At 39.7% G+C, this 144,179-nt stretch overlaps 1 protein-coding gene and 1 long non-coding RNA gene across 13 annotated transcripts; one reads left to right on the top strand and one right to left on the bottom strand.

The window, feature by feature from the left end:
* Window positions 1–73,107: 73,107 nt before the first annotated feature.
* LOC112649994 (zinc finger protein 474-like) lies at window positions 73,108–126,313 on the bottom strand. 11 transcript variants are annotated; one of them, XM_025432606.3, is made up of 5 exons: window positions 126,120–126,311; window positions 119,416–119,523; window positions 99,108–100,354; window positions 75,730–75,910; window positions 73,108–73,280 (listed from the first exon to the last, which is right to left on the bottom strand). In XM_025432606.3, exons 3-5 carry the CDS (start codon window positions 100,140–100,142, stop codon window positions 73,129–73,131), a joined length of 1,368 nt encoding a protein of 455 aa, XP_025288391.1. In that variant the 5' UTR covers window positions 100,143–100,354; window positions 119,416–119,523; window positions 126,120–126,311; the 3' UTR covers window positions 73,108–73,128. The 11 variants fall into 11 exon arrangements, 10 of the variants coding, with proteins under 10 accessions (XP_025288391.1, XP_025288390.1, XP_048971954.1 ...); XM_025432605.3 differs by lacking the exon at window positions 119,416–119,523 and adding an exon at window positions 105,492–105,603; XM_049115997.1 differs by lacking the exon at window positions 119,416–119,523.
* LOC112649996 (uncharacterized) lies at window positions 126,295–138,217 on the top strand. Of its 2 annotated transcripts, XR_003129859.2 has the most exons (5): window positions 126,295–126,417; window positions 133,472–133,685; window positions 134,458–134,591; window positions 137,354–137,585; window positions 137,772–138,217. It is a non-coding gene; the product is annotated as an uncharacterized LOC112649996 (long non-coding RNA). The 2 variants fall into 2 exon arrangements; XR_003129860.3 differs by lacking the exon at window positions 133,472–133,685 and having other exon boundaries at window positions 126,308–126,417; window positions 137,772–138,214.
* The last annotated feature ends 5,962 nt before the right edge of the window (window positions 138,218–144,179 follow it).

Raw genomic sequence — 144,179 nt, 5'->3', positions numbered from 1 at the left:
GAAATTTGGAGCATGTTTCCTCAGTTCTAACATTCCACATTTTCTAACATCTGTCATGACCTTGGCAATGGCTTTACTAAGCTAGACTGATGAGGGGAAAAGAACTTGGAATCTTGGTACAGATTTGAGGAAATGAGCATTTTTGAAAAAAACCCAATCTATTGTTCACAGCATCCTGAACTACCCAGAACTATGTAGTATTATATAAAAAGCATAACAAGCCCACAGCAAATACTTTAAGTATAGGCCACAGGGTCCCTGTAGGGCTGCGTGTTTCAGTACGGCAGCCACTAGCCAGAGGTAGTTATTGAGCACTTGAACTGTGGCTAGTCCAAATTGAGACATGCTGTAAGTGTGATATGTATGTCAGATCTCACAGTCTCAGTACAGAAGAGAGTGTAAAACATCCCACTAATCATCGTGTAATGTTTGGATATATTGGATTAAAATAAAATACTGAAAATTAATTTCACTATAAACTTTTTAAATCCCAATACTTCAACCCTTAACTTCGCACATTCCACTCACATTCTATTGCTATTGGACAGCTTTGTTCTAGGAACAGACCTCACCATGCCTGCTCTCTAAACATCCATCGTAAACCATTTTATCAAAATGAATGGCATTTATCATAAATGAGTGGCAGTATTGTCAGAGGAAAAAAACAGGTGGCTAACCAGGTTTAGGTTTAGGTGGAAGGTAATAGAAGGATGTGACAGTTATACAGTATCGGAAAAATTGATGCTTGGTAGAAAACTCATCAATAAGGGTTGGAAGGAAATTACTGAGGTGCTCTAAAGATGCTTCCAAAGAAGGAAACCAGGAACAGAAAAAAAAAAGCAAAATAAAGCAAGAGAGTACTTTATCCTTGTGCCCAGTGACTGAGGGTCCTTCAGACTGCTTGCACCTTTTTTTTTTTTTTTTTTTTAAGATTTAACTCACCTATTCATGAGAAACACACATAGGCAGAAACATAGGCAGAGGGAGAAGCAGATTCCCTGCGGGGAGCCTGATGTGGGACTAGACCCCAGGACCCTGGGATCATGACCTGAGCCAAAGGCAGATGCTCAACCACTGAGCCACCCAGGCATCTCTGCTTGAGTATTTTTAAACAAAAGAGCATGCATAATTCTCCAAACCTACACCCCACCTCCCCATCCCTCCCTCCAAAACAACAACTGAACAAGCACAAAATAAGCCTTTGCAATCAGTGAGCTATAGACACCCCATATATACCCTGAAAATTTCATGGCAACAGCTCTACTCCATGTGGACTATGCAACAGATGTTGATGATGCTTAGCATGAGCTGAGGACAGAGGGAAAAACTTTCCTACCTTCATATTTGGCTGAAGGAAAAGTCTTTTCCCTTGAAAAGATCTGTGTAAATGTACGCCATTAGCAAACTAGCTAATACGTCAGACTTCAAAGTGACCAGACTGTACATTCACTGTTTTACTAATCCTCTGGCTTCCCCTGTTTTGAAATAGTTCTAGAAAAATCCATTTTGGAATATTTTGCCCTTGGCTCTAACACTTGGCAGAGGAGTTCACTGTCCTCTGCTCTTCCTTGTGTTAGTTATAAAGCCGTTTGTCATCTCTAGTATCCGGAACACCTGCTTTTTTTTAAAGGACTGCTGGCACAGGGAAAAGAACATAAGTTATTTTTATGCAAAACTCACCAGCTCAAGACTTTTAAAACGCCTATCTGAAAGACTGTATTTTCTTCCCCTGTAATCAAATAGGAAATCTTAAATATCTGAATTTTTCATTTTACCAGAGTTTCCTTTTGAGATAAATCACTGGAAGGCAAGTGACAGGATAGTTGGGCAAGACAGAGAAAGAGACTTTTGCTCAAAATAAGATACACAAGGGAAGAAAATCACTGGCAATCATGTCTTCTCATCCAGTGAGAGAGTTTTAAAGAACTTTTGGAAGCCTAGGGAGGGAAGAGATCCAAGAATTTATGAAGACCAAGAAGATGAGAGAGGCTCTATTACTTCTTCTTCTGGAATGTGACACATTTTAAAACCCCATGTTTAGTGTGTATCTGTAGTTTTTGCCTACTTAGCAGAATTTCTCCCTTCTAGTAAGAGCTATTTTTCTTCTGGGGAAGAAAAGGGAGAACTCATCCTTCCTCAATGGACAGATCTGTTTATCACTTGACCCACCTCCCTCACTGATGGGCACATGGCCAAGACTAGCCAATCAGAGTCTCTCACTCTCTAGTGGCCCTAGAGCTTGCAGAGGGATGGGAGATGTGTTGAGCGACTGAGCGAGAGGCATTCTCTCTTGTTCTATAGGGTTATTAGCTGTCAGAGTGACATGAATCTAGGGCAGCCAAATTGGCCATCTCTGCTCCCCCAAGAGCCTAATGGAGAATGGAGCCAACAAAGAGAAAGGTACTAAGAGAAAGGGAGGGGTAAAAAAGAAAGAAAAAAATTTTTTTAAGATTTTATTTATTCATGAGAGAGAGAGAGACATAGGCAGAGGGAGAAGCAGGCTCCCTGTGGGGAGCCCAATGTGGGACTTGATCCTGTAACCCCGGGATCATTCCCTGAGCCGAAGGCAGACCCTCAACCACTGAGTCACCCAGGCATCCCAAGAAAGAAAACATTGATGAAAAAATGTAAGCCCCTGGATTTCTTACTCACGTGATCCCTAAATTCCCACTCTGCTTTCCTTTTCAGCGTAAGTTAATTTAGCTGGACTTCTGTCACGAGTAATCAAAAGGCAAAAGACTCACAACTAGTACCCTAAGTTCAAGAACAAATAAAAACTGTAAAAAAAAAAAAAAAGAGAGAGAGAGAGAGAAAGAAAAAGAAAAAAAAAGAGGGAAAGAAAACAAAAAAGGAAAACACGGGCCTCCCAAAGTAGAGAAAAGAAAGAGGAAAAGTGGAAATGGTGACATAATTTCTCCTTCCTTCTCTCAATGTGTTAGCATAAATTACACACGCGCAGTCAGAAATTCTAAAGAGACTATCAATCTTATCGTACCCACTGGAATTGAGCACTGACTAAATCATCACAATGAAATGGACAATTTTTGGCATACAAGGTGCTCTGCAGGCAAAAGTGCACGTTTTTGAACCATCTCTCTCAGTTCTTTCCATATTGCTTTTCTATTTTGCCACTTCCCTCTTTTTTAAATAAAAAATGACTATTAAGGAATCAATCAACTGATATGTGCTCATTTTTAAAGAAATATTAGTAAAGAAGTCAATTCATTAGAAAAGAAAAATCCAAACCTTACTTTTCAAACCTCTTCTTCAAGTGTGTGTTTGAATGTACCCTTTCAATCCTTCTCCTTGCACGTATCAAAAAATATCTCTTTTCCTTTTAACACAAAATTGAATCAGAGTTGGCATCTTGTTCCCCACTTAACTTTTTTTTTAATTGAAAACATCTTACAGACATCTTTTCATGTAAAATATATAGGTCTACCTCGTTTTATATTTAGTGGCTCACAAATATTTCAATGTATTGATGGACATTTAGTCTGTCTCTAGTTTTTTTGCTTGCTTTTGCTATTAGAACTAGAGATAAAACAACCTTCAATCTTTTATACTGTTCCCTCTTTTAAATTATGATTACCTTTATTATTGTTACAGTAGTTTCCTACTCACGAACTATGAACTAGTGATCAGGAAAAAAATCTTCATCTTGCATACATGCTTGTGTGCACACGCACTGGGTCTCATGAAATACACAGCAGTGAGGCATGATTTGAAGTGTGACATGAAGAGAGACATGGATATAAATTATCTGGCCCAGGATGGATGAGGTCTACACTCACAACCACACGTGTGCAGCTGCCTTCCCTAGGGTTACAGATGTTGGCAGATGACTGACCTCCTAACCTACATCTCTGCCATTTTTTGTTGTCAGCTTCCATCAATGACCGCATAAGACAGTTAGGAAAACAGCTCTTCACCTTTGGGCAGATGCCTGTTATCCATTTGTCTAGATCAAGAAGCTTATAAGTACTTCCAATTCGGAATTCTGTAGGGCCATTTGCCAGGGCAGGATTGACAATTCAGTTGATATTGTTCAATCAGCCAGGGGACAGGATTCATTTATTTTATCTTCTGCTTTGGATTCTTCTCCAAGGAAACTTCTAGAGGTTTAAAAATAGTTCAGACCTTTTTTGCTTTTGTATCATTATTAAAATTTTATTTTTTTAAAAGATTTTATTTATTTATTCATGAGAGACAGACAGAGAGAGAGAGAGAGAGAGAGAGAGAGGCAGAGAGAAAAGCAGGCTCCATGTAGGGAGCCTGACGTGGGACTCGATCCCGAAACTCCAAGGACCACACCCTGGGCTGAAGGCAGGCACTAAACCCCTGAGCCATCCAGGGATCCCCACTTTTGTATCGTTATTAAACCTGCAGACAGCATCAGCCCTTCTTTTGAGGGGGGCGGGGGGGGTGGTTTATGAGGCTTCACACGATTGAAGCCTGAGTCAATTACCTGTAATATTTTCCTCTACCTTCTCCAGGTAGGGGAAGTTGAAAAAGCGATCCCTTCTTGGGGTGGGTTATCATCTGGCTTAATTTTCTTTATGCTGGCATTTTCGTGTCTGAAGCTGGGAGGTAAAATGCACTGACTGATGTGTACCTCTTGTTCTCATATAACGTGAGTTGCTCAGGATGTACTGGTACCTCCCCTGAGGCCCCAGAGAGGCAGCAGGGCCCACTTACACTTCTATTCCATTTTCTTCAATTCTTACCCAAAGTAAGAAAATAACGTGAGACGATTTTCTACTGAAATCTCCAATATTAGCAGATGATTTGGCCAATGAACGCTAGCCAGTAAAAACAGGAAGGCCTGCCTCTTTGCTGATGAGGAAGACAACTCCTGATGGCAGATTCCTGTCCCCCACTAAACTGTAGAATGGCACTTGAAGCACAGGTCAACCAGACTTCTGGGTTATTCTTTTGTTTTTCATTGGCAATCATCAATGAGTCGTAAATGGCTGCTATCAAAGCAGGGTCCCTTCCTTACTCAAGGCCAGTGCTTGGCTGCAAAACTGTGGGGTAGGCAAAGCTTATGTCAAGTAAATGGACCACCTCACTTCACTTTTCAACTACCTTCTGTCTGTCAAAATAGGTCCTGACTTTCTTACCTCTAGAAATCCTGGGCTGGTCTGTCTGGGACCACACTTTATTCTTAGATCGGGACTGTATACTACCTTCCAGACTTTTCTGTCTCCAACCAACACATGCCACCAAAACATACTTGTCTTGTATCCCATTCCATCTGGATCCTAATGGAATCTGGAGTAAAGCTGATAAACTCACATCAGTGCAGGATGCTGTGGGTACATTTCTTGGATCATGTGTGCAGTTAACAGGCTCCTCATAAATCTGGTTAGAATCTCCTTTGTGTAAAAGAAATGAACATTGTGGTGAGGCTCTCAGGCACTTTCTTGTGAGAGGTAGTCGGGGACAGAGTTGCTTTCAGAAATTCCTTAAAGTACATTAAGAGTCAGCTCCCTACCACACCAGCCTAGGCTGGCCTTTTGCCTTTGCCGTTTTGACAGGAAACTTCATGGAATATCCTAACAGAGCTGCAACTATAACTTAGCAGTCATTACACTCGTCCCCACGGCAGGCGAAGAGACCTCTGCCAGGGAACATTCTCCCACGTAGGTCAGCCTCTTGACGGTCCACGAGAGGGGTAGTGAAAGATCTTGGTGTTTGCAATGCGTGGATTCTACTGATGACTTTCCTCACACTTACCTCTCACTCTGTCAGGGCTAAACTGCCCCTGTTTTTTCGAAGGCACATGAGTTTCTAGGTGTGCTGACTGCTTCTATAGAACCTCATTTAGATGCCTACAGTGTTATGTTCAGCAAGGGAGCTAAAAACAAAAAACAAACCAAAAAACCTCACAACATGAGTCAAATTGGGATGAAGAAGACAGCATTGTTCCAACTGAATAAAACATCCAGCCATGGCTTTTTTTTTTTTTTTTTGTCTTCTCAATTCAGTCCCATATTTTCTGATACCTTCATATTCCCTGTTTCATATTATGATTGTTTTTTTCTTTAAACAGTATACAGATGGCCCTGGACATACCATGGTTTGACTTCACAACTTTTCTACCTTATCATGGTGCAAATGCAATATGCATTCAGTAGAAGTGGTACTTTGAATTTTGATCTTTGCCCGGGCAGCGAGGTGCAGTGTGATACCCTGTCATCCAGTGATACCCTGGAGCCACCACTTCCAGTCAGCCATGCGGTCACAAAGGTAAACAGCCAAGACACTGACAACCATTCCATCAGCATACAACCACTCTGTTTTTCACTTTCAGCACGGTATTCAATCAATCTCATGAAATATTCAGCGCTTGGTGATAAAAATAGGCTTTGTGTGAGATGATTTTATCTAACTATAGGCTACTGTAAAGGCTCTGGGCACATTTATGGTAGGCTACACTAAGCCACAACCTAGGTATTAAATGCATTCCTGGCTTCCGGTATTTTCAATTTATGATGGGTGTATTGGGATGTGACCCCATCAGAAGCTGAGGAAGCTCTCTAGACTCTGTAGGATTTCAATCTTATTTCCCACGCAGCAACTAAAAATGCAGTATGTCATAAGTGATTTTTGTTTAGGATCCTAGGGAAGAGAATTTAATCCAAGATTGTTAGGAAAAAGGTGATCTATTTGTTTTTCTTAAATATCAGTAGAAATTCACTTCACAGACTGCTATGTTTCCTCTAAATATGTACTTAAAATTCAATTGATTAATCTCTGGTCAATCCTTCTAGTTCCATTAAGTCCTTTTATAAGGTAGTTTGAAATAGCTGACTGATATTCTTATTACCAGGGGAGATTTTCCTGGCTACTTAACTATTTCGGACATGGTTATATCTAAACACAGAACTTTCTCATTTTTCCATAGGCGAAGGCCTTTGTTCAATTTGTATAGCTTCAGCACAACATAAAGGAAATTTATAGGTCCAACATCAATTTTATATTCAACAAAGTAGCTATTTGAAGGATAAAGAATAATTGAAGACTTTGATTTAGCTTGCATTAAGCTCTCATATATCAGTTATAAAATAAAAATTTATTTGCCTTTCCCTCAATTAAATATGTTCATGTTCAAGACAAGAATGACACAGTAGGGGAAAACCTCTCATCTCAAGAAATTTAACCAAAATAATATTGCAGTTATAAATCCCTAATCGGAGGATCTTAATGTTGGTGACAGGACATTAGGAACAAGCTAATTGGCAATGTAAGAAAGACCTAGGGCAGGAGGGAGATTTTTAAATCAATAGAGTAAACAACTGGCTGACATTGGATAGATAAGAGAGACTTGTTTCTGAAAGCTGCATTTCCCCATTGCTCTCAGCCTGAGAAAGGTTGAATTTATAATGTGAAGTGGCAAGCAGGAGATGAATCCAGGGATTTCAGTCTGGGGCTTTGCCATAGTCCTAAATCATCCCAATGGTCTCAGCTCATGCTTCCCTCCTTTCTCTTCAAACCATCTGGCAAGGCAATAAAAATACTTGTCATTTTAGCGTTTTGAAGCAAAGGCTTAGGAGGGAGGCAGAATTTTATCAAGATTTTTTTTTTTTAATAAAACACGCTAATGGCCTGAATCTATTTGGCTATGAGAGTGGAGCCCTTCCTCTTCCGCCCACTAGCCTCAAAGGGTCTTCCACTCTGTGACATAATTACTACTAGCCAGAACATTTTCCGTAGACTTCTATCTTGCATTAATAGTACTTCTGAAAGTTAAAAAATTATTATTGTTATTATTATTATTTGCAGCTTTGCAGCTGCTATGTTGCCCAGTGTCAGGAATACCATTTACTCCTAGATGTGCTCCAGAGGATGTTATTACCATAGACTACAAAGTGAGCAGTGACCCCAGGCTCTGTACAAGAAGGCAGCCCTCGCTAGGGCTGTCTAGAATGGCTTGAGGAAATATAAAAGGGGGTAGGCTGCCACAGAGGCACAAGAATTCAGAGAAAGAGATACTCTGGAAAACAAATCCTTTTGTGAAATCTGTGAAAATAATGGGGAATGTTGACCCAAGTTATTTGGGTATGAAAGAGAAGGGTGGCTCCTGAAGGCTTGAGGACAACCCGAAGGCAGGCATTTTGAATTTGTCTCCACAAGTACACACCTCCCTGCATCTGCTGTCAAAATGGATCACAGATCTGGGATCCTCAAGGAGCTTATTCCTAGAAGAGCTGATGCAGAATAAAGAGACTCGGCTTATGTGTATAGAGGAAGGAAAACCCAGAGGTGGTGCGAGAGGAGTTGCTAAGGAATTTGTTTTCCTCAAATTCTTCCTTTTCATTAATCTTAGCATATTTCAAAGTCTAGAGTGTTGGTTCTCCCACTCAAAATACCCAAGTATGAGCCCTGGACTCTATGTAACAGGGGTGCCTGGCTCATCTGCCTTTGGTTCAGGTCATGATCTCAGGCTTCCAGGATCGAGTCCTTCTTTTTTTTTCTTTCTTTTTTTTTAATTGGAGTTCAATTTGCCAAAATATAGCATAACACTCAGTGCTCATCCCATTAAGTGCCCCCCTCAGTGCCCGTCACCCAGTCACCCCAACCCCCCGCCCTCCTCCCCTTCCACTACCCCTTGTTCGTTTCCCAGAGTTAGGAGTCTCTCATGTTCTGTCTCCCTCACTAATATTTCCCACTCATTTTCTCTCCTCAGGCTCCCTGCTCAGCAGGGAGTCTGCTTCTCCCTCTCCTCCCTGTTTGTGCTCTCTCTCACAATCTCTGTCACTGTCTCGGTCTCTCTTGCAAATAAATAAATATTTTTATTTTTATTTTCAAAGATTTTATTTATTTTTTCATGAGAGACACACAGAGAGAGGCAGAGACACAGGCAGAGGGAAAAGCAGGCTCCATGCAGGGAGCCCGATGTGGGACTAGATCCCAGGACTCCAGGATCATGCCCTGGGCCGAAGGCAGACACTCAACCGCTGAGCCACCCAGGTGTCCCAAGATATTTTTTAAAATATGTATGTAATGAACTTTAATTAAATACTCTCATTCTTAATAAAAGACTGAGAAATTAGGAGGAAAAATCAGTCTAGGATCATTGCATTTGGGTTTTACAAAGGCACATGCCTTTTCCTTTCTTTCTTAGCATAATGTTTCAACAACAGTTTAGGTTCTTGATTCCTACACATAAAACTGCCTAGACCTTGAAAACAACATTATCAGAAAAACTGTGGAACCATCACAGTGATGATCTCGATATGAAGCCGCCATGAAACATTTGACCCCCTTTGCCCTACAGGCAGCCTCTCCTTATTTATTTTTTTAAGTTCTTTTTGAAAATATTATCTTAGAAAATTGAAATTAAGGTACTCTGAGCTCATGTGTATCTGACTCAAAATATTTTGCATGTGAAACAGCCAAGTTAGAGAAAAAGTGGTTCAGCTGCAGGAACCATGTGACACCTATAAAGAAGGCATTCCAAGGGGGGGCGTTTTTTCATGGTGAGCCAAATAAGAAGCAGCTGGGGCTGCAGCATTCCTCCTCATCCCAGACAGTCCAAAACTGGGAACTGAAGTGCCAGCTTTATGTGTACACTGCAAGAGCTTATCTTTAAATAGTCTTGCCGTCAAATTCATCTTTCATCTATTAATAGGAATGGCCCCTCCAGCTCACACCAAAGGGGCCTAAGTCTCCAAGGAAAAGTGTAGAATCCTTATTCTCTTGTGCTTTGATGACTAGGTGCCTGGATGTGTACAGGTCATCATGAAGAGGCATAAATCCACGAACTGTGAAAATACAAATCTGCCCTAATGGGTCAGCAGTGAGGCAGTTCCAAAACAAATATCCTTGGAACAGGCAAAGCACCTGGTGAAAGGATTTTAACATGAGCCAAAATAGCTGGGAAATTCTATCAGGAGTTGGTCCCTAATAGTACCGGGATGTACGTGAAAGGCAAAGAGGGTTTTAAGCATAACGAACGCCTTCAGGGCCAAGAAAATGGGAAGATATTTTAGCTATGGTCACGTTTGATCTAACCACAAAAGGCTGTTACCACAGAGATGTACCAGCTGGTTGCTCACCTTCCGGGCTGTGTAGTTTGTATAGTTTGAATGGAAGTCAGGGTGGGGACAGATGATCCCGGGACAGGTGTCCAAGAGGTAGTTCAAACAAGCAGTTACGTTGTACCCCTGTTTGCTGTCATAGCATCATTGCAGCCTCACATCCAGCCAACTCCTCAGGCTTCCTGCATCTCCCCTGTCTCCCCCTCTGAGGGAGGATTTTTGCACATGTAGGTAGACAAGAGTCTTAGGGTGAGTTGTGGTAGGCAGAGAACAACTTGGAAAATTTGTCATTTACATTGAGTGCAACCCACAGAGGAAAATTTGTGTTCATCCACGTCAGGAGTAGCAATGTTATCCTCTACCCCCATCCCCATCACAACCACTGCATGGCCAGATCTACTGCGCTGGGCTGTCCTAGATTCAGGAAGAGGTGGGCCACCCAGAGACCATGCCTGTCAGGGGAGTGAGGATGGTGTGGCCTGACCACTGGGGGAGATACTTACTCTAGGTCCAGGGCATGCCCTTGAGTCCGCTGAGACCTCCGACTGCCCAGCATGGCACAAGTTAGAATGGCCCACCCTCTCAGGGTGTCCCTAAGTGCTCAAGAACCCCTCAGACCTGCAGCGGGCCTCTTCTCACTTTTCATCTTTTTAAAAGATTTTATTTATTTATTCATAAGAGGCACACACACACAGAGGGAGAGAGAGAGGGAGAGAGAGAGAGAGAGAGAGACAGAGACACAGGCAGAAGGAGAGGTAGGTTCCATGCAGGGAGCCCGATGTGGGACTCGATCCGGGACCCAGGATCACACCCTGAGGTGAAGGCAGATGCTCAACCACTGACCCACCCAGGCGTCCCTCTTCCCACTTTTCAAAGTAGAGGTGGTCCTGCGCACAGTGGGGAAGGTCTGAGGCACTCTGTGATGTGCAGATATACACCTTCGGATAGGGAAGTAGGAACTAGCCCACAGCTGCTGTCAGCACCTGGGCCACATTGTACCACCCCAGATACCTGCTCATTCAGGGGGTGCTCTTTGCTCCAAATCCTGGGGAATTCATGTTCTCCTCCACCTGCCAAACAATCCTAGTCCTGATGGTACCCCAGTGACGATGGCCTGGGTTATGAGTCTACCTGACCAAAACACGTTTTGCAGAGCCAAATATTTCCATCAGTACAAAATAAACATGTTTGCCAAGAACTACAAACCCACAATTCCAATCTGTTAACACTTGTGAAAGATAAAGATACCAAACAATCAGTTTCCTTGGATTTTTTAGTCTCCTGTGTGAACTCTATTGTTCTTAAATACCTTTCAGTTCCTACTTGGACACCAGGGTAATTACAGATTTTAAGAGGAACCTACGTATCGGGATAAGAGTCACCAATATAGTCCCTAAAAAATAATTGTCATACATCATCATATGGAGGGATTTGTCCTATGTGGAACACTTCATAATTTGGAACCAATGCTTTAAAACTTTGTACTCAAATAGTTATGCACCCTTTAAAATAATTGTAACTCCAGCTATTCAGAGAACCACAGTCTTCATATGTTTCTGCATAAAGTATTATCTACGGAAGAAAACTCTGATCTCATACTCATGATGTAATGTATATCAGAGGCCAGTTGGTTCAGGTGAGTGAACCAGACCTTCACATAAGGAAAAAAACTCATATTGGATCTCTTTGCATGGGATGTGGTATTTGACATTACCACATCAGCGCATAAGCAATTGTTTTCTTTGGAGGTTCTTCATGTTGGGATTGATTGCTAGAGAAAATGTACAGCCATGTTTTATTCTGAGCAGTAAGAGTTTAGACATTTTGTTTATAAGGTTAACATGAAATCCACTCATCAGAGTTGAGGGTAAGCTCCATGGGGCAATGTAGTAATTAAACTTCTCTGTGAAGTTGTGGGTTCTTAGATGGCATGTCTCCCAAGAAGTTCAGTCCTGCAATCCTGTGATTACAAGAGTTTGCTTCAGACGGGGAGGTTTGTGTGCGTGCCTGTGTGTGTGTGTCTGTGTGTGTGTAAGCAAATGCCTCTTAAGCCTCCTATCTACATGGCTGTTTGAAATACAGCTCATCAGGCTAAATTAAAAACACTCTTTGTTGATCTGAATATTTTCCTTTTTTTTTTTTGAAGTGTGCTGATTGAAACAGGTCTGCTATATGAATTCACAATATCTCTATGGAATTAGAAAGTGGGAGGAGCAGGAAGGGGTGTGCAGGGCTTTTGTGTTTACATTTCAAGACCTTCCTTATAGGTTGTTCTTATTATGTCTCCCATTAGTCAAATCGAGGTGGAGCAGAAGAAAAGCCAACTATTTTAACATTTAAAAATTTTTCGAGATCAGAACCTGAGGTTTTTAAAAGTATCTGAAGAAAGGAATCACTCAGTTTTGTCTGGGACTTGATCAACACACTCAAACCGCACATAACTTCACCATTGTAAGGCTCATTACATTGTATTTTGCTATTTTTTTACTAAGATAGGAATCACTTTCTAGTTATTGGAAGTGGTTCTTTAGAGTTTCCATGAAATTTAAGATCAATTTTCCAATAGTTCACATGTGGTACGATCACCTTCCTTCCTTTATGTCTTTTTCCTTCTGTACTCCAACACACACACACACACACACACACACATACACAAATGCACAAATACACACACACACACATTTGGGGGATGTCCAGGTTCTGGGGAGGCAGGGAAAGAGAAAGTTTAAATTTGTGAGCAGATACTTTGTTAAGACTTTGAGACACTGATGTTAAGACTTTACTAAGCATCTAATATGAAAGTGTACAGATGAGCATCAGAAAAGACAGCCCCAGGGACACCTGGGTGGCTCAGTGGTTGAGCGTCTGCCTTCGGTTCAGGTTGTGATCCTAGGCTCCTGGATTGAGTCCCACAGGGCTCCCTACCAGGAGCCTGCTTCTCCCTCTGCCTACGTCTCAACCTCTCTCTCTGTGTGTCTCTCATGAATAAATAAATACAATCTTAAAAAAAAGAAGAAAAGAAGTCCTCAATGAACTAATAAAATATACAAATGAAAAAAAATCCCAGCCCCCGCCCCTTAAACTCTTTAGAGGATTAATAGTAAATGACATATGTGCTTAAATTATTTACTACCTGAACTTCGCTGGGTCCAAACAGCCACAAACATGGAAGAAATTTACAACCGATGTATTCTCACACTGACTTTGGCAAAGATCTACTCCTTGTAATGCCCTATGTTGAGGAGTATCCAGTTCTCTTGTTCTGTGGACATCAGCACAACCTCCCTTGGTACTTTAGTACCTTCCTAAACCCTAGCCACACCCATCCCCACCATCACACACAGAATCATGCCTGTCATTGATTTCCTGACTGCTACACTTTGCACCCACTTTCTCTTTTTCTATCTTCTTGCCAGGGAAAATGCTAAGATGATGTATTTATTTAGGTACTCGAGTTTTGTCATTCTTTAATTTCTGTAAAGTTTATCTTATGAATAAGGAACTAGGTACCTGGATGGCTAAAGAAGCATCACTGTGCGGTAGTCACAGACGTGTCCCTGCAAATCCAAGCAAACTTGAGCAACCAGTGTCAGAGATGGAATCAAGTCCATCCCTTTCCAGCACAGGTGGCTTCACCTTCCTCTTGGCAATTCCAGACGGCCTTGACTCCTGCTCTGTTCTAAACCTTCACTCTCGGTCTGTTTAACCTAGCCTCCTTAAAAATTCCACCCGACATCATTCTTTCTGTAAAGCTAGTTTCCATGAGTTGGAAAGACTCATTTCCTCGGAACGCCGACTGCTCTTTGCTTATATAGCCTGTATCTTAGGGCATTTAAGACTTTCTATTTTGCACTGTTGATATTTCTGGATGTGTGTTCCTTTGAAGTCTGCTTGAGGGCACAGCATTATTTACCTTTCTGCTCTACTTCAGTGTCCAGCATGATTTTCTGCATATGCTCTGTTCTTGAGAAATGTTAGTTGAATATGTGAATATAAATTGAATAAATTAAGGGATAACAGAATAAACAAATGGCATGTTATCTATGATGTCAAGGTCCATATGTGATGGTGTGAAGAATAAATAAGATCTTGTGGTGGCAGCACCCAATCCTAGACCTCAGTTCCTAGACTGGATACTCCGAGTATGATTTTCCTTGTGTGGAAATGATGAGATTTTCATTTTGCATTATAGAATCACTCCAATTAACAAACAATCCCACATTAACTATCTTACTGTTGGTAAATGTGCCATCATCAAAGAAAAAAATCCTCATGAATAAGCCTGAGTAGTAATGACAGAAGAAACATCATGTAAAGCCATAGTTTGGAGGAGATTAATATAGAAATGCCACTTTGTTAATATTTCACACGGAGAATCTGAGATTGTATTCACTCCCAATATACTTTTGGTTTCTCTCACACCACGTTGTTCCATATGGGATCTGGGGGAGCAATGCCATATTCTGTTTGTCTTGCAAGACCCCATAGGGAGAGCTTCATGTTTACAGTGTATGTCATTAGTATCATAAGCATTAGTCAATATTCCATAAAACAGATTAATAAGTCCCGTTTGCCTCCCCATAGAATTATAATTTGATTCCTAGGTCTTTTCTGCATTGCTGAAAAATTCATTAAATGATTAGAAAATAGGAAAAGATTAGAACTGATTTTTTTTTTAATTTTTAATTTGGAATAACTGGAGGTCCATATGAAGTTGTAAGAAATAATTCTGGGAGGTCCCATGTACTCTACCTGGTTTCCCTCAGTGGTAACGTCTTCTAAAACTATAATACAAAATCACAACCAGGATACCGATGTTAATACAGGCAAACAGCCTGTTGGTTGCTCTTTTGTAGCCATATCCACTTACCCCACTGCTTCACACTGGCATCCACTTATTCCTTTCCATTTCTATAATTCCATCATATTAAGAATGTTGTATAAATGGAATCATATAGCATGTAATCTTTTGGGATTGGCTTATTTCACTCAGCGTAACTCCCCAGAGATTCATCCGTGTTCTCAGAGGGTATGCCTTTTATTGTTGAGTAGTATTCTATGATATGGACATACCATAGTTTGTCTAACCATTCACCGGTGGAAGGGCATGTGTGTTATTTCCAGTTCTTGGCCATTATTAAAACACCCATTAATGTGTCTCTGTGAGTATAAGTTTTCAAGTCTTTGGGATTGCCCAAGGGCAATTGCTGGGTCATATGTTAGTTGCATATTTAGATGTGTAAGAAGCTGCCGAACTATTTTCCAGGGTAATAATAGCATTTTCCATTCTCATCAGTGACATATGGGTGAATTCAGAGTCTCTGTAATCTTGCCAGCATTTGGTGTCGTTGCTCTTTATTTTTGTTATTCTAATGGGTAGGTAGCGATCTTAGTGTGCCTATAATTTGCATTTCCCTAATGGCCGATATATTTTCACATGTTTATTTGTCATCTCTATATCCTTTTGGTGAAATACTTCTCCATGTCTTTTGATCCTTTTTTAAAAAAAGATTTTATTAATTCATCGGACATAGAGAGAGAGAGCACAAGCAGGGGAAGCAGCAGGCAGAGGGAGAGGGAGAAGCAAGCTCCCTACTGAGCACAGAGCCTGATGTGGGACTCGATCCCAGGACCCTGGGATCACGACCTGAGCCGAAGGCAGACACCTAACCGACTGAGCCACCCGGGTGCCCCATCTATTTTTTATTGGATTATTTAACATTGAGTTTTGAGTGCTGCAACATATCCTAGATACTAGTCATTTTTCAGATAGATGCTCTGAAAATATTTCCCCTGGTCTATAGCTTGTTTTTCATCCCTTTAACAGTCTTTTATAGAGCAAAATTTAAAAATTTTGATGAGGTCCAATTTATTAATTTTCCATTTTTGGATCGTGACGTTGGTATCAAGTCTCAGAACTCTTGCCTGGTAACACCTGTTATCAGATTTTCTGTTATTAATCTATTACCAAAGATTTTCTCTTATTTTTTTTCCTTCCTTCTTCCCTTCATTTCTCTCCCGGCTGGAATTTCCAGTCCTACATCAAATAGGAAGAGTGAGAATGGATATCTTTGCCTTGAGTAACGATATTAGCTCTAGGTGTTTTGAAAATGCATTTTATCAAGCTGAAGATGTTTTCCTTCTATGCCTAGTTTGCCCAGGCTTTTTGTCACAGTCAGGTATTGGATTTTGTCGAGTACGTCTTCTGCATCAATTGATATAATCATATGATCTTTCCTCTTTAGCCTGTTGATATGGTGAATTATATTAATTTTCAAATGTTGAACCAGCCTTGCATACCTGGAATAAATCCCACTTGGTCACCATACATAATTAATTTTATACATTGCAGAATTTGATTTGCTAATGCTTTGTTGAAGATTTTGCACTGAAGCTCATGAATGATATTGGCCTATAGTTTTCTTTTTCTGTATTGTCTTTGTCGGATCTTAATATGAGGGTAGTATTAGTCCCACAAAATGATCAGGGAAATATTTCCTCTTCTTCTATTTCCTGGAAGGGATTGTGTAATATTGGTGTTAATTACTTAAGTGTTTGATAGGATTCTCCAGTGAAAACATCTGTGCTTAGAACTTTCTTTTTCAAGAGCTTTTAAATTATCAGCTCAATTTAATGTTTGTAGGACTATTCGGGTTGCCTATTTCATCTTGGCTGAGTTTTGTACCTTGTGATTTTCAGGTCCATTGCTTCTAAGTTGTCAAATTTATGAGCATAAACTGGGTTGTAGTATTCCTTTATCATGATGTTTGCAGGATCTTATCAATAGTCCCCATTTTGTTCCTAATATTGGTGATTTGTGTCTTTTCTCTCCTTTTATATTTGTCAGTCTTGCTAGAGATTTATCAGTTTTATTGATTTTTTTTTCAAAGAACTAGCTTTTTTTTCCATTGATTTTTCTCTACTGTTTCCCTGTTTTCAATTGCTCTGATTAATGCTCTAATCTTCATTATTTCTTTCCTCTGCTGGATGGCTGCAACAGTATATTTTTCTATATTTATATTTTACATATTAAAAGCTAACAGTTTCTGAATTGACACGATAGGCAGTCTGCAAATATCATTTTAAATGTGTTAAATAGGGAATATTCTTTAAATTGGTAACAATGTTTAGCATTTAAGTGTTTCTTGTCACACAAAGTTTAGACAGAAAACAGGAAAATCATTTCACTGGCATGGAGTAAGTTCACACCTAACTTCAGTTTCCATCTGACGGGTATTTACAAGTATTCTATCCCCAACTAAAAAGTTATATTTGAGGACAATTTGCAACATAACTCTAAATCACTGTGCATAGATATGTTGAAAACTAGAAAAGTTCTATAAAAGGTCTTTCTTCCAGGGAAGGGTAGGGAAACTGCAGAGCAGAAAATAAACTGGAGAAAAATGAATAACCCACACAGGAAAGAAGGGATATTTTAGCTGAAATATAGCTGGAAAATTTAGGTAGAGGTCTTACAGGAGAGAGGGGGAAAGGCAGAAATGTCTGAGTCAGAGAAAGATCGCTCCCTAAAGAGAAGAGAGCTGCCAAAAAGAGCAGAGGTTTGCAACTGAGCTAAGTGGAGAATAAATGCAGAAAGAAAACAAGACCTTTCTTAAAAAATATGTATGTATATTTTATATACATACAAAATTGGATAAATATAAATATAGGTAATAAATACATATATACACATATGAATATGCACACACACACACACATATATAACATTTTAAAAGAAGTAAATAAAGGGCAAGAGTAGAAGTAAAAATCCCAGTTAATTAATCTTCAGGAGCTTATGAATTTAAGTCACAGTTCCTGCCCTCCTAAAGCTTGCAATCTGACCAATTGAGTCTGTTCCATTGGATTGCTTTCAAGTATATTTCACTTAAAATGGTTGTCCATGTGTTAAAGTTTTAATTGCTTAAAAGAAAAGTGTTTTTAAAACTGCAACTTTTAAATTTATATGAGTCCCTGAGGTCTATAGCCAGCATGTCTGCCTTAACAATCAGTCCACTAAGCTATAGTGTATTGAGTTTTCTATAGACTACAAATCTGATAAGAAGCTAGATGCTTGTTGTTTAAGCCTACTGTAGTCCAAGAACAATCAATAGGTAACCCTATGTTATTTTTATTTTTATATTTATTAAATATTCTATTTATTTATTCATGAGAGACACAGAGAGAGACAGAGACACAGGCAGAGGGAGAAGCAGGCTCCCTGTGGGGACCCTGATATGGGACTCAATCCCAGGACCCCAGGAGCATGCCCTGAGCCACAGGCAGATGCTCAACCACTGAGCCACCCAGGTGCCCCAACTCTATGTTATTTTTAAATTTAGCTCTGGCCCTTAGCTTCTCCCAAGTCTCTGAAGATGCCCTAACTCAGTGTTGTTGTATCTTTCTCCCTGGTCTCCCTAGATGTAAATAAACCTTCGTCAGTGTTTCGTCTTCAGACCTTTCCTCTTCTGCTCTTAAGTTCTGTGACGTGTCGGTCTGGAATGTCTGTCTCTCTTCCATACCCCTCTCAATATCTGTTCAACTCCCATGTGGACCTTTAAATTCAGTTCAGAAGTCACCTCCTCTCGAAAATTGTTTCTAAATACTCTTTCCCTCCAGTACTCATTCCATTCCTATATACATGACTTGTGGTCACACCTACAACAGTGCACACTCTGTTTCTCATCTTATACTTGTCTTCCTAACTAGACTTGACGCCTGATACTATGCCTTAAGACTCTGGTGTTCCAAATTCCTAGCACAGAGAGAGCACTTGATAATAGAGGCTCTTTAGTGAATGGATACATATACAAGCTAGTGACCAATGGCTATTTAATAAAACGCATCCATAAAAAATACTCAACATTTTCAGAGTATTCTTCCTTTTTCTGATGTAATAAAAAAGTAGTTTAAAAGATACTTTTAACAATTCAAGAAGACAAGTCATAACCTGGGAGAAAACATTTGCAAAAGACATACCTTATAAAAGACTTATCCAAAATATAGAAAGAACTCTTAAAACTCGAGAATTAAAAAAGCATCACCAATTTTAAAAAGAGCCAAAGTACTTAACAGATAACTCACCACAGAAAATATACGGATAGCAGATAAGCATAGGAAAAGATGTCCAACATCATATATCATTAGGGAATTGCAAATTAAAATAATAAAGGGATACCACTAGATACATATTAGAATGATCAAAATCTGGAGCAGTGACAACATGAAATACTAGTGAGGACGTGAAGCAATGGGAACTCTCATACATTGCTATGGAAATGCATAATGCTACAGCCACTCTGGAAGAGAATTTGGCAGTTTCTTATAAAACTAAACATATTCCTACTATATGATCCAGCAATTGCACTTCATGGTATTTTCCCAAAGGAGTTGAAACGTGTGCACAGAAACCCACACATGATGTTTATAGCAGCTTTATTCATAATTGCCAAAATGGAAGCAACCAAGATGTCCTTCAGTACTTAAATGCATAAACTGTGGTATATCCAGATAATGGAATATTATTCAGCCTATAAAGAATTGAGCTATCAAGCCATAAAAAAAATGAAGGAACCAAAAAGTGAAAAAAGTCAATATTGAAAAGTCTACATACTGTCTAATTCCAAGTATATGGCATTCTGGAAAAGGCAAATACAATAGAGACAGTAAAAAAGATGAGGTAGTTGCCAGGGGTTAAGGGAGGATGGATGAGCAGAGCACAGGGGATTTTGAAGGCATCAAAAGTGTTATGTGTAATACAATGACAGCAGATACACACCATCACACATTTGTCAAAACCCATAGAACTTAGAACAACAACTATGTACCCTAATATAAATGATGGACTTTGGGTGATAATGATGGGTCAGTGTAGGTTCATCAACAATAATAAGTGTACCACTCCAGCTGGGGATGTTAATAGTGGGCAAGGTTGTGTGTAGTGGTGGGGAGTATGTGGGAAATCTCTGAACTTCCTGTTCAATTTTGCTCTGAACTTAAAACTTCTCTAAAATATATTATATTAGAAAAAAATGTATCCTACCTTTTTTGGAGGGTAAGTGATTCACATAAAAAAGCTAACACTATTGCAAAACACAGCGTAAGACTTTGCTACTCAAAGTCAATCTGTGGCCCAGCAGGATGGGCACCTTGGGGCTTGTTAGAAACACAGAAGCCTAGAGCTCACCCCAGACCTACTGAATCACAGTCTGTGATTTAACCAGTTCCCAGGTCATGGTGGATGCACAGGAGAATTTAGAAACTCCCTGGTGGAGAAGACCAAGGATAGAACTAGCAGCAAGAAGAGCCAGGTTCCTTCCTTACCTCATCCACTTGCAAGCTGTGTAGCCTTGGGCACCATCTTCAAATGGCAGGTTCCTAGTCCATAGATCAAGAGAGTTGGCCTAGCTTAGAGGTTCTCATGGTGTGGTTGCTGGACCAACACTATCAGCATTACCTGTGCTTGCAACAAATGCAAGCTGCTGAATTGGAAACTCTGGGCGTGAGCCCACCATTTGTGTTTTAATAAGCCCCCTGGGTATTGTGGAGCTAAATTTGAGAACAACCCTTCACTGTGAACATTCTACACTGATTTGGAAATATTTAAATGTCGTGAGATTTTGTATCTATCTCCCTGTATCTATAGCATTCGTTTAATTTCAGACAGTGCCCTTGACCATTTAAAAATATTTATTTTTAAAAAAGATTTTATTTATTTGACAGAGAGAATGCACACAAGCAGAGGGAGCAGTAGAGGGAGAGGGAGAAGCAGACTCCTCCACTGAGCAAGGAGCCCAATGTGGCACTCGTTCCCAGGACCCTGAGATCATGACCTGAGCCTAAGGCAGATGCTTAACTGTCTGAGTCACACAGGTGCCCCTAAAATATTTCTTATATTGCTAGAAATTTCTATTGAATTTTTCAAGTAGCAAAAGCAGTTTCTCTGGACTCTGATATAAAGGAAACAATTGATTTGAAGATATACTTCAGACAAAGAAACTCTGAGCTTGCTGCTCATTAAGAAATGAGGCTTTTAATCTGACAGGATAGGTTTTTTTTCCTCTTGTAATTAGCAAACCACATATTTTTAGTGCCATCATGGCTGGCTGGGGTCATTTTCATTATCATAATTCCCACTGAATGCTAAATATGTTCTTTTTATCTAATTACAAAATCTGAAGAAAAATAAAAGCAGGCAATGTAAATTTTAATTTGGTTTAATCACAGAAAAGAATGCCATGATCACATCCTTAGCTGTGAATCGCAGAACAGCTAATAGAACTCAAGAAAAAAACACAAAGGCATTAACTTCTTGTCTGGTTCAAGCAAAGTGAGAGCATTTGGCTTCATTTGAAATTTGGTCAAGACTAACACAGCCAAGCACTGTTTTTAATTCCTTGTTTTATCACGAGAGAATTCACAAAGTAAAAATCAAAGAGTTTGCATTTTGAAAGGGAAAATGATGGGTACTTAATCTATGGGTTCTATTCAATAATAATTTGTTCTATCCTAACAGAACTAATTCTAACTTACTAGTTCTATCAGATAATAAATATTAGTATTTATCTAATTATCTAATAGAATGAACCGATTAGTTCTATTAGATAATAAATACTAGTATTTATTATCAGACAGTTGTTAATATTACTGAGGGGCAGGGATGGGCATCATATATTTGTGGATGTAGGGGCCATGTTTGCATTTGCTCACCTACTACAGAGAGCTCCAAGGTAGTCTTTCCTCTAGTCTGACTGTATAACAATGTAACAGCAGTGGGCAGATGATGCCTTCACACAATTTAGATTTAATTTACTTTAACCATTTCCTTCCTGATATGCAAGCCCTGGTAACCCATTGCAGTGATATCAGTTGCTGGCTCTCACGTCTTGTATCCAAACCATTAGGTTGCAATAGGCACAGTACTGTCATGTTTAATCTCCTAGCAATGTCCCATCTCCTGGTCTTTTGAACCTTGACAATGAAGCAATCGCACCAACATTTCTGGCCATATTTTCAAAGGAACAGTCTCCATTCTAATGAGATAAAATTGGCTTGCTGCTTCTTATTTTGCAGAAAACAATTTACTGCACATCACATGGCTTTAAACATAAATCAAACAGAAGCCTTAAGTATAGGAGACTCTGAAAAGGGAGGGCCCTTGAAAATCTGGCCTAGGGGTGCCTGGGTGGCTCAATGGGTTAAGTATCCAACTCTTGATTTTAGTTCAGGTCAGGATCTCAGGGTCCTGGGATCAAGTTCCATGTGGGGCTCTGCACTCAGTGGGGAGTCAGCTTGAGACTCTCTCCCTGTCTCTCTGGGTCTCCCCTTGCTCTCTCTCAAATAACTACATCTTTAAAAAAAAAAAAAAAAAAAAAACTGGCCTAAATGTGTTGCTGATGGCAATACATCAGTAGGATTTTTATTTCCCAAGGGTATTTACTGCTCTAAACACTCTACCTTCCCAAAGGGAATGACTGCATTTGGGTTACAAAGAGTCAGTGTAGGCCAAGGGTGAGGTATGTAGTGGGACAAAGGATGGGACACTGGGGTCAGCTGTGAAAACGTACTGCAGAGAATTTGCTCAGAGAGGCGTCCATCCCCAAAGAATCACCTAGGTAGATGAGAGAGAGAGACAAGGGAGCTAGATAGAAGGGAAGGGAAGATTAACAACAACAACAACAACAAAAACGCAAAGAGGAAATGAGAACATGGAGAAGGAAATAGAGGAGAAGAGGAAGAAAACAAGGTGGGCAGGAGAACGCAAGATGCGGAATATAAAAGGCAGACAGAGTGAGAGGTTGGAAATGGGGGTCTGAGGCAGAGCCCCAGATGGAGAGGAGGCCAGTCCGGGAAGTGGTCAAAGGGGGGGGGGGTGTTTATCTTGGGAGGGTCTTCGTGGGTGTGGACCTGGCGATTTTGTCTAATGAGGTCATGATAATTGCATGGTAGACAGCCCGTAGAAGCTTCCCGCCGGCACATGTCTGGCAAATGCATCCCTGGCATGACTGCAGTGAGCTGAGAGCCAGCTCTCCTGAGATCCGTTGTTTCCCCGGAGGAAGCAAAGCCACAGGGTGCAACCGGTGTGCGGCAGGCGCAGGCGTTGGAAACTAGCTCGCACAGTCAGGAGGAGGGTTCTGCAGTGGTATGTCACATCCCAATTAGTCTAGAAAAATGCCTCTGCCGTGTATGACTGCTTTGTCCACGGTTCTTCTGGAGGTTCAGGGGCTGCGGGACATGCCAATGCACACTGAGGGCTTTCTCCTGCTTTGGATTGACACCAGTCTCCTTTTGTGACTCAAAGGTGTCTGTCACAGTCCTGCTCGCAGCTTTATATTCTCTGTATGATAGACGTATACCATATTTTCCAATATTTATTTTTATGACATAGGCCTAGTGGGAAAGTTCAGGAGGAAGGACCAGATATTTTCTCGGTTTTACTTACAGTGCAATTAAATTAAATTTATTTCTATTCAACCTGACCCGAATATGTATACTACATATCTATACATCTCTTCGTTACGTTCGGGCTTTGTATACTTTTACTGAAGATACTGGGGTTTGTCATTTGCATATATTACCATATCAGATTTCTTTTGCCAACTATTTCACATCTGTTTGTCCCAAGATGAAGTCTTTATAATGAGCTATTATCACATATAATAAGGATTCTATACATCAAAAGGTATCTCAAGACTTGTGCTTCTTTCTTCCTGCTTTACTAACTCTAAGTTAACATCACTGAGTACTTTTCAATAGTTGTAATATTACACTATATTTTGAATTTGTTGTCAGATTTTTCTCCTAAAATGCTAGAAAATAAGTGACACCCAATAAGACACCAGTTAAATAAATCTTCAAAAGCCCCTGTTTGGTTTTCGTTAGAAGTAACTCCTATCTAAGCAATTTGGAATGTGTTCAGCACAAGTGTGAATCATCGATATGTGATCCTTAAGAGTATGTTGAAAGGCAGGTCTTTGCAGAAGAGAAAGTACCTTAAAATAATCTTAAAGCATCTGGTTCACACCTGGAAAAGTAAATGTTATAGTTTCGCACTATGAGAGTTTCAGATCTCTGATGTGAATCGTGTTTGGATTTTATATTTCCTTATTTCAGCTATTTCTACTACCAAAACTTCATTTGACTGTGTTGAGTCTTTGTGTGGACAGCAAACCCCTGAAGTCAAAGTTGCAGAGGGAAGGAGACAAATGGCACTGTGGCATTCTCGCAAATGCTTCACCGGAGTTGGCTGTGTGTGAATGTGGGAGTCTTTGTGTTGTTGTCAGGCTCAGAAGCTTGGAATGTTCAGTCTTCACCAAATTTTTAGCCTAAGAGCACGAACAAACCTACCTTCAAGATTTGTATCTAAAACCTATTTATGCAGAGGAGTAACATATCTGGGGCTTTTGAAATAATGCAAAAATGTCACTGAATGTGGGCATTGTCCAATTTCTGAATACGATTCTAGTTCATGCCTTCAGATTATCAATGACAAGTATACAGAAAGGCGTTCAACAGGCTTTTTGGTTTTTTCTTTGCATCCCCCCTTTTGGCCCATCAGTTCTTAAGTTCTATGCATGTAATAATTTTGTTATAAGGTGAGAAGTGTCAATAAAATGGTTCTTTTTTTCCCAGATGATGTCAAACAAAAGTATCTACTTTTCACATTATCTTTATTCATGGAGCACTTCATCTTTGTCTCTCCTCACTAAACCCCCTACTGATGTATGTCCAATTCCCTCATGTTGGTTTGCTCGTGTGAATTCATGAATAGTTCTACACATGTGTGTTGTCCACCCACATATAACTCAATATTTTGAGACTAACTTTAGATGCTTTCTTCTTACCTGGTCATTTTTTTCTTGATATTTTAGGCTCTAATTCTACCCCTTGGTGTCTGAGATAAGGACAGGCGAAGTTGTGAAGAAGGTCAAGATTGGGTTCAACATTCTCCTTTTTGTTGTTGGCATCTCTGCCACTTTTCCCTCCTTTCACTTAGTGGCCTCATGCTGTGCTCCAAGTCTCTTTCTGCTCAGCGATGTCCTCCCTGCCCACATATACCCTCCTAGGCAGCTTCTCCTATTTCTCAATCTTTCCCAGTCCTGAAGTCCATCAAAAATGCATTTATTTTGTGGTACAGGGACTTGCTCTGTGATGGATGACAGGAGCAGTAATGAATTAAGCAGTCAACTACCCTCTGTCCTGTGTAAGTGAGGTAAGGCATTCAGCTCTGCAGAGGGCATTTGGTTTTCCCAGCTGTGAGCCTCTTTCTTATCCTCCAGGACTCCCTCCTGTGTTACCGCCTCATAACCCTTTCCCTGACTCCCTCCCTATTGCCTATTCCATTAATATTTATTCCTTCACAGCACTTAAACACTTGGATTTCAAATATTTAGCGTTTACCAAAAAGTATATAAATTGTAACTCTCCATTTGGATAGACTTCTATACAATGATCTCCTTTGGTCCAGAAGTGGAACATTGCCAGCATCCCTGGGGCCCACTTCATGGCCCCTTTTGGTCATTTATCTTCTTTCACCCGAAAGGAAGTCACAACCCTAGTGAAGTTACATTAGTTTGTGTGTGTTTTTAAATTTATGAAGTAGATGGGGCACCTGGGTGGCTCAGTCAGTTAAGCGTCTGACTCTTGATTTCAGCTCAGGTCATGATCTCAGGGTCCTGAGATGGAGCCTTGCCTCTGGCTCTGCATTCATTAGGGAGTCTGCTTGGGATTCTTTCTCTCCCTCTTCCTCTGCCCCTCCTCTGCGTCACATGCATGCTCTCTGTGTCAAAAAAATAAAATAATAAGTTTATGAAGTAGAATGTGCTTTTTGTTTGCCTTCTTTTGTGCAATATAATGCTCATTAGATTCACCCTTGTCATTGCATATAGTTGTGGTTCATTCATTTTCATGGCTGCACATGATTTCATTGTATAACTATACCACCACATATTTATCCATATTATTACTACTAATGGACAATTTGAGACTATTACAAATAATGGTACTATGAACACTTTGGTTCATTGTTTTGATGTACAAGTTTATGCATTACTCCTGGATATATGCAGAAATTCAATTACTAGGTCTTTGAATAAGAACATGTCCAGTTTCATATAGACTGTAAATAAGTATTCTAAAGTGGTTGTACCAATGTACATTCAAACCACTAAAATACAAGAGGTCCCCATCCATACCAACACTTGGTATTAATCACCATATAAACAATTTTAGTTCCTTTGGCAAATGTGTTATTATATTTCATTGGGTTTTTGACTTGCATTTCCTTAATGACTAATAAGGTTTTGCATACATTCTTGTTTGTTGGTTATGTGGATATTATCTTTTTTTAAAAAAGACTTTATTTATTTGAGAGAGAGAGAGAGAGAACACAAGCAGGAGGGAGGGAGAGATGGAGAGGGAGAAGCAGAATCCCTGCTGAACAGGAACCCTGACATGGGGCTCAATCCCAGGACCCTGGGATCAAGACCTGAGCTGAAGGCAGTTGCTTACCTGTCTGAGCCACCAAGGTGCCCTGAATATTGTCTTTTATGAAGTCCCTCCACCTATTTCTTGCCCATTTTGTTACAGTGTAATTGTAGGAGTTCTTTATACATACTGACTATGAATCCTTGAAAGATATACATATTGAAAATGTCTTCTACACATTCTGGCTTGACTTTTCACTCTGTTAATACTGTTTTTTGCTAAAAGAGCATTTTAAATTTGATGTTGTCTTATCCAATTTGTATTTCTTTTTCTTTATGGTTAGTGCCTTTATGCTCTGTTTTATGAATATCTTTTTATCCCTCAAGGTCAGAAAAATAGGTACCATGCTATCTTCTAAAAGCACTGAGGCTTTACCTTTCACTTTTAGAACTACAGTCTACCTGGAGCTGATGTTTGGGTACAACATGAGCCAAGGATGAAATTTCATTTATTTTCATATATAGATATCCAATTGGCTTATCATTATTTATTGAAAAGACTGTCCTTTTCCCACTCTGAGCAAGACAATTTTTGTCATAAATCAAATGTCCTTTTGAGTGTAGGCCTATTTCTGAATTCTCTACAATTTTTCCTTGATTTGTTTTCCCTTTTCTAAATGTTTTGGTAATTATAGATTTATGATATGTCTTAATGTCCACTACTATAATCTTCCAACTTTGATCCATAAAATTATCATGGCTATTTTTGGTCTTTGACATTCCCAGATACATTTTCATTTAGCTATTTTTATTTATATATACATACATACTTACATACATACATATATACACACATAAGTGAATTTTTAAAATTGAGAATGCAAAACCAGCCAAGAACATAATGGTAAAAAAAATGCCTTTTATGAATGTGTATTAAACAATCTAAAATAAAATTTAGCACAACATTATATCCAGCAAACTTCTACAGAAAAATATAGCCTCTGACTGATACTCACATACTTGGGTAAGTCACCTAGTGCTTCTGCACCTGTATTCTGTATTTTTCAATATTCATTTACTGTTTTGTGAGGCGTATATGAAATAATATATATATAGCACTAGTGAGAGTGGCACCCAGGGAGCCAGTAATAGTTGATATTACTGCTATTCCTCTATGACAGCATTCCTTCATTTGGTCTCTGAATAAAATGCATGACGTGTGTGTCTATTTCTCTTGCTAAATTATAGGCTTTGTGGTGGATCATCCTTGTCTTGGGCAAGAGCCCACATCTCTTTACTGAGCCCCATATATCATAAACACCAAAATGCTAAATTGGCTTTAGAAACCTGTGGGTGCTTAGTCATTTGAGCTTTAACCCTGAAGACTGGCATAATGTAGCCTGTCACCCTAATCACCAGCTCTTATAGTAAAACTGTTCAGGCCCAGGGAACCTGGACTTGTCCATCTTGTCCATGTTTCTTGGCTCATGTCCTGAAAACAAAGGTGACTGATCTTGAATGCTGGGAAAGGCTGTTGCCTGTGCCCCTGCCCATGTCAGAATCAAATGTTTCTCTGAAGTAAGGGGAAGATTTGCTTAGGAAAGAGAAAGGACAAAGTTATCAACTGTCTGTCAAATTCTCTCTTGTACACAAGATGAATGCAGTAGGTTTTTGTATTATGGTCATTTCTTTTTGGTGCCAAGAGTCTCTCTTCTTGCTTCTCTTTGTGTTCTGGTATATGTCTCTGGAGGTGCGATATTCACAAGAGTTGCCCATGGTGGATGAAATATTAAGCAATTCACATATACAGGTCTAGACATAACAACCATGCAACATGTTACTAAGTCTTTACAATGAGAATGAAAGAGATACTCAGTGATAAAAATGCAAATACCTTTATTTTTATTAAACTATTTCACGACACTTCACTGTTTTCGAAATTTAAACATTTTCAGCTTTAATTTTGATATTTAAAGTAATTTTGATTTTATAAATTAATTTATATGAATCCTTCAATTCTTCCAAAAAATGGAAAAAGAGGGAATACTCATTTTATGGTTGCTAATTACCCTGACACCAAAGACAGACAGGACACCTCAAGAAAACTGTAAACCAGAATCCCTAATGAACATAGATGCAAAAATCATCAATAAAATGGTAGCAAGTTGAATTCAATAGCACATTAAAAGGATCCTACACCATGACCAAGTGGGATCTATCTTTGCGATGCAAGGATGGTTCAAAATACACAAACCAATAAATATGATATGCTCCATTAACAAAATAAAAGATAAAAACCACATGATTAGTTAATAGGTACAGTAAAAATATTTGAGAAAAATTCAATATCCATTCATGATACAAACTCTATAAAACTGGAAGAGAAGGACATTACCTCATCACAATAAAAGCCATATATGAAAAGCCCACAACACCATGAACAATAGGGGAAAATGGAAAGCTCTCCCTCTAAGATGTGGTTCAAGGGAAGAATACCCACTTCCATTCAAGATAGTACTGCAAGTCCTAGTTAGAGCAATTAGACGAGAAATATAATGAAACCAAATTGGAAAGGAAGAAGTAAAATAATGTTTGTAGATGACATGATTGTATATGTAGAAAACCCCAAAGATTCAACAAAGACAGAACTAATAAACAAATGCAGTATAGTTGCAGGATACAAATCCAACATAAAAAAGTTGGTGGCATTTCTATATGCTAACAATGAGCTACACAAAAAGGAAATTAAGAATTTTATTCAGCTTTAAAAAAAAAAAAAACCAACACCTGCATGGCATTATGCTAAATGAAATAAAGCAGACACTGAATGACAAATACTACTTATCTCACTTCCATGTGGAATCCAAAGTAGTCAAACTCATTGAACTAGAGAGTCAGTAGTATGGTGATTGTCAGGGGCTAAGAGAACAGTTTCAGTTTTGCAAGATGAATGGGTTCTGGATATAATGTACATCGTGGTGATGATAACAATTAACAATACCTGTTCATACTCTATACCTGAAATTTGCTAAAAGACTAGATCTTAATTTAAATCTTCTCTCTCACACACACACACACACACACACACACACAAACCCAATTTTAACGTTTTATGTAAGATGTAACGTTAATGTAACAATGGGGGCAGCTTGACTATGGTGATCTTTCCACAATGTATACTTATATCAAAACATTAAGTTACAGAACACCTGGGTGGCTCAGCGGTTTAGGGCCTGCCTTTGGCCTGGGGTGTGATCCTGGAGTCCTGGGATCGAGTCCCATGTCAGGCTCCCTGCATGGAGCCTGCTTCTCTCCCTCTGCCTGTGTCTCTGCCTCTCTCTCTCTCTCTCTCTCATGGATAAATAAATAAAATCTTTAAAAAAAAAACCCAAAACACCATTAAGTTGTATGTCTTAAGTACACACAATTTTCTTGTTGAAGATATCTCAATAAAGTTGTTTAAATTTTTAATTTATGGCTTTAAAATATTTACACATACGGTATGTGGGCTTCCATTTGCATTCTTGATATGGTCTGGAAAACGTGAGGTGGGTCTCTTCTTGAAATCAAAGACTTATTTTACACCTACTCTAACCATAATGAATATAAAACACAAAACTCTGCATATAATAGGTCCCCTCTCTCCCTTCCCCAAAATGTTTAGTTAACAAATGTATTTTATGGACTAAACTTATGGTAGGACTTTCAGGTATTTTAGAGCTGGTAAGCCTTTTGACAACTCCAAATTACATTCTTAAAGATAGTGATATGGAGGCATTATCTATTTCAGCCCTGAATAAAGTCCCTGCATTTTCAGACACTCTGCCAAGAAATGTCCTCCTTCCTTCTTAACCACTTCCTTCCCCAATAGCTCAGGCCCTCCTTCAGAACCCATCTCTTGGGGCTATCAGATTAAACTGAGCAGGAAAACTGGTAGAAAGGTTAATACGATTGGATCCAAAACTTGGCATGGTTTAAATTCAAGGGCTTAGTTGCTAATTTTAGTCGCAGGGTAGAACATTCAAAAAGTTGACTGTGCCTCTGTTTAAATAATCTTCCTTAATGATGATGTAAAGTAAAATAAATTCATTTTAAAACATCCTGGAGACAGACACAATTTTTTGAAAACTTTTGGCTTTGTGTGGATGCCCATTCAGACTGAGTAGAGATGAACATAGCCACATAAAGTTGCCAGTTTAGAAAAAAAGAAGACCAATACAATTTGGGGTTTATTACAAAATGTAAAAAATATGATACAGACCTCCCACAAAGTTGCTCTGAATTACGTTAACCAGTTTTTGCTGAACTGTTGTAGCATTTATCTTTCTTTTCTAATTCTTCCCTCCCTCTTCCTCCCACTCCTCACCATCCCACACCCGCCAAAACACTTTTAAAATAATATCGGAAAAATAATACATTTGGTATTAAATATTTTAATTTGCTGTAAGGCTTCAGCCATAAATCTTTATTTAGATTCACCATGTTATTGCCAGTCCGGCACAGGGCACAGCATTCATTTTGGAATCATAATCCTCATTTAGTGAATCTCTGTCACGCACAGAGCTCTCTACGTACGTTATTTTCTTTCCTGAAGTCATCAAAAATACTCTGTGGGCCTTCAACTCTCAGAATCCCTACTTTGGGGTTTTAATGGCCTTTCTGCTTCCCTGCCCAGCACCTTCTATTAAGCAAGATGTGCTGCAGAAGCCAACACATAAGAACAATAATTGCCTCCTTGTTTATCAACTCAGACTCGTTCAATTGTGTTTTTGTCATGCATTTTGCCACGAAAGGCAAAGTCAAGGACTTGTAGTTTGTTTCTATTTATCTCTTGCTTGCCAAATGATCCTCTGCTCTAAAGCTTCCCAGCAGCACCCACCCACCCAAACCAGGACAAGAAAAGGAGTTTACGTTATTCTCATTTGATGCCTTTATTTGGTCCTTTCATATTTCTGAGGCTTACTTCTCATCCATAAAATTAAAAATAGAAGTGAAAGTCATCTTTGTTTTCATAATTAAACCCTCATTTCATTAAATTGGGTTTCACTGGCAAGACTTAAAGGCACAACCTTCCGCTTATTATCACCGTCCTTTACAATTCCTGCACTCATTACTTCTGTGGCAGACGACTGTGGTTTGCGCTTTGCTGTTGTTGCTTTTTAAATATATGTCCCTTATTGTTCTTTGGAAAGTGGCCATTGTTAACATGGAGGCTCCTCCATACTTCCAAGTTTATGTTTGCCAGATGCTCTAGAATAAATGATTATTCGAAACATACTTGAATCTTTGTTTTCTCCCAAGCCTTAATACTTTTGTGCCTGAAGATCGATGAACTTGAAACATAATTTTCTTCTTATACACTTGAAACCCAGTCATATCCCTATGCAAGATCTTTTTTTTCCTTCTATGTACAACGCGGGAGGCATTAACTCTACAACTGCAGTTGTAGAGGTCCCCACGCTGCCTGAGGCAGGGTGAAGGAAGTGAGAGGGGCATTTGCAAGCTGCAGGAAAGCACCCTGGGTGTCTCTGTTCCTACCATCATGATGGCAAGGCTAATGGCTAAATAAACCTGCATGTTAGGATTTTGGCTGTCTGCACCAATGGCCAACTCAACATACCTTATCAAACAAGTGTCATGATTTTCTAGTAAAAAAAAAGTTGTTTACTGTGTAGAAGCCTTGAAAAAGGAAATGTTTTGGGTTACCAAAAGCTCTGTGTCTCTGGCAAATATAAATATATGTGGTGGTGATGTTTTTCTTCATCAACAAGATTTTGTTGTTACAAATTCTGTTATTGCATCCTTCTATCTTATTAGCAAGTGCCAGTAACTGTCACAGAGGCACAGCTAAAGAAGTAAGGATGTGAAAATTATGCAGCCAGTGGCCTTAGAGGGGCCAGAGTAGGACATAGGTGGTTGTAGGTGCTGAGTACAGATTGGGAGTCCAGTTAAGCTTCCAAAATCGAAGTTACCTGGCTATGCAGTCTGTATAGCCCCAAGGTCCCAAGGGAGGTCCCTCCCAGCAGGAAAGCCATATTCAAAAACAGACACAGGAACTCAAGGGCAAATGAGAGGCTTAAACCTAGGTTAAAACTGTAACACAGCTACCATTTTGGAATTGCTTACTGGAGTTTCCCAAAGCAAATTTGGTTCCTGGGGCAAGCTGAAACAAAGGCACACGAAGGAATGGAGGCATAGGAGAGTGGTGTTTCTGTTTTACACACACACACACACACACACACACACACACACACACACATTCCTTTTGAACAAAGCGGACTCCTGCCCTTTGATCTGGATTCCCAGATTCCATCAATCTCAGCAGAGCCAAGAGGGACTGGCAAAAGGCCTGGAGTTGGAGAGGGTATGTGAAGTTTAAAAACATAAACATCATTAAAAATCATTAAAAATGTTTGTAACCCAAAGTGAATTCACATGCAGCCACAGAAATTTGCCTCTGACAGGTTAAATGGCTCGGGCCTCCAGTCCTTATTGGTGTTGAAAACCAGGTCCAGGCTGTGTCTGCTGCCCAAGGTCACATGGATTCAGAGTGAGGAGGAGGGGGGTCACAATTTTGCACAAGTGGGAATCTACATCTTAAAATACTCTTTTCTCCAAGGGATGTTCTTTGCACCTTGCTCCTTCTGCCTTACAAGTCATGCTGGTTGGCAGCAATAAACTAAGCTCTTCACTTTGCCCTTGACTGAGCACATTGTTGAAATCTCCAGCAAGAAAGGATTTTCCATAACCCCAGAGTAATTCAAAGTTGAAGTGAGTAATCTTTGGTTCCAGAACAAGAAAAATAGCATTTAAGATGGCAAGAAAGCATTTTTTCCCCTTATGGAATTAATGTAAAAACAGATTTGGGATTTTGCATTAGAGACTGGGGGAGTACATCGAAGTATTTACCTTGCTTTAAAATGAGGTAACGTAGAATTGGATTTTGTTGATTTTTAAAACAATTTAACCCTACACAGAAAAATACTAGCATAGACAAGTAAACCTGGAATAGTATATTCTAATATATTTCTCATTTTAATAAAAAAAAAAAAAAACATGCAGAGGGGGCCTGGGTGGCTCAGTCAGGTAAGTGTCTGACTCTTGACCTCAGCTCAGGTCCTGATTTCAGGGTCTTGAGTCCAGGCCCCATGTTGGGCTCCATCCTGGGGGAGGAGCCTGCTTAAAAAACAACAACAATGAAACAAAAGCAAAAATAAAAAAACATGCAGACTATGGCTGGCTTGAGTTTTTACTTCACAGATAGGAAAATGTCATCCAAACTTTCCTTTTCAAAGTCCAGCACATAGGTTTATAGCATTGACATCTCCTGGGAATTTGTCCACAATCTTGCACCCCAGCCCAGACAAACTGGATCAGAATCTGCATTTGAGCAGGCTTCCAGGTGACTCAGGTGCACACAAAGTATTTGAGGCATTGACGCAAATGAACCATTCACAGAAGTCGGTATGCAGTAGGCTTTGGAAGGCTACCCTTCCCTCCTGCAGCCAAATATGCATCCATTTGCAAGCAAAGTAGAAAATAACCTTTGCTATGGGTATAGAAACTCAAAATGAGTCCACTCATACTCCCTTTAAACATTCTGGAGCCTCCACCTATTTCTCTACTTCTCCAATCTTTCTCTGGAATACTTCCTAGAGTAAATACCTTTACTTTCTGTGAAGATTTTTTTTTTTTTTTTTTTTTTTGCATGTGCCTTGGAAGCTTGAGTAATGGCAATGGAAAGGTAACAGAATATCAAGTGGTTCATAGGAAGAGAGTAAATAAGTGAAAGACAAGGCAGATATATAAAAGAGCAAAGATAGCATGTATCAGAGAAATATCTGCATATTTTATTTCTATAAAGATAGACTTACTGTTTATTTAAATATAAAAACAATACATAATAATAGTTTTCATTGTTGTGCTAATCAAAAAAATGGTAAATTTTCAAATGATACACCAAAGTAGGAAGAAAAAAAATATGTCCAGAAACATCATCATAAGGAGGTAAACTTCTTTTGTTCTTTTAGTAACTCAGCACCTACTTACCCTTCTTCAGGTAATCATACCATCAATATTTTTTAGAGTCTCTCCTTCTCCCCCACCCCCATCCCATCCAACTCTCAAGCTGCACGCTGTAGGTATTATGACATATGAATATATGGCTATATGGATATACATGTGGATACGTGGTGGAGTATGTGACACAAAGTTGATTGGTGTGGGCGCATATCCCAACTTAGTGGAGCAGGCCCAATGCACTTAGAGTTGTCAACTGAGTAATCAGAAAAAGGCATCTCTCTTTCATGCTAGTGATAAATTGAGAGTACTGGAAAAACCTGTGGCAGCCCTTTTGTCACCATGAAGGGCTCTGAAAACAGAGCCATCAGAGAAGAAGCTTGGCAGAAACTTGGAAACAGAGAAAAACTGTCTCTTCCTGATAACCCTGAAACCAAACCAAAACTCTGCTCTTTTCAGCTGAGCCCAAAAGTTCCCCTTCTGCTTAAGTCACTTTGCACTGAGTTTCTGTCACTTGTATTTAAGGGAAATATAACCGATACATGATTGTAAATGTTTGTATATTTCTATGTGTACATCTACATAGATTGATTTTATTATATATAATTTCATACTTCTTTTTTTTAAAGATTTTATTTATTCATGAGAGACACAGAGAGAGGCAGAGACACATGCAGAGGGAGAAGCAGGCTTCCTGTGGGGAGCCTGATGCAGACCGGATCCCGGAACTGCGGGATCACACCCTGACCCGAAGGCAGACACTCAATCGCTGAGCCACCAGGTGTCCCCTCACTTGATTCTTTTTTTTTTTTTTTTAATTTTTATTTATTTATGATAGTCACACACAGAGAGAGAGAGAGGCAGAGACACAGGCAGAGAGAGAAGCAGGCTCCATGCACCGGGAGCCCAACGTGGGATTCGATCCCGGGTCTCCAGGGTCGCGCCCTGGGCCAAAGGCAGGCGCCAAACCGCTGCGCCACCCAGGGATCCTGATTCTTTACCTTGTATTTTTAACCTGATTTTTTCAACCAAAAAATATATCATGAGCCTCTTTTGGGATAATTATATTCAGATATACATTGTATATACATGTGTATACAACAATACATTGTTATTTTATTGGATATATAATGTTCTATACTTTGTATATGTGTTGAACCAATTTCCTGAGGAACAGTTATAGATTTGTTTAAACACATCAAAGAAAATCCTCACATAAATATATTAATTTAACCTAAACAATGGTCTCCTTGAGAAAAATTTTTAGAAGTAGAGTTTTTAGGCCAAAGGTATCTAACTAATTTAGGATATTATACAACTGCTCTGCCTCCCAGAGATCTATAGAATTACATTCCCACCAATCAGACTGGGACATTTCAGTGTTCCCTACAGTCACATAAACATCTGCTAATTTCATGAGTAAAAAAATAATATGTATAATTTCTTTTCCATTTCTCTATTAGTGAGAGTAACTATTTTCCATGTTTATCAGTTCTTATATTTCTCCTTTTGTGAAAGAGCTGGTTTTTTTAACCCATATTTCTGTTGGAAGGGTTGTTTCATTGATATGCTAGAGCTCTTTACATACCAAGTATATTCATTCTTTCTCATCAATTTCTCAGTTTCTATTTTGTTTTTGGATTCACTTTGAAAGCTTACTTCATGATACAGAAACTTTACATTATTATGTAATCAAACTTATCAAAATATCTTAAATTACTTATTTTGCTTAGATTTTCCTGTTCTAATAGTATAAAATTATCCATCATGCCATATTTTCTTCTGGTATTTCATGCTTTTTCCCTTTCTTCCCTTTATCTTTTAAAATTTTATGTATACATTTAAACTTCTGATTTATCTTGAACTTATTTTCCCATAAGGGATTCAATAACTGCCCCCAAATCCCCACTCAATTGCCTAGCCAGTAATCCTGCTGTTACTTGTTGGAAATTCTATTCATCTTCTCACCAATTTGGAGTGCCATCCTTATTATATATTTGACTACCAAATATCTTTGGGTTTATTTCTGGCTACTTTATTATGTTTCATCTCAGACTGCTTCTGTGTCTCTTGTAACAGTGCTGCTTTAGATAACATAATTTATAAATATTAATATCTTAGTAGGACAAACATTCTCATAGTTATTTTTTGATCCTTCCAAATTTTCTTAGCTTTATCTATTTTTAAGATTAATTTTAAAAATTGACAAGTTTCTAAACAAACATTGCTTCAATACTGAACAGAAATACAAGGGTATTATGGAATATTCATTCTAAAGAAAGTGAGTCAATGAATAGCCTTAAAATTCTTTTTCTAAACAGAAACATGGCACGTATTTTTACTTATGAAATTGTGTTTAATGTCCCTTTATAGAATTTTTCAGTTTTCTTTTACATTCCTCCAGAACATTGGTTAATCATTTTATTTTCTTGTGTATTTTACTTTCATGTAGTGTTTTTATTACTATTTTGAATACAACCTTTCTTATATTATCTTTCTTGCCAAATTTAGATTACTGTAATAAGGCGATCTTCTTATTTACAATTTTTGGGAGATGAAAAACATTTTCATTAAGTCTGGGTCTTAATCAAATACCCTTTTGCATCTACTGTGATTTGTCTTAATTGAAAAAAAATCAATGTATTTCCTAATATTGAATTGGATACCTTCTTGGAATTAAGCCCACTTGGTTCTGTTGTATTACTCTTCTAATGTACTGCTAAATTCTCTCTGCTAATATATGATTTAAGAATCATATGAGGAAGAAAGAGAAGGGAAGGGGGAGGGGGAGAGAATCTGTTCGATGTTACTATCACACACATATGCTGGTGTCATAAAAGAATTTGAGGAGAATTCCTTATTTTGTGTTGCTCTGGAACAAATTTAAATCATATTGGAGCAATCTATTTCTTGGAAGAATGAAAAAAATTACCAAAGACTCCTTCTGTGTCAGAAGCTTTTTGGGAAATTTTGACAACATTCACAATTTCTCCCACAGTTTGCGGTCTATTTATTTCTTCTTGAAAAAAAGATCCAGAGTTTAAAGTTATTAGTATAAAGTTGTGTGAAGTATTTTTTTGTAAGATTTATATATTTGAGAGACAGGGAGAAAGAGAGAGAGGGAGCTTGATTCAGGGGAAGGGCAGAGGGAGAGGAAGAGAATCCCAGGCAGACTCCCCACTGAACTAGGAGCCGGATAAGGGGCTTGATCCTATGACCCTAAGATCATGACCTGAGCTGAAACCAAGAGTCAGCCACTCAACCAAGTGAGCCACCCAGGCGCCACTAAAGTATTTTCATATGATGATTTTCCCATCATCTGTAGTCATTTTCTCTTTTCATTCCTTATTTCATGAATTTGTGTTTCCCTCTCCCTTTTGTTCTCACTCATATTTAGTACTGGTAAAAATTTATTTAATTGTATTTGATTTTTTTCTCTCCCAAGAACCAAATCTTAAATTCATTTATAATTTCTATCACTTTCCTCTTCATGGAGCTTTACTTATTTTTAAAAATTCCTTCCTTCTGTTTTCCTAGAGTTTATTTTGGTTTTCATTTTTCTCACTTAACAAATGGCATCTTATTTATGTATTTCCATTTTTTCCTCAGTAATATAAATGTATACAGTTCAAAATGTTTTTCTCTCACTAGCATTTTCCTGACATTCTGTAATTGTGATTTTATTAAAAATTTTTAAAGATTTTATTTATTCATTCAAGACAGAGATACAGAGAGCATGAGCAGGGGGAGAAGCAGAGGCAGAGGGAGACAGGCTCCCTGCTGAACCAGGAGCCCGACATGACCTGAGCTGAAAGCAGATGCTCAGCCATCTGAGCTACCCAGGCACCTCTGATTCTCTAATCTGAGAATAATTTTAATAGGTAAGTTTTTGTTTTATTTCTAATTTTCTTAATTGGTTCTAGCATTGAATGCATTTTGATCAGAGAATGTTGCCTACAGTATTTCTACTTTTGGGAACTGTTTCAAAAATATGATAAATATCTATGAATATCTATTAGTCCTTGAAAAAAAGATGCATTTTATTGTTTCTAGGATTGCACATTTGACAAATGCATGTTTGTAATTCCTGCTATACACATTACTATTTAAATCTTCTGCATTTAAGTTTTGTCTTTTTTATCATAAAGAATTGAGAGAGGTGTTACTTTCCATTATCATTATGTTTCTGTAGGTATATCCTTTATCTTCTGTAATTGTGTATTTTATTCATATTTTTACTCATAAGAAACACAGAATTATAACTGCTCTGTAGATTTTAACCTGCATCATTAAGTGATAAAATGTTTTTTTCAGCTTGAACTGCCTTCTGCTTGGTATTAGTATGAAGTTTCCAGCTGCCATTTTATTTAGTAGATTATACTGTTTACTTTATTGGCAAGCCAAAGAGTAGACTTCTTGCTATATGAATGTTCTTTTCTGCTTTTTACACCTTGTGTCTCCTTTCTTTGCTATCTTCTCCTTTAACGTTTAAAAAAAAAATACTATTTTAGGTTCAAATAGCAACTGTAGTTATAGAGTTAAATAATATGTTTAAGCCTATGGCTGTCAAAGTACCAATTTTCATTAAAGCATAGCTATTTCTCCTGAGTTTGAGAAATTAGGAAAAGAATGCTCATTTGGGCAATCACAACTTTAGTTTCTAAGTGCTCATTGTCTTTCCTGTTCCAAACCTGAAAGGGCTGGTACACAAATTGTTTTATTATTAATTTATGCCACACTTATGCCTCTAAGTTGGTGGCCCAGAGTACTATCTGCTGCATTGCTAAAAATGGAACCACGGGATTAGCAACTGCAACAATAATTATTTGAGGACAAATTTTAAAACTTAAATTTCTGATAGACCACTTTATCTCATTACCTTCAATGAGAACAAAGAGACTGTTCTAAAACTGAAAACGGTTAGCAGAAATGATCATTCTTGCTTTGTTTGACCTCACACCCTTTAGTGACTGCATGGCTATTATAGTTTAGATTTCACTCCCGCTAGCTTATCATCAAAATGCAACAGAGGGAAATGTAGTCAGTCTTCCTCTAGTACAAATAACAGGAAAACAAATCCACTAGAAGATAATGCTCTACTCCATTTTGACAGTGGAAATCTATTCTCTATTGATTAAGCAATTATGTAGCTTGATTACTTTCTTATTTTTTGAATTATAATCTTCCTTGTGGCATTATATTCAAAATTAACCCATGGCAGGGGAATAAGGGAGGAGAACAGGAATGAAGTTTATTTTCCCACCCACCCAAATTGTGGCCAACTGGCAGAAAATACCAAACATGTCAGCAGATCACCCTGCTCTGGCTCAGAAGGAAAGTAATAGCCTCCATTCCCATCTAGTCCCCAAGCTCCAGACTGAATTCTAAGAATCATAACATTTCCTCTGCTGGTTTGCCTTTCTAGCGCTGTGTGTGTGTGTGCATGTGTGTATATGTGTGGATCTTCAAGTGCCACATATATGCCTGCTAAAAATGTATTATTTCAATCCCCTTGTTCACATATAATCAACATTCCCATTCCCTTCTTATACTGATTTTGCAAAGTGAGTCATTGAAGTGCCCCGTACCTACTTTACCTCCCCAAAGAATCAGGATCAGGAGGACCTAAATCTTCCAAGGGATTTCTTTTTTTTTCTTTTTTTTTTTTTTAAGATTTTATTCATTTATTCATGAGAGACACAGAGAGAGAGGCAGAGATACAGGCAGAGGGAGAAGCGGGCTCCCTGCAGGGAGCCCCATGTGGGACTTGATCCCGGGTCTCCAGGATCATGTCTTGCACTGAAGGCAGACACTCAACTGCTGAGCCACCCAGGTGTCCCTTCCAAGGGATTTCTTAGGGTGATATGGCAAAAAAGTTTGCAGGGCAACAGAATGAGTAATAATGTACTATTTTTTCACTTTGCTTTGGAAACTGAAAGGTTGTCTCCGTTTCTATTTTTTCCCCTGTTATTGTTAGGTTTTATTAACAATATACAAAGTAATAGAAATCTTTTGGATTTGATTATGATTCTGGTCCAGAAAAATGTGTAATCCCCAAAGAAGAATATATATTAAAAGAGCCAACTCCTTTCCCAAACTGTAGTAATCAGATGTTAGTATATGAATAGCTTTTGGCTTGGGCAGGAAACTTGTTCCTTTACCCCATCTTTTTTAAACTTAAGCTATAAACTGTAATAGTAATTTGTTTTCTTTATCAGTTGGTCCTTGCAAAAAGAAAAAAACAAAAACAAAAACAAAACAAAAAACAAAAAACTAAGCCAAACCCCCAAAACAGCTGGCACATTCAAATTAGATGATTGGAGGATTGTTTAAAAAGAGACCTCTGCAAAGATTTGAAGAGTGAAGTGTGAAGATGGTGCAGTACTTGGGGGTAAGTAATGCTGCTTTAAAAAAAAAAAAAAAAAAAAAAAAAAAAGACACTTTACTCTAGGCCTGAGAAGTCAAAGGGAGGAAATTGCTACCTGAAGAGGGAAAAAAAAATTAGGTGAAGAAGGCTGGAATCTTCAGTTCCCTTGCCAGCTTAAATCAAACTGCAAGGAGGAAATGGATATGAAAGCTTGAACCTCACTATCTTCTTCCCTTGGGTATCCTGCTGGTGCTCCACTGGGCAATCCTACTAAATCTCCAAGAGCAAGGGAGATCATAACTTTGAGTGTTAGTTGGCCTCCTGGTGTGCAGAGCATGGCAGAAAGCGTGAAGGGGCAGCTGGAAGAGATCTAGCACCTTTCTATTAAAACCAATCAGTATCTAGTCAATGGTATTGAAATAGTGTTGTATGGCGACAGATGGTTGCCACACTTGTGAGCAAAGCATAACACACAGAGTTCACGAATCTCTGTGTTATACACCTGAAAGTAATGTAACATGTGTGTCAACTGTACTCAATTAAAAAATTGATTAGTAAATTTAAAAAAAATCAACTGATATCTATTCAACAACTACACTTGAGTAATTCATTTCCAAAATTCTGTCATCTGCACAGATTGGAATCCAAGGAGAACTTTCCCATGCAAATTGAACCTCTAGGTTTTAGGACACTGCTAAGGTAAAATGAAAGTAACTTGACCTTTGCTGGCATAAGATGGGCACTCCAATACTGACTTAGTCTTGGGCTAGATGTGTAACTTTGAACGAGTCCCTGCTGGTCCCTAGTACTCAATGGTATTCATCAGAATGGGATGATAATTGTGCCTTTCTTACTTTTGTTGCAGGATGGTTGCTAGTACAAAATTATCCAGTGCATATGAAAATAATCCATAAACTACAATAAACTCGAATTTTAATTTACTTTGGAACAACTTTTCTGAAGCCGTGACATTTTTAACCTTTTTTATAAGTCAAACTGTCTTCCTTTGAAGAGGTGGTCCTATTGTCAAAGTTATTTGGTATTTAGCAGTTTAGACATTTGTATCTTATAGAAGTGAGGAAGTGCTCAGAGTGGATACAAAGACCTTCCCCAGGGAATTTCCCATTTCCTTCATCTCATCAAGGAAATCTTATAAATAATGTTCTATATGGAGAGGCTGCTTTGCTCATTAATTACATACAGTTACCTCCAGAGAGAAGGTCTGGTTGCCAGGAGTACTGCTGATCTGGCTCTAGCCAGGGAGATAAAGACATGATGGAAGAGGCATTGCATTAAGGACCTGTGGGTATTGTCTTTTCAGCTCTCTCCCCCTGGAACTCTGAGCTAGTTCCAGAGGTTATGGAAAGCCATAAAAAAATGCAATCTATAGGTAACTTGGGATGTATGCTCTGGGCCTAGTCCAGCAAAAAAAAAAAAAAAAAAAAGAGTATTCTGATTTGGAAGACTAACAAACCTTTCTAAGAAATACAAGTAGACAAAAAATATATATATGAAGTAGACAAAAATGCAATAAAACAAAACAAAACAAACAAAACCCTTAAAGGATAGGAAAAAAAGAAAGAAACCTAGACAGGAACATCTATTCACTTTGAAATTTAAAAGCACAAAAAATGATAGTCATAACCAAAAATAGTATTTAAAATATTTAATAAAAAAGTAAATATAAATGAATCAAATACTTAACATAAGCTAGAAAAAGAATAAGAAAATATCCCAAGAAATCCCAAGAAACTAAAGAGGATTTAAAAGATAGAAATAGAACTTAATTCACTAGAAAAGAACAGCACAACAGAATATATATAAATTCAATATACAGGTAAACTCAAATGTTGCCTCTTTGAAAATTTTAATAAAATAAATATAACTTTGGTAACCTCACCAAGAATAAAAAACAATGGGATGATAAAGAGATTAAAACTTTTAGGGGCACCTGGGTGGCTCAGTGGTTGAGCATCTGTCTTTGGCTCAGGTTGTGATCCTGGGGTCCTGGGATCGAGTACAATGTCTCTGTTTCTCTCTCTATGTCTCTTATGAATAAATAAATAAATATTTAAAAAAAAGAGATCAAAACTTCTAAAAATAAGAGAACATTCTTATCCGAAGCAATTTTTGAAATCGAAATGATTGACTTTCCTAGAAAAATATAAATTAATAAGATTACATCAAGAAGTTAAAAAAAGAATAGACCAGGAACGCAGACAAAATGGAAAATACAATAAAAAACCAGGACCACAACATTTTATGGGTAGATTTTGCAAAGTCAGAGTAGAAGATTAAAAGAGGAGGACACAACAGACCCGTTCTTGTAAAGCTAGATGCAAAAACCCTAAATAAAATACTAGCACTTTTTCTTACCGAGGTTAAATGACATAACATTGCATTAGTTTCAGTTATACAAAATAATGATTTGATATTTGCATATATCATGAAATGATTACCAGAATAAGGCTCATTAACATTTGTTGCCATAGCTACAGAAAATACTAGAACTTCATTAAAAGAATAATATATATCATAATCAAAGTGTTTAATATAGTTACTAAATGTTGGAAAAGTAATAGACAAAAAGGTCAGTAGAACGGTATAAGAATCCAGAATCCAGAAATGCATTTGTGTGTGTGTGTGTGTGTGTGTGTGTGTGTGTGTGTGTGTGTATGTTTGAGGGACTATACAAAAAGTGGTGTTGGAACAATTGACTCTCTTTTGAAAAAAAAGATTAGATTCCTACTTCATTCAACTTTTGAAAATTAGAATACCTGGTAAGTATAAAGCAATAATAATAAACATTATGACCAAAAAGGGATTAAAATAATAATGCTAGACATTGGGAAATTAATAATCAAATTGATAAAGAGAACACAGACAATCCAGAAACTAGTAATCAAATTGATCAAGAGAACAAGACAATCTAGAAACAAATTCACATGAGAAAATGATACACTAATAATAAATAGTATTTGAACAACTATCCATTTAAAGTGAAAAAAAAATTAAAGGTAGATCTCCACTTCAGCCCATGCCAAAAATTCACAAAATGAATTTTAGCTGGATTAGGCAGTATGCTCAAAAAACAAACAAAAGAACTTTGAAGGTGCTAAGAGAAACAATATAGAATATATACATTTTTATATATTTGGGGGAAAAGGAAGATATTATAGGGAAAAAAGCCACAAAATTCAGAGTCCCTGGTGAAAAAGACAACTTTTTCTACATAAACCATCTACAGCTTTTTGGGGATTTCAATATTGACATGGTACAAAATCTCCATCCACACATGCCCCATTTCTCTCACAGATTATAACTAAAAACTACAAAATCCAAACAATAACAAAAACAAAAACAAAACAAAACCAACAAAACACTACTTGAGGACACCTGAAGAGGAAATTAAAAAAAAAAAAAAAAAAAAAAGCAGGCAGCTGGGAGAAGTGACTATATAGAGATGAATCTTTCCTTTTTCCTCTTTTCTCTTGTTTTGCCCCAATGGCAGCTGGTTCTGGAGCACGGCAGCAGTGATAACTATGAGTGGCTAAAATGCCAAGAAATATGGGGAAAACAAGTCTCTTGGGCCTGGAGAGTGACAAGCACCCCAGGGAGACAGCTGGAGAGGAGCAGGCCCCAATTATTAGTATGAACCCATGCACATCTCAAGTGCAGCTGTGAGCTATGGGGGATTTTTATACCCATCTTGCAGCAACTAATAAAGCAGTGAGACAAAAAACCTGTAGAGATAAGGAAGACCTGAACACCACTATCAACCATCTTGATTTAATTTAAGGAAAACTACATTCAAAAACTAAAGGATATACTTTTTCCCCCATGTGCTCACAGAACACTGACAAAGATAGATCATACATAGGGCCACAGAGCATGGTTTTATAGAAGTAAAAGGATCAAAACTATATAAAGTGAGTTCTTTGACCATAAAGAATTAAATGAGAGGTCAATAAAAATAACACATCTTAGGAAAATCCTACATATCTGGAAATTAAATAACAGTCATAGGTTAAAAATGAACTCATGAGGATAATTAATTATTTTTGATTTGTTTTGATTGATTTGAAAGATAGGAGAGGGAAAAGCAGACTCCGCACTGAGTAGGGAGCCCAATATACGGTTGGAGTCCAGGAGCCTGGGATTATGATCTGAGTCAAAAACAGATGCTTAACTGACCGAGCCACCCAGGCACCCAAAAATATTTTTGATTTGAATGACAATGAAAATATAACATTTCAAAATCTGTAGGATGCTGCTTACACAAGGGTTAGAGGAAAATGCCGCTTTAAATGATTATATTAGAAAGAAGAAAGGTCTAAAGGCACTGACTTGAGTTTCACTTGAAGAAATTAGAAAAAGAGCAAAGTAATAATAAAGGTAAGAACACAAATCAATGAAATAGAAAATGGTCAATAAACAAAGCAAAACCAAAAATTGGCTATTTGACATGATCAACAAAATTGACAAAATTCTAGCAAGATTAATCAAGAAAAAAAATACAAATCACCAACATTAGTAATCAAAGAGGTTACCAATATTACAGATATTATAGAAAAATTAGACAATTGTATAAATAACTTTATGCTAAAAAATTGGAATATGGAGATGAATGAATATATTTCCAAAGTAATACAACATACCAAGATTAACATAAGAAAAACACAAATGAGTAACTCTACACCTATTAAAATAATTTAATTTGTTACCAAACTCCTCCCAGGAAGAAAAAGTCCACGCCTGGATGATTTCACTGGTGGATTCTATCAAGCAGTAGAGGAAGAAATAACACCAATCTTACTTCAAATATATTTTTTAAAAAGAGGAAGAAGGATCACTGCCCAACTGTTTAGTAAAGCCAGTATGTATATATGGTCAATTGAGTCTTGGCAAAGTTGTCAATGCAATTCAATACAAAAATGATTTTAACAAATATTGTTGGATCAAATAGATATCCATGGGGAAAATATAAGCATCAATCCTCACATCACATGATACCCACTATTTAATTCAAAAAAGATACTAGACACAAATAGAATACACCAAATGCAGAAAATGTCTAGAAGAAAGCATAAGAGAAAATCTTTGCAACCTTGGGGTAGATAGATTCTATCCTAGACAGAATATCGAAAGTATGAAGCATAAAAGAAAAATTAGTAAGTTGGAGCTCCTCAAAACTGCTAACATTTTCTTACTGGAAGACATCACTAAGAAAACAAAAGAAAGGCAAGCCATGGATGATGGGTGACTACTGGCAAATCAGGTATCAGACACAGGACTTGTATCTAGAATACATAAAGCACTCCTGTACCTCAATTATAAAGACAAAAAAAAAAAAACCTAATAAGGAAGTGGAAAATTTAAATAGATAGTTTACGAAAGAAGCTATACAAGTGGCTAATAGGCCCATGAAATGATGATCAGTATCATTAGTCATCAGGGAAATGCAAATTAAAACCACAATAAGATACAACTCCAGGGGCACCCAGGTGGCTCTGTCATTTTAGGGTATGCCTTTGGCTCAGGTCATGATCCTGGGGTCCTGAGATAGAGCCCCACATTGGGCTCCCTACTCAGCAGGGAGCCTGCTACTCCCTCTCCCTCTGCTGCTCCCCTTGCTTCTGCTCTCTCACCCTCTCACTCTGTCAAGTAAATAAATAAAATCTTTAAAGACAACAACAACTCTATACTCATCAGAATGGCTAAAATTAAAAACTGCCCATGCCAAGTGTTGATAAATATGTGGAAAAAGTGGAACTCTCAAAATACTGTTAAAAATGTAAAATGATACAATTACAATAGAAAAGAATAAGCAGCGGGCCTTAGCTACATGTTCCCATTTATAATGAAATCTTTTATTAATTAATTTATTTATTTTCTTTTTAAAATATTTTATTTATTTATGTGACAGAGAGAGAGAGCACATGCACAAGCAGGGGGAGCAACAGAGGGAGAGGGACAAGCAGGCTCTCCGCTGAGCAGGGAGTCCCATATGGGGCTCTATTTCAGGACACTGGGATCATGACTTGAGCCAAAGGCACACACTTTACTGATTGAGCCACCCAGGAGCCCCTATAATGAAATCTTTTAAGAGAGTTTGTATTTGCTCTCCAAATTATCAGGTTCCATTATCACTCAAGTCAAGCTTTTTAATCCTTACCACTTCACTTAAGCCTCTCTTGCCAAAATAACCAATGTACTTCCTCTCTACTGAATGTTTGTGTCCCTCCAGAATTTATAGGTTGAAATTCTGGCCCCCAAGAGGATGGTCTTGGGAGATGGGGCCTGTAGGAGGTGATCAGGTCATTCTTGGGATTAGTGCCCTTATAAATCAGAGCTCAGAGAGTTCCCTCACCCCTTGTACCATCTGAGGACACAGCAAGATGACAGTAGTCCAGGAGCCACCAGGAACTGGGTCCTCACCAGACAGAGCATCTGCTGATGGCTTGATCTTGGACTGCCCAGCCTCCAGAATCGTGAGAAATAAATTTCTTAATTGTGTCACTAATAGCTTGAATGAACTAAGACAAGTATTGGTACTGAGAGTAAAATACTACTTTAGCAAACGCCAAAGCAGCTCCAGAGCTGGACATTGGACAGCGGCTGGAGGAGTTTTGAGGTACATCTAGAAAAAAAACCCTATATTTCTCTGAACAGACCACTGAGGATGACTCTGGTATGAACTGAGGAGAGAAGGAGAGATACAGGGAAATCTTTAACCTTCTTAGATAATTCCTAAGTGATCCTGAACAGAATATGGATAGAAATATGGACTATGATAGCCATTCTGATGAGGTCTCAATAGGAAATGTTTATGAAAACCCGAGAAAAAGCAATCCACATTATGAAGTGTCAAAGAATTTAACTCAATGGTGTTTCTGTTCTGGTGTTTTGTGGAAGGTAGAACTTGTGAGCAATGACATAGCCTATTTAGCTGAAGCAATTTCCAAGCCAGATGGCGAAGGTATGGCTTGTCTCCTGACTGCTTACAGTAATGTGGGACAACTAGAGTGACATAAAGACAGAATTGTTAGGCAGGAAGAAAGAACTGTAAGATCTGAGAAATGCTCAGCCTATCCAAGTTGCAAAATATGAGAACAGCAAGGGTGTGGCCCATCTCTTTGGTAAAAAAGATTAGATTATCTGGACACCAAGGATTTAATCAGCTGCCTCAACAAGACAACTGGTATTTGAACAGAAAGGGAAGGAAATTGGAAGATTCAAAGGATGAGGGCTTCAGGGATTTATGAGACCAAACCCAAGAGCCATTTAATAGTGACAGGGCACTACTCTTCAAGACAAAGGAAGAATAACCTTGAAAGTGATTCAGAGATGATTGCCACCATCTCCTTGTGTACAAAAGGGGAGGCCATCAGCCCAAAATGTGGGGTGGGACTTCTCAGAGCCTTGGGAGGTGTCCCACTCCAATCTGGCAAAGCATCAGTGGCAAGATTGCCCCCCTAGTTGGTCCACAAGTGGGGTTTCAGCCCTAGTGTGCCTGGAAGGTGGGGCCTCTGCCCCATCTGGACCTGGAGGGTAGACATCAAGCCACCAAAGATGATACTTGAGCATTAAGAACTCATGGACTTTGTTGAAGGTTGAACTTATTTGGGAACTGTTACCCCTTTCTTCCTTTCCTCTTTCTCATTTTTGGACTGGAAGGATCTACCCACTCTGGATTTTCTGGGCTTTCTCTTGGTTCACACATGTTCCTGCCTCCAGACTTTGCAATTGCTGCTGTCTCAAAGTCTCCTGCTCCAGGTTCTGGAATGGATTTCATTCTCTTCTTCAAATTCTACACTCAAGTATCTCAGAAGACTCTTCCCTGATGACTTGAAATACAACTCCCTATAAAACTCTTACCGCTCTTACTCCTTTCTTTTACTTCAAAGAACAATACTTAATTTTACTTCCTCTCAACGCCTTCAGTGAAAATCCCAAGAGTTCGAGGATTTTGTATTTTCCATTTACTATTGCACTCCCGGTGTCTGGAACATGGTAGGTACTCAATAAATACTGGCTTTTAGTTTAAGACCAGCACTACTTATTTTCTAGAAAGAATTATGTGGTGCACTCTCAAATATTTGCTGTCTCTTCCTGTTGGGGGATTACATGCCCTTCCCCAAGGAATGCAGCCATGGCTGTGTGACCCTCCCAGGGCAGAAGCCCTAATAGCCTGCATGTGACTCACCATGTCCTCTTTGCCACTCTGCCATAATAACCAGCAATGTTCTAGACAGAGGCTGCTCTGTCAGTCTGAACCCCAGAAAAATGCTGTGGAGCATAGCCCCAGTCGATCATATGGATCTGTGGCATGCACAGTAAATAAACTTTGCTGTATTAAGCCACTGAGATTTGGGGGCTGTTTGTTTCCACAGTATAACCTAATTCATCCTGACTGGTAGAGACACCTAGGCAACCACGGGCAAAGAGAGGGCCCAAGAGGACCTAAAACATATTTGACAAATTACCTAAATTTGCCTAAGCTGCCTCTTCCTACCTAGTGCTTTGCCACCGCAACATTTTCTTTGAAAAAATACAGACCAATCAAACAAAAGAGCAATGGTACATTTATTGTGGCATGGTTAAAAGTTCTTTTATTTCTTCATGTTTTCATGAAAAAGCATTCTAAGAAAAAGTAACTGAAGTATCTTAGGGATTTAAACACTGTTTCCCAAATGTGGCATATCTTGAAATGGAATAAGAGATACAAATAGTGCTGATTCCAAAGCTGTGCCTCATAGTAAGAATCCCTGGAAATGGTGTCTTCCAATCTGTAGTATTTCTTAAAATCCCCCACTGATTCTGATATAGCTGGTCCAAAAACCCATCCTTGAGGGACATGTCTCTATATTTATAAGCCTAGGAGACACAGGGAATACAGCAAGAGCCCACCAAGAGCCTGTACTCTACCTCTCTTAAAAATGCATCCAAAGGCGTACCGTCTATAAGGCCTCACCGATTCGCAACACATAAATTGTCAACGGAAATTTTTGTAGGTTAGCTTTCTAAAGAAGAAAACATTTGCTTTAATTTTAATCGTCATTAAATGGGGATGGTTTACTCTATACAAAATTCTCAAGGTAGTGTCTCTTTGATTCACTCTTGTAGGGATAGATTGTACTAAGAATGCCATTATAAACCCAGTACAATTGGGGCACCTGGATGGCTCAGTTGGTTAAGCATCTGCCTTTGTCTCAGGTCATGATCTCAGGGTGCCAGGATTGAGCCCTGTGTCGGGCTCCCTGCTCAGTGGGGAGTCTGCTTCCCCCTCTCCTTCTGTTCCTGCCCCTGCTTGTGCTCTCTCACTCTCTCTTGCTTGCTCTCGCTCAAATAAATAAATCTTTTTATAAAATACACACACACACACACACACACACACACACACACACCCAGGACAATTGTTTTCTGTTCAGGCGCTGTGAGACTGACTTGGATCCAGCAGGAGGATTTTCTGTATTAAATCACAACAGGGATTGGTTGTTTATATCATTTTATAAGTTATAATTCAGACAAAGTCATTTTATAAGTTATAATTCAGACAAAGTAATAACAGCTACCAGGAGTCCTATAGGAAACAGCAGAATTTTATAGTTAGGTGCCAACATTGGATGTGAAGAGAGAAAGTGAACACCGTATGGATATTTGCACAGGCAGTTTAATGAAGTCTTAGAGCCTCTTGCACAAGAAAGACTTTTACCCCCCATTAATACTTCCCCTCAGGATTCCCTCACTCAGAGTGATGAAGAAATGAAACAAAGGGTTGCAGCCTTTTGAACTTTTCTCTGACTTTGATGGAGGGGATGAAAGTCTCACAAAATTGAAATGCTGGAGGAGAGAGCGTTTGTGCTACTAATTGTTAGAGAAAACATACTTATCTAACAATGCTCTGGCATCAAACCAGAAATCTCACACCAGTTTGTGAGATGCTTATTTTTAGGAGCAAGCAACACTCTATATTGAATGATCCCTGTCCAAAATGAGTTGCATAGTACAGTGAGGGTAACCAGACGCAAAGCCGGGAGTGAGGGTATAGATGGGGGTATAATGAGGGTCAGTCTGTATGCTTTGGCATTTAGTCTTCAGACTCATCTGGACATATATGTGGCATTCAAGGAAAAACAGATAAACATCTACCAGTGCTCACAGATGAAGACAACTGGTCTACCACAGCTTGGCTTCTTTGCCTTCATTTTTAGTAACGCAAACACAAATAAGATTTTTTTCTTTTCCATGAAGTAACTAATTACTGGTTAAGTTATTTCAAGTCCTAGCATTACTACAAAGAAAAATAAATTCCTTTCTGGCACCACCTTAAAAGAATAATTTCAAGTGGATTAGGTTCCTTTAATCTAGATGAACATAATAATACCTTTTTTTTTTTAACTATCCCTCAATCAAATCCCTCCCTACCCCATGCTTTCTTCATTCCCACTTAAAAATAGCTTTTATTTCTTGGATTTTATGATTCAACTTTACCAACACTAGGCAAAAGAACGGATTTTTAGCAAATTATCTGCATAATTTGGAATAATTCTCCAATGAAAACACAAATGTTTGAATTATTCAGGAAACTGAGGAGATAAATATACTTCACATACATGCAGAGAAAGAGAAAGAGACAAGGACAGAAAGAGACAAATAGGATACATAGACTATTCCCTATGGCTCTAGAATACCAGTTCATTTAGCTCTTTTGCCATTTTTCTGTTCAAATTGAACTGTGAATCTAATGAAGCCAAGAGGTGACTAGAAAATTTCACAAGTTTCTCCTTTTCTGGAATTTTAATTTATAATGTTTGTAACTAGCTATTGTTTTATATGCATTCCCCTTCTCCTAAGTATTTCAATTAACTTAATTAACAGATCAGGTGCTTATCACAGGCTGTAGTCACCTAAATATAGTTATAAAACATTGTTGAGAAAGATGAGAATATTCTTTCAGGTCTTAAATCTACCCTACTGTTCTGAGAAGTGAAATGTGCTTCTTCCTTTCCCACACTCACTGCAGCTTCTAATCCCTACACAACTGCCCAACAAACTTTAGCTTCTCCTCAAAGGTGATTGATGAAGCCATGTCTTTTTTCTCTAAAGAGATTTTCATGAAATCTTAGAAAAATTCACTTTACCTAGTGGAAATGTTACTTTATTTAGGTAAAATTATGAAGAATATAGATATTTTAGTTCTTATTTCTTGTTTGTAAGATCCAAGGCAAAAAAAAAAAAAAAAAAAAAGGGAAGGAAGGAAGGAAGGAAGGAAGGAAGGAAGGAAGGAAGGAAGGAAGGAAGGAAGGAAGGAAGGAAGATTTCAACTGTTTAAAGTTTTGTAGTTTCACAGTGTAGTTCTTTGCTAACTGATGCTTCTTTTGAAATCTGAGATAATGAAGAAAAAATCACCCACTGTACCCTCTATCATGTTTCAGAGTACTTCCTAGTCTTCATTTCATTTGCACTATTTTTAACTTATTTAAAAAATTTTATGTAACTATTTTTAATATCATATTTCCCATTAACCTACCTACAAGTTCCACGAAGGCAGGAGTGTGCCTGTCTTACTTCCATGAAATATATTTTTAAGTAAATGCATACATTGATTTGAATAGGTGAGTGACTCAGAATAACTGGACCAGAATAACTGGGAACAGAGACACAATTTGTATTCTTAATGAACACAAAGTGTTCTGGCCATTTATAGGACTTCATCCTCAGTGCATGGATCAAAGATGTGATACCATTTATAGAGTGGTTTAAAAGTTGAATGCTGTTTTTACTAATTTGAGGAAGTTTCCAGAAATAATGATCCAAGGAGAACAGTGAATGAATGTATCTCCTGTTACGCACACACACAAGGTAAGTTCCTGAGAATCTGAGAAAACACCGGGACATCCTGAGCAGCCTGAGACAGCATCTACACATTAAGAATCCTTGTCAGGGGTTTTGTATGTTAGTAAATCTCCTTGTATCATTTTACTTTTATTCTTAAAAAAGATTTCATATATTTATTCATGAGAGACTCACAGAGAGAGGCAGAGACACAGGCAGAGGGAGAAGCAGGTTCCCTGCGGGGAGCCCGATGTGGGACTCGATCCTAGGACCCTGAGATCACGACCTGAGCGGAAGGCAGATGCTCAACCACTGAACCACCCAAGCGTCCCTCCTTGTATCATTTTAAACTTGGAACTATGGATCAAGAACTGGGAAGAGCCTGATGGTGTACCTTACAAACAAGTTAGCCTGCCACAGTTTCATGGACGTTGGCAGAAGACACAAGACTCCTGGATCAGAGACAATAAACAGCGTATTAAACACAGAAATCCCAGGATCTTTCCTGTGCTTGTAACCCCAGGTCCCCCAGGGCACTGTGACAAAACCCATAACACACCTGGACACGCACTGGGTTATGCCACAGTGGTTGTACCTGAGCTCAGGTAACCTGGATCTTTGATAATGGGCAGCGAGCCTGTCCGCCCTTTGCTTTAGAGGCAGATACCATATTGTCCAAGGCTGTTCAGTCTACAAACATCCTTAGAGATGCAGCCCAGAAGATAGGACAGTTAGTAGTTTTTGCAAGATGGGCAGAAACTTAAGAGATTCGTGGAGAATGGTCTCCCAATGTCTTATCTCTGGAAGGCTTTTTTCCCCAGGGCCTTTATTAATGTAAATGACACATAAAAACACGCACAAAGAAATACACAAAGATATCTCCAAGTATTGTCCATAACCCGCACACGCACTAATGTCAGGAGGCTGGAAGAAGAGGAGTGAAGAGTTGGAGGGCCAAGTGCCCCGCTCAGAAGGGAACGCAGGAGGCCAACACCCCTACCCTCCCTGGGCTTTAGTGTCTCAGGAACGATGCCAAAAACGATGATGAGAAAAGCCCCAGATATGCTGTTCTTCTCCCCCGTCAGAATATACTGTCATTTGGGGCAAGTTAAATCACTTCTTTTTATACTTATTTGGAACGTATGAAAGCCAAAATAACCCTTTCAAAGGCTACTTTACCTCTGCTTAACATGCAGCTGCTTTGTCACCCTCAAAGGCCAGAGAAGACGCAAGAGCAAGAGTTCAGACATGTCAGAGGTTGCAAGGGTGAAAGAAAGAAAGAAAAGCCATTTGTCACCTGTCAAGCACAGACCCAGCAGTGCTGACAGGGAAATCCTGAGTATCTGGCTCACTCCTGCTCCTGCTAATGCGTTTATGCTCCAAGTGGACAGGACTGGGGAGATTTGAGTCAGAGGGAGCCTCAGGCCCCCAGGAGAATTAAACCTGGTCTTTTTTGTTTGTTTTTATTTTTATTTTATTTTTTCAAAAAACAAGGCGTTGCCTTTGTTCTTTAAGGGGTGAGGCCTTCCCATACAATAGGCTCTCAGGGCACACAGATAGTGAAAAGGATTTTTCAAGCAGAATAAAAAGCTCTTGAGGATTTAGAAAGTGTTTTATCTGTCAGAAAGTATTTATGCAGACTCGGCACTTAGGCTGAATTATTCTCATTAAGCAAAAATTGAGAAAATTGCTTCAGTCTCTCCAGAAGGTACCTGCAGTCTATCAGAAGCTAAGACGTCCTATAAGCTATAAACTTATAGGAAGAGAAATTACACGTCTGCGTGGGCGACTGTGGGGAGACGGAAGAGTCCAAAGAGAATGTATCCCAGCTTTGCTCCTTATGCTGCTGGGCTGGGTGACCTCTCTGTTCTCATCCCCTGGGGACCTTAGGGAGGACTTCTGGAAGGACTGCATCTCAAGGACAGGTAGCCTTTCATTTCCCCCAGGGTCCTCTCTCCCCATACACTATGCGCGCTGTCATGGCACAGGTGGGCCTTTACTCTAGGACTTTGTGGGAATGCAAGGCAGGGTGCAGAACCCTCTACATGACTCATTTGTTAAATTCTAGTAACAATCCCAGCAGGTGCTGCTATTGACCCCTTCATACAGATGCAGACCTGAGGGATGGAGGATGGAGGAACCCAGCCAAGTCCTAGGGCTGTGGTGGCCCATCTGTGATGTAAACTCTGGCAGCCTTCTTCCAGGGTAGACTCCTAACCAATCCATGAGGACATATAGGCCTCTGTTCTGGAAGTCACAGGATTGCTAATGCAGCTGCAGACACCTGGGACATACAAGGGAATCAAACTTGGGCAACCTCTCCTCCCCGGGGGGCCACTCCATCCACTTTCTGCTTTCTTCATTTGTCAAATACTAGTTTTTGTCCTCTCCCCAAACCCTTCATCTCTTTTGCCTTTTCTCTCGTCTTTCTGAATTCCAAAAGCCTTATCAGTTTTAATTCTTTCTAAATTTGCCCAATACCCTCCCATGCAGTGCTTGGCACAAGATGGAGGCTCCAGAAGCATTTGCTGAATGAGTTTAGAAGGCAGATAATTCCCACCCTCCTGGGCTCATTAGCGTCAAAACCATTCATGGCACACATTCTGTCTTAAGGATGTCCACCTTTATTCTTTCCTTTGAATACATAAATTCCCTCATTTACACCTTATAACATCTGCTCCATCAGTCTGGGATCACCAGTACACCATGCCAAACACACTTGAGCTAATGGCCCCGTTATAAAAACATTTTAGAAGGCAAAGCTTTTTCCCAAAGTTCTTATTTAAATATTCAATCAACACTTCTAGAAACGACTCCAGTCAAAATAGTCATTTTCCAAAACCCCATTGATAACATTTATTAGATTTGCGTGTGGCTTCTGTCAAATGAATGTCATTCTCATAATGATCAGATTTAAGACACCATGTTTCGGTATGGCCAGCGTCTCACAGCCATCTTTAACCAAGAGATAAGAGTTAAGAAGAAAACTGAGAAAAAAGGTCTTGGGTAGAGACAATTTCCTAAATGTTATATAAGTGTGTCTGAAAATGCTACCACAATCGATCTACAATATTAATTGATAAATGTTTTTCATAGCTTAAGTCTACCTAGCTACTCTTGGCTATCTGCCCTGTTTTCTGTCTGTGTGTGTGTCTCCTGACAGACTAGTGCTATCAGCTGGTTTTTTATTCTATGGCCAATGCCACCACCGAACCCTAAGATCAGACCAGGATGAATGAGACAGCTCTGGCCAGCTCTCCATATAAGGATGTCATCTTGCTTATAGTTGTTCCTTCTCAGAATCCTAATTCTACAGTGTGAAAGGTCACAAAATGGTGAGATTTTTCTTCAAGAAACCAAGACTTTCTATTTAACTCTGGCTATTCCTCAAACTCATCTTCAGTCAAATGATCCTATTGGAAATGGAGCCAAGGAAGGAATTTCATTTCTTTATTAGACTTGCAGCTCAGATTCCTAAGTGGACTTCAAAATACTAGACACATTCCAACAAGTATTCTGGGATCTAGATAGTGGAAGTGCACTCAAGGGCTCCGTGGATAACTCAGCAGAATTCTTCAAAGTGGTTTTTGCCTTTCCAAATAGAAGATCTTCACTTCCAGCCATCCTCCATTAACAGGCCAAATTCTTCCCAGGCTTTCCTCCTCCTCCTCAGAGTTCCCCAGGGACTCTCTTTTCCTACTGCAACAAGTCTAAGCTCCTCCATACCTTTGTGTCACCCACACCATCTGTTGCACAGCAAAATTTGAGGTGGAGATTTGCATCCAGGAAGTACTGAGCCTACTCTGGGAATTCCTATCTTGGGAGAAGTGAGGGAAGCTGGACAGGACGCAGGAAGCAGTGAGAGACATCAAGCCATGATACGATCACAGCAGAGGCCTCTTGCTCTCCCATGGGATGTGTGGAGCTGGGATGGCCCCCACAAAACTGCCTCTTCATGGAGGCAAGAGGCCCAGCCCTTGTATCTTAAATTCAGTCAGTCATTGGAGAAATGACTTGGCCCAGAGGGCTGTCTTCAGCTGAAGGCAATTTCTGGAAGGATCTCAGCTGAGAGATTCAGCAGGTAACAGTCCAAATGACTGGGGAACAATTACATTAGTCTTAGAGTAGGGATCTGGGTGGTCTACCGTGGCATCCAGCATCCATTTTCCTTCTTGCCCCTCTCCAACACTTGTTATTCTTCAAATCTGGTCCTCCCTCATTAGCAGGTGTAGCCTCCCATTCAGAATCCTACATCTTGCCTCCAACTATTTCGCTAACCTGTTTTTCTAATCCAGGTGCCTTTCTCTAATCTCTTGAGGTATTATCTCTTTTTGCTGCCCTGGCTGAGCACTGTTATCTGCATGTCTTCGAGTCTGTGGCATTGTTCTGCCCAAGATTGCGAATCCGAGAAACCACCAAGGAGCCGACACCGATGCAAGTACACGAGGGTTTATATACAAGCTCCAGCTTGGGTTCAAGTATATTCCACACAGCAGAGCAGGGGCTTGAACACTGAAGTGGGTTACAGCTGGGTTTTTTATGGGCTGGTCTAGGGGATTTTCAGAAGGGGTGGAGGAATTTTTTTTTCCCCATTCCAATATGGGGGGAAAGGGTGGGGGGGGTTTCTTAAGATCTGATATGGGATTCTCTGAGCTCTGTTGTCTTTCTGATATGGGATTTCCTGCCGAGGGCATTCTAAGCTTTGTTCTCTTTCTAATATGGGGCTTAACTGAAGTAAGGTAAAGTTCAGCTCTTATTCACAGGGGCCTAAGATGGCTGTACTTGTGCTAATGCTAAACTTGAGGTGGAATGGCCTTAATTTTCTCGGCCTCCACAGTATATGTTAGCATTTAAATATGGTGTCTCAATTGAAGCAGCAATGTCACTGGTTTGTGTACCTCGGGGGTGGGAACAGGAAGGGAAGATATATTTGTCTCCCCATTTGGATTATATATTCTTTGAGGATGAAGACCGGTTTTATTGTTTATTTAGATTCTATTATTTATTCATGAGAGACACAGAGAGGCAGAGACACAGGCAGAGGGAGAAGCAGGCTCCATGCAGGGAGCCTGACGTGGGACTCGATCCCGGGTCTCCAGGGTCACACCCTGGGCCGAAGGTGGCGCTAAACCGCTGAGCCACCCAAGACCTGGTTTTAATTTCTTGTGTACTACACAACATATTAAGAGTGCGGTGTACTTGGAAAATGCAGTGTCTTCACATACACACACACACACACACACACACACACACACACACTTTGTATTTAGCACATATTTGGCCAAGCACTATTCCAGGTACTGGGGTTTCAATGGTAATTATGAAAAAGGCCTGACTCTCCAGAAGATTACATTCAGCTTATTAAGAAACGAAAGTCAGTCTGCTACTTCTTCTACCTTAACATTTTATTAGTCATCACCTAGAATTAACACTAATAATTATAAAGAACTCTAATAGTCGGATCTTAGGTCTTCCTTACGTTGTGGCAATAAGTTAACCTTGAAATCTCAGGGAGATTACCTTGATGGGGTTGGGCAGCTGTCCTCCGTCTTGGAGCTCTACCATCTGTAGCCTCCTAGTGTTCCTCCTCAGGAAAGCACCCTTAACAGTTTATTGGCTCTTAAGTACTTCAGTCCTGCTGCTCCAGTTCATGGGCTGCATTAAGCACATGGCCTTTAAAATAAATGCAGAGGAGACCGGGAAATGTAGTGGAACAAAATAAATAGGTATCGAGCAATGATTGTCTCTGCCACAAGAGTCAATGTCTGTTAAGTACTTCCACACAGTTCTAAGTGCTTACATGGTCTACATCCAATTCCCCAAGGGCAGGGGATTGAGGTGGGGCTGGGAGGTCGTTTCAACACCGCCACCAATTATTAGGCACCAGCTGGGTGTTTTGCAATTCAAGTCAATTCTGACACTATCTACCTGGAGACAGTGTCAGATCCCACAGGTAAGAGGCCCCATCCTAGAAGACTGCCCCCTCCCCACTCAAATGCCAGTTGCAAGTCCAGTTCGCCTGTGCCTCTGAGTGATTGGCTGTAAGCTAGAAGTTCCAAAGACCTCTCCTTGAGTCAGATACATTTGCTAGAGAAGCTCACTGAACTCAGAGAAATATTTCACCTACCAGATTACTGGATTATTATAAAAGGATAGAACTCAGGAACAGCCAGATGGAAGAAACGCGTTGGAGAAGGTATGGGAAGGGGCTCAGAGCTTGCATGCCCCGGGCAGCTGTGCCATTCTACCCAACTTGCCCTGTGTTCACCAACCAGGAAGCTCTCAGAACCAGTTCCTTGGGCTTTTCATGGAAACTTCGTTACATAAACAGGCTTGATTAAATCACTGGCTATTGGCAACCAAATAAAGGTCCAGCTTCTCTCCCTCTCAGAAGGTGGAAGCGGTGGGACCAATAATTCCAATCCTCTAATCACCTGGTTGGCTCTCCTGGCAACGGCCTTCATCCTTAAGGGCCACCCAGTCACCTTGTTAACATAATAAGAGACACCTTTGTGGCCTCACCCCTTGGGAAATTCCAAAGGTTTTATGACCACTGTGCCAAAAACAAAGGACAAGTATATATTTCTTATTATAAATCACAATCTCGCAGTGCTTCACATTGATGACTCACAACCCTAAGGCAAATACTAATATTAATTTTCTTTTACAGGTTAAAAAACCCTGAGTCACAAAAAGGAGTAGTAATTTACTCAAAATCCCATAGGTAATAATAATAGGTAATAATTGGTGCAGGTGAGCTTTGTGTTCACTCCCGTAAATTCCAAAGTCAATGTTGTTTCCACCAACTATACTTTAAAAATACGGGGCACCTGGGTGGCTCAGTGGTTGAGCGTCTGCCTTCAGCTCAGGGCATGATCCTAGGGTCTTGAGATCGAGTCCTACATCAGGCTCCTAACCCTCGGCCTATCTCTCTGCCTCTCAGGAATAAATAAAATATTTTTAAAAATTAAACACACACACACACAATAAAGACTGTAAAAGAAAGTCCTTTTCTCTTTTCAGGGCAGATCTTTGAGAAATAACTTATAGGATAATTTCTTCTTTTACTTTGGTGTGACTTGGAAATATGAATCCAACCCACTCCAGAAGTTTCCCTCTTCTTCTTGTAACATCACAGTGAGGGGCTCTGCGTGAGAACACTTGGGATTTTTTAATTCTTGCTTTTTCGAACCATCATTAGTAGTTCAAGCATTTCAAAGAGCTCCCTTTGAACTAATAAAGCCATACTCGTCTGCCAAGAGCCTTGCTATTAAACTGAAAACTATTGCTGATTAAAGTTTTATTGTCCCTTCCCAGCTGAAAAAAAAAGAAAGTAAAGTCCTCACAATAACATGTCCGGAGGCTATTGAAACATCCATGTTCTTTATGAATAGGAGTCTCCAGTGATTTGGAAAAGCAAAGTCCTTCTCAAGGGCTCAGATTTTCTGTACCAACTTCGATTACTCCCCTTCTACGTCATCTCTGCCCACCTTCGTTTCCAGAACAACGAGGAGACCAGGGATGATTGAAATTAGGTTTGTCTTAAGGATGGCTGGGAAGCTGGCCCACTGGGGGAGAGAGAGAGAGAGAAGAGGCTCTATTGCCCCCTGCTGGGCTCCACGTCTCCATTCGTCTATGCGGTCTTCCAGCTCTGACTCCGAATCTCTGGCTTCTGGCTGCTTTCGCAGGCTAGATGCCCTGTGACATTTGTCAGTCTTTCTGTTTAGGTTTCAATGGAACATTGTTATGAAAAGGAGAGAAAAACTTTAGCCTTCGACGTCATGCTAATTCATAAACAAGGATAATCACTAACCACTTCTCCACGGCGCTCAATTGCTTCCAAGTGTTTTTCATTAAGCCTAAGTGAAAACACTTCCCACGATGCAATTTTAAGGGAATATTATTAATCACATGCCTTGATTAGCTTTGGTCAGTGGAATAAGCAAGCGACTGGCGGAATAAAAATGACTTGCTTCTTTCCAGATATCCTCACTTTACAAGAAGAGTATTGGGGGAAGTTTTGGTTTTCTGAACAATACGGTGCACTACGTATAGTGAGTGCTTTTCCAAATATATATTGAATTGCAATGTTTGGCATTTAATTTCATCTGGCTTTATATTTTAACTATCTGATTATAGAGGGAATGTTGATAAGGACGTCCTTGGGCTCTAAGGCAAAACGTTCCAAATCTTTTCCATAGCGCTTAAGAGAATACACAATTTAACAACACAGATCTATGAAATGAACAAGGTCTCGTAGTAGTTAGAAAATTTCTAAGTATGAAGTTTTCATGGGCTTCAAACTCTTAATTTGTTTTGTATTCTCTGCCCCTCAGTTATGTGAAAACACATGGCTGTGAAAAAAGATGTCAGGGTTCTGCAGAAAGTAGAAAACATGCAAAAAGATTTTTATTGGCAATATAAACAAATTAGCATGGGGGGTGAATGGAGTTCGGAGTTGAAGATTTGTGATTTTAAACATAAATTGCATACTGTGTTTCTGGGAAAGAGTCCGTATTGTAAAAATGGGGATTCTTCCTGAAAGAATGTTCATTTCGATTCGATACAAATTAATATCGTAGCAAAATTACTTATGCGATTTGACACACTTGATTCTAGAATTCATGTAGAAAAAGAAAGCAGAAGACCTGGAAAAATTGTGGAAAAGAAAGTCTTTGCCAGACATCAGAATATACTGGAAATGCATAGTTTTTCAACAGCGTGATAATGTTGCAGAGATAGCAAAGTAGATCAGTGCAGCAGAATGGCACATCAAAAATGGACACATTTATAGATGAGATAAAATAATAAATGATACTGGAACACTTCATTGAAGAAAAAGTTAGATCCTTACTATATACCATATAATCATGAAATCACAGGTGATTTGAGGGCCAAATAGAAAAGCTAAACGTTTTTAGAAGAAATTGAAGAGTCAGGGCACCTGGCTGGCTCAGTCACACTCTAGAGCATGTGATTCTGGATCTCAGAGAAGCTCAAGCCCCACGATGGGCATGGAGCCTATTAAAAAAAAAAAAAAAAGAAGAAGAAGAAGAAGAAGAAGAAAAAGAAATTTAAGATTCAGTGTAATCTTGGGGCAGGGGGAGTGGAGAGGGCTTTTAAGCTTGACATCATATTCAGAAAGCATAAAGGAAAAGTCTAGCATACTTTACCACATTCAGATGTTTAACTGCTTTCTGATAAGATGTCTTTCTTCCAGATACAGCACTGCCTACTGCCGGATTTAGAGGAGGCCCACAGAGCTCTCTTTAACCTCCCTCAACACTTGACACTATGGTGCAGAAAGGAAAGGACTGAGCACCACGTGCCCCTAAACCTAAGTGAGGAAGTCCCCACACGCTCTAGGGCAGACCCACAAAACGATAAGTGGTCCTGGAATACTGCCTCCCCTCACACGAATCCTTCTTTAGTTGGAAATGGGAACAGCCATTCTCTAAAAGACCATCAGTACTAATCTGCTTAGGAATGATATCCATTTATTGATACATTTTATCCAGAAACCCAAGCTTTCCCAGGCATCATGGAAACTCTTATCCACAGACAGATCCGGATATTCCTTAGTCGCACTTTAACAAACCTCCACGTATCCATGATCTCCCACTACCTAATTTGCAGAATCCAGTGCAAAACGAAAACGTGGGGCTCCTTGTCCAAAAAATGAGTAAGGACTTTATGTTAACAGTGAACGTTAAGGCAAGCGTGGGTCCCTTCTTTGTGTAGATTATATACTCATGAGACTGTTCTCTGTCCCCAAACCCTTTCTTTATTACTTCATAGTCTGTTATCAGCAAAAAGTAACCTCGATTTCTTCTCTAAATGTTGAAAAGAATTCTTCATTCTCCAACTCATTCTTAGCTGTCTCCTCAGGACACTGCCAGATTCCCAGAGCCTACCTACTGTGGTGCCTGGCTCTTTATTCCCCCCTGCTCTCGCTTTTGAGAACTTTCTCTTCCTTTAACAAAACTCTGGTGTCTGGGGTGCCTGGGTGGCTCAGCGGTTGAGGTCTCCCTTTGGCTCAGGTCCTGATCCCAGGGGTCCTGGGATCAAGTTCCTCATCAGGCTCCCCCCCTCACCCCCCCCCCCCCAGGGAGTCTGCTTCTCCCTCTGCCTATGTCTCTGCCTCTCTCTGTGTGTCTCTCATGAATAAATGAATAAAAACCTTTGGGAAAAAAAAAAACCCACGACACTCTGGTTTCTTTCAAACCTGTGCCATCCATCCACATCACCTGCTGCCTCTCCTTGTTGAGCTCATCTGCATACTCCCCTCTTTGTCCAGCCAGCACAGGACGCCAAATAGATGCCCCCCAAAGTCGATCAACTTCGTGTGCATTTTGGAAACAAAACGAAACCCTTGGGTAGAACACAAATTCGACTTGCCAACTGCACAATAAGAGCAGGCACAGTTTAAGCCAAGCGGCCGTCCCTCCCGCATCACTCGCAAGACCTGGATGTTTGCGTTCTATGCTCTGTGTAGGTTTTGTCAGAGAACCGGCCAAAACGTGGCCTTGCTACGAAGCCAAGTTGGTATTTATACCCTAAATATTTACGATTCCTTTTAAAAGTTGGCAAGGGGAGGAGATGACGGAGCCCCTCGACAGGACTTCAGCAGAAAATGCATGCCCCTTTTACATTTGCCGCTGCAGGAGGCAGAACCCGGGGCGCCCGGCCTGCGCGCAGGGCTTCCAAATACTGCCCTCTGCTGGCCAGAGCGCGCACTGACGGCGCGGGGCCGAGGCTGCTTAGGGACGCGGGGGCGCCCCGCAGGCCCCGGGCTGCAGCCGCCGCTGCACGGACAAGCGCGGGAGCCCAACGCGAGGAGGGCGTCCACGGCTCCCTAACCTTGACGTCGCCCACCCCGCGTGCCGCCTCCGTCTTGTCCAGAGCCCACCCGAAGAAAGACAGGCAAGCCGGACAACTCGCCGACCTGCTTTCGCACCCTCCGCCGGCCCAGGGCTTGGGAGAGCGAAGCCGCCGAGCCGCCGAGTCACCGTCGCCCCGGCCCCTCCCCTCCTCGCGCAGGATTCCCGCCCGCGCCCTTCATGCTGCTTCCCCCGTTGCTCTGACCGCGGTGCCGGCTGCTGTCCCCGGAACCTCCACACGCAGCAGAGGGGCTCTTGAACCCCGGGAGCCTTCCCTGATGGCACCAGGGCTCTGCCGTCTGTCCTTCATTGCGAAAAGGTAGGTGGAAGGGACACCTGGGTGGCTCGGCGGTTTGACGCCTGCCTATGGCCCGGGGCGTGATCCTGGGGTCCGGGGATCGAGTCCCGCGTCGGGCTCCTGCGTGGAGCCTGCTTCTTTCTCCCTCTGCCTGTGTCTCTGCCTCTCTCCCTGTGTGTCTCTCATGAATAAATAAAGAAGATCTTAAAAATAAAAATAAAATGAAACGTAGGTGGAATTGCTTTGCCATCTGCTGAATCAGGGGTCCTCTCTCTAGAAAAGCCCACGTTGGTCATAGGAGTTGGGAAGGACGCATGTTTAAAAAAAGAAGAGAAGAGCCACTTTACTCAGAGCAAGTAACTAAAATGTGAACTTTGATAACTTCTTTTGTAGTTGATGCCACCGTCTAACGGGCCTGCAGTTGCCTTTATCACGGTCAATGTCACTTACCAACATACAGGCTGAGAGCTCCCCAGTGCCCTCGGCGGGCGGCACATCTAGGGGATGCCAACACGGGCTGTGTACACTAGCCTTAACCACCGGGGCTGCTTACGGCCAGAGGTGACCACCACCAGGCCCACAGCCTGCAGCGGCACAGGGAGAAACGTGTTAGTTGGCACGCCAATCGCGGGCACACTGATTAGATAGCTGTGGTCTAGAAAATGCACCACATTTAGGCAAAGTTGCAAGCCTTATCACATTATCAGGAAATCCTGGGGACAAACTCCAGGGAGTAACAAGGAAAAACAAGCCAACTGTGAATGCAAACAAAACATACCGAGTTCTACAATTGGAGCGGGCCACGCTTCCTGTGGGTTTCTTTCCTGGGGTGTCCTTCGGGGCCCTCACTGCCTCCACCTGCTCATTCTCTCAGGGCCAGCTCCAGAGTCCGCCGGCTTTGAGGTCTTCCTAACCATGCCAGCTCCCTGGTCTGATTCGGCTGCAGGAGTCAGAGCCTGAACACCACTGTTTGCATGAGGACACGCAGGCTTGGGATGTTCAGGTCCATTTCCTTGGAGCATGTTTAATCCTCTACCCATGATCTCCTGCCTTTCAGGGTTGCATGCTCCCTTGCTGGCCAGAATAACCAAGATCTAAGCCCTCATTAGGTGATGTCAGAAATCCTCGACCTCCTCACAGCTGACCCAGAGCATTAGTGGAGAGACTCACCTGCCTCGGCTGCTGCTCCTAACCGCAGCTGGGCACGCTCTGTGCAGGCCCCAGGGTTTCCTTGCTCTGTTTGCATGGACATCAGCTCCTCTCTTATTTTACAGCTCCACCCCACCCCCCATCAGAGCCAACAACAAGGCAGCAGGAAGGCTTGAAGATACACAATAGGAATGAAAACGCGTGCAAGAAGTCTCTAGAACTTAGGAACAGTGACCACTGCTTCCACACCCCGCAGCCATCTCCCAATGCACAGAGTTCCCTACCAGTTGTTTCTCACCTCTGTCTGCCTTGTGGACACGATGCTGTGAATTCAGTCCCTCCTCACACAAGTGGGAGGCCCCCCGGACCCAGTTCTGAGTCCAGAACTTCAATTTCATTTCTGTCCAGCTCTAGCTCCAGAGGATGAAACATAATAAAAATTCCCCAAAGTCGGAGCTCTGTCCTCTATGAAGGCAGCCATTCCCATTTCTTTACAAAACTGTGTCTCTCTTCTTCGTGGCAACCACCGTCGTGAGACTAAAGCCAGGCTAAGCTTTGTATATTAAAAGTGCCCCTTAAGGAGTTTCCTCAGACAATAAACAAACAAGAAAAAATCTTTCCTTCCAGTATTAAATGATGCTGCTGGCATTCCTGATATGTGAATATGGCTGAAATTTTTTATTTCATTTATTTTTGTAAATATTTTGTTTAAGGGGAGCCTGGATGGCTCAGTCATTTCCAAGCGTCTGCCTTTGGCTCAGATGGTTATCTCAGGGTCATGGGATCCAGCCCCAGGTAGGCCTACCTGCTCAGCAGGGTACCTGCTTCTCCATCTCCCAACCTCACCCCCAGTTCATGCTCTGCCTTGCTTTCTTGCTCTCTCTCAAATAAAATCTTTAAAAATTTTTTAAAAAAAATACAAATATTTTATTCATTCATTTGAGAAAGGGGGCATGCATATATAAGCAGGGGGAGGGGCAGAGGGAGAGGGAGAATCAGGCTCCCTCTGAGCAGGGAGGCAATGCAGAACTCCATCCCAGGACCTGGAATCATGACCTCAGTTGAAGGCAATTAACCAACCGAGCCCCCCAGGTGCCCCTTTGCTTATTTTTTAAGTTAAGTGGATTCCCATGCCGCACGTGGGGCTTGAACTCACAACACTGAGGAGAGCCACATGCTTGACCAACGGAGCCAGCCAAGCACTCCTGACTGAAATTTTTAAAACTTTGGCCTTTCAGAAAAGGCCTGAATTTGCCAAACTTATCAGCCTTGATGGTAAGAACAATGCCTGGTTTTCCTGGGTTTGTACCCAAATATTGTCAATTTTTCCCAACGGGAAAGTGGTCTCTAACAAGAAGCCAGAAATAGATTTATGTTAGAGCAGCACGGCAGACACTTGTTCCTCTAAATCTCTGTTTACCTCTTCCTCCTGCTGTCACGGTGAGAACAATGCCCAGGCTCCCTTGCACTTAGGCACAGCCATGTAGGTGCGATGTGGCCCCTGGATGTGAGCAGAATGACGTGCATTTCTTCCAGGTCTGATCCTGCAAAACTGGCAAATAGCTGACTCTGCGCTATTTTCTCCTTGCGGCTGGGCTGAAAGGAGTGGCTGTCCCAGGGCAACTTTTGAGGGGTACATGTTGAAAATGGCAGAAACTTCATAGCCTGGGGCCCTGAGTTGTTTCATGAAGAAGGGAGATTGTCCCTTGGCCAATGCTCCTTCTAAAGCAAGAAATAAACCTTGGCATTAGATTTTTTCAGCCATCATATTTTGGGTCTAGCACACCAGTTAGCTTACTCTAAACACGAGCTATAAATGGATACGTCAGAGATGCTCCTGCTGAGATGTGCTGTTAGCAGAGGTCTGTGTGGTATGATGAGGGGGCCTTATCAAGGAAAGGCCTGCCCCCACGCCTTCTTGACTTCCATCCTGACATTCTTTTTTTTTTTTTAAGTTTATTTATTTATTCATGAGAGACACAGGGAGAGAGGCAGAGACATAGGCAGAGGAAGAAGCAGGCTCCCTGTGGGGAGCCCGATGTGGGACTCGATCCCAGGTCCCTGGGATCATGACCTGAGCCGAAGGCAGATGCTTAACTACTGAGCCACCCAGGTACCCCCTATCTTGACCTTCTGTCTGAAATCCTGCCACATAGATTTCATTAATTTGGATAAAGACAATATTTTTCAGAAGCTTCTCTTAAAAAAATTATATCACCTAATGTTAACTACACTAGAAAAAAAAAAAAACTACATCACCTGAAAGAGCACATAAAACTATAACCTTTCATGAGCTCCTTTGCAGAAATGACTTTCTCAAATTTGTTTTTACTGAAACGTCTAGTGAAAAGTTGTGAAAGGGGCACAGGCTGTGAAATGTGGGGGTGCAGAATAATGAAGGAGTGGTAGAGGGCTATCTGCACCATGGAGCACTTGAGGTTTTGCATCAATGGACACGGAAGCCTGGACAGCAGTGGGTGTGATGTGCCACCATAAAATTCTGGAGAAACTTTGAGAGAGAACCAGAAGATTCAAAGGGAGAGGAAAGCATTGAAGGCAAATCTCTTGCTCGAACATTTGGCTGAATACTGGTCCTCAGATCAGTTTTTTCCACCCTTTCCCTACATTTTAAGCAAGTTACTATGATGGCCCAACCCACTTTTTAGAGTGCCCATGGCCCCTCAGGAGAGCCCTTTGGAAAGTCCAAAGTGAGCTTCGGGATTAGTTCAAACCATACCTGCACTTTCAGAATTTGAATCTTTTGACTATTTTTTCACTCAGTACTTTCCTTAGAGATTCCTACAACAATGACTACTATTTCAGATAATGAAGTTCTTTTTCTCTCTGTGACTCATGGAAAGAATTGACAGGTGGGCAGGGCAAGGCCATTAGGGCTTATTGGCACCAAAAGTCAACGACCAAATAATTCGGGGGCACCTGTCCATTTATTATTTTTTTTATTTTTAAAACTTAATGATTTTATTCATGAGAGACACAAAAAAAGAGGCAGAGACACAGGCAGAGGGAGAAGCCGGCTCCCTGCAAGGAGCCTGGTGCGGGACTCAATTCTGAGCCAAGAGCACTCAACCACTGAGCCACCCACGTGCCCCTATTATTATTATTAAAACAAGTATGTGCATATGACAATTGATTTTGTGGTTAAACATATTAACATCACATTAAAATTAACAGTGATTAAGCAGAGCATTAAAAATTTGCATCTAGAATGTGACATGTTTCTAAACAGCTGGCATTCAGGGGTTGCAGATCTTGGAGCCAGTTTCCTTGGGTGATCTGCCCCGACCAAATGTCGGTTGTGTCATCCTGTCATGAGGCAAGCCATGGAGGTGGCCAGCATCCCTTGCTGATCAATAGTTTCATTGGTCCTACCCTATGCCACATAGATGCTTCTATTCCTTGCCTGTAGCTGCCAAAACGAATCACTGCGAACTCACTGGCTTGAGCAATGTACTTCCTTACAGCTCTCCAGCTCAGGGGTTGAACCCAAGATTCACCAGATAAAAACACATGGTTGGCAGGGTGGCATTTCTTCCTGGAGAATTCAGGAGAAAATCTGTTTCCCTGCTCATTGAGGTTGTTGACAAAATCCAGGAACAGGTGATTATAGGACTGAGGTTCCAGTTTGCTTACTGGCTGTCAGCTGGGAACATGCTTGGCCCACGCAGGCTGCACTCTGGTCCCAACACAGAGTTACCCACATCTCCGCCAGCAGCGGGGTGATGAGTCCTTACACTGCCGCCTCGCGGGCTCAGCTCTTTCCCTTCTTATTTTTTTTTTTTTTTTTTTTTTTTTTTCAGATCTTTCCCTTCTTATTCTGCTTTTAAGGACTCATGCAGTTTAGATTGGACCCACTCAGATGATGTGAGATCATCTCCTGCTCTACAATCCTGGTCTACAATCTTAATCATATCTACGAAGTCTCTTGTACCATGTAAGGTGACATATTCAGGAGGTTTGGGGGACTGGGCATCTGTAATGTTGGGAGCTGTTATTTTGCCTAACAAGCTCGCAACTAGGAATCATCTGAAAACCATCAGCTGTAGGTGATCAATGTGCATCAGTGATAGTACCTGGCCCCCTAATGCCTAGATCAGGTTTTACTTTTTTTTTTTTTTTTTTTTAATCACGCTTGAAGTTTGTATCCATTGCTGGCTTGATCTCATGTTTCCGTAAGTAGAACTGAAAGGCGTTATCAGATGTACTCTGGATTCTTACGCTCTCAGCAGCACTCTCTACCACTCCAACTTCCTCTTTTGCCCCAAAAATTAGTAGGTTAAATTTAAACCATTCAAGCGCAACCCCAGTAGGATGTCAGGAATAGATTTTACCTGGGTGTAGAGAAAATGAGACTTCATTATACTTTCTTTTTTTAAGATTTTATTTATTTACTCATGAGACACACACACAGAGAGAGAGAGAGGCAGAGACACAGGCAGAGGGAGAAGCAGGCTCCATGCAGGGAGCCCGATGCGGGACTCGATCCCGGGACTCCAGGATCACACCCTGGGCCAAAGGCAGGTGCTAAACCGCTGAGCCACCCAGGGATCCCCCTATTATACTTTTTCTATGTGTTGTGTTTACCTAAGTGTTTTTATAACAAAATGTAAGCAGGACTAAGCATAAAGGTGTACCATCTTAGGATAAGTGTTTTTCCTGGTATATATTCTCTCTATACCTCCTAGTTTAGCCCCCACTGGAAACCTGCTTTTCCAAGGAGTTTGTTTCCTCCAAGTGCAGGAAAACCTCATTTCTCATCTCTGACTGCAGTGCTCACAGAGACTGGGTAGCACCAGGGGGACAAGTGCACCATGTCATACGGGTCAGCTGGAGGGTCACTAGGAAAGTAATAAATGATAAAGGAAGGTGGACCATCGCCACAGGAGAGAAAGGATCCTTCAGGACTGGAGAAGGCATGGGGCTGAACTTCCAATCCTGACCTGATACAGGATTAGAGCCACACAGGCTGGTTCAGGGAGGGCTGTAAAGATAAAATGCAACTCATGTCACAAATGAACAAGGGACAGAAAGACCAAGGGCTGTTTGCAGCAGGTAGAAGATATTGGATATCTGCTCTACTCTCTCTTCCTTGCTTCATAAATGAGTCTGCTTGTTAATAGCATCTTCTTTCTTTCATGAAGAGACTCGGGTCAGTATTCCCCAGGCCGAGGCGGTGTCACCTGGTAGCCATGCCCGAGACCGCAGTTGGAAATACTTGTCTGTCAGCAGATATTCTGATGAGGCCGCCTGAAGAGTCCCTATCGTGGAGCACTTAGCACATTTCCATGCTTATTCACCGTAGGAGATTCTTTCTCTCCACACCCCTACTAGGACACGCTGGTTTGGTCCCCAGTGTTCCCTGCTGATAGGACACATACCCTGCAACTCTGATGTGAATTGAATGTGCAGATGAGCATCAAGAAATCCTGAAACTCTCCCCGTAGCCTTGAGAGGGGAATTTTTTTTTTGCAATTCCTAAAGTTTTATTTATTATGTATTTGTTTATTTAAATGCAATGAATGAACATATAGCCTATTGTTAGTTTCAGAGGTAGAATTTAGTGATTCATCAGTTGCACATAACACCTAGTGCTCATCACATCACGTGACCTCCTAATGCCCATCACCTGGTTACCCAAACCCCCGCCACTTCCCCTCCTAGAGGAGAATCTAATGAAAAGTTTGTGGCACCAGTTAACAGAGCATTGGGGGGAGTGCATTGTTATGCCTATAATAATGCACCCCGGACCAACAACTGCCTGGGTGGGCAGATAAGAGTAAGCATAAGAGTTCCAAGTGACTTCATCGAGTATCTGCTAGTCATCACCTAGGAGAGTGTCTGTGGGGACCACAGCTCACGGAGGTGTCAGATACCGTTAAAAAAATTATTTTGACAGTACAAATATCTGCACTGAAGTGAATTAATTGGGAGGAGGGCAGTTGGCAGAGAACAGGTGAGCTCCTTCCTGTCAATGGGGAGATTTTGACCACTTGCCTTCTAATAGACGGAAACTCTTGGACTGATGCTGTGACTATGAGCTTGTTCTGGATTTAACTCCACAGAAAACTTGCAGATCCGCTGAGGTCAGCTGGGGGTGGAGTCTCCACCATCAGCACCATGATGGACGTCCAGGTGACATAAGGTTCCCTGTAGAAGTGACCATTCCTACAAGAGCTGGTTGTTTCCCACTTCCAGAACTCACACCCCTGATAATTCCTACAGATGGAGGAGTTTGTTTGGGTTTTTTGGTTATGCTTTGAAAGGAACAGGTATAAGAGTGTCTTTTTATAACTCCAACCAGCAACTCATTTCAAAGTCAGGGGCAACATTTTTGCTTTATATCCCCTGCTGGCCTGCTGAACATTGGCGGGATGCAGCATGGCTGTTGAAAGACAGGGCAGTTCACATTTGGCAGATCGTTCGTTCATGTAGTTCACTGGGGTAATGATGAGCTGTAGCACACAAATAGCATTGAAGAGAGGGAGTTTGGGATCTCGACAGTCGCAAGTTTGCCTCCCTATCTCATCCCTCGATTCGAGCTCAGCATGACCACAAGTTAGCTTTTTACATACTTAAATATCAATTTCCTCAGATGTAAAATAAAGATAACATTTCCTTGTCTGTTGATGTGAGATTTATATACACAGCAGTATAGGAAGCTCTAAGCACAGTGTCTGACACACAGTACACTAACTCTGTTATTCGATGCTGTCATCTTTGCTAGCAAAATGAAAAGGACTGAATCATCAATGGGTTATTAGATGCTATGTCTTTCTCAAGATGATAACCTTTTTCGAGGGTATCTGAAGACCATTTTAAAAGTTAATCTCTTCTCCCTTTGGAAAGGGCATAAAAAAAAAAAAAACTACCGGAATGATTAGTGCAATTAACTTAACCTTTTATAATACAGAGATGTGTGACTGAAATATTAGGTCCAATAAATTTGCTTGTATAATTTGGAGCTGACTGTGCTGTTAGGTCATGGATTCAAGGTTTGCAGAAACCCAGTGGATCCAGGATGGCTCTGAACTTCAGCCATAAAATGAACAAAGATCTCAAGCAAAGCTGCCGGCAAAGCAGCACTGCCCAGGGGAGCAGAATTTCCTGGGCAGAGCACCTCCCTGACCCTGGCATCCTCCCAGGAGAGCCTCGCCTCTATGAATGCACACTCAAGGTTTAAAATACAGGGCAGTTTCACAACCCATGGCCTGGGCAATGGGTGGGGAGGCAAAGAACTTCCTGGCAGGCTTTTAGATTGCAACAATAAAACATCTATAAGCCTCTATGAGGACATAGAGAAGTCTCTGGACTTCTCCTATAGAAGGAAAGAGCTACCCTCCACCCATTTGATGAATCGCACTGTAACAATCTTCTGACATATGAGGCTGGCACCAGTTCTGAAATTTCTCTGTAGCATTTCCTGCTCTTGGTAAGGGAGTATGAGTTAGACATGGTCCTAGTACTTTAACTCCTTAGCTTTTTTTTTTTTTTTTAATGTCTTGCTGGGTGGTGATTTTATAGAAACAAGAAGATTCCCGATCAACAGCTCAATTAAAAACGTCTCCCTGGGTCAGAGGAAGCAGGGAGTGGGACATTATTTCAGAAAGCACAGGGATGGGAAGGAATCCAGTTTTTCTTGAGACTAAGGAGTTGCCTGAAATTGCCACCTGAAACCTCTTGTTCCCCAAATAATAATGGTGCTAATTGTGAAATTCAAAATCTTGCTCAGGAAAAGAGAATGGAACAAAAACAGCAACAGTTGGCTCTGATATTTCCTGGAGACAACAATGCCAGCCCAGATGAGGTGCAGCCCACTTGTAATTCTGTCTGATGGGGTGTGACACGGCCCCCAGTGTGTCTGTGCTCCTGCACACAGCTACTCGTTAAAAGCAGAGCGTTGGCCCACCGCATCATGGTCACGGTCACACTCGTGCCACCAGAGCCCTGAGCTGGCTTCCCACACTAGACCGCCTTGAGTGGGTTCCAGTGTTTCTTGTTTCCTCTCCTTCCCTCCTTTTCCCCCTTCCCTCCATACCCCAATCTCTCTCAAATGATCTAATTCCTGTAACACTTTTTGCTGGGAGAGAGGGCTTTACTTGGCGACTTTGGGTTTACAGGATCGTTGGTGAACAATCAGCCTGTCTGGCAGGAAGGTACGCCCACAAATATTACAGGGAACCAACTGGCTCAGGGCACTGGTCCAAGCAGCTTCATTTAAGGCATCGAGATCATAGAAACCTTTGGCTGGAAAGTTAAAGAAAAAAAGGAACAAAAAGGAAAGAAAAGAAAAATGGTAAAATGGATCAGTTTTTGTTCTGGAGAACCATACTCTACTTTTTATGGAAAATATTTTCAGGAAATACCTGTTGACTGAGGCTTTTAAACAAATCAGACGATTTTTGCCAAAAAAAAAAAAAGAGTACCGCTCCCTCTTTCAAGGGTTGAGTAAAAAGTTAGCTATGAACCGGAGACTTTTCACTCCTTGGATTTTTAAAAAAGGGGAAAATATTGTTTTATGTGTTATGATATGCATTCTTTACTAATTATTAACATCTTTGCTTACACATTATTATCTTGCAAATACAACTTTTGGCCTTCTTTCAATTGACTCTAAATATAAACTGACAAAGGGAAAAGAACATGCATCTGTGTTTTTCCTCTTCTGTAATCCTTCAGTGGAATGTTCTTAATAGGCCAAAACTGACAGTTTAGGGTGAATTTAGGATGAATGATATCCTAAAAATTTATCATCTCTTCATGGCCATAGACTTGAAGATTCTTTAAATAATTTAAGTGAAGAATGCAAACAGAATAGTTAATCAGATGAAGAGAAGTGTCCTTAAGAAAACAAGGAAGACATCGAAATATGTATAATCTTCACTGGCAGAGAGTACGAGAAAAGGCATATGGCTTTATTTTAGAAAAACAGTGTGGGATTTAGCTTTAATAAACCTTATTTAAATAGAATGGCTTTAGTACATTAAATTGACTGTGTCTTCGTATCGCCCCAAATAGGCCCCCCCTAAGTGTAGCCAGGCACTCAAACATAAATTGCATACTTTTCTTTTTGTCATTTTCACAGCAAATATTTCTTCATTAAAGCCCAGGCATTCTCCTATGACTTCATCCTAATGGTTCACACAAGCATAGCAAACTTTAGATTCCCATCCTGCTACTCCTCAGGTTCTTTATTTCGCTCCACGGGAAATGAACCCCAGTACAACCTCGGACAAACTCAGTATCACTTTCCATTGCAGGATACGATATGTATTTTGAGAGCTTTGAAAATTATCGAAAAAAGAACAGCACGGACTTTCTCCTTACTCATACATGGTAATATGGATTCAAACATTCCACTTTATTGAGTCTCATTGGGGATGATTTTGTAACATGGTTACAAATGTTGGAGTAGGGCTTTGCCTTTGGATCCGGAGGAAGGGTTGTTTGGACTCCATGACCACAGTAAGTCATGGAGTGGAAAATGGGATGGGAATTCTCTCTGCTTCCAGATGAAGGATGCCTTTAGAAACAAAAACAGCACGGGGCCCAGAGCAAAACTGCGGGGAAGTGAGGTTATAAGGCCTCCCATTTCCACTTGTGGGCAATAACAGACTAATGAACCCCCCTTCAAACCAGTTGTTTCTCTCTCCTTTTCTAGACTCATGATCATTATACTCAGGCAGAGAAGCTGATATAGTCAGAAGTGCAGAAAACAGATTTTTGATCCCACAGAGAATTTCTAGGAAGAGAGCTTCAGCAAAGTAAACTTCTTTGTGGGCAAATGCTCTAATTTCTATGGATGGATGTGTTCATCTTGGGCATTTTTTAAGATTTTATTTACATATTCATTAGAGACAGAGAGAAGCAGAGGGAGATGCAGGTTCCCTGTGGGGAGCGTGATGTGGAACTCCATCCTAGGACTCCAGGCTCATGACCTGAGCCAAAGGCAAACACTCAACCACTGAGCCACCCAGGGGCCCCTCATCTTGGGCTCTTTTCCCATCTGAATGATGAGTCCTCCTACTTTTGGCAAGGATTATGAATAGTCAGATTCTAGCAGCCTTTAGAACTTTATCATGACAATCTAGATTCCACTCTAGGTTGTTAGAGAACTCTCTTGGGTCACATCTCTAACAAGGTACTTAGGACTCATTTATACTAAAAGACTTGGAGTACCCTCCAGTTATACAAATCTAGTTACATAAGGAGGATTAATAAATTAGATAATACTTTTCTTAAGACCAAGAATGATTTTCCTTTGAGGGGATCCACTGAGAAAGTGACAATGGTAGAAATAAGATGAGCAAGCCCTAGTTTGCCTGGCAAACATTCTCTGAACTACTTTGTTCTCACCCTAAATGAGCAAGCAAAGGCTCTGTTAGGAGGCCACACTCACAGCAGCTTATGGAGTTTTATTTGCCTTGTGCGGTGCTTTACAAAATATTAGTTGCAAAATTTCAATGATCTGGGCATTGCCTATCGATTTCTGGATTTCTTGTTTCTTTTGTGTTATTGAAAAATATGCCCACATTGGGCTAAATTTCTTAATGGTAACAATGGGAAATAGGTTGCTGATTTCAGTTATTTGAATAACTAAGAAAGGAATATCTGTCCTCTTATAAGTTTAGCGAGAAAAGTCTCCCCTTATACAGTCAAGTTTTTTGTTTTTGTTTTTGTTTTTTCAAAAACTTACCAGTAATGGTCCTGACTTCTGGTTTTTTAGGTTCTGATCTCCTTAACTCTTTAGGTAACAAGTTGTTTTCATTATGCCACTTTTTCAGACATTGTGGTTCATGGATGGCAATAGATTTTGTTCCATATTCACGACCACAAATGTAGCAAACAACTGTTGGTGGACGCCTTATCATTGTTGGCTACAAGTAATATAAAATATCTGTTAGATAAAGTTCAAGTGCAGAAATTATACTTTAAAATTATAATACATTCAAATTAACTAGACAATCACATTAAAAAAATTCCAACCACCAGATAAATTGAACTTTTTTGGCAATTAAGATAATAAACCGTGTCATCTGAGTGATTGGGGTGGGAGTAAGGATGGCTTGGGAGGATAATAGGAAATAAAGAGATCACCAGAATTCTACAAATTGGTACTTTATAAATGTGTTTTAAATGTGTTTTCTCATTTAATAATTATTGATCACTTATTTTCTGGCTATTCTCAACACTGGCAGAGACTACGGAAATAAATCAGGTATCCTTTCAATAAAGTCAGGGTCTAGTATGCCAATATTCCTGAAAAGTAGAGTCCCAAGTGTCATTGGAGAGTTTAGAACTAACACTGTATACCACCTGAACAACTTCCTGTGATTCTAGGCCTTTTTTGATATGGACCAGGCTCCACCCCCAGGCAGGATGGTTAATCAATCGCATCTGGGAGTTGGTTGATAGTAGCCACTTCTCCACCAAGCCATGCTCCAAGAGCCCCCCACCTCCACCCGTCCATCCACAGGAGATGGAAAACAGTGTGAGTGAAGCCTCAGGGATGAAAACCTGAAGGTGAATACAGAGAAAAGCAACTAACATAAAATATTTTTATTAATAATAACAAATAGTTGCCTGGCGATCAGTGTAGCCTTGAGAACTAGAAACAGATGATTCAGCTGCAGCCATGCTATGAACAACCGTGAATGCCATGTTAAGATCTGGGGCAGCCCTGGTGGCCCAGTGGTTTAGTGCCACCATCAGCCAGGGTGTGATCCTGGAGACCAGGGATCAAGTCCCATGTCAGACTCCTGCATAGAGCCTGCTTCTCCCTCTGCCTGTGTCTCTGCCTCTCTCTCTCTCTCTGTCTGTCATGAATAAATAAATAAAATATATTTTTTTAGATCTGGATTTTGTCTTGTAAATGATATGAAACTGTTACATAGGGGACTAACTTATAAATGTACTTCAAAAAATTAGTCTGCTGATAATGTATATCAAGGGCTGTCTTGGCACCATGTCTTGGCACCATATCTATGAGAGCTTGAGCGTCCATGTGGCTCTGGGGTAAGGAAACAGAAAGGCAAGTTGGGGAAGGAGAAAAAATGGATTCTGTTCTGGACCTGTTGCATTTGATAACCTAGTAGAATTCAAACATAGTCCAGCTGAAATAGCAAATAGAGGCCTGCCATTCAGAATTCATGGATTTCAGAGCTATGCACATAAAGAAGATGTTTAAAACCATGAAAATTCCAGAAAAGGAGTATATAGAGAATGTATGAAGGTAAAGTCCTGAAAGCATGTCTACAGTAAAGAGACTGGTCAAGGGAAATCACAGCCTAAAAAGATAAAGGTTCAAGTTCACAATTAAAGAAAAAGGGCATGAAGACAAAAGACTCCACTCAGAATTCTGGACACACTTCTGGTTTCCAGAAATGTGGTGTCAATAGTTCTGTCCAATGGCACACTAAGTAATGGGGAGGTTGAGGAAAGTCACTAGATTTGGTTGCCGACAGATTATATACCAGTAACTTTTGAGAGTTTAGCTCCAATGGCAGATAAGGATAACAACTAAACTGCTAGAAGTTAAGGATTAGGTCAAGGAGAACAGAAATCCACTTTCAAAAAGTTTGCAGAAAGGAAATTTGAGAGGTAGAGTTGAAGAAAGATCCATTTTTGAGGTGCCTCGCTGGTTGACTTGATTAAGCCTCTGACTCTTGGTTTCCACTCAGGCCCTGATCTCAGGGACATGAGATCAAGCCCTGCATCGGGTTCTACACTCACCGGAGATTCTCTCATTCCCCGGTTCCTCTCCCCTGCTCGAGCTCTCTCTCTCTCTCTCTCTCAAATAAATAAATCTTTAAAAAAAGGTCTGTTTTGTTGCTGTTTTAGGGGTAGAAGTGTCTGAGGTAGAGACAGCCTGTTAGGACTCAGAGAAGAGGGATAATAAGTAAGAGAACGAGGTCTCAGAGGAGGTATGAGGAGATGGGATCCCGGGATGTAACTGGAGATGTTAGCCTCCAAGGACATAGAGAAAAAGTGAAAGAGAGATGGATGATCAAGAAGGGAGGCATAAGTGGAGCTCCTACAGGATGAATTTAATCTTCTAAGTATGAGGCAAACCATCTTCAGACAATGAAAAGATTTGGATTCTGGGAATTAGAATAGCAAAAATTACTGAGATTTTTGGAAAAAAAAAATCTGGGATTCTCTTAGCACTGCAGAGAACATGATAGTAACTCAATTAAGGAAAAATACTCACCGAATAATGGGAAGACCCAGTTAAGCTGAGCTGCACAAAACTTCAGTGGAATGAAATGACCTTTTCCAATAAGTGTGTAAGTAGCACTGGGTGGCATGAAAACAGAAACAAATTAAGTTGGTGGTGTGGTTTCCTTTGGGTATATATAAAAAGGGTAAAATGTGTGCATGTTGGAGAGTCAGCCAGCTTTTCACTAAGGCTAATGGGGGTTATACCTGCAGTGGAAAGAGCAAAATCAAAATAAGAAGGAAACACGTTTCTGGTTTCTGCATACCCAAGCATATATGACAAGATTCTAGGTGAGTAAAGCCACTGACACACACTAAGCAAAAATGGAAAGTGGAGTTACTCCTGAGATGATCCAGTTGAAAAAAAAAACGACACATTATTTATTAGAGGGGAAGTGGATGCAGGATGGGTAAAATAAGGTAAAGGGGATTAAGAGGTACTAACTTCCAGTTTTAAAATAAGTCACTGAAATGAGACAGATAGGGAATATGGTCAGTAATATTGTAATAACATTGTGGCAGATGGTAACTATACTTAGTGGGATGAGCATTGGGAATAAACAGAATTGTCAGATCACTGTTTTATACCTGAAACTAATTTAACATATATCAACTCTACTTCAATAATTAAAAAATAATTTTTAAAATATTTTATTTATATATTTACCTAGAGCATGTGAGAGGGGAGAGGGGCAGAGGAAGAGAGAGAGAGAGACTCCAAGCTGAGTGCAGAGCCCAGTTTGGGGCTTGATTTCACAACCCTGACATCATGACCTGAGCTAAAATCAAGAGTCTGATACTTAACTGACTGAGCCTCCCAGGTGCCCTAAAAGAATAATTTTTTCAAAAGCACATTATTTGAAGCAGAATGTTTTTCTTCTCTTATTCTATGCTGAATTATGCCAATAAACCACATTCATCAAAAAATGACTGAATAGGTTTTAGCCTTCTTTTTTATTAGCCATGTAACAGGATCTAATAATGCCTGAAAAGTGACTTTAAAAATATTTGGGGAATTCAAGACCTAAGAGAAAGGCTAAAGCAGAAGCAATAATTTTCAAAACATCCAACAATTTCTTACTGTTTTTTACATGTTCATTTACTCGAAGATTAATTAAATACAGGTTTTTTTTAGTTTAACATGAGAAGCTTGTCTTTCTACTTTGAGAATAATGAATATTAATATTCCATATGAAAAGTATGAGCCAAATCCAGTATTTAACCAAGCATATAAGCAAAATAAATGGCACGGGTCATTAATGAAGACATTCATGTCACAATGTCAGAAGGTTTCTTTTGGAAGGAAAAATTAGAAGAAAGCAGACAGACGCAGAGGCCAGAAGACATGCACAAAATAACTTAAAGGGATGTGGGAGAAAATTAATACCATAAAAAGGCTAAGATGTTCTATATTATATTTTCCAAAGCCTGCTCCATGCTCTATTTGTGGTTGAACTGCAGTTGAACCTGCAACACACTCCATATTCTTAGGTTTTAAAATTTTACTCCTAAGCCTGCTCTAGGGAAGTGCAAGCGAGCAACCCAGACACCAGGAAAGAGAAAAATGCATCCCTGCTGGTCTGAAAGGAGATAAGAGAACCTCTTTATTTTTCATTAGTTTCAGGATTGTCAATCTGAAACTTGCAGAGAGCTGAACGATCTCCATCTCGTGGTTCCTTGCCACGGGTTTGCTCTTCAGCCTCTTTCTCTAGTGTTTTGAGATGGATGTGGGTGTGGGGAAGTTGGAGGGGAAGTAAAAGAGGAGGTGGGTGCCCCAGCGAAAAAGGTAAAAGACCCTTTCTTGGCTAAGGCACTACCGTGACTCGGCACAGCCCCAGCCCAGCAAGGCAGTGCCAGTGAAGCTTTGCCCTGCAGCATGGGGCTGACTACCTGGGGCCTTGCCAGGGCCATGGATTCCAGGAAACTGTAATCAAAAGGAAGGCAAAGAGGAAGCTGATAAGTCTAAAGTTCCTGCAGAGCAAATGGTTAGATCAACAGTTCTCCTGTCAATGTTTCAGATATTCTGGGGTGAGGCATTACTTTTTTTTTAACATCAAAGTATAACATTCTTTAAGAACTTAATCCCCCAATCTACAGAAGGGCTCTTTCAGGTGTGAACTGTTTTATGGGGTGGGGCAGTTAAATGCCCCCTAATAAACTTTTGTTAGGGCTCATCACAAATTTGCTTTTGCTTCCTGATTTCCTGGGAAAGTCTACTGGGGCTGGATCTGGACAGAGGAGGTTGAGCACTTCAGGGAAAGCTTTCAGATGTGTGTATTTCTTTTAACTTGAATCCACTAACTTTCATATGTTTCCAATCATTTTGCTGGCCACTATTGGCATTATCATTTTATTTTCCACGCAGCAGTTTTTTCCTCCTTTTTACTAATGTCTTTTCTCCTTCAGGAACACTTCATGTTTAATCTTCTGGGCCAGGACTGTGCATGGCAAAGGAAAGAGGACATTTAACAACTTTTCTCCTAGTCAGTGCCATGACCAGTCATCCACCTACTCACTTTTACAACTGAAAATAAGTAACTGTCGCAACAAGTATTGGAGAGGATGCGGAGAAGGGGGAACCCTCGTACACTGTTGGTGGGAATGCAAACTGGTGTAGCCACTCTGCAAAAGAGTATGGAGGTTCCTCAAAAAAGTTAAAAACAGAACTATTCTATGATCCATGAATCACACTACTGGGTGTTTTACCCAAAGAACACAAAAACACTAATTCAAAGGGATACATGCACCCCATGTTTATAGCATCATTTTCTACAATAGCCAAACTATGGAAGCAGCCCAGGGGCCCACTGATAAATAAATGGATAAAGATGTGGCACATGTATACAGTGGAATATTATTCAGCCATAAAAAGAATGAAATCTTGCCACCTGCAAGTGTGTGGATGGAGCTAGAGAGTATAATAGTGAAGTAAGGCAGTCAGAGAAAGGCAAATACCATATGATTTCACTCATAAGTGAAATTTAAGAAAAACAAAAGAACATGAGAAAAAAGAGAGAGAGAGAAACCAAGAAATAGACTCTTAAGCCTAAAGAACACAATGATGGTGGCCAGAGGGGAAATGGTTAGTGGGGTGGGTGAAAGAGGTGTTGGGGATTAAGGAGGGCACTTGCTGTGATGAGCACCAGGTGACTTACGGGAGTGCTGAATCACTATAATGTGCACTTGAAACTAATGTAACACCATATGTTAGCTATACTGGAATTAAAATAAAATAAAATAAAAAAATAAAAAAATAAAAATAGCTGTGTAATATCACCATCTAAGCAATGGCAGCAGAATAAGGACCAAAAAAGAGAATGTTTCAGTATTAACCAAGGAATTGATAGAAGAATGGAAATGGTTCCAGTAATCCTAGAGTAGGATATCTATTTTAATAGCCTCAGTGACCTTCCTGACAGCTCAGGCTAAAAGGTAACCCCAGTGAACTGTACAACTCGGTTGCCATAGAGCTTATAGAAGGAAGTGTAACAGCTGGTTGAAGGGGAAAAATATTCCTAACATTCAGTGTTATTGTACAAACCTTCATGAAAGAGACACTGAAAAGTGAAATCCAAGTCATTACTAGCAATTTTACAAAAGGTCAAAAACTCTACATTAGATCATTTCTTCTATTAATCCTACAACAAAAACTAAGTAACAATAATGTGAAATTATATTTGTATGATATTATTCTTAGGAGGTTAGGGGAGCATAATCCAGCAATGTAACTTTTCTGATTTACATTTACTCCATGTAAATATGGAGTTTACATACTAGTTTATACACGGAAACTCTGCCCCACAGCCATAAAAATTTATATTTAACAGTGCAACATATAATTTAATCATTTGATTTGACAGGGTGTTTTGTTTTGTTTTCTTCTAAACACAAATAACTACCTGGTTTTCATATACATATATAATATATATTTTTATGTATATAGATATTCAACAATCTGTACAGGTTCTAAACATAAAGGGTCAATAGACCCTTTGAAGATCTAAATGAGTTATATGAACATCTTTCCAGAAAAATGCACATGTATATGGATATGATTTTGACTGATTGGTGGACTCCCTAGAGCCCACTCATTAACCCCTGGAAGTGAGCTGTTGGACCTTTACTTAGATCAAACTTTTTCCCCCAAATAGGTGCTTCTTTGTGTAAGGAACTCTTTGGCACCATTTAAATGCCTCAAAAAAGTGCTGAGTTGGAGCAAGAACATATGAAACACCACTTTTGGCTTTAGGGTGATCTTAAGTCCTACTTTGCCTAAACTAGTCCCCATGATACCTGTTGTCTTGACAAGTATTAATAGCTCCTTCTTGCATTTTTTAAGGTGTCTCCCTTTGATGAACAAATTCTGTGATCACTCTATTTCTGATCCCCTTTGGATACATTATTTAAAAAATAGAAGCAATGCAGAGATGAAACAATCAGACAAGCTCAGAAATCCTGAAGCTTTGACTCTAAGACTAGCAATAGATCGAGTTAAGCTTAGAACTAAAGCAAAATGACCCTAGAAATTGGGAGTTTGAGAAAAGAATTTTTAAAAAAAAAGGACATCTAAAAATTGACATCTTGACATCTAAAAATACTCTATCAAAATTTGGCAAAGGAAGGTGAGGGACAAAGATGTTAATGTTACTAAATTCTTTAGTGTCATGATAAACTGTCACTTAGAACTGTGTAAAATTAAAATCTGGAGCTACATTTTTTTCCCCCAAATCTGGTAACTTATCTTTGTTTCTTAACTGTAGTGGGCCCTCTAAAAACAAATATTCTGTAGTGAAGAAATAATTTTCTTTTTTTTAATTTTTTTTTTTATGATAGTCATACAGAGAGAGAGAGAGAGAGAGAGAGGCAGAGACATAGGCAGAGGGAGAAGCAGGCTCCATGCACCGGGAGCCCGACGTGGGATTCGATCCCGGGTCTCCAGGATCACGCCCTGGGCCAAAGGCAGGCGCCAAACTGCTGCGCCACCCAGGGATCCCCAAGAAATAATTTTCTAAAGTTCAGGAATACTATCACCTTGTCTTTCGTTTCTTTTTGTCAAATTAAAGTAAAATTAAATATCTCTGTTTTTGCCTCTATGATATCTGTATTAATAATTTGGATATGACAAACTTGCTCCTATGAAAACATCTGCATGCCTATTTATTTATATATGTTCATGCACAGGGAGAGAGATGTTTGGAGTGATAGCCACTTAAGTCAAATTGAAAGGATCTTGGAGTAATTTTTATGCTGATCATTGTACTTTCCTAACGGCTTGAATTTTTATAATAAAAATTCAATTGTGTCATTTTTATAAGAATAAAGAAAATATAAACTCCAGGGTTAAAAGTTAGGTTGGGATTAGGTAATCAGAACAGATCAGTCCTAAAAGGAAAAATCGTGGAGCCCAAATTACTTTCTGAACATTCCTTAAATAACTGATAAAAGATGATAATCATGTCTGTGTATATAATCCAATCTAGAATTGTTATCAATTAGTAATTGGAACTAGAATTAATGTTTCAATGAATAGTTTTGCACAGCATAAAATAAAACTATAATGTAAAATGAAAATATTTACAGTATCTTAAATTACATTGTTCCACGAGTACCATTTTATTTTGTCAACTGTTTATACTTGAATATACATCATCCACATGCTTACATAGTGAAACTTAATTGAGGCCCTACAATTCCACCCTGTTACTTTAAAAAGTGATAAAAAAAAGACCTGGAAAAAAAAAATCCCTGAAGACAGAATTTAGCATGAATTTGTTTCCACCTAAGATAATCAAAACACAACTCTTTCAGGTATTTTAATTTTGTTCAGCTCATTTGTCTGGCTTGGCTGCATTAGCCAAAATATGATTTCAGAAGTAACTAAATGAAGCCATATCATATTAGCCACCTTATGCTGAGAAGTGGCAGCCAAAGGGATAATCTGGGGGGATGGATGGATTGAATCATCCCCTGGTACTGTGTTGCCCATTTGTGGCTAGACTGACAAATCAACATATAATTTTCAGCCTCCCAGCTGCCCCCTTCTTTTCTCTACACTTGACTATGTTTGGTGCAGACTTAGCTTGTCTGATGTGGTACCCGGAATTTCTGTGGTTCTCTGTAGCTACAGAACAAAGGCCAAACGCTTCATGCTGACTTCATTCACGCCAACCTTAGCCCCACGAAGCAGGTCTATTAGCCACACCAAATTCGGCCCCAGACTCCAAGCTAGAGCCCACAGTCCTCAAGTTTTATTGCCCTCGTGACTTTATTCTTCTGCTCTTTCCAGCATAACTGTTTAAATTGAGGACAGCATCTTCCCCATATTGGAGGTCATGCGGAATGCCAAGCTTAGCTTTCCTTGGTAAGGGAGACTAGTGTATCAACTACTCATTCATTTAGAAGGCAAAATGTGTAAGTGCTGTGATAAACGGAGCCTACAGTGGGAAGGAAGGAAGGGTTTTAACCAGAAGCCAGTATAATGGACTGCTGCACAGGTGGAAATGCACTTGACCTGTTCAACAATTACTGTAGTAAGTTAACATGAAAATGTTAAAGGAGGTCGTGAAGGCGTGAGAGAAAGCATGTGAGAGCAAGGAAGTAGTGTGTTCAAAATAAGTGGTCAGTCCTTGAGAACACACTCAAAGGTAGGCGCCTCTTCCAGGTGTCCTGCCACCTTCCTGCCTTGGTCCTGACCCCAGACTCCACTTTCTTGCCATTAGAAGCTAGCCAGACATGAGGCACTAGGGAGCGGTTTGACTTAACATTCTGGCAGCCAGTATTTTCTCTGCGGACAGAACTGCATCAGCCACAGCTCCACAGCTAAGGTGCTGTGTTGTTGGCCGAGGGGTGGGGTGGGGGGCAGACAGAGAGAGGGCAATGAAAAAAGTAATGAAAAGTGTCATGATTGTACTGAGATCTGAGCATAAGGATGAGGACCTCATACCTTTGAGATAGAATCAGATGAAGGAATGAATGGGTCACATGGGACACTTCATAATTCTCGTATATTAAAACCTCTGGATTTCTTTCTTGTTGAAGAAATGCAGACTGGTTCTGCCTGCCCTGAAGTAGACAGCACTCTTAAGTGATAAGAAAAACAGTGACACAAGTGGGAAGATCCGTGGATAGACAAAGTATAACCCTACCATTCCACGGGCGATCACTCAGCAATAAGAAAAGTGCTATTGCCACTTGCACCAACATGGATAACACTCAGAGCCTAGTTATGCTGAAAGAAGTCAAATGCAAAATAATACACTACCACCTGATTCCAGGGATAGAAAATCCACACTAAGCTCTAGTGCTTAAAAATCAAATCAGGGGTTGCCTGGACGTGGAAGCAGAATAAAGGTCATAAGGACTCTTCAGGGTGATGAAAACATTCCATATCTTGATTATGGTGGTGCTGTAGCAGGTACATAAAACTGTCAAGACTCACTGAATTGCACATGTTTAATGAGTGCAGTTTATTGTTTGTGTATCATTTCCCAATAAAGCTGGTTAAAAAGCATTCATTCAGACCTAGTTTAGGGGAGTATTTTGCATTGCTGTGCTCATGGACTGCGGTCAGTTCCAAGTCAGAAGCACACACTGTCAGAGGAAATTGCAGAACCAAATGATGTATCTTAGAGTGACTTTTGCCGGGCACTAGAGACTATTGTTAAGTCAATGTAGATTTGAAACCCTTTAACTTGTCTCCCAAGAAATTCTTGAAAACAGAAAAAAAAAAAATGAAAAAAGAACTAGAGAGAATAGAAAATGTTTTATTGAGATTTTTTTCCCCAGGACATCAAAATTTCTGCCCGAGACAATGCACCAGGAGCAACCTCACTCACATACAATTTCATTCAGAAAAGCCCAATTCTAGATTGTCAAGCCCAGCCCTGGGGCAGAGATGAATAATTTGAAAGTAGGGCTATCCCTCCATGCCCATGTGCATGGCATCTGGTCTGTTTGTAACATCGCTTGCACCAGTTTCTCATCTTCCAGTAAAGGGAACTTCAAAGTCTTTTAATATATATGTATGTGTGTGTGTGTGTGTGTGAGTGTGTGCACAAAAGACAGAGGTCAGGTCAGTCACTTTACTCAGGTGATGTCAGGGATATCCAAAGTCTTCCTTTGCTTCATACTATCCATTCCTCTACATTTTCGCTGGCCTTGTCCTTGACTTCCTCCAGCCTATGGTTATCATCTCTTGGCTCAGTTCCCTCAGGAGGAGAGAGAGAGAGTTCTGAGAGCTTTGGTTCTGGAAAGCCACAAGTACAATTAGCTATGTGTTACCAGAGAGCAGAGGAAGCCTCCCAGGTTTGCGCACTGGGAGGCAGTAGTTTGCTGGGTTTCTTTGCTGTCATGGAAACAGTTGGCCTGTTCCTTTTGAGGAGGTCATTTCAATGGTGTTGTGTCAAAGCAACCACATCAAAACATAAGGGATGTCATTTTATTACCAAATATGTATGTAAATTAAATGCCTGCCTGTTTCTTCCAAAGAACATGCTTTGCATATAACTTGGAAATGAAACCAAAAATACAGTTTAATTTTTCCTTTTTTTTTTTAAAGTTGTACCATAATATCCTTGCATTAAAACAACCATATGTCCTGTGTTCATTTGGGGACATTCATTAATCTAAGAGTCAAAGAGGACTCAAGGAACCCAGAGCTAAGAACATCCTGAAAAAGAAACCGTCTCCTTTGGTGTAAACCATGACCTTGATGAGTACATAAGAGAAAGGTGCCCCGCCTTAAGACAGTTTTCAAACCAGCTGGTTGCAATCATTAGTCTGTAATGACACAAGTCACAAGATACAAAATTAAAAGGCGATGGTGATGGGAGGGATACACATGACAATCCTTTCCGTCTCAGGACTCAGCCTCCTAATATTCTTATGTATGTTGACATGTACTTTGTTTCTGGGAGTGTGACTGGTAATGACCACAGTATGGTCAGTCTGTAAATATCTGGGTTAAATGAGATTTTTTTCAACTTCACAAAAGCCAGTAAAGCAATGAGGTTCTAAATATTGATACTGAAGTTGCACACTGAGCAGAAAGAACCCAGAGACACCTCCTAAAAGCATAGCTCAGGATTTTGGAAGGTTGAGACCTACACTAAGTGGAAATGCATCTGGAGGAATGGGTTGTCTATCAGGAGGTGACTCAGTGTAGTCCAGATAGGAAGAATCTTCTGGTTACAGGCACCCTGCTAGGTACAGAACCAGCAGCTTGTCCTAACAGTTGGGATAACCGTACTTACTTCCCCACCTTTATTTAGAAAATGGTTTTTCCCAAGCTCTTTTTCTGTGACAGTAGGTCAGGTGGACAGATCCCTATGTGGCATGCACAGAGCCCACTGCATGTGAAGTTAGTCAAGAAGCAGGGACAGGGTGACAAAGGGGCCCGCTGAGTGGAGGAAGCATTTCTTAACCTCTCCACCCACTAACATGTTGGAACTCAGAGTATAAGTTCTGAAAACCACTTTCCAGATTGTGGGATCTTTCTAGGATCCTGCACTTTTTGTGGCCCTGTAAAATTCTTAGAAGGTTAGACGCCTGAATGTTTGACCCACAAGAATAGCCTCATTGTCCCCAGGACTCCCACGGAGTCCAAATGGCAGTTGGCAGCTGGGGTGAGTTACTCTGTGCTCAGGCATGAAGTGTGCATGCCAGAGGTCCCTGCACACAGCTGTCACACGACTATGTGCATCCCTTCACAGGTCCCTTACAACTCAGGCTGTCCCCTTCACAGCTTCTCACCCAGGATTCCCCCCATAACTACCTCCCCTCTGCTTCATACTCTGGATCTCAGATTGTAACCTGATGGACCAATGACAATTTCAGCCAATGGGCAGGCATGTTTTATTTGATGGGCACACAGTGTTCTTAAAAGCTTTAAATGTGCTATCTTTAGGTAGGACTTCTTTTCCAGAATACCATAGGCTCTACTACACTCTATTGCCCTACATGCAGCCTACCCAAACCCGGAAAGCACTTGCGCCTGTGGTCCTGAGTAGCTATTGCTCCAATACAAGGCATTTGCCTTATATCTCATTTCTAAGAAAGGAGCTGAACTTATGGTTAATTGGCATGAATGTGCCAATGGCCGAGGGGGGTTTGTTTTCAATCTAGGAAATCTTTACATTGTTGCTGGGATGTCCTACAGAGTCAGTGCATTGAGTCAAAGGACTGAATCTCAGGCTGTGGAATTCAAAATTCACCAGGTAGCAGGGGAGATGTTTAGAGAAGAGGGCATACAATGAAAATTAACAGATTGTCCCAGTGAGAATCCCCTGCTTTCTTTGAATTTAGCACTGAGGCAGTTCTGATGGAACTCAACAGGAGTCTTGAAGCCCATCCATAGGTCTAGAGAAGTTTCTACTTTAGTGGCTGAAAATGGTTTCCAAGACCGCCTAGCAATCGTGTGCACAGTAATGGTGCAAACCCATAAGATGCCTGCTTGCTGGAGGATGTTTTGCTTCCCCCACTCCTGATCGCTGGCTGTCAAAAACAGGGCCTGTCCTGCCAGAGGCTGAGGGACTGTGCAGCTCTTTGGATGGGTGTCATACCATTGACAGCGTTCCTCTTTCTGCATGACAAAATTAAACAGAAAGAAGTTGGGCCCTCACTGCTGTTTTAGATTTTCCACACTCCTGATTCCTTCCATTAGGGCCAAATAATTGAAATGTCTGTGGTAAGTGCACAAGGCATATCAGAGAAGGCAGAAAGTTTGGATGGAGAAATAAAAGGAAAAGTTTTTCTCCTCCATACTTGTGGGAAAAAGAATAAAATCTCTTTTAGAAATTCTTGTGAACATTCCAATATTGAGAATATCTGACCAAGTAGCAGTTAATAATTACCCAGCACTTTCTAAGTGCCAGGCCTTGTACTAAGCACTTAACAGGCTTTAATGCCAATAATTCACTTTATAATCCTCCGGGGGGGACTCAGTGCCCCATTTTACAAATCAGAACATAAGGCACAGAGTAGTGAGTCATTAGTAAAACTTGTTTTCACTCAGACTGTAGCTCTTCCTCCCCTGCCCCTGCGAAGGAGCTGACGAGGGATGATTTGTCAGATACCATCCCGGGTACTATATGGGAGATCTTTCGTTCAGCCTTTCACAGTGGGTACACTGAAGCTTGGAAATTTTAGTAGTTTAGTAGTTTAGTAGTCAAAGACCTGTGACGTCACTGTTCCTCTATTATCTGATCCCAGGTCTGTCTGATGTTTCTAGAAACAAGGCGGAGGTAAGGTCACCAAAGGTTATTAGAGTATCATTTTCGGTCTTATTTGTCCACAGAGTCAGCCACTGGGTGGGATTTGAGAGAAACCAGCAACACTCCTACGTCTGTTCTCTTGACTACCTTGAATGTTCATTCCTTTGGGGTGAACACTGTCCTCCCCCCAGATCCTCTTTCCAAAAGCAAATAGTCCTATGAAAGATTTTCCTGTGAAGTATTTTATAGAATTCTCCCAGCCCCTTTCCAACAATATAGAGAGGTGGGATTGGCAGGGACAGACAGGGTGCAGAAAGGCCTAAAAAGGAGAACAAGATCAAAATATGAGACCGGGTCACCGGAGACTCATTTCCCAAAGTCAGAATTTTGCCTGCAGCCATTTAGAGCATAATTTCAACAAACTTGACTGAGAATGAATGTGTATAATTAAGTTTCCATTCCCTCAGGCATGTCATACACATACCGACAAATTATAAATAGCATTTTAATATATAGGAGTAACGGCACAGCTCAATCTCAAACCTCAACAATTGTAGTTTGATTGTCTGGAAACTACCAGTATTTCACATTTACTTCTAGAGTTTTCAAACAATTCTGCCCAAATGTCACATCTGGAAGGATCGTTGTTTGAAATTGAATTGTTTTTGGAAATCACTGGATGCCACGTTAAGGAATTTTCTGACCCAGCCTGTATATTGGCCAACTATTAGAGTCTGTTACTTATGATGTAGAGTTTTGTTTTGCGGCTTTGAATGATAAGAAAGACTCAGACAATCATTTGGAAATGCTGCTAATATTCAAGTATCTTCACATACCTGATTTTTAAAAACTAGCTACTTAGTATTTGGATTATATGCTTGGCATTTGAATTATTGAATTGCTCATCCTGAGATACAAGGCTGAAAAATGTAAGTTAAAGAATAAATTCCACATTGGTTTCTGCTCCCAAAAGGAATATAATTTCTTAGCTGAGGTCGTTCCCCCCACCCCCTTTTTCTCACATTTGAGATAAATATTCTTTTGCCCCCAATGTTTTGAAGGAGATTGGTTGGAAGGTGAGACTTGCCAAATTATTGTTAAGAATTACTTTCCTTGAAGAAAATGGTGGGAGGATGTCCCTGGTGTTTTGTTCTGGGCTTCTCTGTTTGGCATAATGCCTGACCTCGTGGCCATCAGATGACTTTCAGGTCACAGGTAAAATGAAACATCAAGGTAGAGCAAGAGAGGAAAAACTTACAAACTGAGAAAACCACTTAGTTTTTCCAGCTTTTATAGTTGGAGAGAAAAAAAAAAAAGCATAGCTTAGATACTCTCCGACCTAAAACTTGGAATTTATGCTATTTCCAATGCTTGATTTGTCTCCAATTTATATGCTAAAGGGCCCCCCAGCTCAGAGGAGAGGCCAAAGAAGAATATTAGAATATTGATATATTGAAATATTGCAAACTTACTGAGTTCCTGGGTATATTAGACCCTTCTTCAATTTCTAGTACATTTCTTCCTTGTATGACAACCTCAAAGAGTTAACATTTTTTTAAAGATTATTTATTTGAGAGAGTGAAAGTGAGAGAGATCACAGAGGAAGAGGGGAAAGCAGCCTCCCAGCTGAGCAGAGAGCCTGATGTGGGACTTGATTCCAGGACCCCAGGATCATTACCTGAGCTAAAGGCAGACGCTTAACCTACTGAGACACCCAGGTGGTCTGAGGTAAAAATTTGAAAGGGAAGTATATGTAAGAAGGAAATGAATTATGTAATATAAAAGGAAAGCAAGAGACAGAGTCCTAAGTCAGACCTTCTTGAAGCTCTATATAGGTTGAACTTCTATTCACAGGTTGTGTTGCCTTTGGTGAAGTTCTAAGAATCTTGGGGGAGATATTAGTTGTTGACCTTGGAATTTGGATTTCTGAGAACTGGGTACATCCATTCAGTCATTACTCAAAGATTTACTAAGTTTTTGCAGCTAGAAAACATGGATGTCTGCTTGGGGCTGGAAGCAGGGAGGGGGAGGGACAGGGAGAAACAAGAACATGAAGACAAATGAAATTATTTAAGCTGAATTAATAATTCTTTGAGACTGTGGCATCTTGTAGCTTTGTTCATTTTAGGCCTGAATAATATTGGAATTTATTATATGTGATACTCTCCTCTCACAAAAGTTATAGTCAGTATATCTGTTTCTATAGGAGCAGAAAGCCACATATTGGAGCACCAGTGCAATGACTATCTAATATTGCTTTGGTCTTGGGACTCTGGAGGAGGTAACTCTGTCATGTTCTCTCCTATCACATATACAATTGCGATTTGAAGCTGATTTAAAAAAAATAATTATGTTAAGCTGTCATTTGTACAGAGGAGCATTACTCTTCACGTTTTCATATTAGGAAGTGATACATCAATTTCACTGGTGATGCAGTTGCTCTAAAATTTGTAACTACTCCCCCCCCCCCACACACACTACACACATAGTCCACACAGGCAATATACACGCACAAATGCCTTTGGGCTGGCTTCTAGAACCAAGAATGCAGAAGAGAACTGGTGTGGTTACCTTACAGTTGTGCTTGGTACACCTGAGAGCCATGGGATCCAAGCATGCTTCCCTGATATGCAGGCATGGTTGGCATCAAGGAAAGATGAAGACATGGCACACAGAGCTGGACATTAGTAGTTCAAATGTCAGCATCATCAGGGGGCAGTTTGTGAGGTCAATACTGGTCTCATGACATCAACACAGCTGAGGTGAATTGGGGCCACTGAAAGGGATTATAAAAGTGAGAACCCCCAGAAGGATCCCACTGAATGTTCCATCTACCATCTCCAAAGACTTCCAAGCCAGTCTTGCGTTTGGGAATCATAGAGGCAAATGGTTCCAGGAGCTTTAATCTTGATTTGTGTCTTGATGAAGACACAAATGACCAAGTAGACTCTTAAAAATAACTTTTTCTCCCTATGTCTCTCTTTTCTATCAGATAGGCTTGATAAGCTTGACTGGCATTTCATTAAGAACATATGAGGTATAAGTAAACAGATCAAAGTTGGCTCATCTTCCCATTAGCAGCCTAAAACTTGCCTTATCTGCATGCAACCTCCTCTGGACATTGTGCAGGTATGAAATCCCGCCCTCCCGGTGTGCTAGGATCCCACCCACTGCTGTGTGTTTCTTCTCCAGGCTTCACACTTTGCCCTATGACCTCTCCTGTTTCTTCAACCTCCCTCTCTCCACTGAATCAGGATTCTAAACATTCACATATGATCTGGAGGTTCCCATCTTCTAAAGAAGCCTCTCTTAACCCAACATCTCTATTTCTAACTTACTCATTATTTCTCTCCTGGTCTTCAAAGCCAAACTTCTCAAAACACATCCTACTGTTATTGGTTCTAGGTAGTTTCACCATAAGTATTTTTTGCAAGCATATTTTTTTTTTGCTGCATAACTAATTGGCTGTAAGACAATTTTGCCATAAGAAATAAAATAATGAAAAACAAAAGAGGAAACAGTAAAATGGACATAATGAAACATAAAAAGTAATAAAATTATTCATTTCTTCCTTCATTAAAAAAGGTATCAGTTTTCCAAATACAAGGATGCATATTTGAAACTGAGCATTGCATTGTGAAAGTCTTCTATACTGTTCATTCTTGGTATATTGTCACATAGTCTGTCTATAGATGTTCCAAAGTTCTATGGGAAACATGGAAGAAATGCTAACACTCTGATGCATTTGTTGCTGGGCTTTGTTATTATTGTCACTGATACATTATCATTTTCTGGTATGGTATAACGCACAGTCTGGCTTCACACTCTCTTCTTTCTATCAAGTCTACATATGGTGTTGTTATTCACTATTTTAAGATCACCACATCTATTCGTCACCGTACAGAGTTTTATGAGGGCTAGGTAAGATTTATGTAATATAAAAATTGGAACTTTGTCAAGGAAGAAATGAAACCAAACTATTAACCAGTTATTTTGTCTTTTACAGCCAATTAGTTATGTAGTAAGAACGTGCAGCAAAATGCTTGGGGCAAAGATGTCTGTGGCAAAGATGCTTATGGCAGAAATACTGGACATGATTTTCATCATCCACACACTCCGGAACCGCCAACACTACACGGAATGTGTCCTTTCCAAGGTTATGAGACTCAATCCACATTGACAAGTTGAATAGGTATTTTTTTACCTTTATCCTACTCCACCTCCCAGTATCCCACACTGCTTTCTACTCTCTTGTGTGTGACATTTTCTGCAGTGTTTCCAGGCTCTCATTCTCCAGCTCCTCCTCCTCTAACCACTAAATCATGTAATGCCTTAGGGCTCAGCCTGTGTCTCCTTTTCCAACCCAGTACTCATTCTGATGACTTTACGTATATATTAATAATGCACAAATATATGTCCCAGTCCAATCTTCTCTTTTGAGACCCAGACTTATATATTCAGCCTGACTTAACCACTTAGATATCTCGCCAGCACTTTGAATTTGCTGTGTGTATGAAGGAACTACTGGTCTTAACCTCCAAGATCCTCCTCTGTCTCCAGTCTTGCCATCTTAGAAAATGACACCAGAGCACTTGTTCGAGCTAGAAGTCTGAGAGTCATGCTCATCCTCTCCTCACACCTTCACATCCCAACTACCACCAAATTCTGTCCAATATTCCTCATCTCTGTCTTCGCTACCAACATCCTTGGCCAAGCTTTCATCTGCTTTCAGCTGGGTCCCCGCAAGAATCACACAACTGATAACCTACATCCACTGGGCAGCTTCAGGGACTATGCTGTTTCTACAGCCACATCTTGTGTGCCTGTCACCCCCTTCATCAGGCTCTGACTAACCTATCTTTGGCCAGAATGTCTCTTCCTCTTACCATTCCCTTCTCACCACATCTTTACTCTTGGCAAATTCTTTCTTACCCATCACATCTCAGCTGAAATGTCACTTTCTTCCAGAGGTTTTCTCTAACTAAGATCCTGAATGTCAGCCTCCCATCATTAGACACTATCATATCACAATTTGGAATTCTATATTTATTTATATTTCCTATTTCCTCCATAAGAATAAAAACTCCATAAGATCAGGAAGTGTATCTTCTTTATGACTCTATATATAGTACTCAGTCCAATACCTAACAATAAATATTTGCTGAATAAATACACTTCTGTCCTCTGTCTTCTTAACACTTATACTCTTTTTGTATCCCACACATGCCATGTCTCTTAGACTTGAAATGATAGGGTCTTTGGAATTAGATCTGATTCTGACACCCACTACCAAACTCACTATGTTGTTTAACCTCAATCTCCCCAGATAGAAAGTGGGAAAATTTTATCTGTTATGGTAATATTATGGAATATTAAAAGGAGATCATGCACATATAGTGCTGATCATAAGGGAACTCAACAACAAAAAAAATCAGTTTCCTTTCTTCTATGCCTTCTTATAAACTCTAAATACTTTTGACCCCATAGATACAAATGTGCAAACACACTTGAAAAGGTGAGAATATGCATCCTTCCCTTCTGAGTCTTTCTGATGGTGACACGCCCATTGAGAGTTTTGCCTTTAGAGAATAAGTTACTTAGCCACAGAACACCATTAACAATGTTAAAGCAAATATATAGCTGTCGATCTAAATAACTGCAGTGTGTATTATATGGGCACTTTCTCAAATATATTTGGAGGTAACAGGAGATTTTTGACAGCATACAGACCATACTTTAAAAGAAAACAGCAGATGGCAGCACCAGATGCTAGAGATGTGTCTGGTGGGATTTTTTAGCTCAAATCTAAACATCTAGGATGCCAAAGGTAACTTAAAACTAGATTCAGAGAGAATCATTTATAAAAAAAAAAAAAAAAAAGATAATTTCCCTAAATAAAAACATGCCTGCTTTGTAATATAGTATGGGATTTTTAGGAACAATGTTTCACATGGTATAAGCAAAATTCCAAGAAAATAACCACATGCATTATCTAACTAATAAAAGGTAATGAGACAAAGCTTCATTTTGGTTTGTCACTACATTTAATTAACTACTGATCTGTGTTCCAATTAGCCAGAAATGACCTGAAATCCAAGAATGAAAGATGATTGGCTTCTAGGAAAGGGCAACATTTTCCTCAAATATTAAATGCAAGCATTAAAATTTATTCACTCATATCAAGATAAGGAGTAATAATGACCTTTATTACTATACTCCTGAGCATCACGTAGGCAATTGTTTATTAAAATGTTTGCTGAAATAGTAGGCTTACTAAAGAGACTAGAATTTAATAGATTACATAAATGCAATATTAACACTTAAAATGTTAATCTATGCATATCTTTATTATGCATCCAAATTTCCTCTGGACTTATCACCACTTTTATTTATTAAAAAAATTATTTATTTATTCATGAGAGACACAGAGAGGCAGAGACATAGGCAGAGGGAGATACAGGCTCCTCGCGAGGAGGCTGGGTATGGGACTCCATCCCAGGATCCTGGGATCACACCCTGAGCTGAAGGCTGACAACCACTGAGCCACCTAGGTGTCCCTTATCACTACTTTTAAATTCTTGCTTAGGTGGATATTGCTTACACAGGTTTTCCCTTTTTTTGGAGGAAAGAAAGAATGATTCAGCTCCTGATACTATCTAATGCAGATGCAGCGACCCCAGGGCAGTCACACCTTTGAAATAAAGATCTTCACTTCCTCTGCTTAGCATCCTTCACAGCTTGCCTGTGAGATCAGAAAGGGTACATTCAGGCCTATATTCTGGAAGAGAAGCAACGGTTAATTCGAGCGCATACAGTGGTTCATTGGGCAAAGCAGAGCGAAAGCAAAATGCCCACAGATGTCTCGGAGAAGAACTTGTCTCAGGCGGTATTTATTTGCGTGCAGATTTGATTGAAGGGTAACAGGAGCCCCTGTGTCATAAGAGAACTGAGCCAGTCTATGTTGGAGGAACATTCTGAGTGGGGAGGGCAATTCACTCTGCCAGCAAGACTTAGTCATTGTTGCCCAACTGGAGTGAATTGTTTTCCAAGCACTATGATCATGGTTCTGAAAATACTTTTCCTCACCTGAATTCTCTACGAGATTGAACCCCCGAGAGCATTAGGCATGATTGCTGATTCTGATCAACGATTCTAGAAGGAAATTGCTCTGATTGACAAGAGAAGAAGCATACATCTGAGCTGTGAAAAGAATGGCTGTGTGTCCTAGCCAAAAGTTGGCTGTCACAGGCAGATGAAATATTGAAATCTAATAGTGCACAAAGCAGAGATCTTCATGAGAAGTGGATTATTTCCCATAGTGTCTAAACTTTGAATGATACAAATAAATTGTACTACCTAAATTTTAAATGACACAAACAAAGGAAAACAGCCATAGATCAAATGGTAACTGAAAGTGAAAACCATACTACCTGGGAGAGGTTTCCTGCTGAAAACACTATGGAATGGCAAATATCTTTCCTAGGGAAGAAATAAAGTCCATGCCTCTCTGATGCCTGCCACTTTTGTCCATTTTAATTAATGCAAGCTTGCTTTAAGTCTGGCAGCTAAAGGGACCCTATATTGGATGACCTTCCTAGGCCCTCCACGAAAGCCTGTGTGATCCCCAAACAGGCCAGCACATATCCAACAGCACCGAGAGCCAGTTTCTCACTGACACGCGCCTTCCCAGGCCTGGGAGCAGGGTTGGTTGTGCTGTGACAGAGCCACGTCCCCTAGATGCCCCTGTTCTGATGGAAGTCCACTACTTTGATCTAAATGCCCAAGTCACCAAGGGCCATCGCTGACCTCTTCCTCTGACATCTCCCCTCCAGATGCCTGGGTGAGTCAGGAAGTGTCTTCCTGTGAAGCCAGGGGCCCAGGCCAGCCTTCTTTAGCAGTCGTGACTGAGTGGGAACACGCCGTGCTCAGCCTGCTGGCACAAAGTATGTGTTATAACAGAAAGCACAAGAATCCTGACCACACTCTTCCCTATCTCGAGATCTGTACTTAGAACATGTGAAGCAAATGCATACAATCAGGAAACAGGGCGGCAAGTCAGAGAGCTAACGGACTTGCTGATTTGCGGCTCCGAGCCATGGAGTCTTGTGTTCTCTGAATCCAGACCCCACACGTTTTGGAAGAAAAGCAACAGCCAGAAGATGGGAAAAACAGATCATGTTTATGAGACCAGCCTGCAGCTCATGCCACATTTAAGAGTTTGGGTTTTGATTTTAGCACAGAAACTAGCCATTCTTGCTTCAGTGTTCATCAGAAAACTTGCCCAGTATCTCTCAGTCTGATTCTTTGGCTTTAGGATCATTGTCTTGGAATCTTCTAAACCAGTACATTTCTAGTCATTTCATTTTAAACATGAAAGTTAGGAAAAAGTACTAGAAGTTTGCCAATGTAATGCAACAAAAAAGCAAGGAAGAAAAGTTGCATTAAAAATAAAGGCTGCTTCCTGTTCCCCAAACTTAGTCCTTCTGGTTAACTCTTTTAGAATGGCTTGGGTAACTTCAGTTTCCCCAAGCAGTCCATTTAAAGGCAGGGGCGCCTGGCTGGCTCAGTCAGGAAAGAATGTGACTCAATCTCAGGATCGTGAGTTCGAGACCCACATCGGGAATGGCACCTACTCTAAAAAAAAAGAAAAAGAAAGAAAAAGAATCCCTACAGGATTTGCTTTAGATAGCCAACCATAGAGAAAAGATTTTGACCACTTCCTATTTCTCATGATTTGACATTCTGTAAGGAATGACACAAAACAGTGCACCCACGTCCTGTGCTTCTTGGCAGGACAAAGCACATGGACCACATCGTGTGGATAGCCACCCCCATAAGCATTCTTCCCCAGTTGTAGTTGATGGTGAACCTTCAGGTAAACAATACTTCACCATACCAGTTGGAGACCCATGGAGTCATGCTTATTCCCAGGTGCCCAAGTGGGGAGCAGCGCCTCGGGTCCAAACCAAACGCAGGGCACAGAGCAACAGTTCTGAGTGCTGCCCAAAACCATGAATCCGCACGTCTTTGCTTTGGAGTATGCCCTGGGGCTAATCTCCCACATATCATAATCATGGAAGTGTTAAAAGAAAACATGCTGTATCTGAAGAGCACATCTATTTCTGTAAGTGCTCCACTGCTTAATTGTTGATAAAGTCATTTGGGGTTTTTGACATAGATTCTATTTTAGTAAGATAAACTCAGCATAACGTGGTGTTGCCAAAAATGAATTCCTAAGGTAGATGACTAAAATAAACTGGTAATAAATATTGGCTGTTGGAATGGGAATTATATCTCTGCAATGTAGACACAGCATTAATGACTCATTTTCAAATAACAGTCTCTCCCAAGGATTATTGGTATGAGGAATCAGGGAAGAAAGACTTCCATCTCTCTTTTAGACAGCAGAGTAGAAGATGGCAATAAACCTACCAGGCAAGGATGTTCTTATATCTACTTTGTCAACAGAGATATAGGGCCCAACAGGGGTCAACTTGGATAGGCTGCAATGAGGCAGACATTTGGCATTGAAAGAAACCATCTTAGGGATGGAGGTAGCTGAGTCTGGGGATAGTTTTCTCTCAATCCCTTGGAGGTAGAATGTACTCCCAGGTCCACCCAATGCATCTCATGTGGCATGAATTACCTTATCAGTCACAGTGGGTGCTGCCATGTTCCTTGGTTGCTTGGAATTAGTGGACTCTTTTAGGCCACCTTTACTCCCTAAAGTCAAATTCTGAATTTTTTGCCCACTAGGTTGAGCTTTACAGCTTCTCTGGTGTACTGGAAGGCGGTCTGGGGCAAAGGTCCGGCAGCAATTTGGACAGGGCACCAGCTGTGCTTGAGTTGACCCTTCTTGGTTGGACAGTCCAGTTGAAAGTGGCTGGGGCTTCTGTGGGAGTGGTCGGCGATGCTCCCTGGGGAGCCGGTCATTTTCTATTTTCCACTTTTCCAGGCATTTGGGCTCATGAATGGGAAGGGACAGAGTGCCAAATTCCCTACCACAAATGTAGCAGATGAGAGTCTTTGGTCGAGCTGGGATGCCACTAGAAGCTTTCTTGGGACCAGCAGGATCATCAGAACTGGTGGGGTTTGGTGCTCTGGGCCTATCACCCTTTAGCTTGCAGCTTCTCTGGTGAATAAGAAGGCTATCTGGCAAGAATGTGCGGCCACAGGATTCGCAGGGCAGCAGCTGAGCTTGGAAACTTTGGTATGCTGCCTCATTCACTGCCTGAAGATTATAGGACCCAGTGCCCCCAAGAGGCTGTGGTTTGGAGGGTTCTGGCCTTCTCAGGTGCTTGGGCAATTTGCTATTTTCAATCCGCCACTTCTCCAAGCACTGAGGTTCATGAATGGCAATTGATTGTGACCCAAATTCTCGGCCACAGATATAGCACACCCGGAATCCAGGCCTGCGGGAGGGGATCACTGGGGGGCTGGGCTGACCTTCTGACATAATTCTCCAACTAGACCGTTTTGAGAGTATCACTGTTCCAGGTCTCATTTTCTGAGGTCCTGTCTTTATTTTTCTAGCAAGACTGACATGCTCTGTTTCTGGCAAAAGGCTAGAGTGGGAGTCACTACATAGAATGGCTTGGTTGATAAGGAAGGTGGGTTCTTTAGAATGGTGGAAAGTCTGTTGCAATTTGTTGCAAACCCTTTTCTCCTTTCCTGTTTCCATTAACAAGCAAGTCTTTCTCTATGCTTGCTCTGATTTCAGGCCAGATTCCTTTTGGGATTCTGCTCAGAGTGAAGGTTAGTCAGGTTGGCTGTCCTGGGGTTCCACATTGTTGCCAACTCCTTAGACCCAAAGACCATGACTCAGAGCTTCATTGCAGGGCAGCAGTCTGGAATGCTGGAAAGTCCTCATTAAACCTCAGATGCCTCCAAGATCTGTGGGGGAAACATAAATTAAGAACTTATTACACACACACACACACACACACACACACACACTTTTTAGATTGTAAGTTGATAAAGAACAGTCATTTTCTTTTTTTGACCTAGTATCCCCTTTGGCTAGATAGTAACTAGCACATAAATTTTTTTCAGCAAATGTTGAAATAAATGTGAAAAAAATTTCCACTATGAATTGCACTATTACAAAATTTAAAGTCGTGTTCTGCCCAAAGAAAGATCGACAATTACAGTATATCATAGACACATGCGGCATAAACTTACAGAGGCATGGTGGTAAGATCACAGAAGACAGAACTAGAAACTATGACAATGAGATTAATAAAACTGCAGGTAATGTAAAAAGACCTTCTTCCTTTTTTTTTTTTTTTAAAGATTTATTTATTATTCATGATAGACAGGCAGAGAGAGAGAGAGAGAGAGAGAGGCAGAGACACAGGCAGAGGGAGAAGCAGGCTCCAGGGAGGGAGCCTGATGTGGAACTCGATTCCGAGACCTCAGGATCACGCCCTGGGCCAAAGGCAGGAGCTAAACCGCTGAGCCACCCAGGGATCCCTAAAAAGACCTTCTTCCATTCCCTTAGGGATTCTTAACTTTAAAAAAATTTTTTTTAATTTAAATTCAATTAATTAACATATAATGTATTATTGGTTTCAGAAGTAGAGGACAGTGATTCCTCAGTCTTATATAACACTTGGTGGTCATTATTACACCACGTGCCCTCCTTAATGCCCATCATCCAGTTACCTGTCCCCCTGCTGCCCTCCCCTCCAACAACCTTCAGTTTGTTTCCTAGCCTTTTAGTGCCATGATCCTTTTGACAGTTCTCTGAAGCCTATTATTTTAAAGGCAAAAAATAAAAATTTTACTATCACAAGTGAAACTAATTTAATTGAAATAGTTAATCAAATATCTTTAGTTGCAATATATATTTTATTCGAGTTATAATAATATGCCATACCTAATGAATGCCCCTTAGCCTAAAGTTAAAAGCCCCTGCAGAAGGAATTCAATAGTGAATATAATGAGGATTGTCAGGAAACCCCACAGAGGGGGTAAACTTCATGTAACCTACCATGTATCCACTTTTTTTTATGGGAGTGGAGTATGAATAAATTGGGGCATAAATTTATTTTGGCCCCAAAGCTAAGAGTGCAACCCCAGCCAATACTATTCCTGGTAAAATATCTGTAGATATCCCCAGAGATGAGGATGCTCAGATTTTACTTGATTTTACTTTTACTTTTTTATATAGCTATTGTACTAAATTCTTTGTATTATCTCTATCTGTACCTACATCTATACAGCTAGAGAATATAGATACTAGTTAAATATTGGATAATTCAAATAATATACAATTGGATAAATATTATCTATTTATAAGTATAGTTATATATTACATAATATTATATAATATATAACTATAAAATAGAAGATAGATAATATCTGTCATATAAAAATATACTTTATATTTATATATCATATATTGCTATATATTTATAATGTATTATTTTAAATTACTTTAATTATCAATAATAAATTATTAATATATTATTATATTTAATAACATATAATTATATTATATACTACATAATATAGTAGATATTATCTATCTATCTTTCAAATAATTTTTGTAAAAACATGGCTCATGATTTTCCAAACAAACAAGAAAGGTTAGCTGATAAAATCTAGTTATGGGCAGAAGGCCAGGGAGTTTTTACCTTGGGGAGAGGCATAAGTGAATTTCATCCAGGGTGAAGATTATTGTCTAGGCCCTAAGAAAGATTATTGTCAGAAGTCTTAAGGCCTTCTTCATTCCCTGAAGGGACACTCAGGTCTGGATGGGAAGCTCTGTATCACTCGCGCCCAATCACAAAGGGAGCAGCGCCTGATCTGAGGTTAGACTGTGGACCACAGCAGACACCTGAGTTCGGGCACTACAAGGACAGCCTGCTGATAATTTCAAAACACTGGGCATTACATTTGATAAGGGACAAAAGAGCTGTAAAATCCATGCCTAGTTCCTGTATATTTTGGTGCTGAGGAAGGTCTGAATCTTTGCAAATAAGACTATCAGATCAGTTCTGGCACAGAAGAGGAAGTGATTCTTCATTTTGACAGATCCTAAGACAGTGATATGAATACATGTGACAAAAGAATGCATTGGCCCCAGGGTAGCTAGCACAGAAAATTAAGCTCACAGAAACAAAATGTATCACCTGGCTGGCACCATCCAAAAGAGAAAGTGGATCTACAAAACAGAAGGAATTAAGTAAACTGATTTCATTAGGTTTTTATTGGTACATAAGGGAAATAACCCCAAATCACTCTGCTTTGTTGTTTTTCGCATCTTGTTTACCAAGGATCTTTGTTTTCCTTTCCCACTTTCCTTCATACCAGGAAGTTGCAGATAACAAAAGGACTTAAGAAGACAGGAAAAATCAATGCATATAAATAATCTTACTTCCCCTAAACTTGATCACAGTTTCTCTTACACACACACACACACACACACACACACACACACACACTGCTCCCAGTTGATCAGAATACTGGGAGAGGCCCCATAACTTGCCTCAGCAACTCCTATCTCCCTTAGGATCAGGTAAGAGGACTAATATTTACTGAACCCCAACTATGTATCAGGTATTGTACTAATTTTTTATGTACACAATTTCAATTAATTCTCAAACGAAGGCCAATAGGATTGTTTCAGTTTTATAAATGAAGACACTATGAGTCAGAAGACACGTAACTTGCCCAACTTAAAAACTAGTCAGTTTTTAAATGACAAAACTGAAAACCAATTCCAACTCTCTTTGGCTCTAAGAGTCAGTCAGCTCTTTCCATGATTCATTCTGCCTCAGATTCCACTGACAGAGCTTCTCTTTAGTTTTTATCCCTGTTTTAATGCATGATTCATCTGCCTCACCTGAAGGTAACTAAGTTCCCACCAGCTTTTACACTGCCCTTGAGAAGAAAGAGGAGAAAGGGAAGAGGGAAATAGGGCACAGGAGGAGATAAGCCTCTGAGATGGAAAGAGAGACAGGAGAGACAGACTGGGAATACTGGAGACAGCATCTTTCCTGAAGCAACAGGACTCATTCTATTTTGCTGGAAGTGGCTCTGGCATCATGTGCAATAAGGGTTCTTTTCCTGATCTCACCAACAACCTGAGAGAAATCTACACTACTATCCAGGAGAGGGGACAGGCGAGGGGGAATTGGGGTGCAGGGTGAAAGCCAAGGCAGCTCCAAAAGGCCAGATGATCTTCCCTTTGCACCGACTTCACCATTTTGATTAGGGATGGATCTTCATGCACACAGGCATTTTTGTGCTGTAGATACTTTCTCTGCAGCAAACATGAGAGTGTCATCATATTCCTAATTGTAACTTCATCCTTTTTTCTACCGTCTTTTTCCTCCTTCAATGTTCTCCTGAAGTTGCTTAAAGCTATCAAAAGATGAAAGGTGAAATACCTGGAAGAAGTGAAATTTTGGGGAACTGCAGTGTCTCATGGAGAGCCTTACCATGTTTCTTTCCACCAACAATTCTGACAAGGCCTAAGCAGCTCTCTCCTATAGGTTAATTCTATAAGCAAAACTACTGGAAAATACGAAATACATATAGTTAAATCACTTAAGAAATTGGCTTGCCACGCAGACACATCATAAAGCAACGTTGCAAGCTTATAAAGAGAACTACTTTGCAAAGCCAGTCAGCTTTACCCCAAGCAACCGTGGAGAAACATTCACTCCAATTGGTCTGAATTATTCATTTTGACGATATTTGCACAAAGGATGTTTAAAGAATGTCTTAGAAGGCATCACATTTTATCAATATGATGCCTTTTTTTTCCATGCCCTTTGGGGTTCATGAGAAGGAAAAGACACTCAAAAGATGAATATAATAACCATGGAAATCCAAACCCATGTTGGCATGAGAAGGTGTTTCCCTATAAAAAGGGGTAGGGGGACAGAGCACAACCAAAGGATTAAATCTTAAAAAAAATTTAGTCTTTTGAAACAAAATAGATAGAAGTGATATATGACCCCTTCCCTGTTAGTATAGCATCCAAAGTCTTTAAATGGACAAATGAATAAATAAGAAAGATGGAGATGCTGGCTCTGAGGAAAATTATAAAATACAGAAGGTTTGTCTTTAATATCCTCTATCCACCCCATCCAGCAGGCTCCATTCTCCCCCGCCTGGAGTCCTCATATGCTTGCCAGCCAGTCTTCCTTACTTTTGAAATCTCGCTTTCAAAAAGGAGCTGATAGACTTTCTTGCACCAAGCCTTACGATTGATGAGGTAATATCCCTCCCAGCATCTGGCAGAGACAACTAGTTCCCCCCACCAGTAGTTATTCTGCCCAACTTCCTCAAATTAAGAGAGCCCCAATTTTTAGGTAGGCACATGATTTCTCATGCCAGTCCTCTTTGCAGGACTGTGTAAGACATGTCTGCAACCTGTTCCTCTTCCCTTCCTTGATACTGATGTTTAAAGCTGGATGTGATGGATGGATGTGACAGCTGGAGCTTTAGCAGCCATCATGGACCAGACTATATTCATGTGACCCCTAATGTGATGGAGCAGAAATTTAGATGGACTTGAGTCCCTAAAAAAGGTGAAGTCACCATACAGGCTCTCAAGTGTCACACTTGGCCTTTATTTACATAAGATAAATAAATATCTAATTGTATTTTAGCCACTTTCAAGGAGGCTTTTCCTTGCATGAAACCTATCTGTAAGGCCTAGTTCTAATGAGATGCAGTTGTATTTTAATAGCTGCCACTGGCTTAGCACAAAATGAATTTTAACAGTGATATTTCAAGCATCAGGATCTTCTTTTTTGATGAGTGAATTTTTTTTGAAAGAGTGCATGTTTGAGGTAAAAAATGACTTATTAAATATATAGTTTTTTCTAAAAATCAGAAATAAGTTGAAACTAAACATGAAGCAATGGTCCTTAACACATTGATTCACAATCTTCCTTTCCTAGAATTCTTTTTTTTGGGAACAAATTCAAATGACATGCTTTGCTTCAGGAAAATAAAAACTTATTTTTTTCCATATGCTTTTGAAAGAACAAGAAGGCATCATTGTTGTTACAATTATTAACAGTGTCTGTGTATTCCAAATGCTGTTTTCTGTATTCAGTTTTGTGATGTTCTGGAATTCCAGATGCTTCACTTCTGCTTTGCCAGGAGGCTCTCTCTGCAAACTGTGGTAAGGAAGGAGGATACAAGATTGGATCAGAAAGAGAAGCCTTGCTCCTTTTCCTTCTTTAAAGATTTTATTTATTTACTTATTTGAGAGAGAGAAAGTACAGGAGCAGGGGTAGGGATGCGGTTGGGGGAGGGGCAGAGGGAGAAGGAGAAGCAGACTCCCCGCTGAGCAGGAATCTTAACTCTGGGCTCCATCCCAGGACCCTGCGATTCTGAGCTGAGCCAAAGGCAGACACTTAACCAAGGGAGCCACCCAGGTGCACCTCGTCTTGCTACTTTTTAAAGGTTTCCTGTCTGCTTGTGGTTCCTATGAACATCAACCCCAGCAACACTTCTTCATCCTGACAGGAGTGGCTTCCTCTGGGAGTCCCTGAAACCAGTTTACAGTGTTTCCAACACTTCCAAACAAGATTCATTCCCTTTCCCTCTCCAAACAACATCATCAGCCAGTCTGTGTCTGTCTCTTCCTTGAAGATTTGATTTTCAACTCCATAAAGCACTTCTCCAAAGTTTCTAGGTTTTGATAATCCAAACCTCTTCCCTTTGATACTTCAGCCCTAGGAATGGTATCTGCTGCCTCCCTCATATAGTTATGTTCTCTTTTTACCCTGCTAGTTACTACGTACGTAACAACTTCTTTCCTGGTTAACAACTCTTCATATGAAATTGTAATTAAATAATTGGTATGGGTTCTATCTCCTAACTGATACAACCACCCTCAGAATGTAAGTAATAAAAATCTATGCTATTCAAGCTGCACATGACCTCAGTATTGCAATAAATATAAACTCAAATGAATTATTTAATAGCATCTTAGAAAATAATATAGTGCTTAACATTGAATCCTCAACTCATTCAGACCACTGAAAACATATTTTTGTAATTTTATACCATCATCATGCTTCAAGAACTAGACAATGTTGTTTGACCCTTTGTAACTGAATTAAACCAAAAGAGGAAACCTGCTGTTTTAGGCATATTCATATTTTCCTTCATTTTTATTTGATTTCCTTCTATAGCTGACCACTGAACCACAAGGCCACCACTGTCACATAGGGAGTCAATTTAAAGTGATCCCATTCCTAGATCAAGGCTGATGAGGGACTGCTGAGGAGAGTGGTCCAGCTCACTCTGGCTGGTTCTCTGCACTCCCTTATGCGTTGCCCGTGGGCCAGTAGCACTTGCAGTCCTCAACAATTCTAATGAGAGTGACAAAAGGCCAGATGAGAGCAACCAGGAACTGGAAATGGTCTGGTTTGGAAAAGACAGGAGCATTTTCTGTAAGGTAAAAAATAAAAATATATTCAGAAAATCCACTTAGCCTGAGGCATATGGCTTCAAGGGAATCTGGCTGTCCCTGCTGGCATTTCCAGGCTGATTTTGAATAACTAATGAAAATTTATTATCCTTCCTCATCTTTCCTTCACGGTGGAGAATTTTAAGCCAAGAAGTCAGTTTTTCCACCTTCATTCAATCTAATTGTCAGGTGTAGACATAGTAGTCTATAGTGTTAGGAAAGCCATGCAAACAGAACACGAGAGAAATGTACTCTTTACACTTCTAAGTAGAACTTTCAGTAAGGACATTTTATGTTGTTAGAGCTCATAATATCACCCTGTGAAGGCTATTGTTAGACTGAGTCTGTAATTTTCACTCTATATTGAGCTTCCAAATCACAGAGTACTCAAGAGTCATGAATGCCACACAGGTATGACCATGTAATTGTAACAATGACATTTGGAGTGGTGGAGAACTGGTTATGGAAACCATCAGTATAAGCACATTAGAATCCTATCATGTATAGAAATTCAAAGGGTAGACACAATAAAAAGTGGGGGAGTCAGGCTGTTGAATCATAAACCATCTTTGCTAACATCTGGGATACTACTATTCCATTAAAAAAGCTCTATTCTAAATAGTTCTTTCTCAAGACTTTAAAGCAGTGGTTGATAGGACAAATTTGGCCCATCTATAAGTTCTTTTTGGCCTTCCTAGAGTTAAAAATGTTTTGAGGCACCTGGGTGGCTCATTCAGTTGGGTTCCTGACTCTTGATCTCAGCTCTGATCTTGATCTCAGGGTCATGAGTTCAGGCCCCCCATTAGGCTCCATGCTGGGCATGGAACCTACTTAAGAAAACAGTTTAGGGATGCCTGGGTGGCTCAGTTGGTTAAGTACCCAGTTCTTGGTTTCGGCTCAGGTCATGATCTCATGGGCCTTTGGATTAAGCCCCATGTCAGGCTCCATCCTTAGTGGGGAGTCAGCTTGAAGATTCTCTCCCTCTGCCTCTCCGCACACTGACTCACCCTCTGTCTCTTTAAAATAAATAAATATAGCTGAGTGAAGTAAGTCAGTCGGAGAAAGACAAACATTATATGTTCTCATTCATTTGGGGAATATAAATAATAGTGAAAGGGAATATAAGGGAAGGGAGAAGAAATGTGTGGGAAATATCAGAAAGGAAGACAGAACGTAAAGACTGCTAACTCTGGGAAACGAACTAGGGGTGGTAGAAGGGGAGGAGGGCGGGGAGTGGGACTGATTGGGTGACGGGCACTGGGGGTTATTCTGTATGTTGGTAAATTGAACACCAATAAAAAAAAATAAAAACAAAAAAATAAAATAAAATAAATATATCTTTAAAAAAAGTCTGAGTTAGGTGCCATTATTTCAAAGTTGGGAGCTATCACACAAAAGCAGAATTTGCGTTTCTTGTGAGAAAGTGGGAGAGCTGGCCATACAGAGTACACCTTCCAATGCGGCAACAACCCACATAAACTGATACGGAATAAAGTCTGTGCCTATGGGTGAGCCAGCCAATCTTTACACTTCCAAAGTTTCTCCTCAGTCTTTTGCTTTATTCATTTGTAGTTCATTCTTGATTCTCAAAGGCATTTGAGTTCCTGACGATTTGTAACCCTCACTTTAAACATTAAAAGTGTTTTTAAAACACTTTAAAGTGTTTTTCTCAATTAAATGTTTAAATTATAAATATTTTAATAAATAATTAAAGTGTTTAAACACTTTAAAGTGTTCTTCTCCTCAATGAAATATTTAAATTTTTCTCCTCAGTTTAAATATTTGAATACCACTTCAAGGAGCACTCACTCTCAGTCAACTGGGAATCCAGATGAAGGTTTTTCTAGGGGAGATATTTACTAAAAGCCTGACAGAGTTATTGGCAAAAAATTTAGAAACAAAACTTTTAATGACAGCAGAGTGAGACTGAAAGACTTATTTCTAGGAAGGAAGGAAATATCCAAAGAGAAAAGAACCAGTGACCTGAGAAGGAATTTTCATACATTAATGGAAGGTAACAGGAAATGATGCATCTAATTTAAGAGAGAAAAAAAAAATCTAACAGTCAGTGTTTAGATCAGCCACAGGAGAGATGATAGAATGAAAAAAAAAAAAAAGGAAAGAATGAAAGAAAAAAAAAAAGAAATACAGAAAAGAAAAAACACAAAAAGAAATGTGTTTGGAGCCCATCTGAACTTTTTGGAGGCCTTCCCATGATTATTTAGTTACCACTGATATAACAAAAACTACTCTTCTGCTTAAGCCAAGGGTTCTTGATTTTCCATTAAATGATCCCTCACATTAAGAATGTTGAATTGTTTAAGTTATTAATCTAAAGAAAGAATCAGTCAGTCAAAAGAACATCAACAAACCATTAACAATATATTGTTAGAGTTCCAAGATTTGGGCTGGAAATACTTCCTAAGAGAATTATGCTTCCTTGTACGGATTACAGAATCTGGTGCACTTTTTCTTTCTGACAAACTGGCCATTTTGTCAAGTACCACCTATAAATTAGTTTGAATTGCAAATGTACAAGAACAGCATAGTGATTCCTTCTCAAGCTAGAATGAGGTATCAGGTGTCTACAGGTGATGTATTATGATAAAACACAGTGGGGGAAGGATATAAACAATTTTAGAATTTTAAAATTATGAATAGATGCATGTGTTTCCTAGCCCCCATTATGTGATATGTTTGCAGAGAGTTCCCACTGTCTTTGTGCTCATGATTTATTGTCTCAGCATGCTACCTCACTATGGTATCTTTGGCACAGACTTACAAACCACAGGGTGGTAGTATCAGAAGGATAGTCACTGGATTAGTGTGTCCAGGTGGAAGCAAACAGAAAGAATAATATAGCTGCCTTTGAAGGGAGCTGCCTGACCAAGAGAGATTGGCCAATGAGAGATGGGCCTCACTATATCCTGGAGGAACCTTTTCTTAACCACATCATCCACTTACCAGACAACAGCCTCAAAATCGTGCCTTAGGGCTACCCACCTCAGGGAGGTGGGAGGTCGGTGCCTCCCAGAGCCTGGCTGACACTTAAATTGATCCTCATTACCATTCATTGCAGACATCAACACCCTTTGTTAATGCTCTCTCCACCCAAAGCTGTTTCTGAGGAAAATCCCTGGGAAGAAAGTCAAAAACCGGGCTGAGCCCATGAGGCTGCATTTCTGCTGTGTGTGTAATGAATGTGCCTCTATTTTCTGATCTGCTCAGCATGACTTCCCTGGTGGTGGCTCTGGAGACCTGAGAATTTATGTACGGCTACATACTGATGCCTGTTTCTGAACGTGGGCTCTTTGTTGCTGTTCTCCCCACAACTCTGGTCCTCCAATGTAAATAAGTCATCAACAAACTATTGTCATTCCCTTTGACACATCTGATTCTTGTGAACAAGGCTCTCTTTCACAGGCCAGATGGTCTGAGATCCCTGATGGTTCAGAGTCCTCCCTACAACATCCTTTCATTGCTCAGGAATCTTACATGGATATCCACTGCTGAAGAAAACCACTAGAAGGCATCTCCTAGTGTTTAGGAGGAACTTGTTCATCCTCTCTGTCCCCAGAGCACAGGCTGAACATGAAATGTGGTATACCTCTTTATATGCAAATCTTCTTAGCTTGTAGTTTACTTTCTTTTGTAGTTTAAAATTTACGGAAAACCTTCTTCCACCCCATGTCTAATAACTATCAGATAGCAAGGAAGTCAGTGAGAGTGTCAACTGCTTTGTTCTGTTTTCCTTTAGTAAACACAAAGAAGATCTGTGTGCTATTTTAAGTCATACCTAGGATCAGAAAGATCAGGATATTTGATAAGAATTCAATTTAAAATCAATTGTGTGGATGTTGATTTTTCCATTGTCTTGTGGTTTCAATAGGCTCCTTTCCCACCTTCTGTGCTGTCTCTTGCATTTTCTTTCATTGGCTCCACTATCTGTCTCAGCCCTAGATCTGGAAGGACAACCCAATGCAATAAGGAGAAAGTGCCATTAGGAAGGGCACCTGTGGTTGACTCCACTGCTAATTTGCCCTCTGAGCCTTAAAGGCAAAGCTGACTAGCTCACCACTGGAAAAGTGTGGTTTATAATTTAACTCTATTATATTCTGGAGGAAGCTGGATGAAAAATGAAAAGCCAAATATAAATCACATGAGTACTCAAAAGTGGACAGCTTTCCACTGAAAGAGGTGGGACAAGTGAAGAAGAAAGAGACCTATGGCTGCCTTGAAGATGGAGGAAAGGAGCTATGTGCTAAGGAACACGTAAGGTATCTAGAAGTTGGGAAGACCAAGGATACATAGGGCTTTCAAAAAGGGCTCCTACAAATGAACACAGCTTGGCTGATACTGATTTTAGCCTCAAGAAACCCTCATGTTGGACTTTTAACACAGAGAACCATAGACAATGAATTTGGTTACTTTAACCTGCTAATTTTATTGTATTTTGCTACAGCAGGCATAGAAAACTAAAATGCCCCAACAGAAAAAGATCAGCATAATGAATGCAGACTTCTGCAAAAATGTTGCTCAGCTGGTTTTACCCATTCTGTACTCTGGATTTTAATAGTTCACAGTCACCTAGCTCTATTTTCCACTGGAAACACCACCGGGGCAACTCTATCCCAGGGGTCATGATAAGACATCCCAGGCAGCCCTGTAGAATGAAAATTATAGTACAATTCTCCCTATTGTAACAAAGGCATAAATATTTAATCCAGTCTCTCTTTGTAGCTCTGGTGAGGACCCTAACCAGTGTGGCTCAGGAAATAATCCTTTCAGATTTTTCATTCTCCTCAGTGTGGTCTATACAGCGTTCTTGTCCACATGTCAAGCTTTTATTCCCCTTTCCTCTTTGACTGTATTCCTTGTCTTGGCATCTACATTTTTATATCAGGTAGAGTCTTTATTGACTGTTTTCTTCAGAAAATGCTCATGGCTAACTGACTCCACTACTTCTTAAGTGGTGTGCCATGTGCAGGACAAGTGTTCCCTTCTTTTTCTTCAACTGCGTTGTCAGGACCACAAGCATCCTTCTCAAACATTTGGAGCTGGATATTGAAACCCTTCCTAGGTGGAAAGGTTATTACCAGTTTGGATTCTGAGTTGAAAAGCCTTTTCTGTTTTGTGGAGTGGTTTCTTATTTGGAATTGTAGTGTATCAGATTATGCCACTTTGCATAAGGATTATTTTGAGTTGAAGGCAATTGGAAGAAGCAGATACAAGGAAAGCTTTCCGCTCTCCCTCTATTTGCCTAAAAGTAAGACATAAATTTGAAAAGATGTCTCTCTTTCCCAAACCAAGAAGGGAAACTCAAAGACAACTCTAGACTCTTGTCAGCTCAGAGCCAAGCACCAAGAGGAAGCTACAAAAAAAAAAAAAATCACTAAATAACCCATATCTTCTATTAGTTTCCCCCATATATTTACCTTACTATATTTTGCCACCCCTGAAAGCCTAAATCCCTTTGTCTTGTCACTTCTACACTAATTTATTGTTCTTTGTTAAGATGCAACATAAACCTTGAATTCTGACCATCCTGAGAGTTTCTCATCACTGAGTCCTCCTGTGTGTATGTGTGAAGCACTTGTTAATACACTATTTTTCTCTTGATTATCTGTCTTTAGTGTATTCTGTAGATCCAGCCACCGAACCAAAAAAGATATAGAAACTTTTTCCTCCCCTGCAGAGCCCTAGTATAAAAAGGATCCCTCAACATGCTGTGCCAATGATTCACTCTGTGCAACCACATCAGATGGCATCAATAGTTCATGGTCATTACAGTTCAGCCATTTCATACCCAAAGTATATGTGTTATATAAACACAAGAAAAGCAAAAACAAAATTTGGAATATTCTGTACAAACAGCACAACAACATCAGAAATATTGCCTGTAGTGCTCAGAAAAAAGAGGTAGATTTGATTTTAATACAGAGTGAGACTATTTTGTCAATAACTGAGTCATATTTGGAATTTCTTTATAGAGGAAGGTCACACTAGATAAATCTCTGTATTAAAATGATGTAGCCATCTCAAATATGGAACACCCCTTCATGTTTCCCTGTCTGTGTGCTCCTCACAAAGACCTACTTAGTAATTCAACTTCAGAGTATGTTGCTTAAAGTACTGGTGAATGGTTGGTTTCAACTTCAGAGTATGTTGCTTAAAGTACTGGTGAATGGTTGGTTTGCTTTATCATTTTGTTCCCAGATTTTAGTTGCAGCCATGTGATCTGCTGCTGAGCTGTCTCCCTCAGTCTACACTTAATGTGATTGACTGTTTGGATCTAATTGTAGAAGCTTACATTTTCCTAGGTTCATTTCATCCCATTTGGTTTTATCTCATCATGATCCTTTAAGATATGTCTTGTTATCTAGATATTAAGAATTAATGTCTTAGGTCTGAAGATGACAAAATGATTATATTCTTAATTACAATTTTTATTAAGATAATTGTAGATTCACATGCAGTTCTAAGAAAAAATATAGATTCCTTGTGCCCCTGTCCATTTTCTCCCAAAGTAACATTGTATAAAATTATAATATCTCAACCAAAATATTGATATTGACACAATCCAGTTTTATCTGTATTTATGTATGTGTGTATTAAGCTCTATATAATTTTACCAACTACAAACATATGCACCACTACAGTTAAGATACTGAACAGTTCCAACACCATATGACGTCTCGTGTCACCAATTTGCACCCACCTCTCTCCCTCCCACTACCTCCTTCAAGTCTCCATCTCTTACTCCTAGACATCATTAATCTGTCCTCCATTTCTATAATTTTTTTTATTTCAATATGTTCTATAAATAGGGTCATGCTATACACAACCTTTTGGGATTGGCTTTTTTCTCAGCACAATTCCCTAATGACATATCTAAGTTGTTGTATGTTTCAATAATTAGCTGCTTTTTTTTTTTTTTTCCGGGAATAAACAATCTCTTTATTGAACTACCTAGACTGGGAGTAGGGGTGGGCGGCGGGACCGGTCGCAGGAGATGCGCCCCTACGGGACGCAATTAGCTGCTTTTAATGGGCAAGTACTATTCTGTGGTAATTTGTTTTACTTGTTCAAGAACAATCAGGCTGATTACAGTTTGACTATTACAAATAAAGTTACTATAAACATTTGTCTGTAAAATAACAATGTTATTTGGGCTGGTTCTTGAAAGAAGAATAGAAGTTATATAGGGAGAAAGACATTTTCAGCTGAAACAGACAACAGCATATGCAGAGGTGTGAGAACCTAAAAGAGCATGATGTGCTTGAAAAATGTGGGGCTTTGGTTTGTGGTAGGAAGGACAGGTGCGTATATGGTGTATGTGAAAGTTTGTGGGTGTTTGAGTGTGTATGCCTATAAGGAGATGGGTATGTAATTAGATGTGAGTAGATGCCTATAAGGAGATGGGTATGTAATTAGATGTGAGCAGATGGATATAAGTGGATAAGTATGTGTATGGGTGAGTGGTACATGAATGTGAGTGCATCAATGGATAGTAGTTGGTGGGTGTGTGAGGATGGGTGTGAGTAGATGGTTGAGATTGACAGTTGGAAATGTGTATGAGTGTATGAGTGTGTGTAATTGAGTGAGTGTATGTATTTGAGTGTGTAGATGGATACAAGTGAATGAGTATGGGTTGCCAGTGAGTGAATGGATGCATATGTATGAGTAAAGAAATGGATAGGTGTGATGTGAGTGGAGACATGGATGTGAGTGTGTGAATGGATGTGAATTAAGTACAGTGTGTATATGAAAGTGAGTAAATGTGTGTTTAGATGAGTATGAGTGATTGAGGTGTGTGGGTAGGTGTGAATAAATGATTGTGAGTGTGTAGAAGGCTGTGTATATATAAATGGATACAAGTTGTAAATGGATATAAATGCGTGTGTGTGTGTGTGTGTGTGTGTGTGTGTGTGTGGACAGGTAGTAAGATGTGGGTGAAATGGCAGAGGGAAAAGAGTGAAGAATAACAGATTACCAGGGAAGGCAATCTGAAAATAAATTATGAAGAGCACTATAGCTACTTTCAGGAAATCTGATTGCCTTCTAGGAAATGAGGAACCTTTATAGATTTTCTTATAACACATGCAACATGTAATTGAAAAAAGATCTTGAGTAATAAAATCTGGAGAATATCAACATTTTACATCTAAGGACTACACAAAGGAAGTTCTTTAGTTTCCTAAAAGGATCCATTGCAGAATTTTCTCTAAAAACCAAACATTTAGTGGGAAAATAGATCACCCTAATCTACAAAATGTAATTTGTACCTAACTTCTTGAGACTATGTGTACTACACAAAGCCAAACTTATATGTTTCTTCCAGTTCTCAGGATCTGTTTAATGTTGTTTCAAACAGTTGCCTCCATGTCCCATCTTATATTACTAGTAGCTGACACATGTCTAAATATTTTTGTTAAAAATCCTGACAAATACTTCTGGACCAGAAAGCAAACTTCTGCTGTAGAATTTTGTGGCATTTAGATAGAACTTTAAAAAATGAAAGAATTTGTTTCAAAAGCATCTTCACTTTGGATGCTAAACCAATTCCCATTCCCCTTTCTGTGTGGCCTGGTATCAGGTCACTCAGATTTTAAGTTTGAACTGTCATATCTGGGGAAAAAAAAGTCAAAGTTCAAGCCAACCATGAAATCCACTGGTAAGCTCTAATTTGCTAAGTAAAAGCAGAAAAAAATAGCTTATAGCAAAGATTCAAGTTATACTCTTGTTAGTCTCCACTCTGAAGTACTTTTTGCATGCCACTTCTATAAATTGAGACCTACTTGAAATGCTAGCTCCAAAATGCTTCTCAGTTGTGGAATCTTAGGATATCTAACTTCTGGATGTCTCAGTTTCATCTTAGGTTTGGTGAGATAATAATACCTTGCATAGTGATTGTGAGGTTTAAGACAAAATGCTTAGCATGCTGTTTGGTAGGTGGTAAGTATGTTATCATCATTGTCACTATGAGGCTTTAATGTCTGTGTTCTCCATATTTTCATAAACCCCACAGGTGGGAAAATGTAATTAGGAGACAAACTATAGATTTCTGTAATTATTCTCCTTTGGTAAAATATTCTGAGGAATTCAAAATTTTCATTCTTTGGCTAACTCAAATCAAATTTTATTTTATTTTACTTTTAAGATTTTATTTATTTATTTGTTTGTTTGTTTGTTTGTTTGAGGAGAAAGAGCCTGTTGTGGGGCTCAATCTCACAATCCTGAGATCATGACCTGAGCCAAAACCAAGAGTTAGATGCTTAACCTACTGAGTCACCCAGGCACCCCAAATCATATTTTATTGAAACACATTCCAACCTGCAGTCCTAAAAAAGACAACTGAAAAGTTAGGAGATAAAGGAGTACATTTTCTAAAGGTGTCAAACTGAATCAGTATGAAATGTATCACTCTACTACCTGTCCCCAATCTGGGATCCTTGGAACAGAACTGGGTGCTGGACAAAATGTGGCCAATCCATGGCCTAACATGATAAGAACTGGTTCATTATGTTCCTCTCTCTGGGAAAAGAAGAGTAATGGTCACCTAAGCCAAGAGAGGACACTGAGAGAGAGCTGACACATCCCAGCAAATAAGTGATGTGTGGGAGGAAGGCTGAACAGAGGGAACGGGAGTGGCCATGGGAGAAACAGAGTAGAGCTGGTGGGACAAGCTGATGACAGGACACCTGGAGCTGCCACTGCTACTTGGGGACAGAAGAATGTGATGTTCTTCAGTCTTTACATATTACTTTGGGTTTAGAGAATATCTGTGCTCCTATAATGTCATGATACTCCTACCAGAAACAAGAAGCAGCTTTTGTCACCATGTCACAAATAAGAAATGAAACCTGATTCGGATGTTATCACTGTCAATCATGTCAGGTATGAAAGAGGAAGCAATCGCCTCACAGGTAGAAAAGTGGTGACCAGGTCAGGTTCACGGAGCTTGGCTGTGGACAGGCCTCTGTCACCAGCTCTCTTAAAAAGTGAAGCAGACTATGGTCTCTAGTTCTCTTCAGACTTTTCAACAATTTGAGAAAGAGACCTCATGAACATAGGCTTGAAAACCAATGGGGGGTAATATCTGGTTCTTAATGCTCTACTCAGCAGAAATAAAAAGAGCTTGGCTGAGAAGTTCCTTAGATTTTCCTCTAGAAATCTGAAACTTTATGAAAAAGTGCCTATAAATTATTTTGGTGTCTGGGCCAGAGAACAGAGTCTACTCAACTCTCTGGCTAGGAATTCCCCTGGGACATGTAGGTCTTATGTTTCCAGAGGTCTAGTTTTTAGATTCCCCTGTATTTCCATGCACATGTATCCTTCTCATAAATGGCCCACTGTCTGAAGCACTTGAATATGGTAAGAAGGCCTGCCTGGATTTATTTAATAATACATTCAGCCTGGAATGCTGCCTCTGGCAGTAGAGTCCAGAACAGAAATTTTGTGACATAATTTTCGAGTTCCCATTGCCTCCACCACCACCACCAACACATTATTCATTAAAGATATTTCCAAATTTCTTCCAACTCTTCCAATCATGAGTTAAAAGGCTAATTTTTACAATATGTTTACTCAGTTATGTATTGTTGAGATTTTACATCACTACAAATAGCGAAAATCCTATCCAGTCATTTCACGAAATAAAGGCATATCTTTTTATCAAAGTAAGAAGTCTGGAGGTCATCAGAGGCTTGATATTACCCATGCTTCAGTGATGGCCTTGGCTTTCCCCTCATGGATGTAACTGTTGCAATAGTACTACAGTATTATTTAAATCATGTCATTTTCCTGTCTTCCTACAGAACAGATAGGCTAATCTTAGGGTCCCTGCTCCTAGGGTCTAGTTGAGCTCTTCTCCTGTATAGGTTTTTTGTGATGGTTTGTGGCTGGCCCAGCTCCCAGGAAACAGTTCAGAGAATTCCATCACCCGATATCCACAGGACATGAAAACTGGGCGTCACAAACATCCTCTTACTTCTTTCCTCCTTTTCCTTTCCTGAGTTTTCATGCCCAGAAGTCCTACCTACAAATACTATTTCACTAAAATACAAAACAGCAAATTTGTCATGTGCTTCCTAAGCTGCCTAAAAATGTTCTCCCTTCTTCACTGCCCTGAGAACTCTTTTGTTACCCTGGATCCTGAGGTGGGTACCTACAGCAGAGATACACTTAGTGAAATCTCCATTTGCTTCCAGTGAGCTTTGACAATTTTTCAGTGTTTTACCCACCCTACCCCCACTCTTCTTTTCTTCCAGGAGCTTTCTTTTAAATGTTTTAAGCTAGTTTTCATTTATGTGTTCATACCATCATGTTCCTAGTTTTCAAATCACTAGGATCTTATAATATATAATATATATCATATATATATCATAATATATCATATATATCATATATATATATATATATATAAAAAACAGGATGACATATTTCAAGATGCTATGGAATCAACTTTTGAAGATGCATAAATTTAGAATCTATCCTGCAAATGTTGCATGGAAGGATGACGATTTTAGGCTACAAAACTCAATCCTTTTTGGTTAATTGTAAAATTTCAGTTACAAATCAACATTGAAAGAGATCCCATCACATTAAAGATATTTAAATTGTTGGTGAATCACAACAGAACCTATTTTATTTAGGAAAACAGTAGATAGTGTCCAATTAAGTAATTTTAGCTACAGCAGTATTCCAATGCTACTTATCAATAAGCTTCTCCTGAGAGCCTATGTTGAAAATTTATTTGCAAGTTTCTCGTCACCCATAAATATGGTAATAGCTAAAATAATTAAACTCCACTTGACATAGGAAATAGGCTAACTGAAGAGGAAAATGTGGTTCTAATTTTTGTTTGTTAAAATCTCATGTGTTTCATATATAAGACGGTTCACTTGGAACTGAATAGATAAAGCAATCCAAGATTTATCTTATTCTAATGTTGCATATCATTTGGTATTTTTGAAGGGAAAAGCCATGAACTGATTCAAATAATGTAAACCCTAATTTCTTATTACACATTTATGGTTTTAAAATTATCCATAATGTAAATAGCTTGTTACAAATTAAATATATGTATTTCCATCCTTCCAAAGAATATATATACTTGCTTAGCAAGAGGCTGGAATTTTATTACCTATATTTATTATCACATCACTTAGCACTCTGCTTCTAAATGCTGGCAAACAAGAACACACACACACACACACACACACGCACACATCTCTACACATATTCCCTCTAGGTCGGAGAATATATTGAGAATCATTGTCATAATCTTCACTTAGCAATGAATCCATGCCAGGGTCTATCTAACACTTATTTGGTAATGATTTGTTGGATTATAATCAGGTCAGATGGTACTAATAAGGACAATTATTGGCTGAAAATTGAATTCTGACTCTATCTGCAATTATTTATTTCTTTCCCCCATCCTCATTACTTCTCATTTTGCTCTTTGGTCGTTTCACAGTAATTTTACTAAAATAACCATTGACCATACCTCTGGGCTGGGAAGAAGTCACAGTGGTGGTGAGTTCAAGCTAAGATGATCATGGGGGTGTGTTCCTTTGCCTAGCTGTCCCACGAGATTCTTGATCTTAGTGTGGGCCTGCATGGGAGATGAGGGGTTGGGGAGAAGAGAGCTAGAGGAAAGGTAAAAGGCACTACTTTATTAGACACTAGAACATCTAATGTCTTTTTATTCTCTGTATGATCACCTGTTAATGATTTGGCAGAGAAGAAAACACTCTGCTCATTTTCTACCTTCTGCTCACCTTCTCATCTGAGAATCTTCATGCATCTTTTTCCTACATACTTTCATACCTGTCTCAGTTCTACCCCTATGATAATTGAGAACCCCATATGATATTACATTAATTGACATATATCATTGATGTGGCCAGTTATTCCTTTTGGATGTCTGGCCTGCCCTCTTAAGTTTGTTGTCAGGCAGGTGAATGGACACGACTCACTACTATGTGCTGTTACAGTGGTAGTAGGTGAATATCCACTCCCGAGCTTCTGTCTTTTTTGGAGCAGTCATATTCAACTCCTTAAATCACAAAATAGGTCCTAAACGTCCCTGGATTAAGTGTCCCATGATTGTCCCACCACTCTCAAGTAAAACCCAAACTCTTTCCACAAAGGCCTCTGTATCCCTGTTTTTCTTTAAGTTTCTTCCTTTGTCTTCCTTTACTCTCCCTCCTGCCAGCCCTGAGCTTAATCCTTTCAGGTCCTTAAAGAACCCAAAGGCCTTCTCACTCCAGGGTAGGTTAGGGGAGGAACTGGCAAGAGGCTTTGCACATGCTCTTGCCATGGCTAGGAATCTTCCCCTAGTTCTTTGCAAAGTTTTCTCATATTTTCTCTCTTTAAACATCATCAACTCAAAGAGAACCTTTCTGACTACACTTCTTCCAGTACTTTCTCTCTCTCTCAAACACACATACTGACACACAGAGGAGCACACAGACACACCTACATGCAGAGATACATGTGTGCATATACATACAAATACACACATGCAGAAATACACATCATGTACACTCATACAAATGCACATATGCATACATGCACACATGTACCACTGCTACCACCATCGACACAGTCATTATGACAGTGACATTACTCTGTTTTCTTCATAGCACTTACTATATTTTTGTCTTATGTATGTATGTATGTATGTATGTATGTATAATGTTTGTCTCCTCCACTTGGACGTAAACTCCAAGATATTAAAGGCTTGTTTTCTCTCCACATAACTGTATCCCTAGTGCTAGGCACATACTAGGTCCTAACAAAATAAACTGAATATTGAAGAACTCACTGAGATTAGCTTAATTTTATATTAATAATTTTAAATAGAAATCAATCCCTTTATTGAAATAGAGGAATAAAAACATAACAGGACTTTTGGAAAAGAACAGTTAACAGCCAGCTTTGTGGCATTTTCCCAGGTCTTTTGGGTACCTGAGCATCTAAACCATGTTTCTTGTAATCCTTAAGCAATTAGGAATTAGTATGCTAGCTTTAGAAGTCTAACTCTACCAAATCTGAGAGAAATGAGAATCCAGCCAAGGACTATGTCCTGGACCAAACCCTCATGGTAAAGAGAGTTTATCAAGTAATGAACAATAAGCATCTATAGCCTGGAGCTTCTCCCCAAGAATAGGGATAATAGGCACACCAGAGGTGACATATGATTAGCTAGGTAAGACACTGGGTGCTGTATGACAAGGCAGAAAGCTGAAGAAGGATCCAAGAAGTTAGCTTTCCTGCACTGAACTTATTCAAAAGTTGTTTCTCTTGATTACAGGCATTCTGAGTGCAGATGACTTCCAAAGGTTAATTCTCCTTGGAAGTCATATCTTTTCTGAAGAGAACCCCAAAGGACTAGGCATTCAGAGAAAGAAGAGCTTCATAGCCATGGGCCTTTAAATGTTAATGTATAAAATTGGAAGGTATTTCATCAGAACTGAAGATTAGACAAGTGTCAGAAAACCATAGCTCACTAGTCAAATCTGGCCAGCTGTCTGCTCCTTTCTGTAAATAAGGGTTTACTGGACCAAGTCACGCTTATTCATTTATGTATTTATCTTTGGCTGTTTTTGCCCTACAACTGCAGAGCATATGGCCCATAAGGCCTAAATTATTTATTATCTGGGCATTTAATAGGAAAAGTTTGAGGACTCCTGAATTAAAGCATACAAATGAAACCCCATTTTAATAGTGAAACATCCGATTATAAATCAACGTGAATTTATAAAGTAGTGCTCAACAACACCAGAATTCTACCAAGTTTTGCTTGCATGGGACTCCATCAAGCTCCTCATAGTCCTCTCTCAAACAACAACAAGAACAAAAACAATAACAATAACAAAAACCTCATAAAACTCTTGCTGCGTTGCACTCTGGACATTCCATTTGCAGCTTGTCATTACTTGAATCTCTTAACAGCTTGCGTTCTGTACATTCTCCTCCTTGCTGCCCCAATACGGTGTACACTATATGTAGTGCCATACTTGCATGCTCTGATATTTAGAAAATGCTGCTGTGTTTTTAAGACTCCACAGGAATCACCACCTGCTTCCTCAGGAAGGGTGTTTTGCAACAGTTCACATTCATCAGGGAGGTTTTTGTTTGTTTGTTTGTTTTGAATTGTATATATTCTTGAAAACGTTTCATTCACCAGAGAAGTTGGGAAAATGATTTAAGGTGATATTATATATAAACTTAAATTATACAGACACAGAGAAGAAACAGCCATGTTAATGTCCAAATTTATAAAGAAATTGCTCTTAGAAATATCATAGGAAATTCAAATTCTAAAATAAGATGAAAACTGCAACTGAAAGAAATGATAGTTTACATTCTGAAGCTTAGAGGAATGGATGTTTTTTGACTGCGATAGCAGACTTGGAAAGCCTGAGGAAATGTTCTTTAGTAGACACTTGAGTGTTGATAATTTTCTGTCAATTTACAAGAATGTATAAAGACATTGAACCTGGTGTTTATTTTACCAGAAACAGATTTTTTTCTCTATAATTGTGAGGAATACATTGTCAAATAGACAACATAGTGGAGATTATAAATAATGCTTCCTTGCAAAAATTATGAACCAAGAAATATTCTCCTTCCTTCTTTCTTTGTCAAAAATAGTGCCTGGAATATAGTAGACACTCAATAAATTACTGAATGAATGAATGAATGAAAATTAAGCTCACATATCATTCTGTATAAATGCATTTGAAAAATGCATCTCTTTTGCTGGGATTATCATTCTTGAATTCATGTCCAACTAGATATTTTGGGGGCTTGTTTGTTACAGAATCACTTAAAATCAGATTGTTGCCTAGGGAGAAATTTGGACAACATGCAAGAAAAAAGTGCCCAACCTAATTCAAACTGTTGTGCATAGTTCTACTGGCAAGAAGTCATGGAGGGACTCCACTTATATATTTGTTTTTAATACTTGCTGGGCTACTTACTAGCCAAGATAAGCTGTGTTATTAAAAATTAACAATGCCAATAAAGATAGATAAATATGTTCATGTAATAGAAAAGAGTCTAGAAATACATGGTTGATTCACATGTGCAGTCAATTCATTTTTGACCAAGATGCAAAGACAATATAATGGAGGGAAGAAAACCTTTCAAACAAATGAAAGGGAATGTAGGAGAAAAGTTAATATTAACTCTACTTTCGCCACACATGAAACTTAATTCAAAGTGGATTATAGAACTAAAAATAAAAACTATAATATACTAATTGTACAAATACAAAAACTATAAAGCTTCTAGAAGCAAACATGGATTACCTTTATGACTTCAATACATACAGAGACTTCTCAGACAAAACACAAGAAAAGCACTAAACTTAAAAAGAATTTAATTTTTCCCTTCATTTAAATTAGAAACCTCTATTCTTTAAAAGCCACACTCAAGAAATACCTGAGTGGCTCAGTTAGTTAAGGGTCTGCCTTCGACTCAGGTCATGAACCCAGAGTCCTGGGATCCAGCCCTGCATCAGGCTCCCCGATCAGCAAGGAGTCTGCTTCTCTTCTTCCTTTGCCCCTCCACCCCACTGGCACCCTCTCTTGCTCTCTCTCTCTCTCTCAAATAAATAAATAAAAATCTTAAAAAAAAAAAAAAAGCCACCATCAAGGAGTGCCTGGGTGGTTCAGTCAGTAAAGCATTCGACTCTTGATTTTGGCTCAGGTCATGATCTCAGGGGCCTGGCATCGAGTCCTACCATCAGGCTTGGTGCTTGGTGCAGTGTCTGTTTGTCCCTCTCCCTTTGCTTCTTCTCTCTCTCTCTTTCGCTCAAATAATAAATGAATTAAATCTTTTTAAAAATGTAAAAATAAAAACCACCCTCAAGAAAATTAAAAGCTAAGCCATAGATTGGAAAAAAATGTTTATAAGACATATATCTGAAAAGGATTTATACCATATATGTTTAGTCATAATTCAAACAACCTAATTTTTTAAAAAGGCAAAAACTTTGAATAGATTATGTACAACAGAAAAAGTATAGTCAAAAAAGTATAGTCATGGAGTAAGTTCATGAAATAAAATTCAACATCATTAGCTGTTAGTCATCAGCAAAATGCAAACTAGAGCCAGAGATACCACACACACTTGGATGGCTAAAATTAGAAAGGTTGCTAATACCAAGTGTTAGTGAGGATGTGTAAAACTGGAACACTCACACATGCCTGGTGGGAGTGTGAAATATATAAACACTCTGGAGAACAGTTTGGCAGACTCTCACAACGTTAAACCTACATCTACCTAGGCATTCTATCCTTAAATAATTACCCAGGAGAAATGAAAACATATGTCCACAAAAGATATCTACAAATATTTATGGCAGCTTTTATTCTTAATAGTGAAAATTTTAAGAAACAACACAAGGGCACATCAACAGGCAAACGAGTAAGCAAATTCATGGGATAGAATATTACCCCACAATAAAAATGAACCAGTTTCTGATATAGTGATATAGATCCCATTAAAAATATTTTGTTGAATTAAAAAAATCATATATGAAGAGTATATGCTGAATTATTCCATCTATGAAACCCCAGAACAGGAAAAGCTAATCTGCAAGTAGATCTACAGAAAGTAGATCTTGCTTGTGGGTGGCTGGGTGGGTAGAGAATGTCCTATAAAGGCTAATTGACATGTTCTTATATTGATAACATCAGTAATCATTTATAATCATTTATCAAAACTCATCAAACCAAGAACTTAAAATGTGTGCATTTTACTGGATATGAATTATATATCAGTGAAGATGATATAAACAAGAAAAGAAGCATCCAAAATAAACAAAAAAATATAAACAGATACTTAATAAAAGCAAGATACCAATCTCCAACCAACTCCTATAAAAATGCTCAACTTCATTACTCAGGGAAATGCAAATTATAACCACAGTGACATATTATTTCATACCCAGTATATTGTTAAACATACATATACCATCAATTTCAATGCCAGGTCTGAACCTAAGATACATGAAAACATATGTTTACTGAAAGACTTGTAAAAGAGTGGTTTATAGCAGCCTTAATTGTTAGAGACCCAAATTGGAAACAAGCCAAATACCAATGAGTAGGAGAAGAGATAAACAAATGTGGAATAATCCCATAATGCAATAACACTCGTCTATAAAAAGAATTGAACTAGTAACATACATGGTAATATGGAATAATCCAAAAACATACTGCTGAGCCCAAGTCAGATACAAGAATATATACTATGTGAGTCTATTCCTATGAAGTTCACAAATTATTCTCTAGTGATAAAAATCAGAACAGTGGTTCTCTCAGAAGGATGATAGACTGGAAAGGATATGAGGAAACTTTCTGGATGATAGAAATATCCTATGTCTTGATTAAGGTGATGGTTTACATGGTTATATACATCTGTCAAACTCACTGGTTTTAGGAACTTGAATTTAAGAACTTAAGGTCAGTTACATTTCCACATGTACATTTTATCTCCATTAATGAAAAAAGAGGTCAAGTCAATTGAGTAACTATAGCCTTTATCAACCTTTTATCTTTCAAGGATAAGTTGGTTAATAAACGTATAATCCTAGATTAATGTAAGATATACTTTATCTACCTTTCTTTGAAGACAATTATTTTTAAATAATTATACATTTAAATAATATTATTCTTGGGGTGCCTGGGTGGCTCAGTTGGTTGAGTGTCCAACTCTTGGTTTCTGCTCAGGTCATGTTCTCAGGGTCATGAGATGTAGCCCTGAGTCAGCTCCCTGCTTAGTGTAGAGTCTGCTTGAGATTCTCTCTCTCTTCCTCAACCTCTGCCCCTCTCTCTGCTCTCTCTCTCTCTCTAAAACAAATAAATAAAATCCCTTCAAAAGGAATTTGGTTCTCTTTTAGCCCCTAAAACACTGAATCCATGGTTCACACTATTGCCAGCATCATCCCATAAAATAAAATGCTACTGGTTATTTTGTTTAGTGGTACTTGAAGGTTTTTACTTAATGAGTCATTATTTTATTTTGGAGTCCTTTTCTATAGTAAGAAAGTATTTATGACATACTAGTGAGATAGAAGTGGTGGAGGAAATCAAGATCAAGATAAAACAAGAACCTATTATTAGTTGAAAGGTAAGGTAGGAGACTAATTGATTAGACAACAAAGGAGAAGCATGGCTTCTGAGAGAGTCTCACCTGATAACATCTGTTGTCACCTTTTGGCTTCAGCTTTTCTAATGGCCTGCTGAGCCCCTCAGGGAGGGGGCTGGTGGAAACAGGAGCAGAAGATTGGTCTGGGAGCTCCACGATTCACATGCCTCTTGCAGGAGTTCTTACAGTACATGTGGCTGCTGGGAAGAGGAACCACAGCCTTTGTCGCCTAGAGGTATCCTGGCAACCTGTCAACAAAAGGGAAAGGACAGAGTTCTCTGGTAACAGATTGGAAAAATCCAAAACAAGGGGTGAAGGAACTCAGAAACCAACAGTCAAATAGGTATGAGTCTCAGCTTTCTTTTAAGTTGACTCTGGGAACTTTGCCAATGGACTGAGCACCAAAAAAGGAGACATGCATGAATTTAAGTCACAAGACTCTTCTCAGGGTGGAAATGGGAGTGGAACCAGCTTTTTCTTCTTCTAAGGAAGAAAAAGAAACAATTTACTGTCTTACTGATCTTTTCTTAGGTCTTTAGAAAGCATCATCTATAGTGAGGAAGCTTGGCCTCTTAGGGCAACAGATGGAGATTCTCCATGGTTCTCAAAGGGTAGATGTAGAAGCACATCTAAGATGTGGACATTACAGGTAGTTTATTTTCCAATGTTTCCTAAGTTACAGCAAACAACTTTAAGAACTAAGATCAACATTTGAAAATGCATCTGAAAGACTTATTCTTTTAAGTCCCATATTTAAAAATACTCTGAAACATTAAGCTAATTGTGGTACATTCCTGTGATGAATACTCTGCATGCACTAAGGCTCGTGAGGTGAAACATTTCATTAACTTGGGGAAAGTCCACAGTATATCTTTGGAAAGAGAAGCTCCCAAACAGAATAAATACTACAATCTCATCAAACTCTGAGTATGTGTACGTGTGTAGGTACATGCATGTGCTTTAACTCAAAGCACATACACCAATATGTTAACAGTAGTAGCTACTGGATGATGATGTTGAAAACATTCTACTAAATGTTTCTGAAGATTAGGAGTTGGGGGAGGGGGGAAAGCCCTAACCTCTGAGATTCTACAACCCTATCTCTTATCCCCAGATAACTGATTTGAGATATATAGGTCATTCACAGGACTGAATTCTATTGAATTTTTGTCTACAGATCCTGCCAGATAATGAAATTTCACATCCTAACATTTTATAATGCTCTAATGATGATTATTTATATAGAGAGATTTAATGATATTTCAGTTATATTATCACCTAAAGCAGTTCCAATTTGGATGTGTTTCTTCTGAAACCTTTCATAAAATGCCAGATAAACAGATAAATGATGAAGCATGCCTAAGAGCTACTCTAGGAGTGGGATCCAGAAAACTTCGTTTTACATTGGGCTTTTTACTAATTTGTGGGTCCCTAGTTAACCTATTTTGTACTTTGCCCAAACTCCATGTTTTCTTGGCCCTACTGTGAGCTAACTGAGATATTTCTCTAAAGATATTGCCCAATAAATAAACAGCATCCCAAATGCACCCACAGTACTACATTCAGCGATCCACCATTTGGGCCAGATGGCAGAAGAACAGATAGGAAACTCAGGTCTAGGGCAGGATAGTCCCAGGAAAACATGGAGAGCAGATACTGCCATGCTTGGGCAAAGAGTGCTTTATCTGGACTGGAAAGACTGCTCTCGAGAGGCCTGAAAACAATAGCTCCTCCAGCAGTGGGCACATGCTAAGTGGGCAGCTAAGAACTCATTCACAGCCCTCTCCTCCTTGGAGGAGTTGCTGACTTGCCAGCTGCTTTTTTGCATTTATCAGAGCTGCTTCTGAAAACTGACTGCAGAGGAGCCTTTGTTTTCTTGCAAATTCTGGGCCCATTTGAAATTCATGGGTCTGTAGTTTCAGCTTAAAGTGAACTTCCTGGTGTTCAAATCTATTTCATCTTGGCCAAACAGGCCTTCATATGTCTCTCTTCAGAAAGTCTCTGGTATCCTCTGTCTTAAAAGACAAGAATCTTCCTAGGTCCTCTCTGTCCTGCTCTGTCTCTTTCTCTGCCTCTTAAAGGGATCAACACTTTTAAGCAGTTTATAATTAAACAACAAAGAAGATCTAGCTCACAAGCCATCTTGGACATCAAATAACTCTTACAACACAACTTTTTGATGACTTAAGTGTAAATGAAGCAGAAACATATGGATTCCATTTTCTATAAATCACACACGATCCTTAAAAAAAAAAAATCAAGCGAGAATGTGCTCAGCACGATGTATTCTGTTTGCTTGAACCTAAAACATCTGAAAAATACTTGGAGGCCGATGAATCTAAAATATTTACCCATCCCTATATTTAACATTGAGTAGAAGAGCCCTTGATTCGTGGCAACAGCTAAAGTGCTCACATGTGTTGAGTGGACAACCGACGACCAGTTTAAGGTTCAAGGTAACTGTGCTCTATATTCTTTTCCTTCTCCAAACACTTAGATCAAAGACACCAAAGTCCTTACTTAAACAGAGTCTGGTTTGGTGTGCATGAGCTCTTCTCAGCACAAACAAGTGAGAGTCATTTCAAGCTCTTTGCTGTCCAATCATCTTTGTGTCTCTGTGGGATGATGCCAGGCTCCACCAATAATCGGGATCTGACCCCTTGTGGCAACAACCCCATCACCGGGAATTCTGGCAAATGTTCCCTTCATAAAATCACAGCTGTTGTGCCTGCACAAGCCCCCGACTTTTTCATTAAAGGAATAAATCATGGTGATTTTTATGGCGCAGGAGAAATATAGCTCCTTGCCGGATTCTCCAATGGTCTTTATGTCCCTTCACTGATGCAAAATCCAAGTCTCATTCTGAAAGCTACTTATAATACTTTTGAATACTTCATTCTTTAAACTGGGCAGGGGCTAGATTCTGCTTGCAAGATTTTTTTTTTTTTTTTAATGGCAACGGCAGGAACTCAAACAGGATGTTTGTGAAGTTTGGCAAAATAGGTTCACTGGGCGTCTTGTTCTTTTCTACCCAGTTATTGTTTACTTTGCCTTCTGCCTGACTCAGAAACAGCAAGTGCTGGTTATCTCAAAACCTCCAACAGCCCTGCAAGGTGAAGCATGAATATCCTTGTTTGACAGATGAGGAAATGGGTTTAGAGGCTTCGAGCGATTGCCCCTGGCTGCCAGGCTAACCAAAAGCAAGTCTGAGACTGAAATATGTGTCTTTCTGGTGTTCAAGGACGCCCCTTTCGTGGACTCCTGCAAGACCTCACTGCCAGATTGCCACACAGAACAGTCTGATCTCAAAAGAGAGAGTCGTTTTCCAAGATATGCCTTTTGTCACAAGGAAAGAGTTTTATATGCTGCATTTAAGCATTTGCAGAAAATGTCCTGTGGTAGATTGGAAAAGGCAGAGGAAATGCTTTACATGCAGACTTTCAAAACTTAAAAAAATAAAGTATATTTGAGGCACAGGACTCTTGCCCAACACATCTTAAAGGACTCCTTGCCCCAGGACAGTGTTCCTCAACCTTTTTCTTTTTTTTCATCATTGCTCTCTCTTCAGATCACTTTAAATATGTATATTTTCTAATCACTCCCAGCCAGGAAATTTCAATACCACAGATAAACTTTATATCTGTTTATGCACAGTGGCCCCTGGTGAATCATAAACCAATGTATTATCTAAAATTATGTCACCCCCAAACCAATTTGTACTGCCTCCATGGAATGCATGCCTGAGGGACATACATCCAAAGAGCTGACAATATCGGCCTCAGATAATCTATGGTCAAGTTGATACACAGAAAAGATGACCAAGAGGACACAGAAACCATGGAAACCTTCCTAAACTGCCAAAACAAAAAGCACAGCAAATTGTCCTACAACTGTGTTCAAGAGAAAAATGGATTTGTTTGTGAAGGCCAGTAAGTGTATGATATTTTCTATGCACTTGAGTGGTTTACCATAGAACCAGAACTCTTGGAGCTGAAGTGGGCTTTAAAATAGCCTCTAGTCCAGCCAACTGTCTTCAGGAAAAATACATAATTGGCCTGATTTTTTTAAATTGATGAGGCAGAGGACATTAAGTTATTTGTTTATGTGCCACAAATTTCAAACTCAGACTCCAATAAAAAAAAAAAAAAATTAAAGGACGCTCTTGCTTTATCCTTGGCATAGTGAAAAACATTGCCAGGGCAGAGAAAAGGATTTCTTTCTTTTGATCTCCTTTCCTGTGGATGGGGGACATTTTTTCAGTAATATATTTAGATGCTCCACTGATAATAAAATATTTTGTGATATACTGTGTGTAAATCCTCCTTTTTCGAAGGCCCGTGATTCTAGGTCTTAAATATCTGTTGTGAATCTGGATAACTCTTCACAAGTTCTAGCTCTTCAGAGTGTACTGGCACAGCTTTCCATCTTGCTTCTCTTTCTCTTTTTTGGCACTCTATAAACCCAGCCAAACACAGAACTTGTACATAGTAGGTACCTACAAATATTTACCCACTAAGCTGGGTACACATCTTTCTTTTAAAAAAAGATAATGTGACTAGCTTGGTTGAAGATAATTAAAAGTTACAAGATGCTAAGACCAGATTAATCCTTAAAGTTTTCTACTTTATATAACATAAACATTTTGAAATAATTTTGCTTCTCTTTTCAGACAACTGGCAGAAGTCCAATGCCTTATGGCATGTGAACAATAAATATTTAATAAATACTTAATCACCAGTTTATTGCCCACAGATTTCTAAAGCTGGTTTAAATTAGAGTGTTCATGGCTGATAACAGTCTAATATTTTACCTTTCCATGTGCATTTTATGAAGGGCATTTCAAACTCTTAATTGAAAACAGTAAGTTGTAAGGGAATTCCCTCTTATTCTCATTTTTTCCGTAGGTCTCAGATGGAGGCATGTTTCTTCTCTGGTAGTTGGCTTCCCTATGTTAGTCCCTTCTCTCTAGCACCTTTAATTTCTTCTCTTCTACGGGCTTCTTCCCTGTAGCCTTCAGGAAGTCTCCAATGTCCTCTGTCTTAAAATACAAGAATTAGTGGTTCTACCCTTTTCCTGATCAAAAGTGGTCCAAGTCACTGTCTCTCTTCTTATGGCTTCCTTCAGTTTTTACCTCCTCTTGGCCTATCAGCTGATTTCTGTCCCCTTTTCTGTCTGAAGCATCTTCTTAGAATATCACCAATGGCATCCCAATCAACTCATTGAAGAGTTTTTCCACTTTCTATCACCCTTGGTGACTTGATGTAGTTAACATGGTCACCCTCCCACCATCAGAACATCTGTCCTTTTAACCACCCTATTGGTTAAAAAAAATACACATACCTCAGACTAACTTTAAGAGTTGATGAATATAAATACAATCCAGTCAAGAAGTAAATAGTGCAAAGCCTAAGTCATGGCCCACAGTTCCTAGATTAGTGGGGACAGACATGGCAGCTGGTCAGATGGCCATAAGGAATGCTGTATTCTGAGACCTAGAAAGAAAGGAAGGAGGTCACTTTTGTTGTATACCATGTCTTGTGCCAGGCAATATGCTACTGAGTTGTCTCTCTGCTATGATAGGATGGAGTTTTCTGTTTATCTTCACTCCCTGATTTCCTATAGATCTTTGCTTAGACAGAGACTTAGGTAGGGTGTAACATCACGAAAGCTTTACCAAAGAATTGATCAATATCAGCAAGACCAAGTTTTTTTGCCTTGTACAGGCTCATGGTAGAGGCAGATAATGCCTCAAGATGAAGTTGTAAACTTTCAGAGTATGGTGGACCACGTCCCCATTGCCCTAACAGAATACATGGTGAGGGACACCAGGAAAAGAAAACATTGTCCAGATAACAACTCCAGTCTGACTATATGAACCAAATTAAAAATGGATAGGAAAATCATCCTCTGAATCAGTACTTCTTAAATGGTAATGATTCCTCCCTTCACTCCATGGACATTTGGCAATGTCTAGAGTTATTCTGGGTTGTCACATATGGGGTAATGGGAGTGCTACTGACATCTAATAGGGAGAAGTCAGGGATGCAGCCAAACACTCTATAATGCACAACATAGCCCTTCACAGCAAAGAATTATCCGGCTTGAACTGTCATAGTGCCAGGGTTGAGCCTTGTGCTCTAGACTCTCTGTGCATTCAGAAGAGAATGCTTTCTTTCCAGAACAGGCAGTGTCAACAGGCTCTTTTTCAGACTCATGGTGCATAACTAAGGGATTACATTATAAATGAAGCAGCAGGCACAGAAAGTCTAAGTAGCTTAGTCATATTTCTGCAGCCAACAAGTGAGGATACCTTGGAAATGCATACCAGTCAGCCCTGCCTGACTGACTTCAAAGCCTATACTCTTGTCCACATCACCTACCCCAAGCAGCTAGGTGGCAGACATTCAGTTGTGTGTGACTAAGTGTAAAATCACTTCTGTAATGTAAAAGCCAGTTTGAGAAAGTGCAAAGACAGAAAAGTGAGATGAGTCTTCTCCTATGAAAGCTGTAATGGAATCAGAGTGGGCAGGAATACAGCTAGGAGCTGTGAGCTGTGTGAAGTGTGGGGAAGTGCATACGCTAAGGTATGAGTCCAGAGCCCAGTTACAGGAAAATATTGAGACAAGTTTACCTGGGCTGGTCAAGGACAGCCATACCAAAATTCACTCCTAGATAAAGCACAGCCTGGCAGAGGCTCTTGAGAGGTGATGGTCCCAGTCAGGTGAACATGGTCATGACCAAGTTTTACCTTTGAATGTGCTGTGTTCGTTATGCCCCATGAACCTTTAGCCACTCTGCCCCATTGTCCCCCATAGCTTCCACTCCTGGCAAGTCTCTGCCTCTTCCCTAATGCTTCTTCACAGACAGAGCAGCTGCTCAAACAGGACCACTGAATTTTGAACTTTTTGGCTAGTAAGATACTGCTTGGGGTTTATATTGTTAACAATACAGTATCTCCAATATCAGACTCAAAATGAGTACATTTACTTTCTAAAACTGGGGAGTCCCTGCTTTAATAAATGTTAGCCTTTTCTATAGTCTAAATTTATCCCACTTCATTTTAGAAGAGTCATTTAAGGTTCGGAGGGAGAAAATTATCCATCCAGTGTAATATAGAGCCAAAAAGAATATGGTTTTTGTTTGCTCACTCTTTTGATACTACATTGATTTTTTTTCAATGAACAATATGTATATATGCATGTATACATTCACACACATGTGTATGCAATATATATATATGCTTTCTTGAATGGGAGATGCATCTATATATATGAGAGATGAAAAAAGAGCACACATGAAAGAGTAAATTCTTTTCCAACCTCTGACTCACCAGGTACCCACTCCAGGACCTATCCCAGTAGCAACCTGTACTATCAATTTCTTGTGCTTCCTTCCAGAAAGCCTATGCATTGACAGTTATATACCTACGTGTGAATACTGCCTCAGGATCCGAAGGCGGGTGCCCTTCCCATTCCTCTCTATGACCACAGCAGCTTCTATTGCTCAAGATGAGCCATGACAAAACAAATGACACATTTGTGCTGTTGAAGGAAAACTCAGTGACTCAGATAGACACAAATTGTTCCATACACCTTTCATCCTCATTACCAGGTAACTTTGCCAAGGTCAAGTGGTGACATTCTGATTTACCACTAAGCAGACTGGACACAACTCACATTTGACGAGAATCTGGAACTCAAATACCAAAAAGGAAAAAAAAATATTTTCTTAAGGCTTCCAGTTTCGTAATTGAACTTGCTTTCTTGCTTTGTTGAAAATATTATTTTCCTTCCAGTTCAATGAACACAGTTGATCTGAAAGAATAAAAACAGTACTCCCCCAAATCCCCAATTCATCACCAAATTGCTAAATTTAAGATCCAGTTCCACCATCTTCTTGACATCTCCACTTAGCGTCTCCGAAAATGAGGACCAAAAGGAACCTCATTGTTTTCACTAGCCAGATCAGGTTGAGCCAAATCCAGGTTCCAGGTATGAAATGCAAATTTGGCTCACTACAGCTTTACCATTTACAAGAATCTGTATTCAAATAAATCAGGGATACATTTCTCTTGGCTCTTATGGAGACCCTTTTAAATAGTGACTTCAGCCCTCCTAAGGCTTTTGTCCGGGTTGCCTAAAAGTGGACAATTTTCACAAGTTTGCTTTGGCACCGATGGTATGAATTTTTATTGAAAGTCACAGTTGTTTTAGTGGGCACCATGGTCTGCCAGCAGATCTGTGTAGAGGCCTCCCAGCCAATTCGATGAGAATTATGTGCACTTAAAACATGCCAAATGTTGTAAGGTGTGACACGTCTTCCAGCTCTTTGCTTGCTAGCTTGCTTGCAGAGGACCACTGATTCATTTGCACTTTTGTTTTAGGGACACAGTATAGCGTGTATTTGCAGCATTTCTGAAGTCAAACAGCTTTCTATATTGGAATTTACTCTGGTTTTTCCCTGCAAAGATTTATTTTTCTCTGGAGTAACACTCAATATGCTCTATTGTATCAAAAGGTAAGACAACAGAAAAGTAAGTTCATTAGGAGCATATATTTTACATTGAATTAAATAAGTAAAGATTTGGTTGGGAAGAGATGGGAAGGTAGCCCAAGCCCATTCTCAAAATGCCCTTTAAGTCGCCAGTGGAAAAGAGCACTGATTTAGGAGGTTTTAAATAAATGTACAGAGGTATGGGTGAGACAAAAAGAGACATCTGTTATGTTTATGCTACCATATGTAAATCATCACATCATCACCAGGAAGTCAAACTGAAATTGCCTAAAATTGGCATCTTCAAGGTCCTTGCCCCAAGATTGAGAAGTGCCCCCCACATTGTTCCTTTATTTTCTGATTTTTTCTATATCCCATTTTATCCTTGTGTCATATAACTTTCTATCATTGAAAAGCTTTTTAGAATTTTACTTTATAAAATACTGAAGAAGGCTTAGCTTATCAATGCAATGGCTAAACCTTAAAACAGTACAATTTTTGTTTTTAAAATTAGACCAAAATCCTCAAAGTCAGTTACTTCCTATTACAAATTTACTTCCTAGTAAATTTTTGGTAAGGCCAGAAAACCAATGCAAAGCAGAGAAAGATGTAGGTGAAAATAGATTTCATTAGCTGCCCTAGTGAAAAATATTTTAAAACAACTGAAAAAAATATGTTCTCTTTTACAATTTTCACCTTCCCTCCAATTATGCTAGCTTTAATGTTTTTCCTTTGAATTCTCCTGGGTTACAAAGCACTCTTAAAACCTCAAGATCATAAAAACAAGAAACCTTCCAAAATCACATGGGTAAAGTCTCAACCTGCTGTTAAAAATACTGCTGTTGGGCCAGTGCTTCATGCTGTGGGCAGGTTTCATAGGCTACATGAATGCAGAGAGCCACAGTGAGAAGTAATGAACTGCCGGGAGCATGGTGTTCTATACCACCCAGTCCCTGGAGAAACACCATGACAGATCCCAGGAGTTATCCTACTGACAGACATTCCTTACCTCATTTGCTCTTTCCTATTTCTTTAAAAAAAAATTACTTTCCCTTTCTCCCTTCCACCTGGGGATAGCCATGTCACTAAGGTCTGGCTAAAAAAGACACAAGAAAAAAGTTTATTAGAGCAGTTCTTCTTAAATTTAACAGTATATACGAATCACCTGAGGATCTTGTTAATCTACAGAATCTGAATTAGTAATCAGGATGGGCCTTGGGACATTGCATTTTAATTAGTTCCCAGGTGAGTGAGGATGCTGTGACCTGAGAACCACAATTTGAGTAGCAAGGTATTAGAGGGCTTCCAGCAAGGATTTTCTTCCTTGATTTTGCCAGAAGTGTACAAGGAAAAAGCTGCTTCCTGTAACTTCCTGCAGCTTCCAGCTTTCAAATAGGATTGGAGAGGGATGTGAGTATGGGACTATGTCAGCCATCTTGTACTGAAGAGGAATGGAAGCCAATGCTGAGAATAGCAAAGGAGAAGAATGGAAAGCATCTAGGTGTTTGATAATGTCATAATGTGGGACCCCTGGGTGGCTTAGCAGTTTAGCGCCTGCCTTCAGCCCAGGCCATGATCCTGGAGTCCTGGGATCAAGTCCCACATCGGGCTCCCTGCATGGAGCCTGCTTCTCCCTCTGCCTGTGTCTCTGCCTCTCACTGTCTCTCTATCTCTGTCTCTGTGTGTCTCTCATGAATAAATAAATAAAATAGTTAAAAAAAAGATAATGTCATAATGCCACTGAAGTTGAGTCACTTTGAAACCTCCTGCTCCTAGACTTCTTATTTTACTGGAATAATAAATATTATGATGGCTTAAGTCACCATTTGTCATGTTTTTTGTTAACTGCAACCAAACAGTTATTATATAAAATAAGGTGATCCATTCAGACTGCATTTTAATCAATCAGCCCAGAGGTAGATCCCATTTTTTATAGCCTGGGGCCTGCTGAGAGTCACAGGGCCTGAGGTACTGGAATTTAGGCTATAAGTCTTCTAGGAGGAAAGAAAATTCACTTATGTGTTGCCAGAATGAAAATTTAGTCTGAAGATTATAGCAAGTTGGTTTTTAGCCTCTGGCACAGAGGTAGGGAATGGGGGAATGTAGAGATATGAAAGATGCTGAAGTGTTTCTTTTAGTGTCTTATTCTTCTAATGAAACGTTTCTGAGGAATGAGAGAATCAGTTATTTCCCATGGTTGGGCTCAGAAAGTGAAGTTAACTGTTGAAATTCATTGACACTCAAAGGCATACTTTGATGCTCCATACTGAGGATATGGGTTGCAGAATTAAGAGTTAACTAATGTGTATTTGGGGGGCGGGGCACACTTGCTTTTCCTATTACTTAACAAACATGGCGTGGTGTAACTTTGCCAACAATGCATTTTCAATTTCTTGCTTTACCTTAAGTAAAGCTTTACCTTACCTTCTTTTACCCCCAAAGAACTCTGATATTTCCAGTTCTCTCCAAATCTTTGGTAGCTTTCTTTGCACTGTCTCGATTTTCTCATTGTAGTAGTTAGGCTACAAACTTATTTGCTGTGAAAGAAAGAAAGAAAGAAAGAAAGAAAGAAAGAAAGAAAGAAAGAAAGAAAGAAAGAAAGAAAGGGAGGGAGGGAGGGAGGGAGGGAGGGAGGGAGGGAGGGAGGGAGAAAGAAAGAAAGAAAGAAAGAAAGAAAGAAAGAAAGAAAGAAAGAAAGAAAGAAAGAAAGGAGAGAGAAAAAGAAAGAAAGAAAAGAGAAAAATAGTCTTACTTAGATAGAAATGTATTTATGTCTCATTTAATAGTCTGAGTGAAAACATTTCAAGACAGAGAAGCATTTTCACAGTGTCAAGGACTCAAGCTTCTTATATCTTGTTGCTGCATCATCATGGAGCTTTTCTGCTTCATTGTCTGAGATGGCTGCTCAAGTTCCCACCATTACATCTCTAATCCAACCAGATATAAAGGGAAAAGAGGAAATGGAAGAGATGTCCCTCCCATTAAAAGCCATGTAGGACTTTAAGGACCATGCACCAGGTAAAACTCAAATTTTGCTACAAAAAAGAGAAGTGAAGAATGCATTTGAGAGACACACAGTCTTTGTCAGATGCATTGGTTAATTGGCTCAGAGGGTTTGTGATTGTCTTTCCACAACAATGATTTAAAAAAAAATAGCCCCAATTATTGTCCTTTTATTGATTTATTTTTATTTATTTATGATAGTCACAGAGAGAGAGAGAGAGAGAGAGAGAGGCAGAGACACAAGCAGAGGGAGAAGCAGGCTCCATGCACCGGGAGCCCGACGTGGGATTCGATCCCGGGTCTCCAGGATCGCGCCCTGGGCCAAAGGCAGGCGCCAAACCGCTGCGCCACCCAGGGATCCCTATTGTCCTTTTAGATGCCTGGTTTATTAGAGTACTCAGTTCCAGGACAGAGGTAAGGATAATTTGCAGCATAATCCCCTGTCTGTCACTCTGGTCTAGCTACTATGACCTCATATTTGTACTAAGAGGACTACAATGAAAAAACGAATAAAAACTAATCTGAGCAAGGTTTTGGGGGAGTTCATGGCATTTCTATATCCATACTAGAAGCTTCCATAACAATGAGAGGGGGCATTTGCAATAACCGTAACAGAGCTTTGGTTTAGGTGCCACTCTCCTGGGCATATGGCATCACATTCTGATTTAGTGATTGCAGTACGGTGGCAGGAAAACTTCTGATGTGCACTGTCGAAAGAGTTACTTCTTTGTTCATTGTCATTGCCATAGTGATTTGGATCAAAAGAGATCACAGATGGCACATTGAAGTCAAAAGATTTGGCTGCAAAACACGGCAAGAGTTTCCTGACAACTTTTAGGACTACTTTGGAAGAATTTGACAGATGCTTGCTTTTCCACCTAACAAGTGGAGCATGGCCAGAAAAATCCTGATGTGTAACTGTCCATTTTAATTCTTGCTTTGACTCTTATGAGATTTTATTCTTCATTCAGTAGTCCTCACAATTCCACACTTCCCAATGGCTACTAAATCTGTGTGGTTCAAGCCCATTTGATCCCATCTTCCACTGGTTAAAGCTTCTGTCTGAAAGAGACATAGATCATTTTCCTTCCCATTTCACTGCCCAAAGTAAGTCATAATCTTAAGGAAGCTGGGAGTGAAATAACTGCAACATACCCCGAGGAAGAGAATCAGAACATTCATAAACAGTCAAATGACTGCCACAGTACTTAAAGAGTAGATTGCAAATGTCATATGATAGAACTGGAAATATTAGTCATGATGATTGCTATAACCAAATTGAAAATGAATCACTCCACCTCATTTTGGTGCCAGCAAATACATTAACCACTACTGTCCCCACCTAGTGCAACTCTCCATGACTCTAAGATATATGGTGTGTCTCCTAATACTAGCCTAGTAGCCAAAGAGCATAAAGGAAACCATGATTCTGTTGGTCTACATTATACTGACAAATGAGCCATGTAGCAAATAAGGTCTCACATTTATGTTTAAAAGAAGTTATATTTCAAAGGTATTTTCTACTTTCCTCTAGAATGGCTAATGTGCACAGGGCTGGGATTAGGAAAATTTGTACAGAGTATGATTTGGAACTATTTCATCATCTTTTGTGGCTAATATCCTCTTCTTTTTTAAAGTAGGCACCACATCCAGTGTGGAGCCCAGTGTGGGACTTGAATTCATGACCGTGAGGTCAAGACCTGAGCTGAGACTAAGAGTCAGGCGCTGAACCAATTGAGCCACCCAGGCACTCCACGGCTAATGTGTTCTTTCCACTCTCCACCCCTGCTTCTTAAGGCTTCCAGAAGTCTAATACCCACACCTGGGTTTTCACATTCCAAAAAGAAACTCTTATAAGGGATGGTTTTAGTCTCAAAATTCACCATCAGAAGAATTTAACTCTACTGTGATCCATTCTTTAAGTACACCACTCTTTGAAAAAATTATTACAAAGTGTTCACAGCTAAAGGAATAGAATGTGCAATCCTTTCCACTAATAAATTTACAAATTAACAAGCGCTTTCAAATATTTTAAGCCAAAGGAGAAAGAAACAAGAAGAATTTCAGTCTTGGGGAAAAGAATGATGGGAGATCTCTTAATAGAACTTCCCTGGAGGGTTTCTCTCAAATCACTCCATAAACCTTGAAATGATCATTATAAACATAAACAGTACCTTTTACAATTCTTCTGCTGTTACAATAACCTAACTGATACCATCCAATGCTGGCAAAGATGCAGTTTAAATGACTTCTAAATCATTGCCTTGTATTAGGACAGGCATACTTTTCAGGAAAGAAAGCTTAGATTATCAACTCCATAGATAAATAAAGGATTAAATCCAACTGTTGATGAATGTTAAGCAAAATGCAAAAGAAATGTTCAAATATTCTTACACATAATCCCTTCTCCAGGCACACTACTTTCTTCTCATTTTGGGTGCACACGTGCTTCTTTGCTTTGTGGTCTTTCAAAATGTCATTAGCTCTGCCTAAAGTATACTTACCTTCTTTCCCTACCATCTTATGTTTTTGCTATTTCCTTTTTCTTTAGGATTTATTTAAATGCTATGTTTTCTAGGAAGTCCTACAACTCTGGGAGTAAGGGTTGAGCCCTATGTATGTATGTCTGTAGGACATACATTTCCCCATTCAAAGTACTGACCACTCTGTATCCTGGTCTGTACACCTCTACTGAAGAAAGCTTCATCAAGATAGGAATGGTAATTGCTGCCTTCTTAGTATGCCAGGAATAGTATTTGACTTCACTTTCAAAAGGATACTTTGAATAAATTAATATATTTAACATTGTAGAAATTGTCTCTTCTCCATATACTAACTGGTTGTACCCTTGCCTGGTGTTAGGGTTTCAAAATTTAACTATCTCAGTAAAGTAATAATAGATATGGATAGATTTATTCTCTCAGACATGGATCTGGGCAGAGTGATACGTTATCTATAAATAAATAAATAATTCCACAGTTAGGTTAAACAAAATATGTAAAACTCAATAAACACAAAGATGCTCCTAGGCATCTTGTTTATCAGACTTAAATATCAGATGTATTCCAAATGCTCAGCATTAGGGGATTATTTAAATAAATTATAGTGTGGCACCTGAATGGAATAATATGTAGCCAATTGAAATGGTGTTTAAAAAAAAAAAAAGATGGCTGAGGAGACTATCACAACATAGAAAAACCATATACAAAACATGCCATAACTAATTACAAAGTAAGACACTAAACTGTACAGACATCATTATTTTAACTATACAAAAACATGCATGTGAAAAAAAATAAAAAGAATGATCACATTAGAATGGTTGACCCTGGGTTATTTTCTTCTTGAGCCTGCAATGTAAATTCATGGGCTTATGTTACTTTTACAATTAAAGTATGTAACAAAGATATTGTGACTTCACATGCCAATTATGTATTCTGGGTAACAAGAGTCTGAGTAACTGTTATAGTTGAAAGTTTAAAACTTACTGTTCTAAGACTGGAAACTGCTATTGACTGGATAAAAGTAGACATTTTACTTCATGTAATAAACTAATAGAAAATAAATTACTCATCTAATAACAAAGGTTTCTTTTGCAGAACTCATTTTATCCAACTAAATGAAGGCAGTTGCATTACTTCCCAAACCAAGAGGAAAGCACAACTGGAAGGTGGCAGTTTGAGTCACAATAGGAAATGCTAGGGCAGGTGTAGGTCTTCTCTGATCTTGCTAACCAGAAACGCTAAATTTTCACATGAAACACCTGAATTATTGAGTGCCAAAAACGCAGAAGAGATGTAAAGGTAGAACAAGCAAATAACTAAACCAGGCAGTGTTTCATAAAGGAATTACCATGCCAGGCCTTGGCTCAAAAGCAAAAGTCTTTTTGTGAAGGGTTCACAGCTTCTATTAAATGCACGGTCAATCACAAAAACAAAACCCATCTGTTTGAGATTAACATTTGTAATAAACATTTTAAAGGAAGGAATGTGGAAAGCAAATATATATTGTGAAACAAAATCTACACTCCTGGGATAAGTAATACTTCCTTTAAAAGAACTTCAGGGCTTCAAAACTCATTCCTTACACCAAAAGAAATAACAATTAGATGCAGAACAGCACGTTAGCAGAGGCATATTCAGTTTTTGAGAAGGAAGAATATTAAGCCAAAAAACATGCACATGCTCCCAGTATATGGAATGCCAACCACCCCCCTTAGATGCCTGACAAGAGAAAAAATATATATGTGTAACTTGAGTATATTCTAAAAATTAGAAACACAAATTATGTATTTTAAAACCATGCCTTAGATATTTTAAATTGTTTGGCTACCTTAAGAAGTTATTTATCGAGTACTTCAACAGAGAATCATGACTTGCTCATTTATATTTGGACAATGGCATTAAATAAATGTATAAGCATATATTCAGAAAGATGTACTTGAAAGAGTGAGGCTAGGGCATATTAAAAACTAAATTGGGAGTTGTATTTTTTCCCAATATTTTTATGGCTAAATTTCACGCATATGGACACATACTATACTAGATACTTAGCAAGTAGAAAAAAAATCCCTGTTTTTTTATACTCTTTGTTTTTTTAAGTTATTGCTGTTTTTAAATATCTGTGTTGAGAAATATATTTTAATAAATCTATCCAGTTCAGAAAAAGTATCCTCTTGGTCAATGTTGAATGATCTGGAGCTGTGCTATACAATACAAGAACCACTAGCCACATATAGCAAGTGAATATAAACATAAATTAATTAAAATTAAATGTGACATTTAATTCGTTTCAAGTACTTAGTAGCCACATGTGGCTACCATATTACCTGGCTCAGATTATAGAAATTTCCCATCACAGAAAGTTCTATTAGATAGCGCTGGTCTGGGGCCAGTTTGAAAGAGGAACTACTTGATAGAAATCTTGGACTGGGGGCCAGTAAAACTTTAAAGAATGGGTTTTGAGATCTGAAGAGTAGAAGTGAAAGCTGCACTGTAGAAAGGAAGTTAGGGCCTTACTTTAGGAAAGAGGGCCTACTGGTTATAGAAATGTCTGGAGTATTTTTAGAAACACCTACCATTCACTGTGGAGTGCTCCATCCAATTCCACCCTTATGCGTGTTCCAAATTTTTGAGAAATTCTCTACACACTGCCTTGGGTCAGTAGTATTTAGGCAAGCAAAAGTCAGTGTCACATAACACACCTGCGATGAGAGGAAATTAAGAATTCAATAGAAGTAGGATTTTAAGATCAGAGATAATCAGATCTCTCATCAGAGACAGAGGCAAGGTTAGCGATAATCCCCTGGTAATCTCCAACTTGCCCCCAAGTAAGAATCTCCAGAGAGGGGTTTGCATGAACTATCATAGGTGATCCTAACTGATTCTGGATTATTATTATCATTTTTAAAGATTTATTTATTTATTTATTCATTCATTCATTCATTCATTCATTCATTCATTTTTATTTATTTATTCATGAGAGGCACAGAGAGAGAGAGGCAGAGACAAAGGCAGAGGGAGAAGCAGGCTCCATACAGGGAGCCTGATGTGGGACTCATCCTAGGACTCCAGGATCATGCCCTGGGCCAAAGGCAGGCGCCAAACCACTTCTCCACCCAGGGATCCCCGGATTCCGGATTATTTTGATTAATCGAGACAGAGGTTACACATCTTTGAAAAAATGTATACATTACCATTCCTTTGTCTTTATTTTCTGAAAGATAATAAATACTTTATTAGGCATTAAGATGGATAGAAAACCCAAATGCATTCTCTATCTATCTAGCTCAGGAAAGGCTTAGGTTAAAAAGAGCTAGAGATCATTTTTTTGAGGGGGGAAAATGTATTGACTGACGATAAGAGATTGATTTTTGGAAACTTCCTCTTAGCTTTATGTTCTCTCTGTCTGCTCCTTGTTACCAGTTTCAGAAGCGTTCAAAATAGAAAAGGCCTTCCTGCAGAGCCTACTTTTTGAGGTAGGTGTTCATAAGATTTCCGGGTTGTCAATAGCAGAAAGGCCTTTAGCTTTTTGGTTGGGCTCAAGAGTGACTGTTCTTTTGTTTTTCAAAGACCAATAACATCCACCATATTAAACAGGAATTTCATGTTTATTTGTGGATTTTTTAAAAAGTCTTTTGGTCAGCCCTGCAAATAATACAGGCTTCCAAAATTAAAGGAATACCAAAATAACTATGGCATTTCCTCAGTTGAACATAATGGTTTCTTCAGAGCAGATTTGCTGCATAAACACTGAGCATTTTCTTTCCCTCCAGTAACATCTGTGAACAAGTTTACCCCTTCAGAAAACGAAGGACTAATAACTATGTCCAGACATGGGTGGGCACAGGTGCTTCAGCATGTACTTCCACAAACACATCCCAGTCCTGACAAGTGGGCTATTTCTGAAGGAGCCCTTCAGACCTCAATCACCCGGTGTGTTTGGCCAGAGAGAAGGGCAATCTGCTGGCAGCGATGTCAGCAGCAGCATCGAAAGGGACTGACTTTTTACTGGCAGAGTGCATTCCCTGAACATATTGACTCTCTGAACAGAGAACATCAGCCCAACAATTTATTAAAAGCAATTGTGTGTTTCCTAGGTCTAGCCAAA

Source organism: Canis lupus, chromosome 11 (genome assembly GCF_003254725.2).
Source record: "Canis lupus dingo isolate Sandy chromosome 11, ASM325472v2, whole genome shotgun sequence".
Taxonomy (NCBI): domain Eukaryota; kingdom Metazoa; phylum Chordata; class Mammalia; order Carnivora; family Canidae; genus Canis; species Canis lupus.
Note: the sequence above shows the minus strand (reverse complement) of the source record. Positions and strands in the feature narration are given on the sequence as shown.

Coding starts and splice junctions, on each gene's coding strand:
- LOC112649994 (XM_025432606.3), bottom strand. CDS start 100,142: ATGGAAACAGGAAAGGAGAAAAGGGTTTGCAACAAATTGCAACAGACT. Junction 75,911..99,107: donor CACCCACTGTGACTGATAAG/GTAATTCATGCC, acceptor TATTACTTGTAG/CCAACAATGATAAGGCGTCC. Junction 73,281..75,729: donor AGAAGTCAGGACCATTACTG/GTAAGTTTTTGA, acceptor TTAACTTTCCAG/CCAAAGGTTTCTATGATCTC.